The sequence below is a fragment of the Motacilla alba genome, chromosome 4A (genome assembly GCF_015832195.1).
Source record: "Motacilla alba alba isolate MOTALB_02 chromosome 4A, Motacilla_alba_V1.0_pri, whole genome shotgun sequence".
Taxonomy (NCBI): domain Eukaryota; kingdom Metazoa; phylum Chordata; class Aves; order Passeriformes; family Motacillidae; genus Motacilla; species Motacilla alba.
This window is the reverse complement of record NC_052045.1, coordinates 4,541,429-4,685,607: the sequence shown is the minus strand read 5'-3', so window position 1 is coordinate 4,685,607 and position 144,179 is coordinate 4,541,429. Positions and strand designations below refer to the sequence as shown.

Below are 144,179 nucleotides of genomic sequence, written 5' to 3'. Positions count from 1 at the left end.
TGGAGGAATACACGGGAGGGAAGAGGGTTGCACAAAGGTTTGGTTTCTGTTGCAGATTTTCAGGATTATTGATGTCCCCACTCTGTGTGCCGAGGCAGAGCATCGCCAACAGCTGCATTTGATGGGCAAGGGTAGTAATGAATTCCTTATCACAGAGATGTGAGTTCTCAGATCTAATCTTCACTGATACTGGCACAGAATTTTCACAGCCTCTTCATCTACCCATATTGAAGTCATAGTTTTAAAATAATACAGAAAGATTTATTTTTATTAGAGGCTGTGAGAGCCCGGTTGTCAGCTCCAGTTTGCCCAGCAATGGGCATCCAGAAAAGGAGGAGTTCAGAGCCAAACCTCAGCACTGATATCCAATGCAGGTGATGTCAAATTCCTCCTATGAGGCACAAGAAAGCACCAGGCTGGAAATCTTGTTCTAAATAAACATGTCACTTCAACAGCAGCAAGCATGAAACACGAGCCTGGCACTGCACACTCCTGATACGTGTCAAGGTGTGTTAAAGGGCTCAGTGCAAGAATTTACTAAGGGCTGATATCAATCACCAGGAAAAAACCATCTCTTCCCTTTATTTGTTAAGACAGCCAGGACTGAAACATCCTGAGCAGATTTGAGGGGTTAAATTGTTATTTCTGCTCAAATGTGTTGCAAAAGACATTTGAAGAGGCTGTTTCATGAAAGGAATGGAGGTGGTCTCTTTTTTTTTTTTTCTTTAATTGAGAGTTAAAACTAAAAATTCCCATATACTCTCACTTCCCTTTAGAGGTCTGCTGGGCTTGGCTTATTCCTCTGCTTTGATATGCAAATGGGCAGCTTGCTTTCCTGCAGGGGACACTGGCTGGGGGCCAAGGAACACAGAGGAGATGTCCTGTCAGGAGAGCAGCCCGGCCGCCTCGAACGCTCCTTGGGCAGCGCCGGAGCCAAGCCTGGGCTTTGGCTTCAAAATAAAATACCTTTGTTAATAGTTTCTCCTTCCAATATAAATGTTTATGTATTTACCCTTCAAGTCATCTCTGCTGGCCAATGGCAGGAGCACAAGAGTTGAGCTGTTCCTTTTGGGCCAGAGCGGTGCTAAACTCAGATTCCTCTTTGAAGATACTCTTTAAACTGCCCTTCATTTAAATCATAGAATATGGGTTATTTAAGGAGCATTTAAACCATCCAGCTGCAGTGAACAGCCATATTTTTAGAAATGTGATAAACTTATTTCTTCTGGGCAGTTTTTTCATCGCTTTTCCACCTGGCCCACTTTGGGGACATGGTACAAGGGAAAGCCCATTTTAGTTTCCATGTCCTGGTCCCTTTAAGTTCCCCTCTCTCACTTTCTTGTTTTTCTGCCTTTTCTTTTAACTGACATAATGGAGTACCTATAAAAAAAGATTAAATGGGACCATAAAGTTTTATTAATGCCTTACATCACTGATATCGTCTCTGTATTGATAGTTCCACTTCCATTATTGCTACTTAGGCATTTAATTAGTGATTCATACAGTATGTTGTAAACTACAGTATTAGCGTTAACCATCTATATAAAAGCCCTCATTATGTAAAAACTCTTCCTGATATCATAATTGGAGTATAGTTATCCACTTTAACTGACTTGAATTAGATTATTATAGATTAATTTATAAAAAGTTACTTGTAAAGGACATTGAAGATCATGGAATATTAAGAGTGGAACTTCATTACAATAAAATGGACTTCAAGAACAATGGCACTGTCTGAGTTTTATATAAATCCATTAAAACCTTCTGGTAATATGAACAATAACTGTGTTATCTGGCAACTCAGTGATACTTAAGGATGGAAAGACAGAAGGTAAAAAAAGAAGTGTGCAGAATTAAAGGGAGAACATGCACTTAAATCCTGGATAAAGCAGCAGAGAGATTAATTGCTCTCTGCAGAGGAAATTAGGGTAAGAGCATAAGATATAACAGGCATCTCACATGGAAGAAGTGCATGGAAAACCATATTTTCCAGAGCATGGAGGTTAAATATCAGAATCAGTTAAGATTAATATGAACTCTTGAGAAAGCTTTGATCAAAATGCAGTTGTTATTAAATCACAGTAAAAAAGAACAGAATTTGGGCTACCTCCCCAAAAAGCTGTTCATATTCTCTTCTCTCTGCTGTCACCATCCACATTATTCCACTCAGCTCCTGAAATTACACGGTCTGGAGCCCAATTTGCTGACCTGGCAAAGGGAATACTGAGCTCAGGCCTCACTTTGGTCCTGGTGCAAGGGAAGATGTTGGAGTTCCTGTAATTTGGGTCTTCCCACACATCTCCTCCACTTGCCAATGGATCCCTCCTGGTGAGCAGGGGATGCAGAACCTGTTTTTCTGCCCCAGCTCTGTACTTTGTCCTTTATGTCCAAAGCGTCCACTTTTGCCAAAGCCAAAAGATGAGCAGATACCACTGTGCTCTTTGCTGCTGGGGGATTTCCCCTTACTGTGGGATTTCTCAGAAAATCATCTCTACTGGCTTTGTAGAGGCTTGGCACCATCAAACCCAGTGGGAGGATTTCAGTGAGCTCTCAGAATTTGTGGCAGCATTTCTCTGCAATCAGCCGAGGCTTTGGGGTGGGCAGAGTCACTTTTCCTCTGCACTTTTGCCCTTTTCAGAAAGATTTCACTTTTCCTGACAGATAACACGTGCAATAACATTCTCTCAAATTTCCCAAGTCCATTTCTATGTGGTTGAGCATTTGCCTGCCTTCCAAAGAAGGGGTCCTCCCCATATTTCAGATTTAATAGGCCCAACATAATGTGGGACAACAATACCACATTTGTCACCTGGATATTTGCAGGGTCCCTAGTGGCCAGGCTGCATCTCCTCTGGGATGCAGGAATTTCAGGAATAATTTCACTGAGTTAATCAACCAGCTCCAGCCTCTCTGCCACCTGTCAGGTGAAGCTGATGGTCAGTGGGAAATTTATTTCGGCACACACCCACCCCAAATGGGCCAAGAGAGCCTATCAAGGCAGTCAATCCTCTGCACTGATTTCCCATATAATACAGAGTCAGGTCAGAGGTTCAGACTACAGCTTTTATCTGCTTTTGGACCATTGTGCACTGAAAAAAAAAGAGATTAATATATAAATGATGCCAAATGACCTTCCCTGGCACAGTGAGATTTTTTAAGTTGTGCCCCTGTGGGACACAGCTTCCTTGGAAGCTGCTTCAGGAGGAAAGGTCATGGGGGAAAGCTCCAAAAGAAAAAATGAAAGACAGAAATCCTCACTTTATGGTCACAGAACCAGACACGGTTCTTCAACATCAACCTTCACACCCACACACCACACACACACTTGGGGACCTCCCAAGTCAGACCTCGGGGTGTCTGTATGGCTCCTGCTGCAGGAGGAACAAATCCTCCAGGATTTGGGGTGGTGGCTCCAGAGGTTAATGCACAGCTGGAGCAGGACCAAACAGTGCTAACAAGGAAAGTGAGGAGAAGGGACAGGGCTGGAAGAGCACTTGTCATCTCAGGCCACTCCAGAGCTCTAATTAACACCAGACGCTTTTCCAAAACTCATTTCCCTGCCCAACAGCCCCTCTCTCCTTCTGCTTTTGGCCAAGTTGAGTAAAGGCACTTCCATTACATCTCACCTTTATTAAAGCTGTCTTAAGCCACACTTTTTTCTGTCTCTGACGTACCTCAATCCCCAAAGTTTTTTTTTAATTAAACTAATCTGACATCCTTCCCCAGCTCCCTCTTTCCCTTTTCTTCCACTATTCCAAACCCCTGTATTTTTTTAAAACCAGAATGCAGCAGAAAGATTAGAATCCATCTCTCCCTGCCCATACTGTTTCTCGCAGTCTCTCTCTGGCCATAAATTTTGTAGGAGAGCAATAGAATGCAAAACACATTAGCAGCAACGCGCTGAAATCCCTGTGCTACAGGGTAAATAGGAAATGGAACAGCACATTTACAATTTTGGCCAGCAAAGTACCAGCACTATTCATTGATCTCATTAAAGACCAATCTACATTCAGGGAAGAATAAGATTGATGAGCTGTTAGACTCTTTAAACACAAAAAAAAAGTTCCCAGCTACATGCATGTGTAAACAGCCCAAAGAGAGGCACGAGGAGCTCTCTGCTCCTTCAGCCTAATGGCAATAATCACTGGGTAATGGAAGTGGAGCCTCCTGCCATTCCAAGAATTGGATGGGAACCTGCTCTGCCTCTTTGGAATAACCAGTGCATGGAAAAAAAATTGATATATTGAAATTTCATTTATCCTGGAAAAGTATCATTTCATATAATTTTTTTTTTTACTGAAAAAGGGAAAGAGAAAAATACTTTCCTTTAGATATTTCTCATCTTTCATTAAGCATAAACAGGTCTAAACTGCAGCCTCTTCACCCACACTCAACTCAGACATTACAGGTGACTCCTCCTAGGAACCTGAATTGTTATCCCAGTTCTGCCACAGCCTTCATTCCCTTTGGAAAATATCTTTTTTTCCCTCTAATCTCAAGTTTCCCCAACTGAAAAATGGAAATGCTGATACTTGCACAGCTTTGGAGCCCAGAGATGTAAAGCACTCCATTGGTGCAAGGTATTACTGTGTTGATGATGATGAAATAAGCTTTCATACACCTCTAAATTATTCAGGAACATCTACTTTGGTTTCACCCCTGGCACTCCCAGAATGCACCTCCACTGCCATTACTCTGCAGGGAACAGCAGTGGTGAGTAAATGCCTATGAAACTCATATATTAACCTCACTTGGTGGCTGGAATATTCATTTCTTTTTGAGTCATTTCAAGCAAGAAAGGAAAATCTTCACTCTTGGAAATCATCTTTAGCTGACACATTAAGGAGCAGAGCTGAACAAATAATTTCCAATGAATAATGTGATGAATTTATTTTCCTTTTCTCTGTCCCCAAGCAGACTGGGATTTCCTCAAATGTATTTGTTATTCAAATGTATTCCACAACTATCCTTTGCAGTGTTTTTCTTCTGTGTTTATCGTGCCTGAATGTGCTTAATATCCTTCTTTCCTTCTGCTTTCAGCTCTGGGGTTTTTCTGGGGTTTCTGGGGAGCAGAGTGTGGGGGATTGCTTCCATTGATCATCTAGGTGTATTTTAGGGATGCAAAAACATCTGATTTGCAACGTTCTGCTATAATAACAACATACAGTGGCTGTGCATGCCTGTCCAAACCCCCTGCCCAGACCTCCCTGGAGAATTCACCAGGTTTTTGGGGGGATTCTGCAGTGCCCTGTGTGTCTGGCACATGAAGGAGCAGGTGAGACACGACGTGTGTCCAACGTGCTGCCCAGGAGCTGCTCCTCTCCCGGCACCTGACGTGCAGCAGAGCCCTGCAACTCCAACCACCCGAGCACAGACTCTGTGACAGAAGGAGAGGAACTGCTGAGGATTTTTTTCTCAGTTTGGACAGCCTCTTAATGTGTTAAGAGAGACATCTTGTCAAGGATATTTTCAGTTTTGTCGTTTGCTTTATCCCAAGCTCTGGAGTTGGCACATTTCGGAGCCATCCTAATGTATTAGCGAAAGTATGGCCTTGGCTGTTATCCTTAACTCTGCTGTAAACCTGGCACAGGACTCTTCCCTTTTCCCACTCTAAGTTTTGCTCCATAAAAGGTGGATTCTATCACTTTTTGAGAGCTCTTCCAAGACCCCCTGACCCAGGTATTACAGTCATTTATAGGTACAGAGCTGGCTCAAGGAGACACTTCCCAGCAACGAGTGCCCAGAGATGTATTTCCCGAGTACAGTGAGTAAATCAAAGCTGGAGCTTGCACATTCCTGCTTAAGAAAAGCCTGAGCACATACTGCATATTTCACCTGATTTTAGTACTCTCTGATATGTCCCATGGTGGCTCCTCTCAGTACCCAGAGATATTTGAAGTAAAGGCTTACTTGCTTTCTTTCTGTGACTTTGCTACTGAAGAGCCTGGCCATACAAAGGGAAATAAAGCAGCTAATCAATACTCTGGGATTGTGATATATTAACAGGCATCCCCAACCATTAGCAGAGAATTACCCATTAAAAGATTAATAATCAAAGAACAGCTGGAAAAAATACGTTGTTATTGCTCGTGAGGCAGTGGTTTTTTTCCCCCTACAGCTTAATTCAAAATAAGCAGCCAAATTTCAACAAACTTAGAGGTCCCTTCTTCCAGAAGACTTCTTCTGCCTTTAATTGCATCAGTGGATCCTCAAGAGCCATCCCTACCAGAACCAATCCTTGGCAAAAATTGCCCCTTTGGTGACTGAAATTGAAATAATTCCATTATTTAACTGAAAGAAGGGTATTTCAGGCAGCTGCTGGCCCATGCTCAAGGCAGTCTCCCTTCTCCACGTGCTGCCAGAGAGGCCACGTCTGGTTCTGTGAAAACTGGCACTTTGCACAGGCTATGCCATTCTTATTTCTTATTCTGACCCTCCTTTTCATTTCTTTAAAATCATACACCATCACACACCATCAAGTATAACCATGCAGTTCAGAATTTCATCAAGTAATTTCTAACCAAGAAGTCACCCAGAAATATTTGGGGGGTTCCAAACCTGTCCTATTCCATGTGCCCCACCTTTAACAGGCACCCAATACTCGTGAGCGACTGCTTGAGACATCATTTTATAACAATTTTCCAAAGATGTTTTTCTTATTGAAATAAACAGAGACTTCAGTGACTCCTTTCTGCCTTTCTTCCCAGCCTCCACACCTCCCAAAGCCCGGGGAGTGGGAAGGAAACGTTTCTTTCAGCGAGATGCTTGTTTCCCCTCGCCTTTGAATTCTTAAAAGAAGAATATTGTTTCATACTCTTCCAAATCTGCTCTGCCTTCCCCTACTCTCACCTTACCTTCTCTTCCTCCCTCTTCTTGATGACTATTTTCTTTCTTCCTCACTGTTTTTCTTTCCTCTCGTCCTCTCCTTCCTCTGCTGCTCTGGTTTCACCATCTGGTTCTGTTCTCCTTATCGCTCTCCTTCCCTCTGCCCCAACCCGCGTTTTCCCCCTCTCGCACCTTCCCCACCCTTGTTTCTCCTCTCCTTTCCACTCACTCCTTTCCTGTCTTATTTCCCCCAAGGTTTTCAAAGGGAAGCCCAGCCAGGGCCAGCTTTCCCTTCCTGCCTGCTGCTAATTGAGCAGTTCATGAATTCCCACTTCTGGTGGCGGCTTTGCAACTTTCCAGTTCTCCGTTCGACGAGATGGGGACAGCACCAGACAAATCCCAACCAGAAAATTATCCTGGAGGCTGAAAGTCACAGCTCCCACTTGGGTTTTATTTTATTTTATTTTACCACTTACTTTTTAAAATTTCTTTACCATTTTCTCTGCTTCTTAAACAGGCGAGCTGGACTTTAATATACAGCTAAAAAATTCTTATCAAGAACCTTTATACATTTTCAATGCTGAAGCAACAAGTAACTAAATTGGGAGCCTTTTTGTTTCCTTATCGAGCAAATCTATTCCTGAATGCTAACAAGCAGGTCTTTATATACTTTGTCCACTTGATAATAGACTAATAATCTTATCATGATGTTTTCTTGAACTTGAACTAGGTGTACAAAGTTAAGGCTGGAAATGTGGGAAATTACTAAATTATATAATGTGGCAGAGATATTACAAGGAATTTCTTATATTGCGCAGCGAAATATTGCCAATTATTGTAGCTGTCAATTTAACAATAGGCTTATTCACTATGGTGTTTGATTAATGTGAAATTATTCAGTTGGCTACCTTGTAGTTGGCCTATTTTTGTGTCCAATTAGTATGCTAATAATGGTAATTATGTTCTATACTGCATGTCTCATCACCTAGAGGGTTTTTAAAATGATAAAATAATGAGAATAAACAAGCTGATGCTGACATTCACTGGGCCATTCTAATTACTTACTGAGAGCACACTGGGGAATCAACACTCAACCAAAGAAAATGATTCTTGCTTACTTTGTTAAAACTACTCTTTTCAAAGAGCATTAATAGTTTGCTGCTGTTTTCTTTATTACAAGGGACTGCACTATTTTCCCTTTTATTTGCCCTGTTAATGTACAGTACCAGGAAAAAGGAAAAAAAAAAAGATAATTTGATTATGTTTGACTGAAGCGATAACTGTTTGCAGGGGGTGTCAGAAAAAACAAATAACTGTAATTGCTGAATTATACACCTTTGTAATGGCTCCCATTTATTTCTTGGCTGAGTGATAAACATACCATCACCTTTCTCACCACGGGAATGGGGCATTTTTCCAGTGCTGGGCTTGCTGTGGGATGGAGAGCTGCCAGGGATGGACCCGAGGTGGGACTCTCGCTGCCTCCGCTCCCCCTCCATCCTCTTCCCCACACTCACACACCCCTCAGGGTTTGGAGCTTTTTGGCTATTTTTAAAGATCATTCCCTACAATTTTTTTTCTGATAAAAGCTTTCACATTGCATAAGAGACGTTATCAATAAATAATAAATAATAACACATATTCTGATTTACAGGCTGGGCTTTAAAATAATGCCTGGCACCTTGTGAACAAACACCCAGGGTTTGAAAACCCCTGTCATTTCTTAGTCCTCCCTTATCCTGCAGTAACAACATCCCTACTCACTGGCTGCTCCAGAAACGCCAGCCGAGGATGGGACTCAGACATCTGTTGCACTGACACCGGAATAAAGAGTCAGGATTTTCCAGCTTCAGCACAAAAGGAAAGAGAGCCAGGCACAGAGGGTAAGGCTGAGCAGAGCGTGTGGGAATTCTGAATCCTTTCTAGAGCAATTTGGGATCCATGCACGGCTCTATTTATTTTTTAAATGGCATTCAAGTGATAAATTATATAAAAGAAACAAACAGGATAACAGGAAAAATATTGTTTGAGAAGTCACTGTGCCAGGTACAAGGGAAGCTGCACAAAAACTTAGCATAACGGGAAAAATACAAGGAAGCTGCAGACCTTAGGCAGACAGCTGGTCAGGTATGCCTTAACTCTCAGATTAATTGATTGTGCAGAAGAGGGATGCTGCAATACCTCCAAGCTTTGCAATCCAGGCTGCCCTGGGAAGCCTATTTAAAACAATGAGCTGTGATTAAAAAGACTGTTAGAATGGAAATCCCTACAAAGACAATATAAAGGGAAAAAACTCCTCCATTATGACAACCCTGTGTGTTTATATGGATGCTGATATTTTACTCCACATCCAACCAAGCTCCAGGACAATCCATCATAAAGCTGAGCTGGGGGATGGCTGGAAATGCTGTTTGCCAACACGGAGCAGGGGCTGGTTTTAATAAAGGATGTAATACGTGACATGTTAACAGGGAGTCATTTGTGCACCGTGTATTGGTTACTCCTGTCCTGTCATTTTGAATTATGTCTCAATATATCTCACTTGCTTAAGAAACCAACTACCAGCAAACAAAAAGTTACTGTAATCCGGGAAAAACAAAAAATTGTTGAGATAAGGAATTCCAAAAGACTTTTTCTTTCCACCGTAGCATATATTCAACTTAGAAAAAAGAGTTGCAGTGCTAAAGAAAAAATCCCTGGATGTGCCTGTTCCCCTTTCCCACCTCCTGCCACCCCAGCAGCAAAATCTCACCCTTGCCTCATGGACTATGAGTTTAAATTTCTGTTTGGTGAATAATCCCTGTGTTTATTTCCCACCCCACTGTAGCAAACAGGGAGGGTTTGAAGAGGCTCAGGAACATTTGGAATTGCAGTTTGAATTCTGCAGCGTCCCTGCTGGTATGGGAAATCTCCCTGACACTTCCTAATTGTTTTGGACATGATTTTTTTTTTTTTATTTCACAACGGCAAGCCACTGAGGAAAGGGAAAACTCCAGGAATTTATCTGAAAGCAGCGGTTATTTGTGCCTTTTGTCTGTCAGGGAGATCATCAGTATTTATGCCACAAACTCCTAAAAAATAATTAAACTCCCTGTAATAATTCTGGAGACAAATTCTGAGCAGCAGCTTCACTCCGAGGAGTGCTGAGAGAGTTCAGCACAGAGTTTGAGTCACCAGTGCCCAAGATAAATTCAGCAGCCTCGTGGCAAATATAATCTTAAACTGTTTTTAAAAGGAAGACTGAAGGAGTGAGGAGGTAATTTAGAAGTGAAAGCTGGTAGTGCAGGAGCTAATAATTAACTGCTGTACAAAGGTGATCTGGATCAACTCATCTGTAAATCCTGGAACTTTTAGTAAGAGTTGTTATAAATGACAAATTATGCCAAACTGCAGATACCTTCTCCTTGATAACCTCAAGAATTACCATCTCACCGTAAATTCTAGGCTGATATCTTTGATTTAGCATGGAATTTAGCACTATAGACATCATTCGTTTTGTAAGTTTCTCCCAAATTAATTAGCCATCAGTGAGAACAAATAAGTACAGCCAACTAATAATAAACATAAGTATGTGCATTAGTATATAATGCTTATATAGACATTATTTATATAAAAATTCTTGCAGTATGTTCATCTTTAAGGAACAGGGGGAAGATCATAAGTAAGGAAAATCTTGCTCCAAAATCTTCAGGTTTCACTGCAAAGGTGAACCATTAACGATTTGTAGGCACCCTGGATTATACTGTTCAATAGGAACAGTGTCAGAAAGCTGGGGACTTTTACAGATGGGCTGGAATCTGATAAAGAGAAATACAGAAAATGTGAACTTGGTAGTTCTGATACTTCAGATCGCAGCAGCTACAGGAGATTGATCTGCAAAATCCAGGCTGCTATCTTGGCATCAGCTGCTGCTATAAATTAGAGATTTTCAAATACTAGCTAGCAAGAGTAGCTGATATTTCTCACAACTGCTTTACTGATCACTATTTGCTAAAACTTCATAGATGGAAGAGAAAAACTTCCTGGTTTGTTTTTTTTCTTCTACCCTGAAAGAATTGGGGGTAGGGTGGGGGGGGGTAGTATTTTTCTCTTTGTTTTTGCTGAGCACTGCCTGATGAATTATCTCAGAGCCATATTTTCTTTTTGTTACCCGAGGGTGAGGTTTGGAGGGTTTTTATTACTTACTTAAATTTGCATTGCTCTTATCAGTTGAACTTCTGAGTATTTTACAACTAAGATAAGCCCCTTCATATCTTCCCCGTGTCTGCTCCCTGTTAACAATTTCCCTAAAGTAAAAATATGGGGGATTTCAAAGAGGAAGGGGGGAGAAGGGAAAAAAAATAGTTTGGAAAACTACAGAAGTATCTGACAGTGCACACGGCTAATCTCAAGAGGAGAATTTACCTACGGACCATCACTGCCTGCCATGACTGCATTAAACCACGACATGATTTAACTAATTCTTCTCAAAACAAGGCATCCACACACCTTCTAAATCCCTCATTTTCTTAAAGAGGGATGTTTTGGGTTGAATTAACCTTTCTTGTCAGTAGTGAACATCTCTGTTGGGGATAAAGGGAAAACACCTGAATTTAACACCCTCTCAGCTTTTCCAAATTGAATAAAGGTGTTAGAGCAGAGAAAGTAGGAGACAGTGGGTTGGCACTTCTCTGCTCCCCTTCTGCACTAAAAATGAAAGGAGAGATAAACCAGATTTTTTTATTTTGATCAGAATTTGGATAGAGCAGGACAATGAAGCAGAAAAGAAAGGATGTGACCCTCATCCCAAACAACCATCACCAGGAACTGCAGCCAGTCACAGAGACATTTATATTTTATGCCATTTTAAGCCTGGCCTCTCATGTATTTTTGCACTTTAACATCTGATTTCCCAGCACATGACATCAGCAAGAAGTGGAATAGATAAGTATCTTCCACCAAAACATAGTTCAGTGACCTAAATTACATATTCAGCAATGGGAACGCTGCGAGTCCTAAATCTCACAACCATCTCTCTGGGATGAAAGGCTGTTTCTGCTACAGCAGCACTTTTGGGATGAGGAGTGATCCCTTCCTGAACTCAAGTCTCCCCTCTCTGCTTCCCAAGATCAGCCATAGCAGCATAATGGGAGAGGCAGTTCAGATACAAATAAATTACACAGAATCCATTAATTAACAGGCAAACTTTGGATGTTCTCTTGCACAAGAGTAATGCAAACATCAGGGCATTATGTTCCTTCTCTGGGTTGGTTCCTTTAGAACTGTAATTAAATCAGGAAACACACTTTTGAATAAGTATTAATGTATAAATTCACTCCTGATTCATCTGAACCTATACTGCTCACTTCAAAATGTGCAGCATATTATTACAGTTAATCACTTAATTATTAGCTAGCATGGGCTTTTCTCCTTTCAAGTCTGAAGATGTAATGTACTAAAAATAACATTTTCAGTGGACGTGAAAGACAAGCTCCTGGCCTCCACCAACACCTCTGATATTAAGATACTGAATTTATCCACCAGGATTTTGGAAACATTTAGCGCTGTCCCAGCCAAGTCAGTTGGTTTCTCATCTCTGCAGCATGTCACAGGTACAGGAGGGGGTTTGGGGTCGTGTTGTTTGATTCCCCCTGCCCTGGTGCTGGGCTTGGGGGATGCCCCAGGACAAAAGGCTCCGGGCTGACCAAAGGGGGCTTTTCCAGCTCAGCTCTGCAGCTTTTGGGCCACCAGGTCAGTAAAACAGACCAAGGATTGTTGGTGACTCCCAGCCTTAAGTCACAGACTGATACCAGCCCATGCTCTATCTGCAAGCCTTGCAAGGAAACTGGATAGAGCAAATTTGGCTTTATTTTAATTTTTTGTTATTTTACATATATATATATATATATATATATATATATATATATATATAATCTTTTTTCTTGCTGTCATATTTGTTTTTAACATCTTTCTGTCTCTTGGTCTCATTGGTTTCATCTTACAGGAAATATTTGGGAAGTCTCTGATATTTTCACTCAGCCCTGAAGCCCAAATTCTCTCCCCTCTCCCCATCCAAATCTGTGGTAATTAATTACACAGTTAAAACCTCAACAGCTCTTCCTTTGCTGGAGCCAGGCAGTGATTCCCACTACCCAGAGCTGCTCCCAGACACCACTTCAGTGCCAGCAGCTCCAACCTATTCTTGGCTGGGAATTGCTTTGCCAGGGGAAGCTCTGCAGCATCCCATCCTCCCTGCCAAAGTAATTGGGGCCAGGCAGGGAGTACCCAGCACTCAGAAACCTGGGACTGCACATGCCACTGCAAAGAGAAAATAAAGTGCTGCAGCCATTAGTGAGTTGTCATTAATTGTTCTCCTGGCGAAGGAATGAATAAGGAATCTTGGAGGAATGAATTCCCATCTTCTCCCAGTAATAATTATATTTCTGCCAGCCTGACAAGATATCTCAAACCAGGAAATCCACACAGAAGGGAACAAATCCCTGTTTTATTTTGAGTGCTGTTTAGGCTTGGATGGCACTTCAAGCATGTGCCGTGGGTTCAGTGGGAACTGCCAGGAGTTTTATCCCCTGGCAATTACTTCTCATGCACAGCCCTTCTGACACAGGATAAACAACTGAATAAAGATGCTTCTGCATTATAAAAAGCCCAATTCTCAGCTAGGACAGCCCTCAGATCCCTACAAACTCCCTGTCCAGTTCAAAACAACCTCAAGCTGAACAAGATGCAACAAAATAAACAGAAATTCCTTACACAGCAGTTTAACTTTTATATTATAACCAACCACAGTTTTCCCCCTTCAGTTTAACAGAGAAGGATTTGTAACCCTCGCTTTAGGGACAAGATAAAGAGCTTTCTTTTGGGTTGGGAGAACCCTTCTCCCAAAGATTTGCAGTTATTGTGGTTTATTGGATGGGATTGGTCCAACTTTTGATAATTTTCTTGCAAGATGCTAATTAACAGATCAATGCTGTGGCTCCAGCTGACCTTCAGATGAGATTTCCAAGGGCTCTCTCCATCAGCAAAGCACAAAGATCTACATGTGATAAACCTTTGTCTGGTTTTTGCCCCAACAAACAGGAAACACCAGCTGCTAATAAATGCCAGCAGTGGAAAAACACAGCAAAATACTGGGGAAAGACCTGTCCTCACCTGAACAATTCACATTTAAAAAAAAAAATCAAATAGAGAGTGGAACCAATGGGTCAAAAGTGTAAAAATCTCCCCTCTGAGCATCTGCTTGAGCAAACCCTGGGCCAGGCAGGCAGAGAGATGCTGTTTTATTGTTTGTGGCCTGCTGTAAGAGGTGTTCCAGGGAGCTGCAGGCCCAAGGAAGGGCATCCAGCATCCGTGTGAAGGACGTGTGCTTACAGCTATATTGAATATTGATCTATGCATACTCCACTGGCAATAAACTTCTTAATATGTACTTGAAAATCCCAACTCATACATCCTCCCCGTGAAGGCTCAAGGGCAGGGGGAGGTCTGATTGCTCGGTAGAAGTGAAATTTTTTCGTGTGTCTGTTGAAGGAGTTAAACAGGGCGTGATACATGATCTGCCCTGAGGAGGGGAGACCCAAGAGCAATTCTGCAGGTTGGTAAAACCTACAATAGGAACTATTGTGCATTGCTGAAATTTAAAATGGATGCACAATTTTTTTTTTCAATTCAGCACTTATTCTGCAAATGTTTTAACAACTACTGTGAGAAAAATAATTAAAAAAAAAAAAAGAAGTATCAAGTGTTTTAGTGTTTTGACTTGCAAGTGCATGAAGAGCCCACCACAGCTTTATATTGATGTACAGGAAGCCTAAAGCAAATCCAAGATCTTTAATACCAGCTCTGCCACTCCAGTTCAGAAGTTACTGTATAACCAACTCCTCCTGCCATTACTTGGCCCTGGGAATCAGCACTAATAAATGTCAAGAGCAGGACTGACCAGCTTCCATCTCTTATCAAAGGGCAATGGATGTGGTGCCTCAGGTGTCACTTTGGTGTCATTTTTCATCAAAAATAGTAAATTATGTAAAATCCTGTGCACGTGCCTTTTACTGCAGGGGGTTTTATACTTGGAAAGGTTGAAGATATCGAAGTCTTGCAAGTAAATTCAGACATTTGTTTCCATGCTGACAAACTCCAATCACATTTTTCACTCTTATCCAGTTAAAAAAGGGGAGGGAGAAAGCTCATTTTCTTTCCAGTCCCTCCTGCAGCATCCCTTAATAGCAATTGCATGTCCACAAAAGCAAAGTATCACTCCATGCATGAGACTAACTAGGAAAAAACCCTTAATTTATTGAATTGCTTCTTCCATGTGGATCTCCCAGGAAACAACATAGAACACATCAAAATTGCACACAGACAGAGATTCTTGCTGACTTGCATTTCAAATCTGACAATACCCTCTTAACCATCACTTTTATCACTAAATTGTCACAAAATGCATTCCCAATAATTTCCCAAAACTACTGTGGAAGCTGGGTTTGGGTGGAGATGAGTCTCCAGCTGCACGACCTCCCCAAGCCAGATTTAGCATGAGAGGTGCAACCTCCAAGCCACTTTCCAAACTTCTGGTTACTTTGGAACAAGAAATGGAAATAGGGAGATGCCAGCATGAATTCTGACAGATCCAGAGTGAATCCTACAGGCTGATCAAGCATTTTGATTTAACATTTCCTACACCACCTCTCCTAAACTCTGCACCTAAACATTATTAGGAGTTTGCTTCGTCTTTCTTAATCACTTCCTAAAACATTTCCCCTTGACAAGAGTTGAATCCAAGCTCCAAGAAGCAGGAGCTTCTGGATTTGGATTGGATCCAAGGATCTGGATGACTTGGTCCATCATTTGTGGTCAGCATCCTACAAATCATGGAAATAGCACAGGACGAGGAGCTGGGACATCCCCTGGACTAACTATGTTTTGATATCCATGGACATCCACTTGGACAAAGTTAACATTCCCAGTCTTTCCCAATTCTTATGCTTTCACAGTTTTTCCTGCCTTTGACACAATTAATTCCCAAGTAGACTTGTTGGTGTTTTGGCTCGTGGGCAGTCGCACCTGACACAGCTCGGCACAGCCACAGCAAAAATCGAAGTTTTTGAAGCACAACGTCAAAAATGTGACTTTAGAGGGAACAGAATTCATTCCTGGGAGTCACACCCTCCTGCCTTTTCTGAGAAACTACGACAACAGGAGAAAACAAATGCTGGGAAAAGCATGGAGAAAAACAGGATGTCTAATTCCTGCCTTAAAGCCCCGTGTTTAGGTTGAGGTCAGCTCCAATGGCAGAACACGATGATGGAACAAGTTGACCTTCTCTGGCATAGACATGATTTCTCAAGCAAATTAACCTTTTTCTCACCTACAGACAGAACAACAAAAACAAAACAAACAACCCATAAATCAACCAGTAAACCTGTTATTTTAGAAAAGACAGAGTAGTGAAGTAAATTCTTCCAAAATGCCCTTACATCATTCATAGAGACAGAAAAACAATTACAAAGCAAATCAGATCCTTTCTTTAATTGATTGCACTCAAGTTCTTTCCTCGAGTAGAAATGTTGCCAAAAAAAAGAAAGTAAAAATCAACGAGTATTTCAATTCCAGGCATCAGTGAAAACATAACTGCCTCAGGATTGCTGGATTGCTTTCCAGCAGTTTATACACGACAGGAAAGATTAAAACAGTCCCTGTTAATCCCTTCCAAAAATGAAGCTTCAAAATGTTGCCTTGGATTATTACACAAACATAAAAGATCATTAAAAATGCAACATGGCGTTCTGAAGAGGGAGTTTGGTCGTTGCTATTTGGGAGTTTAAAACTTCTCTTTTAGAAATAAAAGGAATAGAAGAATTAGAGGAAAGCAGCAGATTAAAAAAAAAAACAACCAAAACCCTCTTGTCACATCTGTCATCAACCCTGGCCATGCCCTACTGACAGAGCTTCAGCAGGAGCTGGAATGATCCTATTCCACAGTGGTGACAGCTCTGGAACCCAGGCAGACCCGGGATAAAAAAAAGCAAAACCAAATTAAAGCCCTGAGAAGCCTGTTTTGTTCACATTTATCACTAAAAGCAAGGTCAATCTGTGCTGATGAGGAGTGCTGCACCTGTTCAGTTATTAATGATGCATTAATTCAAAGTTTTTTGCCCAAAAGCTTTAGTTTGGTGACTCTGGGTCCAGCTTTCAGCTGTCACTGTCCCAGCACATCAGTCCAAGCACCATTGAAAATATCCTCACACACTCCCTGGAGAAAAGGTCATACTTGGACCTATACAGTACTCCTCTATTCCTGCGGCAGATTTTCCTGGGAAAAGCCTTCACTCCTGAGTGCAAACTCCACCTGTGAGCACCTGCCCTGTGCTGGAGAGGCACCAAGATGAAGTGCCCTGGTTTTGGAGCTCGTAGCATTGCAGTGCCACCACTGTCACCTTCCAGGAGTGCCAGAGCTCAGCAATGGGGAAGAAAGAAAATGGATTGGAGTCAAGATTCTTCATCATTTCAGATTCTGGGAGTTCAAAATGTTACAGCAACTTGCATGCCTAATTAAAGGTGCTTCTTTGGCAGGGCTGACATTCCCATCCCTCTGGCTGGGGGATATAGCTCTGGTGTCCAGAAAAGCAACTCCTGCCAAAAACCAGCTCTTCCCCTCATGGCCCTTCACTGCAAGTCAAAATTCATGTGATCTGTCCAGTCTCTTCCCATAACTTGCTCAAGAGCTTGGTTTCATTTACTGCTCCCTGTTTTTTCCAGGTAGAGCTCCTGGCCCCTCGTCTCACATGAAACCTTTCCAACTCTCTTGGCCTCTGCTTTGAATTTCTTGCTCTCATCTTCCAAATAACACAAGGCAGGGATCTGGATTGAAAACCTATTGAATCACCTGACACAAAGTGGTCTAATGCAAAGTGCAGCCAAACCCAGAAACCCTTTTACTGTGTCAAGGCCCCAAGTGCAGCTCTCAGGGCACTTTGGCCAAGCTGGGTGTTGAACTAATGACTGAACAAATTCCCAAGCAAAAGCCACCAGAAAGTGCTAATCCTTCTCCTGGAGAAAGTTTATCATGCTGGGGTTAGGTTACAGCCATGGCAGAGAGACCAGATAAATCCTTTTAAATTATATTCCACTGAATGATTATCCATTAAGTGGAAGAGGTATCTTCTGTGCTAAAAGCTTTGCTACTCAATAGAACTAATGACAAATTAAAGCTGACCGTGTAAATAAGCAAGATGGGAGCTGATCTGATTTTGCACTTTACTGAAAAAAGTGACAGATTAATCAATTCAAATTCACTACAGAAATATTTATTGTGAGACCCAACAGTTACAATTAGAGCTTTCTCCACCTCCAAACAAACACTTATTTGTGAAAAATACTTTTCCAGTTTGCACGGAAAGCACAGATTCTGATTGCAACTTTCCACTTGAGATTAAATACCAAATAAATAAAAGAGATTTAAGTTGTTTTCATTTAGCACAAGAAATATTCCTTCTTATTTTTGTCAGCTGCCTTTCTGGAAAAAAAGGCAGTAGGTGGAAGACAGAAAAAGCAATGAAGGTAAAGACGTGTTTTCATGTTGCACTTTATAAAAATTTAACTACACCCAGGTATCTCTTTTACTGCGCTTGAAAGAATTTCTGAAAAGTACTTGGCATTTCAATTTTATTTTCCAAAATACATGCACTCAATTTATGATAAACAAATGTATGTGATCATTATAGAGATGGAAAAAAAAAAGAACATTACATGATAAAAAGCTTAATAAGCCATGACATTGATGAGGTCAATTAAAGTCAGTATTAAATGTGTTAATTACGTATAATATAATAACTAGATAAAGATATGGAAGAACTAGACAAACACACTCAAAGTTTCCACCCTGATAGAATTTTATATGCATTGGGAATTTATGTGGGTATAAAGTGTTTTTAATGGGAATAACCTTCGGGGGTTTCCTGAAAATAGATTTACAGGTCTAGAAAAGTCCAGGGCTCATCCAGAGTGCTTCAAGACTTCTGCTGATTAACATGAAGGCTTCTTGCTTAGCAATCCAAGTTGTTTTGGTTTTTTTTTTTTAAAGGAAATTTATGGAAGGACCAGAACTGCAGCACTTGAGACCCACGTCGCAGATGCTCAAAATCAGGTATGGCAGATGCTGAAATGTTCTGCTGGGACCATGTCAAGGGGAAAGTCAGATCTGAAGAGGGGGAGAGGGTGTGAGCAACACCTGGAGATCTGGGGAAAAATCCTTTCTTTACTATGCAGGGGATCCCACCACATATTTTTTCCCTCATCTGGAGTATGTTTAGGAAGAAGGTGGCTTTTTGTAAGGAATAATTTCTGAGCAAGGCTCCTGCACCAGCAGCTAGGAGTGGATGCAAGTGTGGGGGAGACTCTGGGCTCAGGCCTTAAGGATTTCACCAGGATTAATGTTCAACCAGAAGTTAGAAAACAAGTAGATTAGATTTTAGCAGAGCAAAGTTTGGAGAGTAAGTGCAGGGTGAAATTCAACATGATAAAGCTGGGGAGAGAAAGGACACAGAGGAAATAGAAAGTGTTCAAAGATAAATTAATGTATGCCCGGGGGTTGTGTGTGCCACCTCCCAGTAATTGCACAGGGAATGTTCAAGTTGTTTTTTCTATTTTTTTTTTCCTGTAAAGCCAATGTGAAGGAACATCAAAATGTAAAAGTAATCAACAGTGGAAGAAAAGGCAGACACGAGTTATAAAACATCAAATACAGAGCAGGGTTGGAACAATTGCATAATGAAGTTGAGAGCATAAAAAGCGATAAGAAAAGCAAAGGCAGCGAATGAAAAGAAACTTTACAGGGAGGTAAAATAAAAGTAGAACAGTTTTCAGGTCCAGGGAGGAAACAAGAGGCTGGAAAAGCAGCCCAGGTATCTGCCGGACTCAGGACAAGGTGTTACCCAAAGAAATGACAGTGCTAAAAACCTAAAGCATTGCTCTGTGATTTGGAAAGTAACTAAAATTTAGACCATCTCACAAAAGACAGCATGGAAGAAATAAATCCCAGAGAGTTTTCTGTCCTTAGGAACCCACCAGGCAGCTCCTGGGCAAACACCAGAATAAGCTGAGCTGGTCCTGAGGACTGGGGGACAGGAAAACACAACCCTTGGACAAGGTCTCCCCACCTGGGTGAGCCCAGGCAGCCACCACCATCCCTCAGAGCCCTGCCAGAATTCCTGTGCCCCATTCTCTCCCCAGAGAGTCCTAACATGGAACAAGTCCCAGAGAAACAGGTCTCAGAAAGGACACAGGAATCATTAACTTTGGAGGAAAGGAGCTGGAATTTGGCTGCCTTGACAATTACGAACCCCAGCTGGAAGGAGCAGAGTTTGCACTTCACTCTGAAGTCACCAAGTTCCTCCCTCATGGAAGACTTTCCAGTTCCTGGACTAACTAATTTGACCTCCCAGGTCAGGTAGACCTTTCCTGTGTCCCAAGGATGCAATAATGTCGCTGCAGATTCCGGCCACATTTTCCTCCTCAGGCCTTCCCAAGGCAGTGCTCTCCACCCCTAGAGGCAGGTGGAGCTTCCCAAGGACACGGGGGAGTTTACACAAGTTCCACCCCCAAACCAGCCAAGGACACCTCTTCTGCAGCCCCACATCAAAGGGGGCCTGAGCTGCACCCCAATCACATGGGGGATGAGGGTGTCTTGTGTTTTCTGTTGATAAGAGGACATCCTCTGACTCAACACTATTTTCAGCACCAGAGCCTGAAGGACACATTCTCCCTGGATCTAAGATGCTGTTTCCACCTTTCCTTCATGTAATCTATTAAAGTGAGAGTGTACACTGAAATCCTCACCAGAAGCAGGGACTGAGTCATGGGGACTAAAACACCCGCGACAGATGCAGAAGCCAACCAGGGACAAATGTTTCACCTCCCTCCACAGATCAACCTTTCTGCTCATTTAAAACAAATACTAGTGGGTTTATGCTCTTCTTGGGTAGCTAATATAGGTTTTAGAGAATCCCAGGATGGTTTGGGTGGGAACAGACCTTAAAGCTCATCCAGTGCCACACCCTGCCATGGCAGGGACACCTTCCACTGTCCCAGGTTGCTCCTAGCTCCATCCAGCCTGGCCTTGGACACTTCCAGGGATCCAGGGGCAACCACAGCTTCTCTGTGCTCATTATTTGACTTTTAGGTGGTGTTCATCTTCTCCTGTTTATAGATACAATTTTTTTCCCTACAGGTGCACAAGGGAAGTTTGGTCCTTGAGAACATGTGGGTTTGCATTTTATGTGTCAAATAAACACAGTAGCCCCAGATATGATCCAAACATTCCCCACTGCAGTTTTCTGAATATCCCCATCCCTCCCCTCTCTGCAGGCTGTCCAGTGCCAGGCATTGCAGGGAGGGAAGCTGAATTAATTCCAACACTTATTCCCAAGTACAGTGGGAATACTGCTCCATGATTCTGCCACCAGGAATTAGCAAGACACCAAACTAACCAGAATTTGTATTTCTGAAGTTGTCTCTGTTGTACTTTGAGCCTTAAAATCTTAAAAGCTAGAGAAACACCATCCAGTGTATTGGTTTTAAGGTATTTCAATGAATAAAGAGAACCAGGAGGCAGCTGCAGATATTTTGTACCATATTAATATTTCTTTGAAGCTGTAAATAAACAGCAGCTCTTTTACCTCATATGATTTCCCAAAGGAGAAAAAGGAAAAAGAAACTACCTGGTCCAAGAGTTCTGCATCTCCCTTTCTGCTGCCACTAGAGGGAGAAGCCTATTCCTGGGATCCCATGGCTTCTAGGCTGTTTTTTGGAATAGAATGGGAATTATTTGCGTTACAGGGAAGGACGTTTGTCCCTCTGTGATAAGCAGGGATAAGGCAAAGGGAGAGCCTCTAAAATGAAGTGGGATAAACATTTCCTCCCCCCACTCTTAAATAAACTCCAGTTACAATCCTCCAACCTTGTGAATTTAAACACTGCTGCAATTGTTCTTCTTTGTTGGAACACAAATCCTCGCACTGTGTTTACTCCCGTTGCATCCAGGGCAGAGGAGGCCAAACAGGAAGAAAGGAGAATACTGCGTTCCTATCAATATCTGAACAAAGGCTGTTTTCTAGTGGCTTGAACTAATTCTGATTGAAAAACCATAAAATTTTCAATCAGCTGTAAGGAACAGTGGAAATTCATTGTGGGCAGGAAAAGATCCTGAAGTAGCAGTTAAATAAAAAATCCTACAATTCTGGATTTGCCCTTCTTTGTCTTGTTCTAATTCAACTTAAAGTATCATACTGATGAATATTTCTTGTGTCACCACAATTTAAATATTTGAACTAATAATGATTGCTTTGGATAAATGTTTAGAGCAGTGGCACGGTCATTTCACTGCTATGGAAGGTATTGCAAAACAGCCTCAAATGTGGGTGCAGAAAACATTGGCACCTTCCCTAAATATGAAATGTCTCAGACATGCAGAGTAACCCCCAAAATGTGCTTTCAAACACAGGCTGCTGGTGGCCAACAACATGCAACCAGACCTGGCTTTGTGACACTGATGAGCATAACAGAGGGTAAAAAAGTCATTTTTCCAGACAATGAGGCACTTTGCAGGCTCAAGGCTTGGCCACATGTCTTCTGGGATACTCATTGTCCTTGTTCTTGCCAAAAAAAGGGCAGCAACACTGGTCCTTAAAGTCATCAAGGATGAACTTTGCCAATCTTAGCCTTAAACTGCAGGTGCATATGTCCCATATTTCTAGGATAATCCCAAAGGATTTCTTCCTGTCCTTTAAAGGGTCTGAAAAGTGGCTAAACCCACCTAAATATGAAAACCTTCCCATGGTTCAGCTGTCCCAAACTCCTGCTGCAGTGGCCAAGGTTTGCAAGTTATCCCTGCTACAACCCCTGTGTTTTATCCCAAATATATAAAAGCATCCTGCCTATGGTTCTAACAGGAAGAATACCAGTCCCACCTGCTCTTTTGTCACTGTCCCACAGCCTGGACACAATTATCTTGGATATTGTTCCTCACCAACACACTCAGCCTAAATTCTGCCTCTTCTCATCATGCACTAAGCAGGAAAACTACTTATTCCAAATGTAATTTCAATTCTCTGACAATTAATAATAAAAATTTTTAAAAGCAAGATGAGCAATGCAACAGAAGGCTCCCAGGCTTAGTGCAGGGGCTGCCACTGAGGCTTGGAGAGAAGCACATCCTCTCTCATCAGCTGAAAACCTGGGGAGCCAAAGCATCAACTACAACAAGCTTTTCTTTTCCTGGTGCTTTACTTGATGTTTTTTCAGACCAGCTGCAGTGCTTTCCTCACTGAATGGGAGGTCACTTCAGCTCTGTTTCTGTAAAAGAGGCTGGAATCTCAAACTGGTGTTAAAAGTTCAAACTCATGACCCATCACATCTACAGTATTTTGTTGTCACTGTTGTGAGAGTGACAGGGTTTGGGATTTGAAAACTGCAGCTATATTTGTATGATCCAAGTGATTTTCTTCTCCTGTGATGATTTCATAGCAGAAAGCTTAAGACAACATTCCAGATTTTCCACCCTTTGGTGTGCATGTGTCTATGTACATGCACACATATACAGAAAATAGAAAACATTCCCCAGTAAGTTTTCCTTCTGAAAGGATTTTCACCAGCCTTGCAGAGTAACAGCATATGCAATATGTGTGTCACTCAAACATTTCCCTCAACTGCAAAGTTTGTGTCAAAATCTGTTCTGAAACAACTCCACAACGTGCACTTCACATAACCCTGAGCTGCAGGTTAGGCTCCACTTTAAGTATGAAATATTAAGTGAGCTCATAATAGCTAAATCACCCCATTGTCATCCCAGCACTAACCCAGGTTGGCAGAGCTCACGCTCCATGATGTCACCATTTATACCTTGCTGCAGTTGCCAGCAGAGCCCAGTTTGCATAAATTAGCTTTGATCGATGAAAAGTGTTAACATCTTTTATTTTTACCTTGGAGCACACTTGGAATGATCCTTTTTAGTGTTTTAAAAATGCATATGGGGGGCTTAAGTGCCAGGTTAGAATATACTGCAGTGCCAGCCACACGAGAATGGTCAGTGCACTGGTAGTTGGAGGGACTGGGGACAACAAACACCCCGGGCCATCAGCAACACCTTGATAACATCCAAAAAGCCACCTTCCAATGTGCAGGTTGGAAAGCCTTTTGAAGCCAGCCCTGAAATATCAAGGACAGCTGTAGGATGGATTTCACCATCCCTCTGCACATTAAACCCCATCCCACTTTGCATCAACTCCCACTGAAATAAATAACTCAAGAATCACGCAACATAAATAACAGCGGAATGGTTTGGGGGGGAAAAAATCATCTCTCCATCTTCTAAAAATAGCTTCCTTTTGGCTGCGCTGCTCCTTTATGTCTTTCCTTGAGAAAGCAGGGATGAACAGAATACTGATTGGGATTCACTGGCAGAGGCAGCCTCAGGAGCTGCATTAGAGGCACGTTTCTCCCCCAGCCTGCTGGTTTTCAGAAGGAGAGGGTATTTTCCATCTCCTTTTTCCCAAGGTTGGCTCTGTGGCTGCCCATTCCCTTCATCCATGTGGCTCTCGAGGCTGTTGCTGCCAAAGAGCTACCTTGGGGTGGCTGAGATTATGAGCTCCCACACCAAATCCAGCACAGCCCCAAAGCTCCTTCTGGGCTTGCATGGAACTCTCAGAGGGACCTACAGACACATGTGGAAGTGCAGGTTTATCCACCAGCCTTCCACAGCCCTTCCCTGGTCAGCTCTTACCATCAATTCCTACATTCACAAACGTAGTGGTCAAACCCTGACCAAGACTCTCATCCTTGTTCTCTTCCATTCCCAAATCCTGACGGATCAGCTGAAACCTCCTTCACATCAGCAAGTTCAAGCTTGGTCACACTGAGCTCACACAAATCATGGAATCAGAGAATGGTTTGGGTTGGAAGGAATCTTAAATACCAGCTAATCCACCCCTGCCATGAGCAGGGACACCTGCCACTAGCCCAGGGTGCTCTAAACCCTGTCCAGCCTGGCCTGGGACACTTCCAGGGATGGGGCAGCAACAGCTTCTCTGGACACCCTGTGCCAGGGCCTCACACCCCTAAAATAAGCTCTGCTCCACTGCTCAAAGTGCTTTGTCCCAAAGCAGAAGACATTATAAAGAAATTTTTCATTTTTCTATTTTTTACTATGCACCCAATTCCAAAGGTGTTTGGAAGCAGAAATCCTCTCCTCCTTGGGTTGAAGCCATGAAGACCTGGGATGCTGCTGGGACTTCACCCAGAGGCTGTGAGCAGATTTGCTTTCCATCCAACCCCTCCAGGGGAAGAGCTCAGGCACCCACAATTCCTTATTTTCCCACACTGCCATGTTTTTGAAAACCCCTGAAACACATTGAAACAAAGGGAAAATACCTGTGCTGGTGGTGTCTGAGCTTCACAGGCTGAGGAGAGCGACGGGAGTCGAACACACACAGCCAGATAAATGGAGAAGAGGTCAAATCAAAGGCTATCCCCATCCAGGGTTTATTTCAGGACCCCTTCTCCAGCACTACGAGGGGAGCCCCAGCCCTCTCAGAACCAAGCTGTTCCTGCTATTGCTGGCTTGGGACAAAAAGCACACTGCTGCTAACCTCTTACATAAAGTGAGCAGGCAAACAGCTGAATTGCTGACCCCACGTGGCCTTTTCCCCAGGATTTGTGGGTTTGCACAAAGAAGCCAACATTTTACATGCAGCCCTTGATGGAGTTTGGAATTGTGCAGAAACCCTGTTTGGAGTGCACACTCTTAACCCAATTGTTTGTGTACAATGTTCCTCCACTCTGATGCCAAACACTGGAGGTCTCTGGGTTATTTTTTCTATTTTTATTTTATTTTTTTTAAAGCTGCTTGGTCATACACAACTTTGAGTGCCTGGATATATCTCCACTGCCATTAGTATTGCAATATAATACAAGTCTGCTGTCAGGCACGATTTTTTTCATAGAATCTGTCCTTTCTTTCAGCTGAGCACTCAGAGCTCACTAGATACGAGTTCCAAAATTATTAAACACTTCTTGGCTCCGAGTTTTCTGTGCAGGCAGAGATATATATCAGGTTTATTTTGTGAGTGGGAGATACTTAGCAAGAGCAGTTGACTCAGTCTGCATTTTGAGTAAACAATTCTCTTCATCTTTACATGCAAATTGATTGATTTAAGATTTTTGGAGGCTTTTGTCAATTGCTAACAGATATAAAACATTCAGAAGGAAGTGCCACTTCCCTTTGAGTGGGGAAAAAACCTCAGGCACGAGGTGCCAGCAGCTCTTTTTATTAAGCCAGGGGCTGCACTGACTTTGCCTGCCCAGCAAATCCCAGTGCCTCCAGCACTGCCCCCATTAGATCCATGAAAACCACTTGAGAGCCTCTGCTGCAGCAGGGAGTTCAAGGACCACACACTCCCCCTTCCCTGAGCCCTGGATGTTTAAATCATCCCCAAGCAATCAAGTCTCACACCTCGGAGGATGAGAAAGTGCAAGTGATCCGAGAGCCCAAGTGGTGGATTACACAAGGGGAGGATGAAAGCACGGAGCACCACAATGCCCGGATTCAACAACAACAAAACAGCATTGAGGCATCCCAGCACAAAAATCCCCATTGTACATTTGATTTCCAGCCATCCCAGCTCCAAGCTGCTAAAAACTACAGGATAAACCATTCCCTCCTCCCCAGCTATCCCAAATCCAACCTTGGCGTTTTTGTTTTAATTCAAAGACACATTAATTGTTGTGAAGGCGCAAAGTATTACCTGGAATAACACTTCAAATGCAAATTAAGGGCTGTGTAAAATTATTGTAGTGCAAGAGTACCATGGTTTATTAGCAGCAGATTTGCAAGGTTAATTTTCAATTATGTATTTCTTATTAGTTTTCTAGCTGTCTTGCTATTATTAAATTTAAAGAGGAAGATACTTTCAATGTGTCCAGCTTCTGTGGCGTTATTACTGATAATTATTCCTATTTTCCAATTTGTGTTACTCTCATGTCTTGCAAAATTTGTAATTAATGAGCAAATAATTATAGCAGCACTTACTAGAGCTGCTTTAGTTAAAGCTGTGTCAGCTTTTGTATTAGGATCCCCATTTTTCAAGGGTTTATAACTCAAGCATAAAAATTCACTCTGGGCAGAGCCTTGTCATAAGAGCTGTCTGCTGAGCATGATTTTTTGTTTTTAAATATCTCTAAGCAGCATTATTTTGTTCTTTTTTCTTAAAGTTATGGACATTTTAATATAGCTGAAAACTTCAGAGGGCATTAAGTGTACAGCACTCTGTTTTCCTATGCTCCAACGTCTTGGAAGTAAAGATATTTTATTTTAAGGTGAAGGCATTCACTTGTACAAATAGGAAACAAGATGCCTCAGCATCTCCAAAGCCCAGAACTGGGTTTTTAATGCCTGGTGGTCATTAGCTTTAGAAAACAGACACAGAAGAGAGCTTGACATTCAGGGATGTTTGCGCTGATCCCACCCAGTTAAAGCATTCAGGCACTGCCTCAATTAAGGCACACGAGTGGTCCTTAGGAGTCAACAGGGCTGGCCAGGCTCTCCGGGATGCCCAAAGCATTCACTGCCCAATTCAGCAGAACAAAGCTCTGCTTTTGAGGGAGTTTTGGGCTGTCCCCATTCACTGCCACCGCTGTCCACGCGCCTGGGAGCGCCGAGCACCACAGGGGTCTCTCCTTCAGGATGCCGAGGGCTCACGGGGCTCAAACAGCTCAGCACCTCCTCAACGAGGTGCTCAGAATCCCACAGGCTGGTGCCAGTTTACAATTTAGCACAAAACCAGAGCTTCTTTTTTTTGTGTGGAAGAGGAAACCCCAAGGGAAAAGCAGCAGATCCCAACACACCCAGGTTTGCTGTACACACTTGGCCACGAAATTAAATTGGAAAGTAGCAGCTCTAGAACAAGCATTCTGCAAAATTTAGGCTCTACAGGAGAGCCTGTCACAGCTGCTTCCTTCAAGAATTCCCTGTGGTCATTCATCCAGAAACACTGGACACGCTCCTTCATCACTCCTGCTCTTCTGCACCCCTTCTCCTGCAAAGGGCCTTGGAGCAGCCACCCAGCTCCTGGAGAGCCACTCTGAGAAATCTGGAATCATTAGGGTTGGAAAAGACCTCCAAAATCATCAAGTGACTCTTGGAGTGTTTGACTTTAATACTGACCCTGTTTGACCTTAATACTGAGCTTAATTAAAGCAAGACCAGCATAACTCAGCAAACAAGTCAGCAGTACTGTGAAAATCAGCTTTTAGTGCATTTTTACACAAGCTTTAAAGAGGCAGGTGGATTTACACATTTCCAGCAGCAAACAAACAGCCTAAAATCTCAGTTTTACTGGGAGACATAGCCAGAGATGAGATAAAACCAGAGAATGATGAGACCTACCTGCATCAGCCACAGCAAGTCACAGAATGCAAGGTTTGTCCTCTTGAAAATCCAGGTAACTTTTTCCTTGAGCCTCTTCATCAGGAAAGGAGGCTGGGTCTTCTCTGCACCTTTTATTTACCCTTCTAGGACTCCCATCCCATAGGTTTTTCACACCCTCATTTGGAATAATTATCTCCTCATGTTTGAGTTGATTGCTGATGAGGGGGACCCAGTTTTTATTCTGTTGGTTAATCCAGATCTGCAGCATTTGGAGCCTTTTACAAACTAAGGATCCCAATATCTCTCCTCCCTGGTGCCATCACCATGGCCAAACCATATTTTATAAGCCTGTACTTCATTGGCAAACTTGATCACTTGAAAACCCCCCTGTGCTACAAGAATTCTGGTATCTTTATTTTGTGTATATTCAGAGCCTGGTCCAAACATGGCTGATAAATACATTGTATGCATAACATAATAAATATAATAAATGCCTGCCATCTAAACCACCTGTTCCTCTTCATTTTAGGGGCCTGTTTGACTTGCAGGTAAATATTTTCCCTTACCAACCCGTGTCATGAGTTTCCCTCAGTTCAGATTAGTCTGCAAAACCAAAGGAATCTCTGTGTGCTGATATTCCTTGGATTCTGATGGCCTCCCACTTTGGCTGTAACCATGGTGCTGCTTGATTTATCATGGCTGCATGGCACAACGTGTATCTCATTATTCTCTCCTGGAAGCTTTGTATGGCTTTTATTTAGCTGTAAAAACAATTTACATTTTTTGAGCATCTGAATTAAAGATAGAACTATGACATCGAGAGCTGGAGATTTTATGCAAATTTATTTATAAATATAAATCACATTTAGAATGCAAAATTGTACGAATGTCTTCTACAGATCACCCATCTCTTAAAGAAATTATTTCTTTACTTTTTTAAGGATAATGCCTAAATATGTTATCCATTTATTTGCAACGGGAATGAAAACTTGGTAGAAAATTTCCCAAGGGAAATTTGGGAACCTGATGGGATCAGTTATGTGACAAGGAATCTTTCCAGTTCTACATCAGTGACTTGACATCACTCCATGTCACCAGCCCATGTCACACTGGGATAGAATTCCAGCTCTGCTGAAGCCACTGGCAGATTCCTGGCTGGATTTACCTGGACCACGACGCTCCTGTGTGCCAGGAGACATCCAGGGAGAGCAGTGACACCACGAGCCCACCTCACAGTGGTCCTGTACCCACACCACCCCCCAGCACCTCTGCCAGAACTTGTGTTACTCAAAAATTCCAGAATAACTTTTCTGGGAAAACCCAGCTGCTTGCATCTAACTCAAATACACCCAATCAGAAATCCAGGTGTTTTCCCAGTCTTTTGGGATTTCAGAATGGAATAGACTGTACTTTTGAAAGTGGGATACAAGAGATGAGGATTTTCTGACTCTAGAGCCCCTCTGAGCAGATTTTATGACAGTAGTTCCTTGGATTTCAAAACAAAAATGGATTTTGGATACAATTAGGGCTTCATCAAATTTCTTTTGATGTCTTTTCTCTGCTCTAATCTCAGGTTTTCCCTTTTTCCCTCTTTTGGGGTCTGGTTGTTTTCTCATTTTCTCCTCTAACACCAAATTTCTGCCCTGGGGAAAAAAATCAGTGGTTGTTTTCTTGACTTTCCAACAAAATAATCCATGAGGTCTCAGTTTTGATGAACAGATTTAGCGTAGCATTCCTTCTACTTGATGGAAGTGACATCCAAACCATCTCAGAAATCTCCATGCTGCCCATCCTTCTGCCACAAGGAATTCTCCACAGAGCTGTCCTATTCCCGTTGCACTTTATCCCCTCAGAAAGGGGAGATTTTTTTTCCTAAGGAAAAGAAAAAAAGGTATAAAACATTAACTGTCAATGCCCTGCTCTTCCCTTAGCTCTGCTTCTACACTGAGGTTAAATACAACTCTGGTATCAAAACTAACATAGAAAAGCACTTTTCCCTAAGTCAGAGCAGCTCCATGGGTTGTTTGCTACCCTGAGCCTCTGTAACTCACACAACAGAATCACAAAATCACTAAGTTTGGAAAAGACCTCCAAGATCGTCCATTCCAAGCTTTGACCCGATTCCACCACATCCACTGAACCAAATTACCCACATTTCTGAGCCTCTTCTCACTATTTTACCTATAAAAGCATCCAGCTGCATCTTCATGTCCTTTGGGTTTGTTTAATTCCACCTTTTGAAAAACTGCAAAGGGAAGAAACTCCAGGATGGCAATTGAAAAACTCATAAAATGATCCCCTGAAATTTACCACGTTAGAAACTTCCTGTCAGTGTTTTTAACCATGCCACAAAAATCCTTAAAAGACAGGTAATTTTAGGTTCAGTATACTGAAAAACTTTTAACACTTAATAAAGTGGATATTCTGATGGATGAACACTGAGGATTTCCATTTTATACATTTCCAATTTTATACATTTAGGGTGACAGAAGGAAAACACCTTTTCAGGCCAATTATTGCTCCATCAGCATACTCAGAATTTGCCAATGTGTTGTGGACAGAATGAAGTCTCATTCCTCAAATTTTTCATTATTAATGAAATCTGGATATTTGGATGACAGCAACACCTACTGTGAAGAGCAGGAGAGTGATGGCTGTGGATGCTCAGCTTTGCATCCTGGCAGGTACTGGACCAAACACATCCAGCAGGGCATCAGAACATTGGAGCAGGGATGAAGAAATTAAAAAGGAAAAAAAGAAGGTGTAAGAATGAGAAAAGTTGTAACTAAGAAGAGCTGAGTTAACTGGAGACTGGTTTAACAGATGTAGAAGAGTTTTACACTTCAGGAGGGAATTCTGCTGGTACAACCTCCAGTCCCACCTCAGTCAATTGGATTTAAGCAGGAGTTTAAGGACAAAGCTGAGCTGGGATAGTTCGTGAGATCACTATAAAAGCACAACCTTCCATTCTCCCAAACCATATGGGTTTGACTTCCCATATGGAGGGACAAAATAAAAATGTAGTTTAAAAACAGCTCTCAAAAGTGCACTGGCTGAAGGCTGCTGCCCATGCCACAATTTGATTAGCCTTGTTATTTATTTCTTCAGCAATGATTTCCATTTATCTCTGATTTGGAGCATGAAAAGCTGCTTTTGTAGTTGTAAGAAGAGGAGAAAAAGGCATCCTGGAAACAAATACAGAGAGAGCTCTTCTGGCTTTCCAGGAGCTGCAGGAGCAAGGAAAATGATTCCAGAGCAGCACAAAACAAAGTGATGCTGGGAGAGGATCTCTCCTTGCAATCTGAGCTCAAGTTCCCTGTCAGCCCGGTGCGGGGCATTACATATTCCGTGCAGCTCTGGAGGAACCTAAAGGAGCCAAAAATTGTCAGAGCAGAAATGCCGGGCGTGCGGAGGGAGCGGTGCCAGCGCGGCTCGCAGCCCGCCCTGGCAGCTCCTCTGGCCACAGCACGGCACCAAACGGCAGCATTCCCACTCTGGGTCTGCTGGAAGGTGCCCTCGCAAAAATCAAAGATTTATTTATTTGTTGTTTTGTTTTTGTTTTTTTTATTCGGGGGGAAAAAAATTCCCGCCCCTCCTCGGATGTTGCAGTAGGTGCTGGGCCGCTGGCTGCAGGAGAGAACTTGAGGGGCTGGAGTGAGTCCAGAGATGGGAATGGAGCTGGGAAGGGACAGGAGCTCCAGGAGAGGCTGAGGGAGCTGAGGGGGCTCAGCCTGGAGCAAAGGAGGCTCAGGGGGGACCTTGTGGCTCTGCACAGCTCCTGCCCGGAGGGGACAGCCGGGGTGTCAGGCTGTGCTCTCCGGGAACAGGGACAGAAGGAGGGAAATGGCCTCAGGCTGGGCCAGGGGAGGCTCAGGGTGGATTTTAGAGAATCTTTCTTCATGGAAAGGGTGCAAAGCATTGGAATGGGCTACCCAAAGCAATGATGGATTCACCAGCCCTGGAAGTGCTCAAAAAACCTGTGGACGTGGCACTTGGGAACTTGGTGTGGTGGTGAACATGGGGGTGCTGCTGGGTTGACAACTGGGCTCAATGACCTTAAAGTTTTTTCCCAACCTGAATGATTCCATGATTCTAAATTTTAAATTCCTCCCTGCTTCAGCTGGGTCAGGGAATAGACCATCATCAAGCACCTGGAGATCTGCTGGTGGCATCCAAGGCCTGAATTGCCTGGTTTGAAGGAGGAGGAGGGAAGATCAGTCTTTGTGAGAGCCCCCTAACCTCAAGGAAGACATGAGTCACTACTTGAACACAAGAAGGAAATATCCTAGCTGGGCTTCTCAGAGATTACCTCTGCCATGCTAGAGAACCCAAAAAGAGCATAAATCCACGAGTAGATGTTATTTTAGATGAGCAGAAAGGCTGATTTGTGGAGGGAGCCTGGGTGAAACATTTGGCTTCTGAATCTGTCATTGATATTTCTCATTATTTGGATCTTTTGCCAAAATAAGTAACGAAATAAATAGCAGATAACTAAAAGAATTCACATACAGCTTTCCAGGATGATGGAGAAAATAATGTCTTGCTATTCCAGCATTTCAGTTTTCCCACATCCCTGGGTTGGCCTGGATTTTTTGCAGATTTATGGGTTTCCTGCAGGCTCTGTGCACACTCTGGGACGGTTTCTGTCCTGTTTCTGCATTAATATTTGTTACTGTGGACACAAAAGTGAAATAAAACTGAGAAAAAATTGTGTTTGCAAGAAATAGATGCCCCTCTCCTCAGCACAGGAGGGAGACAGCAATGTCAAGGTGGGGTTGGGGAGGGAGGAGCAAATCCCGGGTCTGGTTCAGCTCAGGAGGAATGAAAGGTCCAACCCCTTCACTCTTCAGGAACCTGGAGTGATAAAAATTCAGACTGAAGTCCAGGAGCCTGCACTGGACACTGGGCAGGCTCTGGACACACATCCCACCACAGCCCAACTTCTGCCACAGTGCACAATAAAGTTTTTCTATTTGATATTTTTTTCTCTCTCTCTCTCCAGTTTCTTAAAGCTCTAGGAATAATTTTCCCAATCTGAGCAAAAGCTCTGCACTCCCCCTTAAAAGAGATTTTTATAATATCTAAGAAACATTAAAATCTAAAGAGGGGAAAGAAAACAAGAGTGGGAAAAGGCTGTAGAAGCATTGGCAGAGAAAGGATTAGAAACCAGCTTTTCTCTAAAGAATTTATAGAGAGAAAAGAAAATTCCAGCACTTCGGAAACAATTATTTACAAAGTTCAAAGAGTTTGGTTCCCTTTGCTTGGGTAAGATAAGGGGCAGCAAATAGCACCCACAGTCACGAGGAGTTTAACCCAATTACTCCTGTCAGCAAAACTAATTTTACAAAGCACATTTCAGCCAGGAAGAATACTTTCCTTGCTTGCAATTCCTTTTTACATTGCTAATAAGTCTCTTAGCAGTCGATTAGAAGTGCCTCTTCAGCCAGGAGCAGGATCGCCCTGAGCGCAGCCAGCGGTCCCTGCTCCGGAAAAAACCTGATTGCAGCCGGGGGGAATTTCGCCTGAGGAGCTTCCCTGCAGGTGTTTGGTGCCGTGGCTGTGTCATTACAAGGGCTGCTGATGGTTATTACACACTGACAGCTTTCAGGAACAGCATCTGGGGCTGCCCTGACCCTTTTCCCTCACTGACATCCAGAAATCAGAGGGTGTTTTTAGGGCTACGTGTCCAGAGAGGGGAAGAGGACTCACCTGCCTGACAACTGGATGAGGCTCACAAACCTTTGAGATTTATCCCAAACGATGCAAAATCTGTCTGAAACATCCCAAATGCTGTCACCTGCTGAGTCAGGTAAACCCTTTAAGGCAACGTAAGTTCAGAGGAATCTAATTTCAGTAAAAAAATTATGGATGAGGGACAAGGATGATCAAGGACAGATCTCCCCGGGTGGGCGCCACTTCCCCAGCTCCACAGATGGGGAACATTTCCCGAGGAGATGCTGAGAAGCCCCTGGCTGTGCTCTCTGGAAGTGAACAGCAGCAGGAGCTGCACCAAGGCAGGAAGATGAGCAGAGGATATGGGAGACAGAGAATTTAAACTTTTTGACTCATCCCCAGAACAATCTGAAAAAAAAAACAAAAAACAAACGGTCTCTTTGTGGATAAATACAATTTTATCAACTCTGCTGAAGGCACTGAGAAGCCCCAGGCAGCCCTTGACACCTCACCTACACCTGGAAAATTAATGCAGTGTCTTAATTCATCCAGAGAAATGCTCGCTTATGCAAAGAAAATATTTAGATGATGGAGAAGAGGATCAGCTTCCAGCTTTGGGTATTCTGGGCAACTCTGTGATCCATGTGTAGGCACCTCACTGAAGATTAGGGACTGGAGGTGCCCATGTCCATCCCAAACATTATAAGAAATCATCTGACATCTAAATCCAGCGCACAGAAAATAGACTACATTCATTAAGTCAAGTTATTCCATTTTAATTCTCACTTTTTGGTTTTTGTTCCAAAGGCTTTGTGGCAATTCATGTCAAAGAGCCAAGTAAATATTTTTTTGTGCTGTGTGGAAGATGATGTCAGGCAGTGAAGGGAGTGAAATACTGACTTTGTAAAACTGTTTGTACCTCTGATAGGGTTGACTCATTTTGTGAGATTATAGAAAATGCATTCCATGATTATATACACCCCTAGAGGCCCCGTGGAGGTGAGATTCTGCATCTCACAATGTTATTTAACCAGGAAAAAACGGACTAAGTAAATAAAAAATCTGCAGGATGTGACTTCATCGTGCACTGCTGACACCTGCTTCTGTGATTTAAAGGATGTTACTAAGAATATCTGGGTTGCTAATGTAAATGATGAAGAAATCAGAGGTCAATCATATAATAATAAATATTAGCATAGGTTTCCCAAGGCCAGAAGTGCCTGCAATGGTAATTGGAATTATGATTTTACTCTTGAATTATGTGATACTGAAAACACTTTGTTCTCTGCTGCTTTCCTGGAACTGCTCCATTAAAGCCAAGGAGACAAACTCTCCAATTTTGTTTAATCCCAGAATTAATGTCCCCTTTTCATGAGGATTCTTTTTTTCTTCCTCACCCTGTACATGAAGTTGTGTTAGAGGGTGTCCCTTGTGTTCCTGCTGCTGATCTGAGCACCCCAACTCTGCCATCCCTGTTGGATATTCAGGATAAGGTGGAAAAAGAGGAAAACTCCCCCAAACAGCACTGCAGGCACAAAGGAAACATCAAATCCTTCCTCAACCACAAGCCACTTCCCTATGGAACACCAGGATGAAATGCTCTCAAAGTGCATTAATGCAACAGCCAATATATTAAATTTAATGAAAGACTGGTCCCAACAATATGGTTTAAATTGACAGAATAACTGAAGCTCATGGCGCTATTTACAGCATCTCTGAATTACTCTGGACACACAGACAGCACCAAAAAAATGTGGCTGCAGCTTTAGAAGAATTCATTTCAGAGTTTTCCAGCAACACCTTGTGCAGCAAAAAATCAGCCCAGCAGCTGGGCTGGTGCTGGGAGGACATTCCAGAGGGTGAGGGGCTGGCAGTGGCTTTAAAGCACTGAGTGTCCTCCTTCCCCAGAGACAGACATCCCTCCCTGCACTGCAGGCTGCTGTCCCAGAGCAGTCTGAAAGTCAGAAGCACCTGCATGAAATATTTCCAGCAGTAAGAGTTGCTGGGTGCTGCCCGTCTCACCTGGGGATTCCTGCCAGCACCGCAGATGGCTTTGGAAATGCTGCTAAATCACATTTTTTGCAGGGCAAAACTAATCTTCTAATGCTGCCTGAATCTTGTTGGGCTGTTTTGCTTTCATGCCTGTGCCTCCTTGCTGACAGGCATCTCACAGAAGTCGTGTTGGAGCTGGTGGCTGATGCTGGAACACTCCGTGTGGAGAAATCAGGATACACCACGAGTGTTTCAACGCGGTTACACAAAAGTCTAAAATTAGGTCATAAATTATATAATCCTGCAAGGAAACAACAAATTTAATGACTCTGCCAAACCAGAGATAAAAGCTGAGGAAGGAAATAGCATCTTGCTCATTAAATATTAAGGATCAGATCCTTCAAACATTTTCCAGTGATGAACTCTGTGGGAGCTTGGCATCTGTATTTGTGTGTGTTCTATAGAATGTGCTTATACATCACATACAAGTGCTGGGTGTGATTTATGGAGCACACACACATAGTAAGTATATTTATAATGCATAAATACATTCCATCAAGAGCAGAGAAGGTGATTAGTGAGAGTTTCCTAAGAGGTTTAATCAGATATTTTGATGGCTTATTTCCAGTGTTGCTCCAAAAGCATTTTTCATCACAGGGCACTGGGAGAGAGCAGGTAGAGGCATCTCCTTTCCCCACTTACAGTAGCTTTCACATCTCATCCTCGATGGGACTGAAGAGCCCTGTAAAGGAAGAAAGATTACCAAAATGTAACAATGGATTTGAAAATTCCCTGCAACCTTTGAATCCCTCTCCTAGTGCTGCTGTGCCCCAGCCTTTCTTCTCACCTTACACGAGGCAAATGTGGTTTGATCTGTCTGAAACAACGCAGGGCCGAGGTCTTGTGCACATTCCCTTAAAAGTTGGAAGCGATTCCCTCGGGCCGATGGCTGTGCTGATGTCCTGGGTATGTTAATGAGAGGGAATGGGAATCTCTGATGGAAAAAGGCAGATAGCACTCCCGTCCTTGCTGTCGTCAAAGCCTCTCTGATAACCATGTCCTTTTCTTCAAAGATTTGAGTCATTTGTGGATTGACTACATAATCCTTGTGCTGGAGCCTGGGAAAACTGCTGTTGATGCCCTTGGCAAATTCTTAGCCTAAAAAAGCATGAAAAAGAGGACCAAGTAATTTCAATTCCATAAAATACATTAAATGCAGCACACAGGTATGTAAATGGGAAACTCCATAACTGTAATTTGCCCATTTAGAGCCTGATCTAAAGGCTATAAAAGTTAATTTGAAATCTTTTCATTGATTTTAATGGCCTTTAGATCAGGCCCATATTATGCACTGCATATCATGTTTGTTTCAGTGCAATAGTGTATTTATGTAAAATGTGAGTTATGTGGATTATAACACATGCAGATCCACTGCTTATTGTGCAAGGACAAAGCTTGTGAAATTTACAGGCTTCAGCAACACACATAAAATAAAAAAAAACCCAAAATAAAGTCCCAAATAATGATAAGTCTTTTTAAAAGTGAGATTAAAAAAACAACGAGGAGGCCTTATTTCATTATATACTAATACAACCTAAATGTATTTTAAGGATCATGAAATCCAAATGGAAATTTGCACAATTCCTCATTTCTGACTGCAGCAGTTCAACAAAAAAAAAATAAATTACATGTAAATGATTCAAAACCTCTCAAAGAAACAGCACTTTTTTTTTCCTAATTTGGGGAGAAGAAAAAAAAGGGTTTCAACCCAAGCTCAGCAAGGGATAACAGCATTACAGGCGCTGCATGGAGAATTTAGCCACTCATAATTCCAAATCCTTCTCAAATGCTTTATTGCTATAAGGTGGCTCATAGCAGCCTCTACACAACAGGACTCCCATAGCATTAACCATGAGAGATAGGCTTCCAGAAAGAAACTATAGCAAAGTAATTGTAAATCTCTAATGATGCATAAAACCGAGCTGAATTGGTCCTGAATTCTCAGCATAAAAGAAATGAACCATCAGAAGAACCAATTCTGGTGGCAGTATAACACACCCCAGTGTGGAAACTGTTTATGGTGTTTGCTGCAGTGGAAATATTCCCACTAATATGCAAGGATAGGAATTCATTAAAAAGGCCTGAACGCTGCAGCTTCTTGGGATGCCACATGTGACTGAAACCGAAAACAAATCGTTAGCCAAAAAGAAAACCTCCTCTGCACCAAAGCAGGTCATTGGCTCAGGCAGGGCCAGTTTGCTGCACCATAAATTCAGCAGTGAGACCTGCAGGGCTTTTTTTTTACTGAAATTAGATCAATAAATGCAGTGGGATCTGCAGGGTTTTAAACCCACCTTGTGAGACATCCAGGGTGGTTTTATGCATCTTGGGGGGCTTGGCAGCACCAGGCTGGGCTTTGTTGGAGCTGTGCCGCCAAGATGTCCCCTGGACTGCTTGGTCAGACCAGACTGAAGCCTCGTCACCCTCCAAAAAATCCTGTGCCCAACAGGACACCTGACCTGGGAGCTCCAGTGATGGCCTTCAAGGGACACGGCCACGGGCAGCTCAGAGAGCTGTCTGTGTTAACACCCAAAATCTCCATTTTCCTCAGAAAGCTTAGCCCATTCCCACCAGATAAGCACCCAATAAAATATTTAAAACCATAATTAACGATACATTTAATTAATTAACAATGAAATCCACAAACTCTACTGACGTACCCGGCTCATTCCGGAAACCTGGACCCTCACCAGGTAATCCATGACTGTCCAGAGGCCCCTTGCTCCAGGAGCAGATCAGATGGATTATCTGGGAGACCAGGAATGCAAGAACAAGAGGCTGCACACCTTTTCCCACACAGCCTCACCCAGGAGCTCCAGTGTGGCCATAAATCCCATTTTTTGAGGTGAGGAACCGTCGTGCTTTTGCCTCCAGTAGATCTCTGGCTTTTTTTTTTTTTTTTGGCACTGCCAAGAGGTGTGGGATCATGGGATGAAGCTTTTCTGGCACCAGGGCATCTGTCCACTGAGAAGGAGATTGACAGGGCTGGAATGGCTGGGTTTGTTTGTTTTCTCATTTCACAACTCGGAAGAGCCAGACATCTGAGAGCTCGGATGCTTCATTGCACGGTGTCAAAACCGGCAGAGGCACAGATTTGAAATCTGCATACGTGGACAAAAAGAGGGCGTATTTGAAATTAATTACAATTTCCAGGCACTACCCAGAGAACAATATTTACCCATAATAAGCATGCACCAAGGAACGGCACATTTACTGCACGGTTTTTAGTGAAGCTGCAGTTTTCCACACTGGCGTGTAAGACTCTAAGGCTTAACCAGGACTTTTCATTTTATAAAAGCATTTTAAAGAATTATCTTATAAAAAAAATTAAATATCACTCATTTTAAAGTCAAGCCAAAATGAAATGAAATGCGAGTGACCCACTGGGACTTCCTATGCTTGCAGTTGCATTTATCTGCATCACACACAACACATCAGTTATAAAACATCCCATAACTCTGTATAGGTGTCACAGCCCTGCCTATAATCCTCCTGGAAATTCTGGGAAGAAAAGGTAAACAATTTTAAAAGGGGAAAAAAATAAATAAATGCATTGGTCTCACTCTGTTTCAACTCTAGATAAAGAAATAGGTGAAGGAATGAAATTTTCCTAATAAATAACCTCCTTGTGCATAAATATAACAATAAAGGAATGGGAAAAATGAGAAAAGAGGGGTGACCCACAGCAGGTGTAAATGAAAAATGAATTAATTCACACTGCTACAAACTTCCTTCCCATTGGTGAGGTGCTGGCACTGTAACCATCTTTTTATTTACCTCTGATTTAGGGGTCTTACCCTCTGAGCAGTTTATGGGTGCTCATTTTGGAAATAAAAATTCAAACTAGCCAACCCATTTCCCTGAGGATCCCACAGCAGGAAATGCTGTCCAAGGTGCTCCAGCTGACTCCTCTCTATTCCAAGGTACCTCCATTTTCCCCAGTCAAATCAGAACAACTCTAATTAAAGGTAAACAAGAAGCTAAAGTGAGATGAATGGTTTATAGGTGCTTCATGCTTCCCTACATTGATTAATAGGTAAAGAATTCATCCTTCCACCAAATTAGTTGACAAACCCTGCTGTAATTACTCCCTGTACACAATGATCTGTAGGCACAGGGAGCTCCAGCAGGGACTGAGCTCCAACTCCCTCCAAAGATATTTTGTGCTGGTTGGCTGCACCCACCAGGTATTTACATCCCACAGATCTTGTCTTTGTATTCCAAGTTGCTCAATATGGTTTTAATTTTAAATTAAAGCAGGGGTGGTCACTCTTTCATGGAATGGCATCACTTGTGGATCAGGTTTGCAGCATGGGCAGCTGCCCTGGACTCGGCTATTTCTTGGCTTTGTGAGCTTAATTTTTCCTTTTGTTGTTCTGCAAGTTACTCTGCTCTGTGAGCAGCAAACACAATTTTCTTTCACCCATGGAAGAAATTTTGTGAAAGCAGCACATTTGCCCCCTCAAAATCAACCCCAAAGTTGATCCAGAAGACACCTGACCACTCCTAAAGCAGAGCAGTACAAAAGGAAAGCACTTCAGGGCCTGCACCAAATATTGCCTGGCCACCATGGACCAGGCTGGAGGCATCCAGAGATGGGCTCCAACTTCTGGAGAATGCATTGATTGAGTTATTTTTAAGGAGTTTGCCATTAGAATAATTAATGGCTGTTAGGGTAGGAACCAGCAGCTGGGAAGGGGGGGATACAGGGCTTAGTCTCGTTCATTGATTACTTTGCAGTTCAAGTTTTGCAAGGGGGATCCAGCCCTTGAGACGGAGATTCCCGTGCTGGAAAAAGGGGAATCAATAAATCTATTGGGAAAAAACCATAATTTCATTTTCCTTCTTAACCAGAAATTGAGATACACACATTTCTCCCTCCCCGCTTTTCCCTGACTTAAATATATCCTGTGTTATGTAAGTAATTGTTTTGAACCCACTCTAGGACACAGCCAGAGACATGACTCCAATAACACATTATCAGTAAAACAAAGCAAAACAGTTTCATGTCCCTGCTGGGTTTGTATATCCACTCTTAAATGAGCAGATTGTCTCATTATTCACCCTGATCTGGTCATTGTATGCTTAGTCACAGCTGTCACAACAGGTGCCCGAGCCTCCCCCTCCGTGGCACTGCCTTTGCTCTCTGGAGTTTGTTGTCACATTCCTCTGGTGGCTTTGCTGTTCCCTCTCTGGCTCTTTCCAGGCTCACCTTCATCATTCCTTCTGAAACCATCCAGGTTTGGCTAACATGGGATATAACAAACCTTCATCATTCCTTCTGAGACCATCCAGGTATGGCTAACTCAGGATATAACCAACCTTCATCATTCCTTCTGAGACCATCCAGGTATGGCTAACTCAGGATATAACCAACCTTCATCATTCCTTCTGAGACCATCCAGGTTTGGCTAACTCAGGATATAACCAACCTTCATCATTCCTTCTGAGACCATCCAGGTATGGCTAACTCAGGATATAACCAACCTTCATCATTCCTTCTGAGACCATCCAGGTTTGGCTAACATGGGATATAACCAACCTTCATCATTCCTTCTGAGACCATCCAGGTTTGGCTAACTCAGGATATACCAAACCTTCATTGTAGCCATCAGTTCTTCACAAGCTGATCTTCCTCATCCCATCACACAAAACAAATTTATCCATCAACTTTGGCCATGGTTGTCTTGCCTGGACTTTTCCCATCTCTCTCAGTATCCCCAGGGACCACTTCTCCTCATGGAATTAGATATTCCAGGACAAGGCAGGGCTAGAGGCTGATGCCTCCACTAGACCAGATCATGCCAAGCAACAGCAGGAGTCTCCAATGAATTGAGAATTTCCGTGGGCTCTTGTCCAACATTGTATTTAACAAGAAAATTCTTTGGAAACAGCTTTTATGCCCCAAGATATCATCTCTTCCCTTTTATTTCTCTTTAACATCCTTTGGTGGTGGTATGGGGTTCCCAGGGTTGAGTGCAGAGCTGCTCCCCTCCTGTTCCTCTGCTCTCACTGCAGATTTATACATCACATTTTCCCACTGAGCTTAGCACTCACTGGGGATCTTTTACTGCCGAAAATCCTGCGAGTTCTTCAATTATCAGCACTGTGCCACTGTGAACTAACAAACTTTATCTAATACAGCAGCATATCAAACATTTTTAGTTCTGTAACAAATGTTTTCTTAGCTGGAAGCAAATCTCCTCTGATATTAAAGTACCTCCAAATAAAGAGACAACTTTATATGATTTTTTTTTCTATTGTCTGCAAGGAATATATTGCAGGTTGAAGGGAAAATGTACACAATTCCAGCAAGCTCTTTTATGTTGTGTAGACATCAGAATTTAGGGCCCAATTCCTGAAATGATGTAATCCATCAGTCCCACTGAATTCCAAAGACTGGTGAGGGAGAAACTAGACTGGAAGCCAGGAATGTAACCTGTATCAATCCCCTGAAGCACTGAAAAGATTTCTATAATTTTCCTTCAAAAAAAACTAAAAAGGAGCAAGGAAAATATCCAGCTCTTGATTTACAGAATAAATAAATTCAGTGCACTACTACTACTACTACCACCACCGTTTGTTTTCTCTCTAAAAAATCCAGAGTTAGGGGCTAAACCAGCCATTTCTATCTCAAGTTTCATCCATTTGGGATTAAAATCTTCTTTTCTCCCTAATTTACCCTTCCTGCCCTGCCTTCCCTGTCCTGCAGCACAGGAAATCTCCACAGAAACACAAATCCCTACAGCTGAGAACAAAGTTTTACCAAAATCTTCAATACATTGCCACCATTTTAATGCAATTTATTGCCTGAAAACCAAAAGCAGAGCCAGTATTGTGTTCATCCAGATTTCTCTTGGTCACCTCCACTTTAAATAATTCATCCTCTCTGTTGTTACATTTTACAGCTCTTTGGGAGTGTTAATTAGCACGAGGAACTAAATTGACTTAAATTCTTGCTGCCTTAAAAACTGAGTAGGGAATTAATTCCTCTCTTATTCTCCCTCTTTTCCCATGTTACTTAAAGAGCAAAATAATTATTTCTGGTGTTTGTGGCTTGACCTTTTCCAGGGTGGGGAGTGCCCCAGGCTGGCATTGGGTCACCTCCTAAACTGAATGGGAGCAGCAGTACCTGAATGCAGGTATGGACTGATGGTCAAAAAAACATCAATCTGCAAAAAATGTAAACAAATTTGGAGGGAGGAACAAATCTGAGGGGTGATTTGGTGGGGAAAAAAAACAGAAGAGAAAGCTAGTATCCTACAAAACCTTCAGTGCAAAGGATCTGAAGGAAAGGAGCTTGGCCACTGCTTTTTTTTCATTTTTTGTGTCCATATTGGGGTTTTTTTTTTGGTGCTGGTGGTGGTTTGGGGGGGATTTTTCTTTACCTTGTTCTGATTGCTTTATTTCATGGCTTGGCTTAACACACCTTCTCCAAAAATCACTGACCAGGATAAAAGAAATCTGGATTGCTCCAGACATCCCTTCACCAAAAGGAGCAGGACACAGCTCCTCCCAGGAGGTTTGAACCCACTCTCATTTTTGGCATTTCTATCCTTATAAAACCTTCATCTTCCATATTATTAAGCTCTTCCTATTCAAAGATCCCAAAAAAGTGGCTGTGCCAACTACCCAGCCTGGAGTTCAAGGCCTTTATGGGTGAGGAAACGTTTTAGAGCATAATAACAACACAAAATCTTTATCAAAGATTGTCAGAGTTGGAATTACCAGTGGCTATCAGTCAATAATTGTTGGAGTAAGTGATGGATAAAGGATAACCCTTCCCAAGCAATTCTGCTGTGGGAATGAGAAAAGCAGCTGGAAGGAATTCATAACTAGAACCTCGCAGAGCTCAGAGAAATGTGATGTATAAACAGATTATTATTTCCTGTGGATATTGATGATAAATGAACTGGATTTGGCATGTCTGGGAAATATCACCACCCTCCAAGCCACCTCAGCTCCCTGTGGCTGGAGGCAAAAACCTCTCCTGTAACTTATAGGAACTTGGAAAAAAAAAGAAAGCACTGAGTATCTGGGTAGTTAGAAATACAAAAGTTGCACATTCCTCTTGCACATTTTTCATTTAATTAGTATTTCCTGCGGGCTTTCAGTGTAATGAGTCATTGATTATTGCAAGGAGTGCTTTGTAGGGTAAATTAATTCATTTAAGAGAAACAGTAAGAAGTGTTAAGTAGCTGGATAAATAAATAAAAGGCAAAGTGTTTTGGTCATTTGGTTGCAAGTCAGGCCCAGGGGACCCCCATTTCTCTAAATCAGCTACTCAGTGAGCACACCAATACCTGCCCTCCTCTTTCCTAATCTTTACCTGTACCTCCAGCTTTTATAAAATACGGAAAATCCCTATAGATAAAGCAAAAATAAAGAAAAATCTGTTCCTCTGCTGAAAATCAGATTCCCTTTACCAACCTGATAGCTAATTACATGAGAAAATATATGCAAAAAATTGAATTTCCACTTAATTTAGAGAAAACTTCTATTTGCTGCCTGTTCATTTCAAGGAATAAACAGAATTTCTGAAAAGAAAATAAGGCAGAAAGAGCACATTAAGATTTAAGGTCAAAAAGAGAAAAAAGGCAATGTTTGGAAGACATTTGTGACATTAATCTTAAAACATGGACATGGGACAGGACTAAGGATATGTGAGGATATATTACCTGGCTTTTCACAGGACTTGCAAAAAGATATTCTTAGGAAAAAGTCACTGAAAGAAGAAACCTCTTCAATGCAAACAAAGATGGAAAAGGAGTAATTTTTCCTCCTTGGGATATCTCTGGTTCTTCTTAGCTGAAGATATATTAGTATTTATATTTATATTTATGCAGGATGAGATTTATCAACCCAGTCAGCAACTGGCTTTTGAGAATTCCACACAGAGGAAATAAAGACACAATATAATTCCTCATGACCTTACCTTGAGCCCATTCCCATCACAAACAAGCTTGGATCACAAAAGATTTGGCACCAGTAAAATATGGTTATAGCTTGTGAAGATCCCAAACTCCCTGCAGTGTTAAACTCCATAAATCCAGGGGAAATGTTGCCTTGTATTTGGACTGAACACAGAGCTGCAAAATCACACACATTGTGGTTCCTTCGGTGGTTTTTATTGTTAAGAAGGGTTCCCAATGTGCTGGGAGGAAATTTCTTTCCATTGGTCTCATTTTGTCTTTACATAACTTGCCTTTTGCTGCCTCCAGCCTTGAAAACTGAATTTTAGGTGTTGGTCAGAAACTCCATGAACACCCAAGCACAGAAAGGTAACAATCACCTCAGTTTCCAAATATTTCTTCAATTCACACTGCAAAGAAAGAGAGAGAAAAAAAAATACCTTTATACAGGAAATTATTCCTAGAAATCACAATCTAAGCAGGGGAAATGCTAAATTTGAGAAGTGAATTAGTCATTTATAATATGCACTCAGATCTAGCCTGAGATGTGCTATTAACTCATTTTAAGCTGCAAAGCTCCAGGGACAAGAGCCACATTTTCCATGTTGGGACTTGCAGAGTCAAATTTAAACCCATTAATGGTACTCACCAAGCACCAGCGCTCTGAGGTGGCCTCACTGAGCAAATTCCAATTATCTAAGGTTCTTTTTCCAGTAAGGAATGTTATCAGGCTACATAAAAGCTGAATGAAAAACCTCAACCTAAAACAGGGTGGGTAAAAAGTAGCAGGGAGTCCTTCCCTCCCTGGAGATCCCTGCATTCCCAACAGGCAGGCGGATTGTAAGGAGCCATTGTGCATTATTTTCTGCTGGTAAATGACTTCGTTCCCATGTCTGCAACACTGCAGGGGACACTCCAGCTTGGGGACAGATCTCCAGCTGGGCTAACCCTGTCCAGGCATGGAGCCTCTCCCAGGAACACAGGGAGCTCAGGGACTTTCATTCCTTGGCATGGAGAAGAGGAGAAAGAAAGATGCCTGTCCATCACCAGCAGACAGGTGAGTAGGACTGCATTTACAGACATGGATTTTGGGGTGACTTCAATGACAGAATTTATTTACCGGGAACTCACGAGGCTGGGGGTGTCTCTGGGAAGAATGCAGAGGTGGGGATGCCCTGGCACAGGTGGCCCAGAGAAATTGTGGCTGGCCCATCCCTGGAAGTGCTCAGACCCCATCTGGCTGGGGTTTGGAACAACCTGATCTGGTGGACGGTCCCTGTCCACAGCAGGAGGGTTGGAGTGAGGTGATCTTTGAGGTCCCTTTTAACCCAAACCCTTTTGTGACTCTATGACTTAGATTTTTAGACCTGGAACTGATGATGCTGATGCTGAAATGGCTGATAACATCAGGCTTTTTTTTCCCAGATCTGTTTGATTACTAAAAACAGCATAAAATCATGTAATAAGGTTTGGGTTGGAGGGCATCTTAAGGATCACCTAATACCAGTATGCAGTGAGAATGTTCACAAAAAGAGCTGAGTTCTGCCCTATTATTATCTTTGTAAAATATTTTTTATTTTCTAGAAATTGCATATGTTGATCCTTGCAATGCTTTACAAATAATGCATTTATCCATCATTTAAACCGTACATTATAATTTATAGGTTAGTTATTTTATTTTGGTGTCAATCAAAGTGGGAAGCTGTATGAAAGAGCTTAGATTAGGAGAAAGAGATTTTTCATGGTAAGCTTTAGTAAACTAAAGATGACATTATAAGAGCTATCAAATAAAAACCTGCCATCTAATAATAAGCTTGTTCCTGTTTATTTAAATGTTCCATTTTGTGCTTGTTTGTAAAAAGTTAATCATTACAGCAAAGTTCAACCTGTAGAAACAGGTGAGTCTGCTTTGGCTAAAATCTGCAGCACTGAGCAGTGAAAAGGGGGTTGGAGACTTCAGCCCTTTTTATTGCAGAATAAAACCTCCTTCTGGAGATGAACAGGAGGTTTTGCCCAAATAATTCCTGTGTTAGGCGGGGTGAGGATTATCCCTGTCCTAGCACAGCCCTGTGCAAACTGGCCTTGAATGTTTCCAGGGATGGGGCATCCACCACCTCCCCTGGCAGCCTCTGCCAGTGTTTTGTAAAGGAATTTCCTCCTAAATCTGTCTTGCCCTTACTCCACCAGGCTGGAAGCTGCAGTGGCTCCCAGAGATGGTCCTGCTGGGCAGCCACCTGCTCCCTGGCATTCCACAGACTAAAGCACATTAAAAATTTATTCATCAAAGTTATTCTTGAGGAACCAGCTCTCCCAACATCCTGAACCCCAAAGCACGCCCACATTCTCTGGTCCCACAGGAGCACGTTCACCCTGACTGCTCCTCTCCAGTGCCTCCCAGCAGGGAGAAAGCAGGATGCCCTGACTTCTGGGGGCTGCTCAAACACTCTGTGCCTGCTGCCTGTGCCACAGAGGTTAAACCCTGACACTCCTGAGTACATGGCAGAGCTCTGCCAGCTGCTGATAAATGAGTTTTCAGGATGGGCCATGTTCAGTCATGGATTTTGGACTTGTTACACCCTCTCCGCTGTGATCCAACCAACCACAGCCATATGGAGGGGTGGGAGCACCACTGGCTACACCTGCTGTGGCCTCGGGTCAGCTTTGGCAGCAGCCCTGCCCAGAGCCCCTCCATAAATCACACACTAAACTCATGTCTCTGGCCATCTGGAGGCTCCCAGCTGGACCACAAGCACGGATCCTCCACCTCTTGGACTGTGGGGGTGGGCAGTGGCAGCACGGGATGCTGAATGCTCTCTGTGGGAATGGGATGTTCCCAGCAGGAATGGGATCTTCTTCATTAGAATGGTTTGTTCTCCACAGTAATGGGATGTTCTCCATGGGAATGGGCAATTCTCCACGGGAATGGGATGTTCCCTACGGGAATGGGATGTTCTCCATGGGAAAGGGATGCCCTCAGAGCAATGCAGGGCACCAGCCCAAATCACCCCAAGACCTAAACAAACTCTGCTCTTCCCCCCACCCTGCAGAGGAATGAGTCCACCTCACCTGCATTTCAATCCATTTCAGCATACAGGTGCCTGGAAAGCAACATTTCTTCTTTTGAAGGAGAAAAATCCCTCTTAGCCCCACCTCTTCCACCTTTTTTCTCATCTAGAGCAAACTGTTGTTGCTGGTGGTGCTGTTTTCCTGCAGAAAGGAGCACGTTAACCTGTGTCATTTGGAAATACCATTTGCCTTTTTCCCTCCAGATGGAAACTCTTTGGTTTCTGCTATCACCAAACACACAACTAAATCAAGATATGATCTGCTAACACATTCAAAGTAATGTTTGGCCTGAATATTTTTTTTTAGCTTCAAACATCAATTTCATTTCATAATGAATACATGCTTCATCTCATAACATTTCATTTTTCATACATTTAGCAAAATTGCTTAACTGATACTTTTTTCCCCCCCAAACAGCTTTATTCCTACACTAAAGACATGCAAATCACAGCCTTGCACTCTTATATAATGTGCAGAATTCCCTACTGTTGCTTCAATTCCTAAATTCTAAAATATTCATAATAACTATATTTTTTTACAACATTAACTTGCTATCCTGATTCTTTTTTTTTTTTTTAGGAAAAGCACATTAAGATGCACAAGCAGAATTTTACAGGTATTTTTTGGTTTTATTCACTCCCTTCTCCAGAGGGGAGCCTCCCCAGCACCCACCACGTGCTCTACATCCCGGGAGCGTTATCAGGAACGCCGGCAAGGCACATCCAGCCTCCCTTCCTAAGCCTAATGCCCTCTGCAATTCTTGTCTGAGCAGTTGTTAGCTGAAGACAAGACGACTTATTTCCATTCATTCCCCGCATAATCCACCTTATGAATTTCCACTTCACCTACCCGCACAGCCAAGGAGCCAGAAATACAAAATATTTCCTACTGTGTTTTAAACCCACATCCTCCTGGATACACGATAAGGGCTTAATAGCTTTGACACTGCACTGTTTTCATATTCATGCCTAAGTTATGGATACAGCAACAGATCAGCACTTCTTTGTGCTTGGCATTGGCTCTGCTTCGCTGCCTTAAACTGTCTGAGTCAAGGCCACGTTTTAATGCCATAGAGCTCTATTCAAATACCAGTATGACCACATTTTAAAAGCCACCCTGTACCACTTCATTGCCGCAGATGTCCTTTACATCTGGCAAGGGCCGTTTCTCTGCGTGTCAACAGTAATTCAGTTTAACAGCTGTCTCTTTTGACAAGCTTAGTGTCAGACTCTAAAATGACAGGGTGACAGTTTTCCTTTTCTTTAACAGAACATAGTGAAAATTAACTGTTTGAATGCAGGAGCACCGAACGCCTCCCGAATGCAGTCTGGAGTCAAGGGAATGGGGTTGGGAATTGTTGGTATTAACAACCCAAACTGGAAACCTGGAGGGTCTGGCAAATCCTGGCACTGCCCCTGGAACTGAGATTTTTACCTGAGATTTACTGAGATTTTTAACTGAGAAATCAAAGTGATCAGCAGCCAGAAAACCTTCAATTGGGTTCAAGCAGATGTTGGAGGGAAACCCTGGGAATTTGCACCCTGGTATGATGAGTGATTTTCCTGAATTGCATAAAGACACAGGACAATATTTCATGTACTTAGTTAAAGTGCTTCTTAACACATTAATTAAAGGTACCCCAGGTACCTTTACAGGTACTCAGTACATGTGAAAGTACTCAGCTTTCCAAAATCCCTCCACACACACAGGATTTCCACAAATTTCAGGCCTCCAAAAACACCTCAGCATAATTTCTGTAGGACTACAACTGTGCTTGGAATAATACTGTGCATCTTCATGACTGAAACCTTTAACAGCAAAACCAGCTTGTGGACAGTCACAAAGTGCCACCATGATTTATGAACCACCAATAAATGCTACCAAGACAGCGCTTTAATCTGGTACAAGAGTGAGCTTTACGAGGCTGCTTGTATTTGGCTCACATAAAAGCGAATTTAAAAAATATAAACCTTGCACTATGTGTGTTTGAGCCATGTACTGGTGGCAGCTGTACACTGGGTCACCTCCTTGTGTCTCTGTTCCCCCAGGCTGAGCAGTGAGGGTGGAAGATACCTCCCCAGTTCAGTTCTTGTCCAACCTCAGAGTGGCTGCAGTGACACTTGATCCATCTCACACAATTTGCTTTAAAGAATTACAAAAGATTATCTGTTGTTTGTTCCTGGGTAAGCAGGTACAGCTAAAGCACAACAGAATAACTAACAAAAACCCAGCAGGCTGAAAGGATGGAAAAACAAGTATAACTTTGAAGCTCCTTAAGTAATTGCTTTTGTTTGCTTAATGTTGTCATAAGGAAGAATTTTCTTACCAAGGTGGCAGAACACTGGCACGGGATGCTCAGAGGGGTGGAAGGTGCCCTGTCCCTGAAAACATTCAAGGTTGTCTTGGGCTCTAAGCAACCTGGTCTAGCTGAAGATGTCCCTGCTCATGACAGGGGGTTGGACTGGATGGCATTGAGGGGTCCCTTCCGCTCCAAACCATTCTCTGATTCAATGATAAATATTTGTATGCAATACCCATGATTACAACATGTGGCCACCTCATGATATTCAGAACAATTCACACTCAAATGCCTACAAATACCTCTAAAAGCCATGCTCAGTTTCATCAGCTGGGATGGAGATTCCCCATTTCTCAGTCTCATAACACAGCCCGGCTCTTCCTCTTTTATTCCACCTTTTTAAACACAAGTGCTCCCAACCTGCAGAAGTCCCTGATTGTCCACCACTCTCTATCCACGTCTCTCCTACAGCAAAACCTTGTCCCTGTGCTGCAGGGGTGGGAAAGAGATGCTGACAGTGCCACCTCCATCCCCACTCCTTCCTCACCCCCACACCCTGTGCTCTCATTTCCATATCCCGGGAATTCATACTTTCATAGCCAGAGGTGAGTCTCTGCAAAGGGAACACGTTGCTGGGGTTTTATTAATATATCATGAAGCTCACTTAGCTGCAAACACATATTTTTAGCACAACATCAGCCCCATGGGATGTGCAGGTCGCTGCCTTTGGAAGGGTGGGTTGTTATTAGTATTGCACTCAGAGCTCAGCTACACAAAACATAGAGCATCACTTTAAATACTTCATCTCTCTAAAACCTCTCACATGCCTGGAACACTAATAATTCTATAACTTAAGCTGAACAGAGTACTATTCAGCTGTAAATTTTATGGCTACCCTCTCCACCTCTTATGAAGTGTGAAAAGAGGCTTCATATCTGTCAGTCTTTGCTCAGAAATGACTTTCGCTGATTACTTAAACTTTCGTTAAATAAGCTTTCCACAAGCTGTAAAAACAGAACACAGTAGGGAAAAAATTGGCTCTCCTTTAAAAGTGCTGCAAAGTCTCTTTTTGAATGAGTAATTAGAAATGTGTAAACTCATTTATGGATATGTGAGAAGCACACACGAAAAATTTGACATTCCATGCAAGTATTTCTGTGTGCTATCAAATTTCATTGTATTTCACAGAGACCCAAACTATACAGACCCAAAATACACATACATTAGTGGACATGGGTTATTTGCCAAGGAGGAATTTACATACAGTACAAGTAAAACACCCTCATTTAGATCTATGACAATGGATACTCACATTCTTAAAGAGAAATCACAGCTGTTTGTCTTTCCTCTCATATTTATACAGATTGCAAAGCTGTTGACAGAGCACGATTTGAGCTGGGCCTTTCCAACTGCTTACTGTTATTTTTACTGCCATTGTCAGCTATCTTTTCCATATCAAGATTAATCTTAGATGAAGAGGTTCTGATATCCCAAACCCATACAGGAACACCCAGGTGGTCAGGCAGGGAGTGGCAGTGACAGACCCCAGGTCCCACTGCTGGTCCTCGTCCCCTTGAAACTCCCAAACCAGTTAAACCAAGTTTCCATCTTCATTTCCCACACACACACAAGCTGCCCATCCCCAAACCAGCCTCTGCAGATCCTCTAAAGCCCCCATAATTATACCTTCATTTTTTGGGGCCCTTTCCCTCCCTTAAGACTTGCATTATTTGTGCTGAAAACTTGCTTTTCCTCCGAGCCTCACGCTCGGCTCCACGGCAGGGGGTGAGCATCTCATCTCAGCAGAAGAAAGGCAGAGCTGAGGGGAGCTGGGTGGTGCCCCTGTGTGATTTCCCACCTCCCTGGGAGAGGGGACAGGGCATCTCGGGGCCAGGGAGCTGGAAAGCATCCCACCTCCAAACTGGTAGGATGTTTGCTCAGGGATGTCCCGCTGGGCACACGTACTGTGCACTATAAATAGTAATGTCTTCCATGCTCCTCTCAATGGAGAAATCTGCAGGAGGGGAAATAGTCTCAAATCTGTGTCATTTTCAAGGCAAACAGAGCCAGCCTCATTCCCTCCTCGGCAGGGAAGCTGGAGGTAGGGGGTGCTCACCCCCAACCCGGTGGAGTTGGGAAAAGCAGAGCCCAGCTGATGACTCTGCAGGTGAAGAGCTGCCCCACCACCCACTCCCAACCTTTCCATCCCAGTTTGTCCCACAGGTATTTTCCTTCCCCTCCATGAGCAAGCTCAGCCCCTCTCCCAGAAAGATGCTGGTCACCTTGAAAGGTTTAGGGGGTAACGTGAGGAGGTGGCATTAACTACATCCCAAAGCACCTCTGCTGGAAGGGACTGCCAGATGCTGCTCCCTCTCTGAATCCCATGGATTTCCAGCATGGAAAAGGTGCTGAGGAGAGCAAAGAGCACTGCAGTGCTCCCTGCCCAGAAGATATTAGTAAAATGCCTCTCCCAGTAAAGATATTAGGTTTGTTATTATTATTTTAATCCCCCAGAGAATGCTCTGCACCCCACCTGCAAAGTCCAATAATCCTGTTGGTAGCAGAGCAATGCCCCTGCTCCTGCTCCCCACCACTGCTCCGAGCCAGCTCCCTGGCAAAGCATCCCCAGGCCCAATTTGGTGCCAAGTCTGTTATAAAACCAACCACGGTGCAAATGTTTTCAAGGAGAAGAACAAAAGTATGAGAAAGGAAAAAGCTTCACACATCTTTAGCGTGGAGAATGTATTTAGTGCTCCCAGAACCTATTAGATGGGGTGATCCAGGCAATTTATTGTTTTGTCAATACCTTTTATTTTGATTTAATAACTTACAAACCCCACGGTCTATCTGTAGCGCAGCCTCAACTTTCTTTACACAGCTCCACTTAACTTCCAAACACTTTAACTTTCAGGTCAAATCTCTGTCATATTGATAAATGGGTCTATTTAAATTTTTATCACTGAAGAATTCTCCCTGGTGTGTTTTTCACTATCAGATTTCACGCCCAAAATAACAGGATACTTATTATTTTTTGTTATCCACCACACACACAAGAAGAGTCACTGCAGAAAGCCCAGATGTGGTGGGGAAACAGCTGGAATTTGTCTGCAATAATCTCATTCCTACAGACATGTCATAGGGAGGGTGGTACAATGTTTGCAATAATACTTGTAAAAAAAGGGGGGGAAAGACCAATATGGGATATATACACTAAATTCAGTCTGCCCTGTGCTAACAAATAAACAGTTCAGAGTATTTTACCCTTCCAAGGCATTTCTGTGCACGATATAGAGGCCCTGGACAAAGTTTAATCTGATTTGGCCATTGCTTCATTAAGCAAACAGAGAAAAACTGCTAGAAAGTCAACAAGTTTTTAGATATTATTAGAAATAATCACCTGGTTTTCTTGCCAATAATCAGGACCAAAACTACAATCCTTATAGCCCTAAGTAGGCTACGGATGTGTTTAACCTCTCCTTTAAATGGTATTAAAAGCTTAATTCTGTGGCTACTGTAAAGATAATAAAAACAGATACTGCAGGAATAGAGAAGTGTTTAATGACAAGTCACAAAGAGTTCTACTGAAAGGAAAGCAAGAGCAAGAAAGGTTAAATAAACAGAAACCGCAGTGCCTCCCATCTTTCTTACATTACCTTTCAATAACTCTAAAGGAAAATTTCCACTAGCCATGATTTGATTTCCCAGATCTGTGCATTAAATATTTACTTCTAACTATAAACTTATAGGAGATGCAAACAAAAACTAATTTGCATTATTAATGATGCAAGAAATGTGATGCTTAGTCCCTTAAGATTCATAATAAAGCAGGAAATGTTAGAGATTTACTTTCTTTTTCATTTTAAAAGGCAAGTTAAAATGATAAAACTTATTTAATTAACAGAGAGTCTATTTATGAATTAGTTGTTTCTGCCAGCAAGAATGTTTTTAAAAAAAAAAACTGTCTGAAATGAGGCTGAGACTACAAAGAGTCCATTTTCAGCTTGGGAGTCTCAAGGGGAAAATCAAAGGGTTTCTTTCTTTCAACAGTTTGGGTGAGATGATATTTTGAGATGTTGACAGCTGCCAAACTGCAGAACCTATGAAGAACTACCAAATTGAAGTCATTTTTATCTTTTTGAATTTTCCTCAATATTCAGCTCGACTTCCTTTAACAGCTCACGACTGAAATTTCTGCTTGGTTAAAGGGTTTTTCTCTTCCTTCAGCGCTCATGTCGACTGCTCCGGGATAAACATGAACTCTCCCTCTTTAAAATCCACCATAAATAATAGACAACCATTATTATTACTTCTAGTAGTGTTTCTCTTTTAGTAATGCATTAATTGGCATCCTTTTCTCCCTTATGTGCCCAGTGTGGAACCAAATTTCAGCGGTTCATCATCTTTATCATCTCTATCAAACTGAATTTTCTCTCTCTGTTTACTTACAAGATATTAGCAAAACAGAACTAACAGCCCTTAATAAACTGGGTAGAATTAAAAGTCAACATTTAAAACTTGTTTTCTCCTTTTCTGACAGAAGCTGTTTGTAAGATTCAAGTCAGCCTTTAGTTAATACAATAATAGTAATAATGATAATAACAATAATTAATAATAACAATAAACAATGTTTTCCATATGGCTTGGGGTGGTTTTATTTTCCATTTTCTTGCTAATTCCTGTTTCCACTGCTAAAGCCACTCCTCCTTTTCCAACCCTTTCATTCGAGCCAGTCCCATGACCAGCCTTGTGGTGGTTTCTCCTCTGCCTCAGACATCTGCCCCACATTTCCTCTTCAAACCTCTTCCCCCAGATAATCAACCTGTGCTCATCTTCACCACACATCCATTGACCAAACCAAAGTGGAACAAACCCCTCCCTCTCATTGTTCAGGGTTTCAGCCTCAGCTGCAACCTCTGCTTCAGCTTCCTCACCTGCCTCTGCCTTCTTCCCTCTCGCTGTCACCTCCATGCCCTGAAGAAAAAAGCGCTTTCATCTTCCCCCAAGCCACTGTTTCTTTCTAAACTTGTCCTTTAAGGTCTGTCCCAGGTGTCCCTCTGTCCCCTGTCACCTCCTGGGCACCTTTCCTTGGTGGCACTGGGGTGGCCTCACCTCATTTTGGTTTGTTCCCAGCAAAACCAGCTCAGGCAGCCCCAGACTGAGCAAGGAGCCAGTCCAGAGCCGTGTTCCAGCAGGGGAAGGGCAGAGCCTCTGGCACTGCTTTAGCACACCCAGCTTCGGATGTATTTTGTCTTTTCAGCACCGAGCATGAATGAGCAGCATTTGTGCCTGATCCCCACTCAGAGACAGAGGAATTTCTGGAATCCTGCAGCCAACCAAGCCCTGCTCTGCCTCCTGAGATCTCAGGCACATATGAATCGGAAATATCAAGAGTGACTTCTGCTGGCACCAACGCCTCTGAATTTGGATTAACTGCACTTTGGATTAACTCTCTTATAAGAACCTCCCCCCTCCCCCCCTTTATATTTAATTTAAAAATGTTTCAAGAATAGAGGTTCAAGTATTGATCACTGCAGGCATCAGATAGCATTAAAAAGGGGGTTTTATGAATTATCATAAGAGCTTAATGTCCAGCAAAGGTAGTGGTGTGAGAATTATATCCCCAGCGTACCACAGACTTGTTCCCATCAATGACCTAAGAACTAATTTACAATTACATGAGGAATTAGAACGGATTTCTATAATTTTTTTTTTACATTTTTTAGTGCAAAAAGCAGCACATAACTTTTTTTTTTTGGGAGAGCTCCTATCAACACAAAAGAAAAACACTCTCCCCTTTCCAGGAGCCCTTCCCACACCATTCTGCTCCTAAACTGGTGAGATGCAATACACACAGTCTTCTCTAACTCTGAAAATAAGAAAGGTATAAATACAAAGATTATTAATTCAATGCTTTTAGGATTAATAAACCACATGAAGACTCTCCAAATGATGCCTCTAACTCAGCAAACACAGATCCAACTGTGCAGCCCACACAAGCCAGGTGGGTGCCCAGGGGTGAAGCCAGACCTGCCCTCTGCACTCATTAATTAATTTTGTGAATATGCTCAGAGGATGACCCTTCTTTAGCACAGACTCAAAGCAGAGCAGTGCCTGCATCTCCCCAGGGCCAGCAGCAGGACAGACCACCACTGGATCCCAACATTCCACATCCACAGGAGCCAAAGTTTTGGTCACTGCCCCTTCATCCCCCGCCCTGCTCTGGACATTTCCATTTGAAATCAGGATCTGTCACTCCTCCAAACCAGGTATTTTTCTTTTCTGTCTGAACCTGAATGAAAAAATCCTGAATCCCCGGGTGTCTGACATCAAAGTGGCAGAGAAGGGAGCTACTGGGATGGTGTTGTGGCATTAATGCTGCACTAGAAAGGAAGAGCAGATGGGCAGCGAGGAAGCAAATCCTGTTGAAATATGATTAAGTGACACTGAAGATAAGGAAAACCATGAAAACTAAAGGGCAGGTAAGGAGATTTTAAGTGCAATATAAAAGGGGATTTGTGGCACATGTAATTCTTCCTTTAAATGTTTATTAAACACAGATTTTTTTTTTTTTTTTTTGCCTCTCAGTTATAGCTACAGAACATTTTGTTTCTCTCTGTGCTGTCTACAGGGATTAGCCAAAGCTGAAGGTCCTCAGTGCTTTTGTATCTACTGGATGTTTGTTTTATTCTCCCTCACAAAATACATTTCCAATTACAGATAAAAATAGGAGGCAGAAAAGGAAGAATGTGCCACAAAGTATCTCTGGCATTCCCAGAAAAAAAAACATGATTTCTTGGAAGATGATGGCTTCACTTCAATCATGCTCCAAATCAAGATTTATCCATCTCCATCTTTGACTAGGCAAATCTGATTTCTGATCATTCTGTTTCTTACCTGTTGTTTGCCAAATTAGAAAGTCTTCTGTAAGTATTATGGGATGCAGAACACTGATTTTTTATTTAAAAAAAACCTATTTTTAAATTATTTGTGCTGATGCAATCAGTCACACCTTTTAATAAATTACTAATTGTGGGCGAATCCTCGTTCTCAGCACCAACAGAAATAGGTTTTGTTCTCACATTCCTTTACATGCCCACGACCACCAAACCCAGCCCTTGCTGTGCCAGTTTTCCTGGGAGCTCTTTTACAGCCCTAAGTGACCCAGAGCCGCCAGCCCTCCTGCTTCCCAGTGGGACATTCTGCTCCAGAGGTGGCCTTTCACCACGTGGTGCTGCTTCATCTCAGCATCTCTAAGTTTTCTTCTGCCTCCCAGAGAAGATTTAATTGAGCCTTTAATTCAACAGGATCCCTGGTGGAGGGGGAAGACAGGGAAGGAGCAAGCTCTGGATGGATGGATGGATGGATGGATGGATGGATGGATGGATGGATGGATGGATGGACGGATAAAAACTTCATGCCTTTTTTTGGCCAATTCTATGTATTTTCCTGTACTTCTCCACATCCATAAATCCAATGGGCTCTTTCAATCCCCCCTCTGAACTCTGCTCTAGCACAAACTCGGGATGAAGAGGGACAGGGAAAGGCAGGTGAGTGCAGACCCAGCACTTGGGAAGAGGAGACCTCCCCACCAGCCCTGCCAAACCAACACTGCACTGAGATAAATATGCACCATTCCGTGCATATAAAGTCTGCATTTCTTTTTTATTTGCATTGGAAATCCTGGCTCAGGCCTGTGGCTGGGATTGGGGTGGCGTGTGCTCATCTCGTATTGCTTGCGGCCAGTTAGAAAAATCACATAATCCACCGCAGGTTTAAAACATAATTTAAACCTGCCAAGTCTCATAACTTCCAAGAAGGCAAATTTACCATTAAAAAAATGGTTTCCACTTACTTGATTTTATATTCAGATCCCTGGCACACGGGCCTGCCACCAAAGAAGCCTTTTATGCAAGCACATAATCAACGGAAGCCTTCATTTTCACTGTGGTTGGATTTAATGTGATAATGAATATTCCAGTGTCAGCTCTGGGTAAACGGATGGGGTTTCACCTCAGATTCCCTCCTTTCAATATCTCACGCAGGCACAGGCTTGCTGAGTGGTAAATAATTTAGCAGCACCAGCAGAAGGACACCTGAGATGTGTTCCCGAGGCGGGCGGATCCGCCGCGCTCGTGTCCTGCCCCATGTTCCTGCTCTTGTAAACAGCAGCCGCGGAAAAGCTTGATTACCTATTTATAGCTGGCCCTTGCAGAGGAGAACTCTTGGAAAAATGCATGGCTTCAGCCAGCTGCCTGTGGAAGAATCCCCCTTGGGTGGCCCATGGGCGCTGGGGAAGGTCCGTGCGCACGGTGCCGGGCAGGGAAGCTTGGGGGTGCATCCCAGAACAGTGCCACAGCCATGAGCAGTGCACATTCCCTAATTAACAACATTGATTTTTATTGTCATTTGCAGAGCTACAGCTGATATTTCACATTCATTTGAGAGTCTCTCTGCAGTTTGCAAACATTTACTCACCCCGTACGAGGCAAATCCTTTCATGCTCATTTTCCAGACACGGAATGTGGTGAAATTAATGTTACTGTGAAACCCTTCCTTTCCAGATTCCCCTGTTTGTCCCCAGATCTAACCCTTATTACCCAACCAGGCCTGCCTGGGGCAGCAGCTTCCCAACATAATCATTAGGGATCTGCTCCTTCTTTGGGCTTCTCACCTATTTCCCAGTCATTGGCTGATGTTTTTCCTCTCCCTTTTGCCAGTTTCAAGTTTCCACTCCGACACCACATGCTTCCCTCCTTTCCTACTGCTGTTAACACGAGGCAGATCAAACAAACACAAAAGTGTTTTCTCAAAAAATAATCATTAAGCGTATCGTGGAGTTTGGTTCCAGTGACAGCTGAATATTTGTTTCATTAATAAGTCATTTGCAATTAATTCCCGGAGTCATTTCTAAAAGAACATTGTGATGTTTCCATGGTTTTAAAGTGGCAAAACACCAGTCATTCTTTGACAAAATTTCAGTGCTAAGTGCTCAAAGGCATCCACTGGAAAAATCCAGCCTCTGATGAGGAGTGTCCTGTGATGTGGGAATGTGGCTCCCATTAGTGGTGAGGCACCTCTCACCATGCAAACACCTGCAGCATTCAAGGTTTGAATTTCAGGTGCATGGGTGCTCATGCTGCTCCACTCAAATGATTAGAAATGAAATTACTATTAATTTCTGTTATATAGTAGCTATATAACTATTATAGTTACAATTATAACTATTATGATAGTTAAGGGCTTTTCTTCCATTTAACACGCATAAACAATTTCCCTATGCTGGAAACATAACAAAATCTCCAATACAAATGGTTCAATGTCTCTCTTTTCAATCTAAAGGTTGGATGAACAAATAATTTTCATCCTGCCTTCTGAAGCTGAAGATGCTCCAGCTCACAAAAATTCCTGAGGCTCTAAAATCACACCAGGATGAGCATCTCTCCTTGGAGATCCAAGGAGCTCCATCCTCAACCTTCCAATGTCACCTTCTGCTGGGGATGGAATAGGCACCATTTGCATTGATGTTTCATTAAGAATCAAATAACAATTTATCATCTTTCACAGTGCTCTTTCTAACCTCATGAACTGGCACGATTTGGGAATAAATAGCACCAGAAAGTGTCTCTAATCCTGGGCATCAGCTCCACTTTCACTCTAAATCCCGAGCCCTGACACGTGGCCAGCAAAGATGAAGGACATTTCTAAGCCATAGAAACAATTACAATTGTTGTCATCTCACCTTGTTAATAACCTTCCCCCAAAATTACAGGTTAGAGAGGTGTCTGTAATCATTAACAGCCTGGAGGAGAAGCACATTACCAAAGCAACAAACCTCTAATCAACAGAGTGGGAGCAGTGCAGAAGAGAAAAATAACTCTTTAACGAGCCAGTTGCAATAATTTTTTTAAAAAAATAAAGATTTTACTTGGTACATATAGTTACCACCCCACAGAGGCAAAATTGACACATTGGAAAAAGTGAACATCATAAATTTCTGCCTACTTGGGAATGTAATTTGCTGGAATTACAGTTTTAGAGGGAAGTGTTTGCAGGTTTTCATATTCAGCAGCAAGAGGACTAAATCTGTCCATGAACTGACACAGCTCTGAAGTGGCACAAGAGAATTGGAATAAAAAAAGTGTCAAATACTTGGTTTGCAACCAAAAATTAAGACAAAATATTTTTAAAACTTAAAAATGCCCATTCTCAAACATCCTAATGGAGATGAACAGATAAACTTGGAGTCTGGAAAGCAAAGTTCTAGATCCACTCACAAAAATCTTCAAATGGAAAGGTTTGTAATTTGTCAAGAAAAGCAAGTTAAAATGAATCTTTTAAATGTTATTGCAATGCTATAACTTATGGGCTAAAAAATTAATAAAGTTGGATAAGAGAATCTATAAAAAAAACCCGTAAGAAAAAATGGAAACAATCAATTTTGCACTTTTCATCAATACCCCAGGAGTTGCTACACAACTATTTCTGTGATAAGATGTGACTTTGCCTTGAATGCAATTTGCAATCTATTAACTTGATCCAGTTTTCTCTGAAGGAAATGAAAAGATTACCATTGACTCCAGTGAAAGCTGGATTAGACTCTGTTCACATTCACAGTGGGAAGGGAAAAAAAAAACCCTTAATGATTATTTATGCCAGAAATTCCAGTGTAAAAAGCAAAACTGGTGCAAATGTGTTGAAGAATTTGAAGAGAAAAATGAGCACAGTTGATACAAAATATAATTCCACTAAAAAGTAGAAGATTACTAATTACTCTGAATGCACTTCTAGAGAAGCTATAGATGTAATTAAATAGCACAAATATACTTTGAAATCCAATTACAGCAATGGAGCAATGATTGCACAGTTGCATGAAGAGTTAAAATAAAATATGATAGCAGATAAATGGGTATATTAGAAAGGCATTATTAGATTTCCTTGCATTTATCCACCACTGAGTGCCACCAACCCTTCAAGCCAGGGACAAATAGGAGAAAACAGATAGAGGAGAGAGATTGAGTTCTCCTGCTAAATATAGACAGCAGAGATATTTCTACTAAAAAAGATAAAAGGAGAGATACCAGCTACCAATACATGACATACAACAAATCAAAATCCAGAGTCTTATTCATAGTCCTGCTGTTCCACCAGAATTATCAACTTTTGTAAACACCAAACTATAAAAGGAGCAAGATTCGAAAAGGATTTACTGCAGGAAATCGAAAAATCTCCAAGAAAACACAACATACCAATAAAGAGCCAATTATTGCACCATCAATATTCAGCAGTGGACTATCAGGGCAAAGCTATGCAGATTCCATTAGGAAAAAATACAGCCATGCCTATCCTTTGGCAGGAGAACATTACTTAGAGATGGGAAAAGGGACCTGCACTTTATTTGTGGGTTTAAATAATAATTTGATACTTTACCCATTATGTTGAGGAATTAACATTTAGAGGAAACAAATGCGTGTCCCTTTCTGATTTAAAACTAAGTCAGTCCTTGCTCTGCTTTCTCTTGTCCTTGGAATTCACATTGCCTTAAAATATATGGATATTTATGGCATGTAAAAGGTATTTATAGAATATTCAAGGTTTGCCAACTTTTGAAATCCAAGGGAAATATTCACCAATTGCCAGTAACTTGCTCATCTCTCTTACACCCTTACCTGATTTTAAAATTGAAATATAAACCAGGCACAACTTGCAAGAGGTTTTGGTGAGAATTCCTCTCTGGTGAATTGGTAAATGATTCTTTGGGAGTTTCCCCATTAATAAACACCTGCAATCAGCCCTATTTCCCATTTTACCCCCATTTTGCAGTCACAGGGAGAGGGCTCATACGGGCTTTTATTTTGTGAGGTCACACAGACTGTGTCTGCCCCTCCCCAGGTACAAGCTGGACTGTTAACTTCATCAAAGAGGGGGGAAAAAAAGAATGAAAATAACCCCTAAAAATAGTCTCTTATTCTGCTTTTGCTGCAACACTACAAACAGAAGCATCCACATGCTGAGCTCTGCCTTGGCTAAGCAAATCTCATAAATGTCTGAATTTCCCATTATGGCCATGATTTCTAGAGGGAGATGAAATCTTTACCTCTCTCTAAATTGATGGGAGTCTCCCTCCTCCCTTCAGATGCCAGAATATGGAAGTAGAAGACTCTCCCTCTGAAGGCTGTATTTTATAATACTCTGATGAGATGCCTTTTGATTTAGGGTTGGCATGAAGGAAGAAAAAAATCCCGTGTAGTCTGCCAGCTCATCTAACCCAACTTTAATCACTTACTCTGTAGACAGCTATATCTGAGCCACTCATCTAAAATCCCTTTAAAGTCAATGGTGAGAAATAGATGTTTTTAGGATGCAATTAATTGATTGGAAGGAAGAGGGATCTATCACGTATGGAAAAGAATTATGGCCCGAAGGGTTCTGCTTTTCCTCATTTGCTTTACAGGAGTTCACACATCTGCATTTGAACAGTCACCCAGGACAGGTGAGAAGAATACCTCTAACCACTATTAACAAATCTCTCTTGGTGTTTTTTAATCTGTTTTCCTGTTCCCTTCCCTTCTGTTCCCACACCCAGTCTCTCCTGAGATATCAGTTCAATTTTTTTGTATTACAAGCCCATTAACCCCTCAAAGAAATGGGTCCATCCATCTGATGCTAATGAAAATTTTTGGATCACACACTAGGGCCAGAAGAACTGATCCATCAGGTTTAAAAATGGTTATTATTACTAATGGTTATTTTCATGTCAATTGTCACAGAAATATTCAGAATAAGACAAATAAAAGTCTTCCTCCAGCTGTGCCACTCCCCCAAAGGCCCTTCAGCTCCCAGGACTGTGGGTGGTCACCACCAAAATGTACCAAAAAAATATGGTGGATACAGAGAATTTAAGGAGCTGGGGTGAGGATTTTCATGGAGACAAAGAAAAATATTCCCCCTCAAGAAGACGTGGCACATCTGTCACCTTGAACACTCAGCAAACTTCTGGAGGAAGAAAAATTAATAAGAATAAATTTCCCTTCATCAAGTGAGACCCAACAAAGCCAACTTGAAACAAGTTCTGCCGGGCTTGAATATTGTGGAGCCCCCCAAACCTTCCTTTTGCTGCTCTACCACCCAAAGCACAACCCAGCTCTGCAATTCTGCTCTGCTCTGATAAGCTGGTGAACCACAGCCCATTTCCTCTCACCCACCAAAGAGCACCATTGTGCTGCAGGTCTTTGAGGAATCTGCTGCTCACTCTGACATAAGGGAGTTAAGTTTTGTTTCATGTTTCCCTCATTCTGGGCATTCATCTTCAAAGTGCCAGGCACGCACCCGGGGAGCCTCAGAAGCCTATCAGGGGCAATTCAAAGAGCTTTGCACGGAGCAGGAGGGGGCTCCTGTTCAAAGCTGCAGCTTTGCATCCGCCAGAGAGGAGCAGATTCAAACCCAAAGAGGTCACTTCACCTACCTGTAGTGGGATCTCATATTCAGAAGACTCTGAGTAAAAATAAGGGATATTTAGGCAGTGTGATAAGTGAAACCCTCGAGGCGATGCTCTTTCTCTCTCCCTCACACACAGAGCAATGTCTCCTTTAGAGAAAACCTCCAAACTCTGGGAGACATAATGGTCTCCAGAAAACTTACTCACGGATTAGCTCCAGCTGTAGCATCCTCCTGGTTCCTGCACAAAAAGTTTCCAATGAGCTGGACCACCACAGGCCCCTGTTCAAACTGCCTGAAATGAGGAAACTACAATAACCACTTGGTCAGTGCAGCATGGAGCAGCAAAGACTCTGATTCCTTTCAATCACCCACTTTAATGCAACAAAGAGGGAATATTTTGCTTGTTTCAGAAATTACCATGATCAGAGCTGGAAGCCCCTGGATAACATAAAGGCTCTGCTTGGATGGGCACTGTTTAAACACAGAACAATTCAGAGCTGCTTGCCCCAGAATTCAGCATTTTCCCAGGAAACACAGAAAAGTACAGAAGAAAATGTTGTTCTCTGAAATTTATACATGGAGAACTGAGACAAGGGGCTCAGGTAGAGATGCTTATAACATTGATGAGAGGAAAATCAGAAAAGGATTAGGAGAAAGAGAAGCACAACGGTTTTATGGATTATCTGCAGAGTCTTTGTATCAGGCACCTGGTATTTTTAAAAACAATTTTGATTAAATCACTGTTACACCTGATTTTATGAGATGCAGCAGCTCTGCATCTACAAGGGAATCTCCTATTTGCCTCTGGGAGAGAGCAGTGCCATCTCTGAGATTTAACCCCACTGTCTTGAGTTAGCAGGGTCTCTCTCCCTGCTCCCTCTGCCATCACACACCTGATGTGGCCACACACCTCCTCTTCCAACATCCGCAGCACAGCCACAAATGCCACCTCTGCACAGTTCCTCCCACCTGTAACAGTTCTTCAGTTTTTGTTGTCTCCAAGGACATTTTTTCCACTTTTTTTAAATACTCTGCACATCATCCTGCTCTGCTTTCTCAGCCTCCTCTTATTCACACTGTATTTTATTAAAAGCTGCAAAGCCTTTGGGACAGCCTGTGCCTGAATGGCATTTCACAGATACACTTGCCTTACTCCCCACATCAAGTTTTTCTTTTTTATTAGTAGTCCCTGGTTGGTTTGTTTGTTTTTTTTTCTTTTAACCTCAATTTAAACATCCCCTCCATTGCCATGCTTGGTTTTGCTGCAGTGCTGACTGTGGTGTTTCAGGTTCACTGTGCTCCCTCCACGTTTGGGTTATAACAGCAGGCCAAGATGGATCATAAACTTTATGGCTGATTCTGCTTCTCACATAACATTTGTGGGGTTTTTCACATTTTCCTACTTAGCAAATACATTATTCCTTTAAAGCACCTGATCAAGTATTCTGGGATCTGTGAGACAAGGCTAAAATTTAATTTCATTGCCAAATTATTCATGTGCTGTGCATACCCAGGTACAGCTCAGTTTGGACAAAGCATCTCTCCAGAAGAGCTGAGCATTTTGAGGCCCTTTCCCACTGTGAGGAACACACTGTGTGCTCAAGCCTGCTCTCAGAGGGTCTCCTACCCTGCTTTGGCACCGTGTTCCCTTCTGTCCATGTTTTATCCTCACTCCCATTGCTCTTGCACTGACCCCACCTGGAGTGAGGAGGCTGCAAGACCTCTGTGTCCTTTTGCTGAAAGAGCAATTGATTTATGCCCTGAATGTTTCCCAGGTTGTAAAACAGCAAAAAAAGCACAAATGAAGAGCCTCACACTATTTTTCTTCCTGCTGTGTGCAATTGAGCCAGAAAGCCTCCCTTACTCCCAAAGAACCTGCAAATTATCTCAGCATACCTGAGCCACCAGCAGCAACATGGCACTGGGAATATTTTCCCCCACTTGTTCTCCTCCTGCTGAGCTCCTCCACAGGTCTGGGATGCTGCCTGCTTCCACAATACCTGGTTGGAAACAAAAATCCCGCGTGTGAATGAAGCACTAAACCTTTGCCACCAAAATATGTGCATAATTTTTAAAGAACTTCACATCCCTTCAGACATTGTGGAGTTGACCCCGTCTATCTGTGGAGCCTGAAAGGGAAATAGATTTAACACAGCCAAGAAATAATCACAGGAAAGCATTTTGGATTCAGCCAAGGATGAAGTAAGGCAGTCTATTTTCTTCAAAGCAAGCTGAGGCCACCGCTCACTACATTCAAATACATCAATTACAGAGAGCTTTAATGGAAAAGGATTAAAAAGTACAAAGGTAAAACAAACAGCATCACTGCAGTGTCCAGGAGGATGAAACAGCTTCCTTCTGTGGTGGGTATGATTACAGAATTGCTAAAAAAAGAAAGGGAGGAGAAATGGAAAAAAGGTTTCGTGTACCTTGACCAGAATGGCTGTGACAGTGACAAGCCCAGGACACTGCAGCACGTGCAGTGTGGAATTGAGTCCCCATGCCCCCAGTCTCACTGCCAGTGCTCAGATCTGAACTCCAGTTCTGTATTTCCTCTTTCTAGCCATGGAAGTACATTATTTTATCAATGCAAAGCCTTAGAAAAGGTTATTTGTCCTTAAGTCTCTTCAAATTGTGTCTGTACTGTCCCAGGTCACTGCAAACTGTTTCCTCCAGTCTACTTCCATTCTCATTTCCAAGATCTGTGCCATTCAGCTCCATCTTCCTTAAAAGTTTGGTATTGAGTTTTTCATATGCCTAATTTGGGCTTAATTCGAGCCTGGGGTAAATCATTACAACCCAGATGGAGTCAATAGGAGCACAGTGACTTACATCAGCTTTGTGTCAGTAAATACTGACAAGATTGATCTCCAACTTTTTCAGAACAAAAGATTTCTGAAGATGGATTAAACAACATAAATGCTGAGCTGTTTTGCCAGACTGCAAATGGCATAACACAAGCTTTGTGTGACATCTCTGAATTATCCCTTCGTGGTAATGTTGACATTACATGGTATTGACTCACGGAAGAAGCTTAAATACCCTTTTAAGTTTTCAAGACTCTTTGACAAAGCACTATTTCATTAACAAAATGTTAATGGAATCCAAGAAGCCTCCAGAAGAGCCTGCTGGCTGGGCAGGGGATGTGGCAGCACAGAGCAAAGCAACCCTGATTTTTGGACAACAGGAAAGGAAGCATTTCATGCAGGGCACTCACTGGTTGAGGGAGGAGGACCTGAGGGCACTTCCACAGCCCTTCACTGAAGGACTACCACACCTTCTGCTGGAGAAGGCCAAAATAGCACAAATGAGGAGATGCATCACACAAAGTGAGCTGGCAGGGACAGCAGGGTTGGCATCAGCTTGAAGAAAAAGCTTCTTGCTGGGAAAAGGAGGAAGGTCTGGAGAACATTGCCACGGGGATCACCTGCTCTGGGGTCACCTCTGGGAACAGGGCATTTCTGTGCCTACAGCTGAAACTGTTGGCTCTAAGAGTCCTGCTAATCACAGAACCAATTGGGTTAGAAATGGCCTAAAAGACCATCAAGTCCATCTGCTAATGACACAATGGCTCTCAAATAACTCCAGGGGTTATATTTTATGGATTTATGCTGCTCAGGACAGAGCCATGTTCCCAGCACCTTCCCAACACTGCAAAGAAACCCTTTGTAAGTCAAAGGAAAGGTGACAAACCCTCTCAAGAGCAAAGTTTTCTCCCACCCTGAGTACTCAGATTTCCCAACTTAAACTTTCCTGTCCTTTTTTAGGTCTGGACTCATTTTATGTAATAAGGCATGTCATTATTAACCAAAAAGATATGAAGGGATCCAAATCTCTGTCCCCTTGACAGCATTTTGTACATCTACAACACATTTCCTCCTAATATTATTAATTTCTTCTGCTCCATGGACTCACATAAAGCAACAAGTGCAAGAGAATAATGTAAAAAAAATAATTAAAAGTTCAGCACATAAATGCAACACTTGACTGAGGCACTCAAGGGCCACCTTGCTGCCTGAAACCACTTCTTTTTAATTGTTTGTATTTCAAGTTGATAAAATTCACAGTAGTAAAGATAACATGGCCTGACTTCCAGTAGGAGCCATGATGAGGAGCTGATGGGAAGGGGGGGAGGCCCCTGAGATGATTGTGTGCATTTGTGCAACACATTAAAAATAAAGAAATAAATGAAGAAAGAATCCCACAGAAGTAACAGGCTCCAAGTGTGTGAAGTGATGCTGGTGGTCCCTCCTGTCCCCAGGTTAATGCTGCCCTCCACAGCACCTCACCCTCGTGGGTTTGTTGGTTTGTATTCAAGGCAAATTCCCTGTGCCTTGAGAGCTGAACAACCACAACATCAGCAGTCTGATGTCCCAACAAGAGGACAAAAAGTCCTGCAGCAACGGAGGAAAGATTTTGTGCCAGGAGATGATTCATTTTCCCAAGTGCCTTGCTGCTCTCCAAAGGAGAGGAGGAAAGCTGCACTGCCTGAAGGCTGCTTGGCTGCCCTGCACCCATGCCAAGGAGTCTGCAAATCCTCTGCTGTGGGGATTTGCTCCAGCACAAGGCAATCCCACCTCTCGATTCACCACCAAAACACAAGAGAAAAGTGCCTAGAGCACACCCCTGGCAGGCAAACCAGCTCCCAGAATCCTCCAGCTAAGAGACTTTCCTCAAATACTTGATGTAACTAAATTGGAAATCAAAGATTGAGGCTCTTTCAAGGATAACCAAATAAAGTCCTGGAGGGCTGTTTTGGTGATAATGGCCACGCAGAGCTCAGACTCTGCCCAGGATGAGCACAGCCCATGAGCAGAGGAGCCAGGAGAGCTCTCAGGGCTCCATACTCCCACCAGTGTGAAAATTCAGTAACTTAGTAAAAGAAAAAGGGAGAACACACAGAGCATTCCTCAAAGTTATCTTGGATAATACTGTAGGTTTCAGTATAAAATAATTTAAAGGACTTTTAGAAAAATTAAAATTCAAGGGAATTTGAGAGAGAAAGACATTTTGATTTTGAGTGCAAAGTGTGGCACTTGCTCAAGGACACTGAACTTTGTGATCTCTCTGGGGTCACGAATTTTCCACATGAATTAACAGACGTCCTTTGAGCCACAGAGTCCGAGCAGGATTTTTATCCCAGCTGAAGATCTGCCCCACGATGTTCACATCCCATTGCCAGGAAAGCATCTCCCACCCTCCAGATAGCCTTGGTCAGAGCCTTCTGTGAATAAGCACTTTATAATGTGAGACACTTGCAGTGCAGTGGGTCACTGGCAGCAGGGTTGAGAAAGGGACATTCACATCTGAAGTCACAAATCTCCACAGTCAATGCTGAAAAAATTAGCTCTGTCTCAAAGGCTCTTACAGACCTAAGAGAATCAACATGCTCACAGAAGACATTGCTGCAGTGTGTTAGCAAAGGTTAGGGAAAGCTGGAGACCCTCAGGTTTTGGAAATCAATCTGCGCATGGCACAAAAGTTTCTCTCTTTCTAAACCTGAGACAAACGCAGGATGGGTTTGTTGTGCTCTCAGAAAAACCTGTCATCAAAAGCTCTCGCTCATGTGAACAGGACAACAACACTCAGAGGCACAAAGACAACTGGAAGGCAGCAGTTCTGCAGAAGGGGCATTTTACTTCCGAAACTCCACTGCAAGCCCCTGGTGCTTACACACGTTTCTGTCCATTCTCTACACTCTGCATTATTTTTCTTCAGCTGCCACATTTAACCACAAGTGCTGTGACCATAAATTTAAAATAAAAAAAAAGCAAAACCAAACACTCAAAAGACCCCCCAAACAGCAAACTCAACAACGCTTACAGTTGCAATAATATAAAATTCACTCGACACAACTGGCACCACACAGGAGGATTTTTCTTTCCCAGTCCTAGGAAGGAGTTTAGTTGAGCAGAGCTTGATTTAACTGAGCTGAGCTGTCGCCCATCCTCCTTCCTGCTACTCAGGTGCCTCTCCCCAGTTGTTCTCCAAGGAAAACATTCATTCCTCCAGAAGGAAAACACCTGTGTAATACCAGGCACTGAGCTGAGAGGGTATTTACTATCCATGCAGGACAATTCCAGGAATCAGCCCTTTTTTAAAAAAAAATCTCTGGATGGGTCTTTAAATTGAAGATTAAAGAAGTGAGAAAAGGTTTACAAAAACTGATATTCCCAGCCCAGACATCTTCCAATCATAAATACTTGTCATTCTTAGCATAATATGCAACCTTCAATATACTGTTGTTTCAGGCACATTTGGGTACCCTATAGAAAAGACTTTATGCTGCTATTATCCCTAAAAAACTTCAGATGGCTTTGGATCCATCATCATCCATCATGTCAGCCCCTCTACGGGTAGTTACACACACTTTGTCTGCTCGGGTTTATCTAATAGCCAGCCTTGGGTTTTATTAATTTCCAGCGGTTTGCAGAAACTACAGAGCTCCTACACTCTTTTATAAATTATCTCTGAACTTGTAATCATTTTCTGTGGAAACCCAGCAGTGCTTTAAAGGCACTTCAGCTCTTCCAGGGCTGCTACTTCCTTAAGGAGGGCGTCCCAAATGCCTGATGTGCTTTGGGTTTCTCTACTCTTTGTTTGCTGGGATTTAACTGAAGGAAAAGCAGGTTTTGGGTGCTGCTGAAAAAATGGATTCCCAAGGGCAAAAAACGGATTTGTGTGGTGTGAACATTCATCTTGAATGTTCAGCAGCCTGAGTTGAGCTAGAACATTTTACTCACCAATTTTGCATCTGTGGGATTAGGGAGCATCCCTATGGAAGCAGAGAAAATCTGGATTTCCCCTGGCATGATCACCTGGCACAGAGAAGATATGGCTGCCCCTGGACCCCTGGAGGTGCCCAAGGCCAGGCTGGATGGGGCTTGGAGCAACCTGGGGTAGTGAGAGGTGTCCCTGACCATGGATGATCTTTGAGGTCCCTTTCAACCCAAACCATTCATATTGTGGTACTATGACTGAGAAAATCAACTCCCTTGTGTACTATTGAGATATATATATATATATATATATATATATATATATATATATATATATATATATACACATATATAGATATATAGATATAGATATAGATATATATAGATATATAGATATATAAAATATAGATATATAGATATGTAGATATCTATAAAATATATACGAAGATATACAAAATGCCTGCTTATCTGTCAGGAATAAATCACATTTTAGATGCCCAGGTGTAAGCACAGACAAGTGTTACATCTCTAGAATTTTAGTTTCTGTAATTTCAGTTGAAATCCTCTCAGTTCACTGCCAAATCCATAATTGTGAATTTAACTGTTCTGCTGCAGAGAAAGAAAAGGAAAACAGAACAAATATTTAGTGTGTGTCTATATATATATACATATATATATATATATATATATATATATATATATTCAGAATATTGTATACCTTTCCTCTAGAATGTTATTTTATTCTGGTTTATAGAGGATTTCTCTGCTCCTCAGTGAGTTTTTGCTCTGTAAAAGCTGTGTAAGAGGCAGGTGTAGATCAGGGTGCAGGGAAGGAAGGCTGCCATGGCACCCAGAGTCCTGGCCAAGGGCACAGCCACCATCCCAAGGCCACACAGGTCCCGTGTGGCTTCCACAGCATCAGTCCCACGAGCCACGGCTCCAAAGAAACAGCTCCTGCTCAGGATGGGGACCCCACTGGAGAGGCCTGGGTCTGTGGGCCCCACAAGCCTCCCTTGACACATGTCCAGCCCTTGGGCACCTTGGGAGTCTCTGCTGGAGCTCCTCCCTGCCCTGGCAGCTCCACAGGCACGGAGAATCCCAGAGGTGCTTCCCATCTTCAAACACTTCCCTTTGGAGCACTCCAGCCACCTGTTCAGCACAGCAAAACATCCAACCCATTTAATGAGGCTTCTGGTAAAATCATCCCTTTGAAGTCCCTCAGACCATGACAGCAATTAACTCCAGACCCATCCTCATTTCTGTTGTTTTACCTCAGATCATTCAAGATCAACAACATCACCGAGGGTGCAAATTATTTCCCTGCAGAAGCAGTGAGGGAATGCCTCACATCCAGCGGTTCCAAAGTGACCTGACTGCAATCACAGCCACAACGTGGGGGTCCTCCAGTGCACCTGGGCTCATCCAGGATTTTTAATAGTCCCTTTTGCAGACTGAATCCTGTGAGGGAATTCATTCTGTCAAGACTGGAGGCATTTAGTGAGGAATCTGCTGTAGGTACAGAGAAGGCAGGTAAGGATGGCATCACAGGACAACAAAATACACAGATGGGATCATGAACTGTCACACCTCTTAATAAAACTGTCCCCAAACACAAACCACTTCAGCATGACGTGTGCATATGGATATTCAAAAGCGTTTCCCCAAATGTGCACAATGTGGATTATTTCCACGTTGCAAATTGCTTAAAACAATGCACATTAAAAGCAAGTATGACATCAAGTGGATTATAAATAATATAATTTTGAAAAGGAAAAGGGATCTAACTGAAATATGAGTTTATCCACATTAGAAATGGGAGAAATAATAAATGAGGAAGATCATGAGCAATAGATACACAGCCAGAGGTCATTAGTCTAAAATTACCCTTGGAGGAAACCTCTTCAAGGTTTTCTGTTTGCTTTATTTCTGTTTCTCGTTTTTTATTTGCTTTGGGTTCTGTTTTTAAAGCGAGCAAGAATAAGGATAAAAGGAAACTAATTCCCCACCAAAGGGCCTCCTACGGCCGGAGCGGGGAGACCTGCTGGCTGCAGGAACCTCTGCCAGGGGAGGGGACACACAGCCCCCAAAGGGGCTCCAGGCAATGATCCTCACCAGTGGCAACACGGATAGCACAGGGAGAACAGCAGAGCATCCAAATCCTTCCCCTGCTCCGTGCCTGAGGACACCCCCCAAGCGCTGATCCATCGGCCAAGGCGCTTCCCAAACCAGAACACGCCACCCCCAGTGAAAAAGGCAGGAGAAATGGCCACAACCTGGAATTCTGGGAGAAACCCCAGTATTTCCCCCAGTGTGGAAGATTAAATATTTCTTACAAGATCTCTGAAAAGGTTCCTAAAATGATTCCGGAGAAGTTGAATTTGGGGAAGCATTTTATGGAAATGTTCCGTTTTAATGAGGTGCAGCGGGAGGCTGAAAGTGTTCCAGTTGCCCAATTGGAACAAAATATAAGGCAGAGCATTAGAAAACAGGAAAATGACACTATAAATAAATAAATAAACAAACAAAAAATTACAAGAAACCTGAACAAGCTAAAATATTACAGCATCATCAAAACAAAACACCTCAACATTACACCAGCAGAGAGGAAAGTCAAATGGTGCATTGGAACACATTTCCTCTCAAAAATCATTATAATCAATAGGATTCCAATAGGAAATTTCTTTTTTTTTCAGACTGGGGTATAGATTCTGAGCTCTTGGAGCAGGTTGACTCTTTTTCTCCCTAAGAAAATTGCTGCCATCCCAACCTCCTCTGCAAAGGTGATGCAGGAGAATAGAACTGGTACTCATTCTTACTGGAGGAAACCTATGTTTTCTATAAAATTGGTGCTCTTGGCTGATTTCTCAGCAAAAATGCTTTGAGGAGAGGCAAAGCAAAGCTATTGTTACCCAGACTTTCTTCCTGTAAGGACCCATCCTACAGAGCATTTACTGGTACGCTCTGAAATACCATAAATCATTCTGACAACGTGATACTTGTCAAAATAAAGGCATAAAATACATCTTGGAATAAAATCTCCTCAATCATATTTATTTGTTTGCTCGCTGGTGCCATTTGGCTTTTCTCAGTGGGTTTCCCAGTCGTTAGGGGGAATTAGTGAGATTCTGCTGGAAAAACAGCCCCATGTGCATATTCACACACTGAATTTCTGCATCCAGCACTGTGCACTCATTCAACAGAACTAAAAATAAAGCTTTCAAAGGACACTTCAGCTTTCTTGCTGTATTTTTCCCCCTTTTCCAGCTTTTTTCCCCATCCCCCTCACCAAATATTCCACTAAAGCTCAATGGTGGTGTGGTTTAAGGGAGTCCTGCATGGAAAGCTCCTTCAGCTGCTTAGCCCAACAGCATAAATTTGATCTCGTAATTAGTATTCAGCTCAGCATCTTGGATAGAAACCAATGTTACAGCCAAGAGGTGGTTTAAATCACATAAATCATAGATCAATGACAGAACTCTAAGCACTGGATAGATTACAAAAGTAAGCTTTAGTTAAAAATAGATTAACCATTTCCCTGCAGGAATTCCTTCAAAAAAGCCCTGAATATAAAACAAATAAAATTAAATCTGATAATTTTTTTCCTAATGTATGCATATACTAGATGAATTGTTCTTTCCCCTGACAGTTACACACTGATTAAAGAAATGTGTTAACATGCTATTTCAATGGAAAATATTGTAAATTGTGGGGACTTTAATTTTTTTAATGAGCCTTTAATAGCCAAAAAGCACATCCCAGCAATATTGTGTACAACCAGGCTTGTAGCACATATCTCGGCAGCTAACAGATACTTCTTCAGCTGCTGGTTTTATGAAAAGGGCAAAAAATCCTTCCCAAGCCAATAAAAATGTTTTTAAGGAGTGTTTTTAAAGTATTTTGTGTTTTAAATTTAACCAAGGAAGCACCCAGTCACAGGAAGCATCACAAACCATCAGCTGTCCTGGTTAAATGCCCATGGGGGTACTCAGCACCTTGGAGGATTGTGCCCAAGATCACCAAATTGTCAAAAGTTCAAGGGAAGAGGAGAAATGAGGCTGAGTCTCTTCTCCTTGGCTAAGGAATGCAGGAGGGTTTGGCCCCTGCAAGGTGATTCTGTCAGTGTAAACCCCAGACTGAGGTGCTCCAAAACAGAGAGTGTCACCCAGGAATCTGCCCTGCAACCCGGGAACTGCAGGTATGAATTAAAAGTGTGCTCCTGCTCCTGTACAGTGCGCTGTGTTTGCCTCCCATCGGGTCACACATTATTCAAAAGAAGAAGAAAATAAAGAAAGAAAAAGAATTGAAAACAGAAAGACTTAGCAGCATTTGAAGGACAATTTGCATGCCTGTTTTCTTAGCTGCAGAACTAAAAGCCAGGGATGCCTCTGAAGCACCTCAGCCATTCCTCAGGCCGAGGAGTTGCACCATTCCAGCCACCAGGACTGGAAGAAAACCCTCAGGTTCCTCCTGGTGACCAGCACAGTGAAAGAGCCTGGAAAACTCCCATGGTCCCAGCCACATCAGAGAGGAAAAGCAGCCTGAGCACCCTCACCACACCTGCCACCTTCTGTGCCCTTTTCCAGGCTGGAAATGCAGCTCCAAATCAGTAAATAAACAAAGGGAGAGAAACCCAGCATTTCCTACCCCTGGACTAACAAATGATGATCGAATGGAGAACAGAAAATACAGAAACTCACCTCAATAAAAAGTTGCACAATTCTTCAACCAGTAAATAACTTTTATAGCCGTGATATAGTGAAGCCAAACTTCCTGATCACTGATACCTGGTTGTATATTTAACTTCCTACAGATGACAAAAATGTGAATGTAATTGGTGTTGCCACAGCTTGAATTTTTAAAAAATAAGTAATACTGAATTTATAGACATTAACATTTGTTTTCAAATACTCCAGCTCCTTCAAAAAGAACATTTTTAAACTTTGAGTGCTTTATGGAAATGACTACTTTCAATTTCCAAGGATGTTTTTTCAGCGTAAGAAGAAATAATAAAGCTGGCTGCTCGATGGTTATTTGAGGAACAACATTCAGATTTCAAAACTGGCTCCCTGTGTGATAGAAGACTGCAATATATGCAATCAAGAGAGAGATTCAAACAATAATAACTAGCAGAGGCTCCAGGGCATTGCAGAACGTGTCATTTACTTCAGCCCCATTCCTTTAAACATCAGTCCTACAAGTAGTTCAGTGGAAAATAGATGGGCTGCTCTTGTAAGTATAGACTATTCATACAGGGGAGTTTTCAAAGGCTCTGCATTTTCCAAAGTGCTGAAAAATGCATATCAAGTTTAGTAAAACTAAAGAAGGGAAAAGAAAAAAAAAAAGAAAAAAAAAAAAGAAGGAAAAAAAGGATCTCTTGTAATATGCCAAATTGTCGGAGAGATGTCAGGGTTAATTTTTAAAGGCACATTTCCCTCCAGCAACAATTCTCTTTAATTATTTCAATGTGAAACACATTATCAGACATGTTCCTTGCCTGTTCTCAGCTTGCTGACACAAGATAGGTACAAGATGTTCCCTCTCCTCTGCTGATGCTCACACACGGTGCTGGGCACTCTGGTGCTGCCTGGAGGGAGGGTGGGCAGCTCCTGCTGCACCTCCAGCCTCCAGCCCCTTCTACCAAACCCCTGGGACCACCTCCCCACAGCCACAGCATCAAAAGAAGGAAGGGGAAGGTTGAGGAGAAGCCACAGGATTTCACAGCATGGCCCTGGACATGTGCACCAGCACCAAGAGCAGCACAAAGCTGCAGCCACGGCAGTTTCAGACTGATCAGGAAACTATAACACACAGGCCAGCCTTCCAGTAGGTTTGCATGGATTTAGCCAGATTTGGGGGTTTTTTTCCCCTTACTTTGGTGTTTAATAGTCATGTAGCCTAGACAACAGGTCAGGCAGATCCCAGTGAGGGAGCTACTGGCCCAGTGCAGCACAACGAGATGCTGCAGGACAAAGTCCTGTTGGATTCTCCTTCAGGAATTTATGAGAGGCTCTCTATGTTCCTCCTGAGTGGGAAAGGACACTGCTCAGAGACCCAAAATAAAATATCAGCTCAAAATCACGAGGGACAGTGGTTTCAAATTTAGACATGAAGAAGCAACCTTGATCTAACGCATCGGCTCGGTGCCGCACGGCAGAGTGGTTGGACAAGTATTCCAGCTGGGAAAGGGGACTTCTGCTTTCCCACATCATTTCAGACTTGAGAGATATGTATTTAAGGTTCTTAAATATGCCAGAATCACATCAATCTATTCAAGCCTTGTTCTGGTGCAAGGGAAGTCTAATCCTTTTCTTGGGAGGGAAGAGGCTTCAGACCAGCTCTACCAGATCACTGCAATCTAAGGGCCTTTTTTATCCCAGCTCCAGTAAAACTCACTATACAGCCAGTCGTGAGATTAAAAGCTTTTTTAAGTTGCTATCTTGGGAAATTTCTTTCAAGGAAATTACTACAAAGCCTTGTTTTAGTGTGTTCCCCTACTGTGAGTCCTACTGTGTTTTTTTAATAAGGAAAGCCATCCATCCATAGAGGTGTATCCTGTTCTCCATGCTTGAGTGTCTAACAGCAGGCACATACAGTAGACACTCTGATGTTTTGCCTCTTTAATTTTCACTCCATAATGTTGGTGCCTGGTTCTCCTGACTGCACCTTTCAGAGCAGTTTAATTACGGGCATGCACAGAATTTCGAGAGGGGATCTTCAGTGATAATATTCAGATGTTAGGGACAAGTTTATTACAGAGAGATATCCAGATGATTTTTTTTTTAACCATAAAATAAAATCCTTCTATGCAGTTATCATGGGATGGAAAGTGAGATAATATTGCCAAGGGAAAAAAAATAAAAATACTTCAAGGCTAAACCAGAAAAGAGTATGGAGATGCTTCATTTAGTCTTGAAAAGATGCTTCATATGGAGATGCTTCATACAGATATAGAGATGCTTCATATAGATATAGAGATGCTTCATTTCAGTCTTTAAGAAGACAACCTTATGCTAAATATGAAAGTATGGCAGATCCATCACCGAGCTTTCAAGCAAATAGGACACAGCCATAGGTTTCCACACTCAAATTCCCAACCAAATGGAAATAGCTCATGCCACTGAATTTATTAGCCCAAGGATTCTACCCTGATTTTGATGATTTTTTTTAAATTGAGCCAAGCAGCTCCCTGATAAAAGGTTACTGTACCACTCAGATATCAGGCTTGGAATGTTTTTTTATAATAACAGGCCAGGTACAGGGTTATAAATGAGCCCTGCTCCATTGACTCCAGACAGGGTATGAAAATTGATTCAATGGAGCACCATCAGTCCTCACCAGCTGAGTATCTGTCCCTCTAATCACAACTAAAAAGATTTCCCGAGTCAATTAAAGGCTGGAAGCCTTTACTCGCTCACACCAAATCCCTGCTAACAATGCCTTCATTTAAACCCTGATAAACTTCATTTAAACCCTGACAAACCGAGCACACGCTCTGCCTGGTGCCATGGGTGCTGCTGGAGATTGAAATCCCCGCTCATCCCAAGGCTCCGGGCTCTCCCCTCGTGGCTCACGTGGGCCAGGATCACACCTGGCTGCCCCCAGTGCTGACACCTTCCCCCGGTGTCTGACACAAAAATTAGCACATTCATTATCTTTGCCAAGGGGAGGGAGCGCCAGCCGCACGAGGCAAACATGTACCTTTGCTGCCAGAGTGGGAGTACTTTAATTTCCAAATTACACCCATAAATAAATCAAGCCGCAGAAGCTGATAAATGAAAGATTATGAAAATAGTAATATCCCGCAAAATCTTGAAAGGCATCATAATTCCTCAAACAATTATCTTCTGTCATATTTGCGAGTAGCCCATGTAGTTCAAGAACAGAAAATACAAATGTGCTCCTTTAAAATTCATGAAACCACTCATTCTGTCATAAAAGCAGGCATCTTTCATGGCTACTTATTTCACACAGTCTCATAACTAATACTGACAGATACTTGGAATGCAAAAAAAAAAAAAAAAAAGAGCACTGGACAAAGAGCTCGAGCTGCTCAATTCTTACATTTTTATGCTTGAAATGGAAAATAAAATCATATATTATAGGAGGCTGCAGAATTTCTAGTATAATTAAATCAAAATTTGTAGATAAAAATGAGATTGTACAAAGACTGGTGGTGTAGTGCTCCCAGGATTGGGCTGTGCTGCATCCATGACAACAGGATGGAAGGTTGCTTTTAATACTATTATCTTACATACCCACAGCTGAATGCTAATGCAGCTATACTGAGGAAATCAAGTTTCAGATCTGTATCCACTGAACTTATATCCACCAGGCAGGGACTTTAAAAGCCAGGCGAGCACACAAAGACCAATATTATAGCTCTGTCAACTCCCCAAAGGTCACAGATTTCAAAAGGTATACACAAATATTAATTGTCAGGTAGTTCTGTGCCGAGGAGCAGAACTGAGGCAGAAATCAGGTTTTGTGGCCATAATTCCCTGCCAATTTCAGTTTATAAAATGGAGGTGCAGAAGGAAGCAGGGAAGATTAACTGGGATCAGTTCATGTTCCCTGCGCTGACACTCGGTGACGTGTCCCCTGTGAACATTGTGTCAGGAAGGCTTTTCCCTCTTTTCCTCACTGAAGGAGATAGAAAATGTGTGAGAGCAGCTGGACAGCCTTGTTTTCCAACATTTCCATTGACCCAGTCTTTGGGCTGTGGGCTCCTCATCCCTGGAAGTGTCCAAGGCCAGGTTGGACAGGGCTTGGAGCAACCTGGGACAGTGGAAGGTGTCCCTCCATGGCAGGGTTGGGACTGGATGAATTTTAAGGTCCTTCAAACCCAAACCATTCCATCCTGGCTGGCGGACAGACAGAGCTCCTGGTCCCTGCCTGCCCTGCGCCTGCACAAGGAGCCTTCTGTTCTCCCATGGGAATCTCCATATCTGCCCAAGCTCTTTCTACAATCACCTCCAACTTCTCAATTCATCCTGTCCTGATTTAGTAATATTCTGCTGTAAAATCACTATCTACATTAAGGATATCTATTTCTGGTTATAAAATCATAAAACCTAAAAAATACTGATTTACTTGGGGAGCAACTGGGGTAGTATTCCTAAAATTACAGAGTTCTGACCTGTCCTGTGAAATCAGGGCATCCTTTTTCCTTAGTGCCAACAAAATCAAAAGGGTCCTGTGAGTTCCCAGGTGAAGAAATCCTCTCAAGCCTTGTTCTGACAGAAGTGACCCCACAGCACTGATCCATCAGTGCTCCAAAGGGGAGCCCAGCCCCACCAGCGCTGGAGCCTCCCCTCAGCACTCAGCTCATTTTCACACACCTCACACTATTTTTCCTTCCCCAACTCCTTACACTTCCAGGTGGAGAACTCCAAACTAAATGAGCCACTGAGCACTCTCCTAAGACAGTTTGTAACCTGCAGTTATCCAAACCCTTCTCCTTGAGAAGCCATTGGCTCACACCCTGAGCAATTCATTTTTAGACGCGCTATGAAATCCTGATGCACTGCAGGAAATTCTGGATCTCTGGTGCTCTGGCTTTGTCTCACACAGTCAAGCATGTGGACAAGTAAAAATACCCTTTTTTTTGTCTGAAAGTATTCTTAGAGTTACTGTACAGGAAATAGAGATGGTAAAATAAAGAATATATAAAGAAATCTAAAAAAATAAAGATAATAAACTGAGGCAACTGAGCTAAAATATTGAGAAGAGGCCAGTGGGAAGGATTTGTAAGTTCATCAGGAGTTGCAGATCAAGCTCATGGAGTGCAAACCCCTGCAGAAGTTCAGTTCCCAAAGGGTTTTTTTCCCTGTTTTTTTCCTTTTTTTTCCACAAAACCATGGCTTTAGTGGGGCAGCAAAACGATGCTTCATGTAGGAAAAGCAAAAGGTGGTAACAACAGTCACAGTGATGAAAGCTTTGGCCTCCAAGTGGCAGAATGTCAAAAAAAGTTGTAGCATTTTATGATACTGTAATTGAAAAAAGTATTAAGTTGTTAGTGGAAGTGTATTTAAGGGAAGCCCCACACGTGGGTATAATAGAAAATTAATCCTCAGAGCTTAGAAAGTCCCTGAGGATGTAGAATCCATCATGAAGTTACCTCCTGTCCCAGATTTTCTTGTTGCTTGCCTCTGCTGACAACAGTTGTCTTTTCATTAGAGAATTTGATATCAATTTACTCAGACACCAGGGGCAAGAAAGGATTTCACTTTCTTCATCTGAAAGACACTGATGCACAGAATTAGGACTTTGAACGGCTGCCAGAGTGAAATAGTGACACATTCTCTAAACCCATAACCACAGGTGGCCTCAGCAAATGGTCCAAAGCCTCTCAGGGCTGCCCAGGCAGCCACAACCCCCCCAGATTTCTGATGATTTCAGAAGGGAGAACCTCCCAGATTGCACAGATCTCCTTCCAGGCAGCTCCTGTTTCCAGACCAAGCCCACAGAGAAATGTCCTGGTTGTTAATGCCCTCCTCCTGACCACCACAGAGGAATGGGTAAGGTTGGAGGCACCACTGGTGCCAGCTCCCTGCTCAGGTAAGGTCCTCCTGGAGCACCTGGCACAGGGTGGGTCCAGGTGGTTCTGGATTCCCATCCTCCTGCAGCAGAGTGCAGGGACTGACTGCTCCCAGGGCATTTTCAGGTTTAAATCCCTCAGAACGGGCTTGTCTCTATTTTAAGCATTAAATTAACTTCAGGAGATACAACAAATAACCTCAGCAAGGGGGTCTACCTCTCCTAATCTGAGAATAGAGCTGGCTGCCTTCTGCTGCTCGCTGAGGACAGAGCACCAGGAGAAGTGGTGACCCAGCAGGTCATCATGGAGATTATTCCCACCCTTCTGGGCATCTGGTGAAAACTGAGCTTTCCCCCAAGCTCATTGTGAAACTTTCCCACTTAGAAATGTTTTCAAAGGCTTTGATTCCTTTCTTTTTCAAGCCTTGCTTACACTGAGGATTTATCACAGAAAGCTCCACAATAAAATGAGCTGCCTCAACAACAAAATTGCCGTGCAATGAATGGTTCTGCCCCCACAGGAGATCTGATTTGGGTGCTCACAGAGAGCCCAGTGGCCTGGTGACAGCTCGGGAGGGTGACAGCCCTGTCTGAGATGTGGAGCTGCTCCCTCTGCGCTTTCTGCTCAAATGGAAAACTGACTCTGCAACTGAAGAGACTTGCAGCAAGCAGAGCTTGTGCTTTGTCACAGCCAGGAGCAACCTAAATTGGACGTGTAAAATTAGACAGCGTGAATTTTCTCCTGAACATCCCAGCATCTTGATGGTGGAAGGGTGGAAAATGAAGGTGGAAAGCTGAGAGCACCAGAGACAAACCCTCTGCTTGCCAGCAGCCTGCAGAGCTCTGTACTCAGCACATCCTTGACCTTCCCTGATCCCTCACACCCAGCACAGCCCTGCCAGGGTTTGGACTCAACCATGCTTCTAATAAGGCACAAAACCACATTATTTTTATCAAAAGGCTCAGGCATCAAACTGAGACAAGCAATTTATTCCAACAGAAACCAAGGCATCACCTGAGAATACTCGCATGGAAGGTTTCTCTCCAGAAACAGGGAGCGAAAGGAAATGCAAAGCCATCAGTTGTTGCCGTCCTCCATCATATTTTATCATATTCCTTTGATGCTCCAGTGAGGTTCCTCACCCTGAGCCTCCCTCTCAGGCTGTTAATTCAGTGCAAGATGTTAAAACCAGCCTGAAAAACTGTGAAACACTGGGCAGAGCTTCCCCTCAGCTCAGCTGCTTCACTGCCCTCACCTCAGCTTCAGCAGAGACTGAACTTCAGACACCCTTTCTGCCCACAAACCCCATGTTCCACCCGTAGGGAAACTCTAAATACTCTTATTTTATCCCACAACGTGGCAAACACCCAAACCCATTAATCCAGCTACATTCAGACCATAATTTCTTGTCCTCACAAGCAGCCCTGATCCTGGATCAGGGATCCCTTATCCCCTGATCCAGGATGGGCTCCATGGGCAGGAGAGGGAGTGATGATCCCAGCAGCTGCAAAAAAAATGCTCAAACCAACCTGATCTTTGCCATACTTGAATAATCTGGGCATGCAGGGGTATAATACACTGAATATTTTTATTGGATGTTTTAAAAATAGAGATATGATCTGGCCATGGCTCTTTAGTATTGATTTCAGCAAAATTCTGAGGTCATGTTGTTTGTTAAAGAAAAAAAAAATCATAGAACAGTTTGGTTTGGAAGGGACATTAAAGCTCATCCAGTTTCAACTGCATCTTCCATGGGCAGGGGCATCTTCCACTTGACCAGGTGGAAAAATCACATTCCCTCAGTCCAAGAGTGTTCCAGCTCTCAGCAGTTAATGCTGCCTTCAACTCAGGTACTCAGTTCTCATTTTAAAAGATCTCTCTCACATTTTGCTCTTTTTCTTAAACAGATATTCCTGTTTTGCCAAAGACACACCAAAAACCGTTTGGATTCCTGTTAGTAGGACAGAGGTTTTGCCAGACAGGGAGTTACAGGGGCAGCACTGGCTGCTCGGGCTGAGGCTGCACTGAAAAATGCCCTCTATAAACCTGGCTCTGGCATTGTTACAGCAGCAGAAAACCCCAGTCAGACCCTGGGGGCACAGAATCCCCGGGTTCCTCATCTCTCTGTGCCTGCAGAACCAGGCACTTGTGGCTGGGAGCTCCAGAGCCCCCAGCACCAGAGCCCAGCCTCCCCACCCTGCTCCTCTCCCCTTCCCCAGGAGTGAGCTCAGCCCAACCCAGCCTGTGCTCAACCACTTCTGGTACACATTTCCCATTTCCCCCAATTTTTACACCAATTCCCTGACAGGCTTTTCCTCAGCAGCCTTTGCAGGGTGGGCAGGGCTTTCCCTCCTCCTCCTCTTCCTCCTCCTCCTCCTCCTCCTCCTCCCTGGCAAAGAGCCCATCTGGCATCCATGTGGCAGCCCTTGCTAAGTGGGATCTGGAGGAAAAGTGCCACATTCCCAGTGGCAATCCCAGCCACACCAGCACAGGGACACTCAGGGAAATCACTTCCAGACTATTTCATTTTTTCCCCCAAAGTGTGGAGCATCTCATATGCATAAAATCTCATTTTCCTGCAACTCTTTGCATGGTGCTGCAGGGATGTGGTTTTAAACCTCTCCAAAGGCTTAAGGTCTTGCCTAAACTTGGCTCAAGGTCCTGCCTAAGCTCAGCTCCAGCTGCATCATTCAAAGAGCTCAGTGCACAACACCAATGAAAAGAGCAGGGAAAACACATTTGCTACACCAAGTTACCTCAGTTAAAAGCTGTTTGGGTTTAATCCATCCCGTTTAGGACCCTTTGTGTTACAGGGGGAAGGGAGTCTATACAAACAGAGTTGGGAAAAAAAAAATGCATTGCTCACATTTTTTAAAAGTCGCCTTGGGCAGTTATAAGTTACATAAAGTTGCTCCTGTTCCTGTTGTAGTTACGCCAAAGTTATCTGAGGTGACGGGCATAAAGGGACAGCTCCAAACTTGGGAAAGAAAAGTTCCCAAACAGAGCCTTTTCACATACACAAAATCGGAGTAAAACCAACAGCCTGCAAATTCAGACATGACTTCACAATTTCATAGCAATCGTGGAGATTATTCTAATATTTTTTCCAAAAAAATATAAAAATAACTTAGATTTAAAAGCAGAATAATAACTTGTAGATAGCAGAGTATGAAAGAAACTATTCTTGTTTCCAGTAGTTGCAATCATGAACTTCACTTAGCTTGACACTTGTGTAATAATGTGAATATTTAGCTTTCCTGAGTATTTATTCCCTAAACTCATGACTTCTAGAAATCCTTCAAAATCTATCACTCGAGAAAGAGAAGTTAAAATGAGAGATATTCTGGGGAAAATTACTCCCTTTTCTTAACATTCTTCTTCCCCCCACACACACATTCCCAATTTCCCACACACATCTTTGAGGCACTGCAATGCAAGTTTTCAGGAGCTAAATCTACGAGAGAAATCAAAAAGAAAGGCTATTTTAAAACAATCAAGGCAAAAATAGAAGCCATCCTTAACTAAACACAATGGCAAAAAAGTTGGACATCTTTTGTGTCTTTTATGAGCGACAGAGAGAGGAATGATTAAAAATGTACCAAGAGCCCTGAATGCCATTTCACCGTCATTTCCTTTGATTAACCTTCACCTGACCTCAATCCCTAAGGCAATTTCAGTTTCTTTTTGTTCTTCCATTTAAATTCTCCACTCCAGCAGGTGAGTACAGCCCCGTCACTGCAGATTGGGTTGGGGGAGGATTGCACAGAAAATATTGGGGTTCTTTTCCTGGAGGATCATTCGGAAAAACCTCAACAGGGACAAAAACGGGTCACATTTACTCCAAAAGGGGGACTATTTTACAATTCCTGTGGAATTATAGAATGATTTTTTTAGGTATTAATTAAAGCAGAGCTGGACCAGTCACACCAGTTGCCACCAGTGCAGGAACTTGATGTTACTCGTCCACCAACTATGCCATGCTGGAAATTCTCACCAACATCCTCACTGTCCATCTGCAATATCTGCTTCCACCTGATTTATCAATCTACCATTCCCACTGGAATGGGGGAAAAACAAAAGCCAGCATGAATAAAAGCTTTTAAAATAGATTATAAACTCCTGGCAGGAGGAATGGATCCAGAGTTTGCACAGGAATCTTATACTGCAATTTTTTCTTGCTTTAAAACTACTTTCCAACAGGTTTCATGATCTCAGGGGTTGAGTAGAAATCATGGAATGCTGCACACTTAGACTCTGTTCTTTTAGTGTTAATGGGATAATTTTAAAAAAAAAGGAAAAAGTGGGATTCAGGAAAAAAAAAAAAAGGGACTTGATGGTCTTAAAGGTCTTTTCCAACTAAACATTTCCAGGGTTCTCTACCTACAAAAACCCTGTAGGATCTGTAAATTATGCCTGGTTATGAAATGGCGTGAAATTTTCTGACCTATTTACTACACCACAGACTGATTTAAGGGATAAACCATCCTCATCCACAGGAATTGATGTGATGCTGAGGCTTCTGATGGCACATTTTTAATCTCTCAGCAAAAATTATGAGATTTAACAGTCAAATTAAGCCTAGAACCAAAGTGCTTAGTTTCAGCTTGTGCCACTGTACCAGCTTACCTTGGGATGAAGAGATTCTTCACCACACATGGCCTTTGTTATCGTCCCAAAATATATTTTATTCCATAAGCAGAAGTTATAGGTTCAGTGTAGGCTTTGCTTTCTCTGCTGTCAGCCCAAAGCATGATCTGACTAGATTCATAATATCTCAGTCCGTATTGTTCTCTCTAGAGGAATTTCAGGACAAAAAAAGTAAAATAAAACTGTCCCAAGCCGACACAAACATCAGCATTTCTTGCAAACCACCAGGTTAAAAAAGCTCGCTTTGGAGTAACTGAAATTTTTGTAGGGATTAATCATTTTGAAATGTTTCATTTCTTCCGGGCTTCCTAATTTTCATTTTCTTGCTACCTGTAGATAAAAATTGAGATTTAACACTGATCTGTTGGGCTTCAAAACGATGAAATAGATGACCCTGGCAATTTCCAAACTCTGTTGTTGTCGGGAGGTGACTCATTAACTCTGATCCTCTCCTGGTCCTGATTTTATTCTCCACAAACTGAGGAGAATACTTCCTGAGAACATGAAGGAGCTATAACAGAAAAGTCCTGTAGATCTCAGTCATGAACCTTTTATGATCTTAAATATTTCACAATATTCATAAAACACTTTACAGACACTCTTAAAATTCAGATTTCTTCACCTGCTCTTATCCGAGCCGCGCTTTCTTTGCACATCCGGACACACCCAGCTCTGGACTGCGTAATCTGGGGCAAATTCTGCCCAGTTTTCCATCCCAACATCTCCTCTGGGTTCTCCAGGAGCGTGTCCAGCTCCTGAGTGACAGAGGCACTCACCTGAGAGAGCACCAGGCTGGAGTGGAGGAGCAAGGGGACGGGAAAGCGCCTGGGGGAGGGAGGTCAGGCGAAGGTTAATCGAAGGAAATGACAGTTTGATGGTATGCACGGCCCTGGAGATCACATGTGGGGATTTGCTTGGGAAATATTTAACTGTTTTATCTCTATTTAGGAAGAAGGCAAAGCGAAGTGCAGGAAAATGCAGGAGAAGACACGGATGGCTCTCAGCCTGGCACGGGTGGGATGCAAAGATTCCAGCTGGGAGGGAGAGAGAGCCAAAAGGTGCCAATTCTTCAGGGGGCTTCACTCACAGCAAACACTCCACTCCCATAAAACCCAGCACAGTGGCTGGGGAGGCAGGGAAATTCAATAAACCTCTCATTTACCTTGCTCCCATATTTATCCCAATATTTATTGCTCTTCTCCCAAAACAGGTGCTGGAGCTAAGAGGGGAAACTTTGTGGAAGCCTCAAACTTTTTTGTGTCTTGTAATAAACTTGCCTTGGCCACATTCCTGCCTTATTTACATTTCCTTTCCAACAATTTTCATGCACTCAGATTTTTACCTTCAGGAATTCTTTCCAAACCTGATTTCAAGCATATGTGAAGGTGGAAAGGGTTTTTTTAAAAACTGTCTCCTCAAATATTTAATCATGAAATTTATTATAGTATTTGTCCTCAATTAATTGGGGAATTAAACCAATACCACCTGACTGATCAATCACAAATATATAACACAGCCTGAATTCTGATTTCTACTTTTGATGAATAAAAAACCCCAATGAGTCACTAGAAAAATTTTGACAACTATTTTTTTCTTCATTCTTCCTACAGAAGAAGAGGCAAAATTCACTGAGTGAATTATTAATTCTTAGTTATTCATCCAGCCTTACTAAAATCTAATCTGTTTCCTTTTTTTTAAGCATCAAAAAGGTCTTTCAAATGGAGGTTGCAATAATGAAATATGGCAGCAGATCTTGAAACGTGCCCTTAGCCAGGCTGCAGATATGGAAAAGGTTACAGAACCAGAGTTATTAATCCCCATCACTCTGACAATTGATTTTGAACACAGTCTGTTGGAGTCTTTATAATGCAAGATCATAAATGTTCAGAACTAATTTATTGCTCTTTGTTCCACCTGGCAAAAACACACTGTCAGATTGAGTTGTGTTGATGCAAGGACGCAGATGAGGATTGAAGTTGTATTTTTATCCACATTTGTAAATTTGTTTGCCATGCCTGTGTGTGGTTAGAAGAAAAGGATTTAGAAACATTCATGAAGGAGTTAAAAATGTCTGCAAAGGAGCAAAAACAGAGGTTACGCTCTCTTTCCTAAATGGGAAATGTTTGCACAAATAGTGGTATATTTGAAATTTAATAGTGAAAAGTCCTTATTTGAGTTTGTCAGTATTGATATTTTTGGTTTGCGCCCTGTTCCCTGGTATCTCTCAGATTTCCATAAGTAAACGTGTAAAAACATTTGCTTTATTCACATATTGACTTCCACAGCAGGCAAGGATTCCCTGCACCCCAGCGAGGGAGACGCAAAACCTTCCATCCTACCTGGCTTTTTCCTTCTTTTAATCAGTCATTCCAAAGCCTGAACCTATTCCATTCATCCCAAAAATTCCTCCGCTTGTCCTTTCTGCTTGCCCTGCCACCACTCCTGCCCCTGCCAGGGAAGTGCCAATCCCAAAGAGGGACAAGTCAGGGAAGGAGGGGAGAAGGATCCCCTTCACAGCGACATAAACCACTCATTTGTAGAGATTAAGGGTTTTTAAGGATCAAAAAGAATACATTACAAGAAAGCTTATTTTAAAAATAAAATCCTGTCCCATAGATCAAGAATTCCAGAAAGGATGAGTTACAAGGCTTCCAAAGGCCTACAGAAGCAGGGAACTGAAATATGAAAAGTAAAGAAAAGGAAGGAAAACAGAGGAATGTTTCCACATCAAAAATGCTCCTATCCCAACATCTCCAAAGTATTTTTCCTCAGTAGAAAGACAAACTTGTAAAATTACCATTCTTTTCAAAATAACCACACAATACTTCTTGAATAACACTTTTCCCTCTTATGGATTTTACAGTCCAAGAATATAAACTTTGTCCTTCCATTATCTGGGGGTAGAATCATTTAATTGTCCTGGCAACTTTATTCCTTTTGCAATTCTTATTTTTACCACGATTATGAACTAGGAGAGCTGTGGCTGCATGCTAAAACTGCTGCATTCAAGACTTGTAGGCCTCTGTGTGATATTGAAATTAATTTCCAGTATAAAACAGTTAACAGAATAACCCTAGATAAAGGCAAATATAATATTAATTCCATTCTTTTTGTTGGCAATGTTGTAAAGTCCGTTGCTCAAGTAAAGAGCACTTTGCTGAGCCAGATACAAATTAATTTTAACATTCTTCTTCAAATAGGAATTTTAAAAGTCAAGTAAAGGCTGCAGTAGCTTTGAAACATTTCAGTGATTATTTTAATTACCTATCATAGAGCTGTGAGACTGCAGAGGGAGGGGAGAACAACACCTGGCGTATTCACAATGTTTTTTTCTGACATAAAGAAGAAAAAATACTTTCCAAGCCCTCAGACCAACAAAAAGCTCAACAAAGTCAACACAGATTGGGGTTTTGTCATTGAATTAATGTTGTGATTTTAGCCTGGACTACGTGTTCTTATTCTGTCAATAACAACTTTCACTTTTAAATAAACCCACCAAATCTCCAAACATTAAACCTATGAATTCTGACAGCTTTAAAGCTTGTTTTTCTACCCAAAGCTGATGCACACGTGGGGTTTCTTTCCAGGGTCTGGCTCTATAGCAAATAAAAGGTCGCTTCACTTTTACCACAACTGCACAAGAAAAACTCTATTTTTTGTCATTCCGACCCTAAATAGAATTGGGAACTGAAGGTTATTGGGACTCCTGCTGGCCTTTGACACCCAACACCTCGGGAATCAGCAGTGCTAGGGGGGAAAAAAGCCCCCTCAGATGCAGAGTTGTCATCCCCACCCTCCATCTGTGGCCGTGCTGGGAGGAAGTGCTGACCCCATCATTCCACCGTAAACACTGCCGGAATCAACAACAACAAATCCAGAAATGAAAAAGGAAACGGCCTGTCAGGAGTCAGGTCAGCCCATTTTATTTGCACATGTGTCAGTAAAGATAGAAGGAATCACTGAATTAAATTAAATCAAAGCAAACCTGCTAATTAAAACAGCTAAAATTATGTTTGTGAAGATGTGTGACTGGTTTCCTGCTTATCTGCAAATAAGCCTCCCCATAATATAAACATGTTTCCATCTCCACTTCATTTATAATAAGTCTTTAGGCAGATTGTAATTAGTATTTTGAGTTTCTAATAGAAGATCTATTGTGCTGCGGGAGCAATATTTTTCCTGACCATCAAAATACTGATTATTTCTGCATCAGTCTCAAGGGTTCTCACCTGTTCTTCTCATGCTGGTCAAAGTCTTGCATCCAATTTATCAGAATCAAATTGGGTATTTGTCTGAACACCATCATCTTCAGAACATATTGCTTGTAGTTAACCACTGTATTCAACTCCACCTACGAGCCAAACCAGAAATTATTATCACTTCTGCTTGAATTTATCCTGTAGCTGGATTTTCAAGATTTAAGGAATTATCATGATAGGGAACAGAAAAATGGAGTCAAGCAGAAGTTTTGAATGTAAAAAAATGGTACTATTTACAAAAATCAACTTTTTGTTTCTGTTTTACTTATTCCCAAGTTTGCAGTGCATAATTTTATACAAACCCAATTACATAGCTCAGTGATTTACTGGCAAAGCTGGCCAGGAGAAAATTATCTGGCTTTAGCTAATGTGTGTGCCTATTTACAATCAAAACAAACCCAGAGAAAATTGCAAAATGGCCACAGAGAAAAAAAAAAAACAACAGTCACGTCAGAAATGCGCCAGAGGTGACACAGTTTCCAAGATGAAAAAAGTTCACTTCATATTTATTATTTCACTGGATGAGCAACAAACTGTGGTTATGGGTACAGATTCAGCCTCTCAGATCATGCACTATTTATTTATTTCAGTATTTATCTTAAAGCCTGGCTGGGGTCTCAGTGGTTTGGAAAGTGCGGTGTTTTCTTTTTGCCCTTTCCGTCGTTTTTTTAGGGATTACTTTGCACAGTTGCGTGGGCTCTGTTCACCAGGATTGCTCAGCTGTTTACAGTTCCCCTGGCTCTAAAAAGGTTTGGGGATGCAGGGTTTGGGATGCAGGTTTGGGGATGCAGGTTTGGGATGCAGGTTTGGGATGAAGGGTTTGGGATGCAGGGTTTGGGATGCAGGGTTTGGGATGAAGGGTTTGGGATGCAGGTTTGGGATGCAGGTTTGGGATGCAGGGTTTGGGATGCAGGGTTTGGGATGAAGGGTTTGGGGATGCAGGGTTTGGGATGCAGAGTTTGGGATGCAGAGTTTGGGATGAAGGTTTGGGATGCAGATTGTGGGAATCAGGGTTTGGGGATGCAAATTTTGGGAATCAGGGTTTGGGATGTAGATTTTGGGATGCAGGGCTCCAGGGCCACAGAGCTGTGTGCACATCCCAGTAATGGGGGCTGAGTAGATTTTGGGATCTTGGAGATGGAAATCATAACCAGCAACACTGCAGTAACATCTGGGTGTTATTTATGCTGACAAATCCTATGGGTTTTGTTGTTGAAACATTTCTGACCCAACACAGAATGCCTTGAGGGAAGCACAAGATCTTTTTTTCATTCGTAGCAAGTGACATTTCTAAGACAAAAATATAAACCAAACCTTTACAGTTTTTTTAATCACACCACAAATAATTTCAGATTATTTATGATTTTCCCTGGCATTTGTCACAACTCTTCAGTCTGAGATTTTGCTGGATGTGGCCCAAAGTTCATTTACTCACTCACCTCCAAGCAAGAGCTTCCTAAAAATACAGTAAATTGCAAATATGCTAAACCCCAAATTTTGCTGTAATTGCATGTGCCAGCACTAAGTCCTGCATCAATAAGAAACCCCACTGATATCAGCAGGACTTGTGACAACACAAGATTTCCCTCCCTTCAGTACAGCTCTGAAACTGGATCCTGGGGGAGCACATTCGAGTTATGTGGATTATATGTGATTAAACAGATTTGGATTAAATCACAGCACTGGTGGTCTCCTCCAGAGCACCCTGTTGGGACCACGCTGACGTGCAGCAATCCAGGTGACCTTACAGACTTTCACAACCCAACTTTTGAGTTCCCCAAACTCTGAACAGCTTCAGTGAACGGGGAAATTTTTTTTAGCTCTGCAAAGATCAGGTTGTAAAATGTAAAGAGTTAAAATCCTGCTGTCCTCAAGAAGGTTTTTCATGCTTTAAAATTATAATTTGGGTGACAGAGAAATTTTTCTTGCCGGGGAAGACAATCTCAGCCCAACTCCTTGAGCTCTGTTCCCTTCATCAGGATGGAAAACACGGCTGCCTGTGCCTTGTCCTAACATGCAGGAAAATTCAAATAAAGGAGAACAATGTCTGAATACAGAAATCCACCAAGATGCCACCAAATCCTAGCTCACCCTCCACTGCACCACTGCACTAGCTCACTTAATTTTTAAAAAATATCTCTGTGAAACCTTACATTTTACTACTACAGTCAGTCTTCATTTAACCCAAAAATAAAATCTATAATTTCTCATATAAACGTGCAGTAGGATTAACCATAAACAATAGAAACAGATTTCTTCTTCTCTAGAGGACACAGCGGAGAACAGAACTTGGTGAAATGACTCTCTACAGTAACTTCCAGCTCACCAGAGCTCAAGTTGAACTCCGAGTGCTCCACACAATTCCAGTATTCTGGAATTCTTCAATACTTCAGCAGCTTGGGAGCATCTGCCCCGAGGATGCTGATACACAGCCTCATATCTAATACGGAGAACTTTTGGCAAGTGCAGCCACAGAGGTCATGAGGGAGGGAGGAAAAAAGGCCTAACGGATATAAAAAGACCCAGGTTGCCAAATTCTGAGGGTTTGGCAGAGTAACAGAGATAAAGGAATCAGCAGCCCAGCTTTGCTGCACCGAGGCTTTCCGAGTTCCATGCAGAACCCTGTGCCTGCCTCCTTTGGATTAGGCAGCCTGGGAGTTCCTGGATCCACAGATAACATTGAAGAGAAAAAACAAGGAGAACAAGGGAAAAGTAATGGGAATACTTTTCTGAAGTTTGCTTCAAGTTATCCAGCAGCTACAAAAAAGGTTTTTAGCCTAAGATACTTTATAAAATTTTCCAAAGGCTTGGAAAGGCTTGGGGGTGGGAAGCTGTTATATAATCCCTTAACACCTCCAAGAGTTTGTGCTGCTTTCTCTCCCACGTGGACACTGTAGTAAACATTGTGCTCTGAACCTCTGGATTCACATTTGAGCTGAAGGACGTGGCTGAAGCAGCCAAGCTGTGGTGAAGCCACAGGTCTGGAAACTTCCTCCCCTTTAACATCCATCCTCTCCCACCCCGTCCTCTCCTCCACCAAGGACATTTTTAGTAAGATTGCTCTGCAGCTAATTACATTGCCATGGCATCCAAGTACCACACAGTCACGAGACCTTCTTCTTTTAACAGCCCTTGGCTTTGCAGAGAGGAGTTCATGGGGAAACATCCCTATATTTGGAGAGCTGAGGCACCGGGTCAGAGCCTTTGCCCAGCACTCTGCAAGGGAGGGACTGCCCAGTGCCAGGGTGGCCAGGGTGCCAAAGCAGCTCCATGGCCACCAACTCGCCCACCCTGTGCCCTCAGAGCTGCTCCAGGAGGCAGCTCTGGGATTCCAAGAGGAAACCTTGAGTAAATAGAGCCAAACACCAGCTCACCACGTACACTCTGCAGCCTCCAGCAGCCCTCAGAGCAGTGCCAGGCTCAGCGGTGGCCCCAGAGTCCTTTGGAGGAGCCCTGGTGCCCTGCTGTGCCCAGGCAGGGAGGTGTGGGGCAGCCTGGCCCCGGGCACAGCTCACCCTGCACATGGACAGGGGGATGCCCATGCTAAGCATCACAGCCTGTGGCTCTGTTTTCTCTGCACCAAACACATTCCTGTGGCAAACCTCAGGGAACCTGGACTTTACACAGGGCCATCCTCACCAGTCCTCTTGTCTGGGGCTGGGGTTGCAGAGTGTGTTACCCACATGGTGCTCCCTGACTCTGAGTTTCCTACAGGCAATGGTCTGAACTGAGACAGCTTGCCAGGATTTCCCTCGAGTCCTCCCTGCTGTGACCTTGCTGGGAACTTGACTTGCCCAAGACAGCTCCTCTGATCCCTTTCAGCTCTTCAAGAGCAGAGCACTGACTTGAAAATCTATTTTCCCCATGCTATTCCTCTACACAGAACCGAATTACTCTTTATTTCTAATTTCTCTCAGCAGTTTCTCTCATCTGTTTCCATTTGCTTCCTCTAACAGATTCTTTAGTCACGTCTGTGCCACTGCAAGAGTTTGGTCATGACTTACTGCAGCCTGGTGTTTATTTGCCTGTTCCTGCTATTAGATCAGATGAAGCCTGTGTGTTATCTTTGGTGTCACCACCTCTCACCACTCTGATGTTCAAATATTTCTTGCGCAGCATTTTCACCGATAATTATTTGAAAAAAAAAAAAAATATATAAATTAATATATAAAAGAACCACAACAAAACCTAGAGTGAGGGGATTAAGCCCCACTCATGGAAAGTACAGTCCCACCTCCAGGCACTCCACCAGCACAAGTTGTATGAGGGAAACAGGCTCAACCACAGCAGTTTGACAGGCTCCTAATTTATTCAATTAACAATAAACTCACAGTACTGCATCCTGAACCTGTCAGCCAGCTGAACTGAGACAACCAGCTGAATACTAAAATCTGCTCTGCCACTCAACTACCTTGGAGCTGAGGGCTGCTAAAATGGAGAGTGGACCCAAAGTAGCCACGAGAGGAGGACTTTGGCCAAAGGTTTAACTCACTAGAGGTGACAAAACTTGTTCCAACCTGTGCCAAAAACTGTGGACGTCACGTTGTCAGTCTGCTTTACAACACTCAACATGCAATACTTGCTGCGGCAGGCAGATTAATTAATAGAGATAACAGAAACAGTAGTATATAATCATAAAAGAGAGAGCAGAAACCACAAAGGACTACAGCTTCCCTATGGCACAGCAGTGATTTTTTTTTTAAGTGTCCAGTCCCTTTTCAGCAGCATTTTTAGAGGAATAGCAGTCAGCCAGATACAGCCACGGATAATCAGTGGTGGATAAAGAAAACCCTTCTCCTGACAATCAGCATCTGCACTTTAAGCTGCAGAAGAAACAGCTGCCTCGCTGTTCATTAGAGAAGGGATTTGCCAAACACCCTCCCTGGTGCTCTGTTATGCAAGGTAGTACGGTGTGTGTTCTCTCCTTCCTCAGAGATGGAGCCTAAAAGCAGCCGTATTTAGTCCTCCCATCCCCCTAAATCTTCTCCACAAAGGACACTGTCACCACCAAAGCTCTGCAACAAGGATCGTTTATATATCTGACAACCTTTAAACCCCCAAAGAAAGGCAGAGGGAAGCGGCAAAGCTCTCTGAAGAGCTCTTTGGTGGAACAAGCAGAATTATGAGCAGCAGGAGAAATATGAGTAATTAAGACAACAGTATATCTATATCTTACAGCTGACAGAGTGAAGCTGCAAGTTAGCTCTGGGCAAGATGTTAGCAGAGGAAAGAACTGAGCAGCCTGTTTCTAATGTTAGTGTTGAAAAGCCAGCCCAGGAAAAAGGCTAAAGGGACAATTTCATTAAAAAAAGGAAGTAGGTTGGATTAAGAGAGCAGTTAGATGCAGACTTGTAACATTAAAGGAGCAGGTCAACAGCTCTCTGTCACAAGACAAGCAATCATTTGGGGAATCAGCCGATGTGCCACTCTTGCTGTGCTTAAAAGAAAACGCTCTCAAATTATCTATGGGTGGCTTACAGAGAAAATTAATGCTGGGGAATTGCACCACGGCACAAAACAAAGCCCTGAGGTGCACGGAGGCTGCAGGAGAGCAAGGCACAGCAAGCCAGGATGTTTGCCACCAAACAGCCCACACCAGGGGCTGGTTTTGGGCAGCGGGCACTGACCAGAGCCAGCGTGGTGGCCAGGACACAGCTCTGGCTCCTGCCTGTCCTGCACTGACCGGGCTGAGCCAGGGCTGGAACCACCCCAGGAAGGGCTGGAGCTGCTCCCACACCACGGCCCCTCTGACAAGTGCATCCACTGGGTCCGAGTCCTGCCCCGGCCCCGGCGCTCCGCACGCTCCAGCGATTCCCAGCTGGCAGGACGGCCCTTCGTGGCTCCAGCAGCATGGTTTATGGCAGCCCCGGGGCTGTGTTTTCCATCTAGGATATATAAGTGAATTAGTGGAAAATTCGAGCTTACACAAATCACGGAGCCAATGCTCAGTTTGTCATGGCCAGGCAGCATTTTCTCCAGGCTGAATCCACGAGGTGTGGGAAGAAGCGGGGATGCATCCACGGCTGAGTTTGGAGCTGGGAAGTGCTGTCAGACGAGGGGGACACAAAAGACCAAGGGCAGCTCCTCCATCCTCACAGGTTAATTGTGTGGCACAGTCACCTGAGGCTCGCAGAGCAGGATGTGGGGAGGTTGGGAAGGAGCCTCCCTCACCTCCCAGGCTCCATCTGCACGAAGCAGGAGATGGGAATTACCCCGAGTGCAATATTTGTGCTGGAGAAACAGCAGAGGGGCTGCTCCAGGTTCCCATTATTGTAAACAAGAGCAGCATTTACCCACAGGATAAGAGCTGGAGCAAAGGCAGAGCCAAAGGGCACCAAACGAGGGTCACCAGCTGCAAGGGCTGCTGCCACCCAAGGAGAGCAGCTCCAGCCTGCAGCAGGATGGGGACAGGGGAGCCTGGCAGGTGCCAAACCTCTCGCTGTGGGTATCAAGGGATTGTCCTGATGTGTCTCTCCCAATATTTAGGATGTTCCTGCTGTGCCTTTCTTTATTTGCACCTACAAGCCCCAACATTTCTCAGGCACTTCCTTATCAACACCACCAAAACTGATTTAGATAAAAATACACCTGGAATAGAGGGCTATTCCTGACCATCCCATCACTTACTTGGTGTAAAGAGCCTGAGGTGAAGGGTTTTCTTCCTCCACACAATTCTCTGCCATTTTTTCTCCTATAAAGAAGTGAGTGGGGCTGTACAGGGAGCCCAGGCACCCATTCCTACACAAACCTGCACATTTCAAACCACAAACTCTAATGACTCCTTAAAATACACATTTATATTCAGCCCATAAATCAAAACAGAAAGTCAAATCCTGCCTGGAGAACAAAATCCTCCCGTGTAGCTCTGTTCCATATCCAAGGTGTCAGAGTGCCTGTGGATTTCTGCCTCCTGCTTCAGCCACGTCCTCACACTCATTGAGAGCACCAGAGGATGGAGCCCATAGAAACCTCACAAATTTCTCACTTTCCCAAGCATTACAATGCAGCCAAAATCAGGGAAAATGGCCTTCTGTAATTTGTTGACTTGCCAATGAGTTTATTCACCCACTCAGCCCACAGAGCAATTGGAAATGCAGGAATGGTTAATAACCCACCACAAGGCCAGGAACAGGTACCAAACTTTCTCCCTGTGCCAGGAAAAGACAACTGTGAGGCTGAAACTGCTCATCAGCTGCTCTTCCCATAAAGGTGAGCATCCTGACAATTCTTTGGGGCATATTGTTAGAAAGAGAGCTCAGAATTTCATGTTATTATCATATTATAGACAGCATTCCTTTGATAAAGGGTCAGAGATCAGGAAGACAAGAAAAATAAGGAAATAAAGCCCAGCAACAGACAGATCTTTAGCTGGCATAATTGGACACCCAAGTCCAAGGGAACTGTGTCCATTAGCAGGAGTGGGTGATCTGACCCACATGCTTTGCCACTTTTAAGTGTAAAGATTAAAACAAGGCACCTAGCAGCAGAAATGGGTTACATTCCATTTCAGAGAGGCTCGGGTTGCCTAAAATTCCGGAGAAATTTCCAGCCTGCCATCATAAAGACTTCAAGGCTGTTTACCCAAACTTCTCAATAGCTCCTTCTAAAAAAGGATGATGAGCAACCATGTTGGGTAAGACAGATTTTTAATGTAATCTGTTTATAGTTTTAGAACAATTTCCAGAATAGAACATTTTTTAAATGTCCTGAGCCTTTTGCATTCTCACTTTGATCATCTCCCATCACGTTATCGTTCAGAGCAGAACGTGATGGAGCCAGGCTAACGAAGCTGCCAGAAATGACATCAGAAAGCCAAGTGACCTGAAAAAAAAGTGCTCCATTTGAGCACCACGCTCTTCTCAAACATTTTCTTTTTTTTCTTTTTTAATACATTTTAATTAATGTTTTACTTTCACTGGATTTATGTTACTTGCGTGAAAGCTTGGAGTTGGGTGTCAGAAAAAAAAGTCCTATTGAAAACAAAAAAAGCTTTATTTGACCAAGGGAAGGCTGTAGGAGGTCCCCAGATAACAATAACTAACAATTCTTTTTGGGGTTGAACAGTTTCAGCAAGGACCACTTTCTGAGGAGGTTAACTCTAAATAATAATTGTGGATTTTCCAGCCTGTGGAAGGCAGAGATTGCTCTCTGACAGAGTTTATATTACTAACCTGATGCCAGCAGACAGCTGCAAAAATGAAGTGATATCAGTGATAAAAATATTCTTTCTCCATGCAGGCAGGAGGAATTGCATGGAAGCAAAGGGCAAATCCCAGTGGCCTCCGTGCACACCAGATCCAACACATGAAGACAGGGCCTGGCTGACGTGGCACGGCTGATCCCTGCACGTCCTGACTCACCGAGGGCTTACTTTAAATATTTTTTAACTCCTCACATCAAATTTCACAGAGATATCTTGCATTCCTTCAAAAAACTTTATCTGCACGAGATCATTTACTGCCCTTTAATTCAAGCTGTGTAAGAACTGGCAAATAACTTGGTTAAAAAATAAAATATCATAACGATGCCCCCACCCCCCGCCTTCCATCTGACGTAGAAACAGATAATTTCTAGTACTAAAAGTGATTAAATTTGGTGCATTTCCAACTTGTATTTTAACAATGCATTACCTCCTGAATTGCTGCATAAATATTAATAGACATCCTGCTATGGAACTTTTGCCCGTGGTGCCCTTGGAGAACCATAATCACGGCGAGGGGAGCAAAGGAGATGAGAGAGAGCCCTGAAGATGGAGGTTCTATCCCCAGCTTCACAGAGCCACCCCGGGTCAGGCACTTTCCGTGCAGTCTCACAGATCAGCACTATCTCAAAGCCTCGACTTTGTCTGGTAGGAGATGAAAATCCTGCAGACATTAATCTGCCCCGTGCTCGTCTGAAATGCAACCCCAAAAACCCCGCTGATGCCAACAAGAGCCGCACCGATTTTCCCCCAAATTAGCCAGATTTTATTTTTGACATAGTGAGTGCTTTTGAATCTCGTCTGCAGATGTTTGCTCCTCTAATCACCTCCAAAATGGGCGCATGGCATTTATCTACCTGCATTTCCTCCCTCTGATATAATCTCATTAAAAGTCACGGTGGCTCTGGCTGCCATTTGAAAGAGGCCAAGTGCCCACAGATCCCCTGAAGTCATGCTCAGCCTTCATGAAAATTGGCCAATTATTTAGTTCCCTAAATATGGACTTTGGGGGCTGAAATTCAGAATACCCTCTTGGAAAACCTTCCTGGTCTGCCATAAACCAGCTCTCTGAGCAGACAACACCATTGATTTTTGTCACCCCAATACAAGAACACCACTCAAAACCTTAAAATACTGGCAGTAAAAGGCACGAGGAGGAAATATTTCTGCCTGCAAACATCTACTGCCCAGCTGTGTTTTGGACACAGGTGGACTGTGCTAAGGGTTAAGTTAATTTAACTTTCACCAAGTTAGAAAGCTCTGAAAGTTTAATCACAAATGAACTCCAGTGGGCAGTTTGGTAGCTCCCAGACAAATGTTCTCATTTTTATTCTTTATAGGCACTGCTCAAATCCTCGTAAACCATATTTAAGGAGGGAGAAATTTCATGAGGGGAGGGAGCTGTTTTATATGACAGAATAAGAGAAAAAGGCAACTTACTGTTTTAAAATTTAAATCCGGCCAAATTACTAGAAATGCTGCTGGAAACAGAACGCTGAGAATTCATTATTTTGTTTCAAAGTTAGTTTATCATAAATCTGCCCTCTGACACGTAATAACTAGTAACATTTCGAAGGTTATTTGATAGTAAGTTCAACAGTGTAGGTGACTGAACATGTGAGCTGCATGATAATGAGTCCCAGGGGAAATCAGGCTTTAGGATGCAGGGTGAAGCATCCCTAGGCTTGTATTCAAATGGAAAAAACATATTCAAAAGTTTATTGTTTATCTCCTAAGAACATCAAATAATACACAGGCCTTTGAATCAAATGCATAAAGCACACTGGAGGACTATTTGCTGGGGGAAAAATGCCTGATTTGATCCAAATTCAAAAAAACTAATAGCTCGTACACTGGAATGCACAGAGTGGTTTTGATATAAAAAGTGGAGGGGAGTTTTTGGGTTTGTTCTTTTGCAGAACTGAGAGGCACAGCCAGTCAATTTGCTGCTGCAGCAGGCTCTAGGAAGGGGAGCTCGACAGCTTTAAACCCAGTTGTTCTCAAATCCTCTGCCTTTCGTACAATAGAGTCCCTTAAGTGTGACAAATACAAATTGCCCTGCTCGGCCCGAATTTCATCTCCAAAATAGGGTGGCAGTAATTGATTAATTTGTAGTGTACAAACTAATTTGGAGGCAATACTGAAAGTGAAAGGGTTTATTTCTCAGCAGGGAGGTGGGGTGCAAACACCCCGCTCTGCCAGCATGACGCAGTCCCAGCTCTCAGCTCGTTAAGCTCTTACCTAACGAATCCTGGGCTGCCTTTATCAAAGTCAGGGGTAGTTTGGGCATTGGCTGTGCTGGAAAAGCACGTGAGGCAGAACTTTTTTATTTATAAACCCTCTGCGTGGCAAACGGCAAGGGCAGGGACATTCCAAGCCCGTAACCACGCAGCCACTGGCACTCTGCCACCCCTCTGGGAGCAGGGATGGAGGGATGGGCACGGAGCACCCACCTGCTCCTGCCCTCTGGGCACCACCCAACCGCTGCAACCCACCACTGCTCACCTCAGCAGTGCTTCCATGGGGGGGAATGCTTGTGGAGCAGGCATGGTGTTTAAGGATCACTGAGTGTGGATATCTCAAGTGCTGGGTTTTCATCTCCTCAGAGGAACATCTGCCCCATTAAGAGGGATCAAACAGGACCCCTGCTGTTCAGGTGCACAGCCATACCTATCTGCCTTGGGGAATCTCAGAGGGGCTGAGGTTGGGAAGGACCTTTAGGATCATCCTTTTATAGGTACACAGTCCCCTCTGCCTCATAGGCTGCTGTTTCATAGTTTGGACATGGAGAACAAAATTAGCCTTTAATTTCAAGATACCTTTCAATAATAAAATCTATTTTTATAAACATCATTTTAGCTGGTCCTCCTTTTTTAAACTCATTGCTGAAATCGTTACATACCATGTGCTTGAACAGTGAAAAGTTACACAACATCTCTCTTACTCAACATCACCCTATCAGTCCTAACTCTTAATATTATGATTACTTTTTTCAGAGATGCAACTAGCGGAGCTTTCCTGACACGCCACAAATCCTAATTATCATCAAAATTCTAAATTCTATGTTAATGAATATCAGGGGTTGAAATGCTCTTATCTTGACAAGTTCTAAAATATCCACTGAATGTTTGTTTATTCACTTCCTATATCAGCATATATTTCTAGACCTTAACTTTGGGAAAACAACAGCATTTAAAGAAGCAAAGGCAAAGATAAATAAAACCAAGCAAACGGGCAATAACTCTGTCTAAAATGCTTTTTGCTATCTTTAAGAAGGAATTACCACGGAGGAGATGATTGGACCCTAAGCTACCACATCTCAAAGAAAACAGATTTAGATGGAGAACTTTTTTTGGTTCGTTCCTTGAAACACAATCTTACCCGCTGCCCAACTTTTCCTAATGTTTTCACATGGAAGATGCACTGAGGAAATTTGGGCTGTGTTAAAATAAGACACAAAACCAGCCCTAGAGCTGTTAAAATAAAAATTAAATAGGAACGGGCTGAACCGGATCAGCCTCAAACTTCGGCTTTGATTCCAGAAAAGAGTTAAAAATGCTCTTTGGAGCCGGAGCAAGCCCTGCCCAGTGCTGGGATATTAAAGTGTGCATAAATCAGGGGCTCATTTTCCTATCAGGCGTTAAAGCTCCCGGCTCCGTTATCGGAGGCATCCGCGGATCCACGGCGAGCGCCTCGGCTCGGGCTCCGGCCTCTGTGTGGTCTTTCAGAACTGTCGTTATCAGCTTTCTGTTTATTATTGTGCTCAGTTTAAAGGGAATTTGCCAAGTGATCCCTGGACTCCAATCTTTAGGCCTGTTGTCAGGACAAATTAATTTCTGTGGAAACCCACTGTGCCTCAGATACCATCTAGGAAATGTAGGATTAATGGAGTCCCTGTACAACACGCTTTGTAGTGTGCTGCTGGGGGAGGGGAGCGGGGCTGCCGAGGCAGAAATCACACAAATAAAGCCCCTGCACTTTGGGGGACTTTGGGGGGACTTCATCTTTTTTTACTCCATCAGCTCACGTCGGTAATATTTGAAATAAAAGCCCAGTCGTCGAAAGGAACGGGGCAACTTTTAACAAAAAGAGCAGTGAATGGAAACTCTCAGCTGCCAAAGATGAGGGACCTGAGGTCTAATTATCAATATTTTATATTTTGCCCACTCAAGCCAATCTCGTCAGTAGGAAAAACAGGATATTAAAAGAAACAGTCTCCTGTGAATCTTACTAGAAAATAATGAAACTCCACACACGATCCTTTGGAAAAGAGGTATTAAAGCTGGATTTCCTACAGGGCTGGGGCACGGCTGTGCTAGCTGACATTTGGGGCTGTTTTTAACAAGTGTGTATTATTTCATTGTTGAGAATGTTTGTCTGTTCTTGCAATGAGTAACCTTATAAAATTATTTTTCTGGGGGGCAAAAAAAGGAGTGGTTCTGTTTCTTAGTGAGAGAAGAGAAAAGAGAAGAGAAGAGAAGAGAAGAGAAGAGAAGAGAAGAGAAGAGAAGAGAAGAGAAGAGAAGAGAAGAGAAGAGAATTCCAACATGTTTTATCAATCTTTTCTCATTTTAAGGAGGATGACTCTGCCCATGGTGAGATATCCAGGTTTAATATCAAACACATTGGGAATTTTTGCCCTTATTCTTTTCTCTCCGAAGACAAACCAGTTGATAACATACAGGACAAAGACAGCAGACCCACAGGTTCACATTCTCTGTGGTTTTATATCTCGTGACTCCTCTGTGCAATCAGAGAGTTAAGTTAGCCCAAAGTGGCACAAAACCACCAATGAGATCACAAAATAAGAATAAAAATAATTTTAAAAAAAGAGCTACCTCTCCTTTCCAAACGCTGAAGCAAAATCTGACTTTCTAACACGTGGTTTCAATATTACCCTGTCAATAGCAGGGCTAATTTGGCAGCAGAGCATTTTTAGAGCACTCCTATACCTCCCAAGACTGGCAGATGCAGAGGCTGCAGCTCCTCCACCGTGGCTCTCCAGCTCACAAACACCTCCACACACACAGCTTTTCCTTCTTAGAGCACTGCAAAAACCCCTGGCTCCTGTGTGACCCCCAGTTTGGAGCAGCATTCATGGACAAGGTTTGTTTGGGGAGGTTATTTCATCAGTCATAAGCTCACTTGCATATGAGAACTGCTTTCGTTTTATTCAATATTCCAAAAGAGTGTGTTCTTCCCTAACTAAAACATTTAATCTTGAGAGACTTTTATGTGCATGTTTTTAACTATTGCAGAAATTCAATTATCTCCATAATTATGAACACAATTACCATGGAGTGTTACATGTGATTTGGTGGTAGCAGTTACATGGCACACACATACACCCGGGTTTGTGATTTCAAAACTTACAGCAATGATACTAAAAGCCAAAAATTCCCAAATATCATCCCTATTACTTGGATTGCACATATAAATGGTTTTTTAAAGGCTATTCATATTTTTTTTTCCCCTGCCCATGGCAGGGGGGTTGGAATGAGACAATCTTTAAGGTCTTTTCCAACCCAAACCATTCCAATATTCTATGATTTTGGTGATGAAAGGTTTTATTTTAGAAAGCACATTATTTGCAACCAAATAGGCTGGACTGCCAGCTGACTGAAGTCACCCAAACTGTGACAATTCACCTTCAACCTAGCCCCATTCACTTATTCCACTGCAAACTCCCAGCAAGGGCAGTAAATGGAGCCCCGGCGATTTTTGCATGGAGAGGGAAAGAGAAACTGAAATAAATTAGAAAAAAAGAAAGGAAAATACATAAGTGGGAGGATGGGGAACTCTAAAAAGTCTTCAAAACTTTGCACAGGGGCACTGCCAAGGAGCCCAGTGCCCAGCCCAGCGTGGGGGCTCCAGGTGGAGGTGGTGGCTCAGGGGCTGGATGTGCCCGGCTGTGCCAGGGGCTGCCTGGCAGGAGCCACCCACAAACCCTCCACAGGTGGCTCCGAGCTGGGGCCGTGGCCACGAGCAGGGGCTGTGGGCTGGCTCCTGCCAGGCTCAGCCTGAGCCCTCCCCTGCCTTGGAAGAGCTGAAACACGCCGGGGTTGCTGCACGCAATGAGGTGCCAGGCAGGGGCAGCCAGGGCTCTGAGGATGTTACATTTTGGGGGCTTTAGGGCTGATGTGGCTGAAAGGAAAGTTTAGGAGGACAGGCATGGTCAGGTTGTAGTCAGGGAAACAGCAAGTTCAGGATGGGCTCAGGCTGAGTACAGAAATACCTGGCTGGTGGTCACCATGCCAAAGCGCCCACCCGCCCGCTGCTGTGCCACAGCTGAGGATCTGTGGCACCTCTGGGCACAGGAATCTGCTGGCTCTTCATGGATCCTCCCTGCTCCCACCCTCATCACATCAGTTTTGTACGTGCTGCACAGCCAGGGCGTGTTCATTGCCAGGCACAGCCACCGAGGAGGACAAGGATCTTCCAGAGGCTTTGATTACTTCAGACATCACCCAAAACCATTCTGATGTCACTCGTGCAGCCTTTGGTGACACTGCACGCATCCTCTGCTCCTGTACCCCAGCCTGGCTCCCCACATTTCAGCACCACCCTGTGCAGTGATGTCAGCTCAAGGTCCAGCCCCACATGCTCCTCTAATCTGACCTAACCCCATTTCTGCTGACACAGCAACATCTGCAGAGCTCTCCACCTCACCCACCCCTTCTACCAGAGCTTTGTTCCCACCTCCAAGTGCACGGGTGGCAAAGCCTCCCTCAAACTGCATCCAGGGTTTCATCAAGAGATGCCCACGGACCCCAAACACGCAAGGAATCAACAGTCTTTTGCCATAATCACTCTTCAAGTAATTGAAAATCAGAATTACCCAAGTGGCTTCTCTACATAAAAAGTGATCTGCAACCCTCCAAATCTGAATTCCAAACATGTTTGTGTGAAACATTTGAAATACAAAATGCAGCTCCAGCTCAGTCCTTGGTGGATGTCAGGCACGGCTGGAAAACTATTGCAGGTGTTATTTTAAATGAAAAAAAAGTGAAGGGTGTAATAAGAATGGAGGTCAAAGCATTTCCAGACTTGCCAAGGGTTAGATCTCACCAACAGAGTAAAATATTTAAGCTTTAACAGAAAGCTATAAATGCAAATATATATAAAATGAAGCATAAAATAGGCTTCTTACAGAAATTCATCTCTCCTAACATGAACAGTACAAATATTTCACAACATGTCAAACCCACTGTATCTGTACATTCATGCTTTCCTCACTCCTGGCTCTACAACCACACAGAAATGTAATTTAACAGCACTGGTAACAGTTTTCCAATCTTGGGGCATGGAACCTTTATCCCAAGGACCTGGTTAATAAATGGCAATAAATGTAAACAAAAGGCAGGAGGAGGAGACAGCAGCAGAGGGCTCAAACCCAGCCCAGCTGCCCTCGCCCTCAGCCACCCCCCAAAACCACCCCAGATCCATCCCTGCAGATCGAGCTACCATGTGGCTGTTTTCTAAAACAACATCTCACTCTGCTGTGGAAGAAATTTAGTCCCAATTCCTCTTTAATATTCATATGGAACAGAGCTACATTAACACTAAGTTTTAATTTCAGAAACATTCTGACATTTACCGAGAACAGATTCCAGCCCTGGTTTCACACCAGGGTTTTTTTTTCCATTATCACTGTTATTACTGGTATTAGTATCACTGCAGAAGTGATTAAAAGGTCCTGGATGTCTCATTAAAATAGTCTGGATCTACCTCCCTCTTCAGCACCAAGATACAATCTGTTGTTTTATAAATGGGAACCATCTTCCTGGAAATTGAATTTGAAGTATTGCCTGTTCCTCTTTTCCTTGTGAAATACAGGCACTTTTTGCTGTTTGAATTGAATGTAAGAAATATTCCAAATATTTGAAGCAGAGGAAAAAATAGTTATTACTGAATGCTGAACGCTCCCCAGATCTACTCGTAAAACATGTAAATAATAAAAGAGCAGCAACAAACCAACTCCTCAAAACTCTCAGGGAGGTTGAGGAGAGAGATCCCTCATGGAAGTCAACGGTTTTGGCCCCTACATCTATTTTCAGGTGCTCATTTCAGCACAAGCTTGTGATTTTCCAAAAGGGTTGGTTTAGCTGCAATTTTGGAAAAACGCATTTTTGTTTCCCGAGATAGCCCGGCAGTTTAAGTACAAATGTTTGTGTCTCAGAGCTCTTTTCCATATCCTCCACTAAACAGGAATTCAAAGAGTCTTAGGCACAGATTAAACGTTTTCAAAAATCAATTCTAGGCTGGCACAGAAGTCAACCAGTCTGACCTCATGATTACAGACTAAACACTTCCTTGGGAAGCAAAGTGCAGAAATATTTCATGTTTCAGTGATTATTTCAGATAGCACCACCACAAATAAAAACGAGAAACCACGGCGACATTTTAAAAAGTTTATCTAGGGATAATTGCATGAGGAATTAAAAGAGGCCTCATCAGAGGTGTGGGATATTGTAGCATTAAAATCCATTGACAAAAGGGAGTGTTCAATAAACAGCTCATCCAAACTCCAAGCAAGTACTTTGGATTTCATGGAGTTTTGAGAAAAAAGAGAATCATATAACTCAGTTTCTACCTGATTTCTCTGATATTTTTACTTCTGGAACCTTAATCTCAAGATACAAAATGGCAAAGAAAGCAGCAGTGAGACATGTACTTATTCTAAAGGCTAAGGAGCTCTTCCAAACTACCTTGGGACTGATACAAAAGCTCCATATTCCTGAGGACAGAGCTCAGATTTAATGCCCAAGCACTCCTGTGCCTTGCAATTTTTATTTTCCTTCTTACCAGTGTCAATAGCAGGGTAACCCCAGAGCTTTCACATAAACGTTTGCCTTGGTTTGATGCTCTAAATGTGCTACCCAGTAATTAAATCCAGTTTGTATTTTTAAAGCGCGCACGGAGAACTGCTCCACGCTGAGCCAAACCGCCTTGCATTCGTCTCCACCATCTCTCAGTTCTGGGAAATCCATAAATTCATTTGTCAAAGGTAAAAATGCTCCAGCAAAACTCCTTCTAAATCTTTTGAAATGGTTTGTTCAAACTCTTGACATAGCGTTTTGCTCTAAACAAATTTCTAGACAACCCTGTGATTTTCCATCTCAAAATATACTGTTTCCCTGCCACGAAACTGGAACAGAGGGTCTGAGAGAAAGGAAATTATTAAGCATTCTAGTGGGTTTTTTTCCAACAAAAACTAAGATAGAGGTCAATGAATAAGTATGTGCAGGCTGGAACTTAAATCCTCTGGGGTGACTGTAGGCTAATTAATAATTAATGCCAGAGACATGGTGTTTGAAATGCAGATGTGATAACTGGAGGCCTGGCAAAGCTGTTCAGAGGAAGCAGATTTGGATGCTATGGGGAATAGGCACTCCCTTGCCGGCTGGCTCTGAAAGCAGACCTGGGTGCAAAGCAGGGCCTATGGTTTAGATTATATTCCCCTCAGCTGTTAATTACCTGAACCTACTTTGAAGTTTTTCTCTTTTTATCCTCTGCATGAAAAGAGATTGGTTCAGCCAAGGGACTTGAAAAAATGATCAAATACATGGAGTAGAGGAGGGGAATAGAACTTCAGATATAAAAAAGATAAGGAAGAAAAACACTCAGGGAAACACACAGGAACATATTAGGAAGTGCCCGAGTGTGGCTCAATGTTTCAAGCGGGTTGTGCTGCTCTAAGTTATTTCAGCCATTAAGCAGAACCCCCCCGTGTTTTAGGAATAGATTTGTTAAAAGGGATCTCTCGCTGTATGTATAGAGTTTACAGTAATTATTTGATGAAAGTACCATAGGTGATTTCCTATGCTATTTTTAATTCAATAAAGTCATTTAAACCTCCTTGTGTTTGGGGCTATTTAATGAGGTGTGCAACATTAGCAGAATCACCAATGAGCTGTTACTACAAGTATTCAGATTTTCCTAAAAAAACGCTCATTTTTTTTGCCAAGGAAGAGACGGGCACGGGGGGGGCTCCTCGCTGCCACTGCAAGGAGCGGGGGCAGGTGCCCTCAGCACCGCGGCTCCTTGGGCCTCCGGGGGGCACCTGAGGGCAGCTGAACCATTTCCACAGCCCGTGGGGAGCGGGGTGGCCCAGCAGGGCCTGGCACAGGCAGGGGTGGGGATGCAGAGGAGTGGGGATGAAGACTGGGGAAGCAGGGGTGATGGGGATGAAGACAGAGGGACACGGGGGTGATGGGGATGAAGACAGAGGGACACGGGGGTGATGGGGATGAAGGCAGCTGTAGGAATGCTGGTGGGAAGGTGCAGGTGATGGGGTGAAGCTGGGGGGAGACACAGGTGATGGGATGAAGGCAGAGGTGCTGGCACAGGTGACGGGATGAAGGCAGAGGTGCTGGCACAGGTGATGGGATGAAGGCAGGGTGTTGGCACAGGTGATGGGATGAAGGCAGGGGTGTTGGCACAGGTGACGGGATGAAGGCAGGGTGTTGGCACAGGTGACGGGATGAAGGCAGGGGTGCTGGAGATGAAGAAGAGGTGAGGATGCTGCCGCATCCTGCGGACGGACGGAAAGTGTTTGGGGTAACACAGAGGACCCCCCTGAGCGCAGAAAAACACCCCGTGACCAAAGGGGCTGTGGGGTACCTCCTGCGACACCGCTGTCCCCGCGCGGGAGCCCGCGGGCTGCCGGGGCCGGTCCCTGCGCTGCCCCGGTGCCCGGTCCCGCTGCTCGGTCCCGGTGCGGGCTCCCCGGGCGCTGCCGGGTCCCTGCCCTCGCCTCTCGCCCCGGCTCGCTTTGCACAGACAGACCGCTCCCTTTTCAAAGCGACTCCTGAGTGGCTTTTTTTGACGCTCTTCCCCGCTCGTTAGAGCCCGCCCGTTCAAAGGCGAAACTTCCCAGCAACTTCGCTAAAACCCTTTGAACCAAGGGGAAGACAGTGGTATAATAAATTTTTTTCTGGCTCTACCATTTTTTTTTCTTTATCCGTGCAGTAGGGTGAAGCAATCTCTGATGAACTCAGAGCTGGCTGTGTTCAAAAATTAATTCGAAAATGCCCGTCTACAAGGCGCAGGCGCCTCGCATTTACACCTATCACCTTGGCATCGCGGCGCAGCTTCTCCTCCTGCTGATGCGGAGAGCCCACCTCGGCCCAAAAGAAGGATTTTTATCCATTTTCCCCTTTGCCAGCACCGTCTGTCGCCGTGACGTAAGGAACACGCGGCTGTACTACAGCCTTACGCAGAGGTTACACCTGGGGGATGCTCTGGCTCCTCGGAGGGGGAATTCCCGGCGCCGCCGGGTTCTCCAGCCCTGGGACAGTTACCTGCGGATAAAGCTGCCAGGTGAAGGGATGAGTCCGTGCCCGGGCGGAAAATGCCTCGGTTTCCACCAAAACGGGCGTGGGGAGCGCCTCCGTGTCCGCCTCACGGGCGTGGGGTGGGCCGGGGAGCCACGCCTGGGGGGAGAGGGGCTTTAATGGAATCACAACAGCCACACGGCTCCCTATTAAATCCTGCTAATTTTCTAGGTGAAGGCTGTGAAGTGAATGTGAGGAAGCATTAAAAGGGAATTGAATTTGCATTCCTTATGCTACAGGCACATGTTTACATGACCTTTAAAACAGAATTAAAGCTGTATCATCAGCAGCTGTAGGCAATTCACATTACTAAGGCAATCAAATCAGAAGGCTAAACTAACTATAAAACATAAATTAAACTGATAGAGAATCATCCTAATTCACTAGGTTTACTTGCAATTTACTTATCCGCTACTAGTAATTTCTAAACAGTTTGGAGAAGAGGCGAATGGGAAATGCTGGGATGTGGCACTTGGAGAACGTGCTGTCCGAGGGGGAGAGCGGACTCTCCCGGGGTTCTCCATCAGGGGAGTGCGGGGATAACACGGGCCCCTAGAGCTCCACGAAGGGACTGCAAACTGATACCTGCATGGCTCAACCCCAGCTCTCTGGGTTGGCTCAAGCCCGCCCCGGAGTCCTTTCCTCCCTGGAGGACCCTCAGAGACGCCGTTGATTTTCTAAAATATGAAATAACTCAATATCCAATACAGCTCGCGTTGCACCGCTGCCTCCTGCCCCCTCCCCCATCCCCAGGGGGACACTTTCCAATGTCTGAAGCACGGTAAAAAAAAACCACAAGAATCGATACCACCGGTGATTTCATTAAAAGTTTGCAGAGCGCCTTTGCCCGTCTCCGCTCCGGCGCTCCCGGGCGGAGCGGGGCGGGCCCCGGGCACCCCCTGGCCCGGGCAGCCCCTACTTTGATTTATTCCCATTTATTTCTCGCAGCCCAGGGCTGTCTCCCCCGCTTTGATGGCGACTCTCCCGTGTGCGCTCCCGGTGATTTATCGCCCGCCCGCCTCCCCCTGAACTTCTCCCCCCGGGACCCCGCGCCACGGGCAGGGCACGGCGGGGAAGGGATGCTGCAGCCCCCAGAGCCTTTCACCGCCGCTCTGCTGGGCGGGGGGCAGAGAAAAAATCTGCCAGGAGGTGCCAGGGAACCGCACACGCTGGGATGGAGCGCATGGAGCTTCGGCAGGGGCTGCTGGGGATTTTTTGGGGGGGGCCACGTGAGCGAACGACACCCAGCCTGCCCCACCATCACCATCCCGCACTGCCCGAGCTCGAGTCACGAAGGGAACACCTTTTAGCAACGCAGCCTGGCCTGAAAGTTCATTTTTCTAACAGCTTTGGTTGGCGCGATCTGAAGGGAGCGGGGAGGAAACTTTGCACCGAGCCGTAAACTCACGAAAGTCTGTGAGAAAACCAAGAATTAGCAGCAGCATCTACGTATTTATAAACGTAAATCTAGGCATGACGAGGCGCTTCAAAATGCAGGAGGCGTTTCAATCCCTCTGCGAGATCAGGAGCATCGCTGGATGCTTTGCACGCCGACTGCTACAGCTGGAAAAGCGTCTAGTTAAATAAATAAATAATAAATAAATGAAAGGGGAAACACAACACACGAACCCGAACCCCACATGGAAACTGCTCGGTAAGCTAGCAAACAGCAGCGCAGGTATTTGTCATCCAAGGAACAGAGCGATTTGTCTTCAATGTCTCATTAGTCAGCAGAGGTTAACTAGCCAGCCAGTTAGTGCTCAAATCCAACCCATCCTCCTTAAAACATGTCTGAGCAGAATTCTGTCCGTTCGGGAATTGTATTTGGATTATTTCTAAAGCACAGGCGGGACGGCCTCTGGGGTGGCAGGAGCTGGGGGTGCCCGTCTCTGACCGCATCCCCCCGTTCGCTGGGAGAAGCTTCACCGGAAAATAATAATAATAATAATAATAATAAAATAACAACAACAAAACACAACCAACGACCAAAAAACCACGGGATTTCGGTCCGGGATGAAACCAGCGCGTTCTTGTCATCACGGCGGTCTGAATGGCACGGTGAGGACAGTGCCTGCGTAAAAGGGAAGGGACCGGCGTTGCTGGGGGTCCGTTAACTCCCGCCGTGACCCCCGGAGCCGCCGCGCTCCGCCCGAGCGGGGCACGGGAGCGGGGCCGCAGCCCTGCCCCGCTGCCTCGCCCCGTCCGCCCTTCCCCACCGAGCACAACGAGCCCCGGCTCGTGGATTTCATAGACGGCGAGACCGCTCCCGCAGCAAAAAAAAAATGTGAGCTTTGGAGAGACTTCCCGGAATATTTACGGTTTTTTTGTTTTTGCTCCGTCAACCAAATGTTGGAGACAAGACCTCCTAAACCCGACCCAGCTGAAAACCAGCAGTGACCTGAACATGACGGGGTAGTGCACGAATGAACGACATTTGTGGGTTTTTTACCCCGCAGCAAGTACATTTTTCAAACATCAACAACGTGGAAAAAAAGATATTAATGATAATAATAATAATAACAACAATAACAGGCGATTCGAGCAGAGGAGCAAGGAGTCGCCCAAACCGCTTCGGAAATCGCAGCAGTTAGAATACAAATACTATTTACCTTGTGATTTTTCCTGCCCGGGATTGGCTTTATTGTCCCTCCCTGGACCAGCCCAGCCGCAGCCACGCTCCCTCCGTGCCGGGCTCTTTGCTGCCGGGCTGGTGCTGGGAGAGATTTGGGGGGGGGCCGCATTCATTCGTACATTAGGGCTAGTTTAATTTGCAATCTGTCAGTCCATCTCCTGGCTGTGGCTCGGAGATGGCTGTGTGGCTCTCTCCCTCCTCTCTCCCTGCACAGCATTTACTCACGTTCAAGAGCAGCCAACAGAGACCAAAAAAAAAAAAAAAAAAAAAAAAAAAAAAAAAAAGAACTAATTGAGCTTGTGTCGGTATTGGCTAATTTCTGCTAATACTCTGTAAATTCCTTTTTGCTTCCTAAGCTTCCCCCACGCTGGTTAGGTGTTCCCAAAGCCTCTCCGGAGCTCCAGGAGCCGCTTTCTCAGCGCTGATGGGCGGCTGGGCTTCAGCAGGAGCCCCAGCGCCTGGATGTACACAATGCAAACCTTAACTCCTGGCTCCAGAAACGGTTAAATTGCCCTTTCCCAGCCCCCACCCCCCTTATGATTGACTCTGTTTTTAAATTTGCACTTGTTCCCACCAAGCGCAATCTAACTCGTCCTGTCTCTAAAGTGAACTTGTGTTGAAGGTGAAGTTTTCAATATAGAGGTCACGACACCGAGGCACAGCTTACCGCTCCGAGCTTCATGCTGTATTAAACACAATCAAAACGAACCCCTTTTAGACCCTTTTTTTTTTTTTCCCTTCCCTCTCTCTCCTTCTCCTCCCGCGGATGAACAATGAGAGGAGTGGGGAGGAAAAAAAAAATAAAAATCTGTTAACTAGAATAAAATCAGCTCTGTCGCGATAAAAACCGCGTTGGTGGGTTCAGGTCCCAACCTCGAGCCGGTGGGCAACGAGCGCATCCCGAGAGGAGTCCCGAAAGGAGCTGGAGAGGGGACAGCCAGCCCTGCCCCACGCGGGGGTGACACCGCCGCCGCCACCGAGGGGACGGCCACGGCCGAGGCAGCAGCCGGTGACCCCGGAGAGCCCCGGTGCCGCCTGTGCCAGGGGCACCCGACACAATCGCGGCTCCCGCACTTCAAAGCGGGGCGCTCTCTATAGCGACTTCTCGCTGCCCCAGGACGGTGGCTGCCTCCAGCTATTGTGCGAGCTTTTTCACGCCAAAGATTTAGCAGAAAAAATAGATATTAAAGCGAGTTATTTGCTGAGGAAACGCGGGTCCCTCCGGGGCGGGGGCACCCAGAGCCAAAGGGCTTCAGCGCACAGTCCGAACCCAAAAACTTTTTTTAATATTTTTTTTTAATTAAAAAAAAAAAAAAAAACTTTATTGGGTTTCGGTCTATGAAAAATAAGTTACAAATTCTTGCAACAGTAGCTTTGCATGTACTTATTTTTCTCCCATGTCCAGACGGGGTCGGCTATTGAATAAGGCTCTTTTATTCTGCATGGGGCAGGGGATTTGTGGCCATGGTCCCCCTTTTATTCCTCTCTCTATGGAAACCCAGATCATGGGGAGAAAAATGCGAGGCTGAATAAAGAAAAGCAGCAGAAAGGACCGCTTGAGAGCGGCATCTGTTACACTTGGGAAGTTAGACTGACAGGAAAGAGCTAAAGAAACCCTCTCCAGCAGATTAGTTAGAACAGCAAGAAGATTTAACTATATGCAGATAAAAACACTATAAAATCCACCATACTCTGCTATAGGCGAGGTGAGAGCCGCCTCGGCAGGAGCAGAGCCGGGCTCTGCCTTAGCTACATTTGCAGCAAAGATTAAAATGGGACGTTCGGGGTTTTATTTCCCTGCCAGAGACTCTGCCTTAATTAAACGGCGGATCTGAACATCTATTTTCACGGGCAATGGGATTTGAAAAATTGTTTCGGAAGTTAAAGTGCAAATTAATTTTAAATAATTTAGTTACGTTTTTATACAGTGCGGATTTGATGTTGTTGGGGGGGGGGGTGTTGGTGGTTTATTTTTTTCTTTTCTTTTTTTTCCTCCGCGGGCTGCGGTGATGTTTATTTCGAGGAGTTTGTGAAGGCGGAGAGTGGGAAAAAAAAAAAAAAAAGGAAAGAAGAGGGGGGAAGAAAAAAAAAAAAAAAAAAAGGAAAGGGGAAAAAATAAAAAGGAAACGCTAAAAACACCAACGAGGAAGAGGCTGCTGCTGTATCTCCCCTGCCCGCCCCCGCGGCTCGGCCGCGGAGCTGCGCGCCCCGCACCGCCCGCACCGCCCCGCGCCGGGACCGCGGCTCCAGCGGGGACATTCCCGGCTCCCGGGCCTCCCGCTGACCCCCCCGCACGCCTCCCCCCGCCGCCACCCGCAAACTTCACTCTTCCATGTACTTTTCCTTATTTCTGATTTATTTTCCGAGCCGCCCCCCCCCCGCCCCGGCCGCACCCCCGCGGGCGCGCAGCGCTGCGCTCGCCCGGCGGGGACCCGCAGAGTCGCCGATATATCGCGATTTGCCCCAGCCCGCTGCGCTCCTCACCGCCCAGCCCTGCCTCTACCCCTCTCACACACGCTGCCCCGGCGAGAAATTATTGTGATTATTATTATTATAATGAGGAAAGCGATGGGACCCGGCTCGGAAGGAACCAGAGGAGCGCTCACCTTATTTAGATCTATTTTCTCATTTTCTTGAATTTTCTTCAGATCTGTCTTCTCAGAGAAACTAATGCCTTAATGACTTTCTGGTAGCTGCAAGCCTTCTTTTATTTCTGCTAAATATATGAAAATGTATGCAAATTTAAATCAAGCTTAACCTAGGAGCTCTTGCAATATATTTAATGGAATTTCAAACCAATAAGGGGACTCTGATGCAGTCTTCTGGAAGTGCAAATATAATTACGCAGCTCGGTTACCTCCAAAACGATGCAGGAAAGGTCATTTTGGAACTCGGCAGCGGCCCGGGGGTCCCGGGGCTGCGCCTCCGCCCGCCCCGCCGGGGCTCCGCGGCTGCGGAGCTCTGCCCGCCGGGCCCGGGCGAGCCGGGGGGCTCCGAGCTCCCCCCGCTCCTCCCGCGGGGGGGTCCCGGGGACCGCACGCGATTTCCCCCCATTCTTTTCCCTTTTCTCACTTTTTTCCCCCCGTTTTCCTGCCTTTTTCCCGGTTTCGCCGCGCAGCCCGCCTGCCAGGCGCGCAGCGCACCGCGCTGCCAACTTTGAGGAGCATCCACCGGGATTTACCGGCGGCGAGGCCGGGAAGCTCCTTTTTTGGGGGCTGTTTTTTATTATTTGGGGCTTTTCTCCATTTTTTTGGTTTTTTGTTTTTTTCCTGCCGACCGAGCGCGGCAGCGCCGCACGGCCCGGGGCAGGCGGGGACGCGCGGCTCGGGGCAGCCGCACCGGGGGGGAGGAGCGGAGCGGAGCGGGCGCCGCGCACCCGGAGCGCGCCCGGACCGGCGGGCGGCGGCAGCGCCGGGGTGGTCCCGCGGGGCTGCCGCCGGGGCGCCGCCGTTTAACCTCTGCCCGCCGCTAATCGCTCCCCATTTAAGCCGTGCCCCCCGCGCCCCCCCCCGTGCCCAGGCGCTCCCCGTTCGAGCCGAGCCCCCCCGCGGGCCGCGCCGCTCGCCGCCCGGCGCGGAAGGAGTTAAGCGGCGGGGCCGCCTCGCGCCCGGCCCCCGGTGCCGGCGGAGTGATTCACTTCCTGCCTCGCGCCCGCGCGGCCCCGCGGCCCCCGCCCCGCAGCGGCCCGCCCCGCCCCCGCGCCGCGCCCATTGGTCGGCTCGGCCGGCGGCGCGGCCCCATTGGCCGGCGCGGGTGCCAGTCGCGGCGCGGCCGCCGCCGGGCCGCCGTGCCGGTGGATGTCAAAGGCTGGCGCGGCGGCGGCGGCACAGTATAACTCGTGGGGCTGCCGCGGCCATGGCCACAGCCGCCTCCAACCCCTACGGCCTGCTGGGCGCCGGCGCGCTCGCCCACGCCGAGGGCGCGGGCATGCAGCAGGGCAGCCCGTTCCGCAGCCCGCAGAAGCTGCTGCAGAGCGAGTACCTGCAGGGCGTCCCCGGCAATGGGCACCCGCTGGGGCATCACTGGGTGACCAGCCTGAGCGACGGCGCGCCCTGGCCCGCGGCGCTGGCGGGCGGCCCGCTGGAGCAGCCCGACGTGAAGCCGGGCCGCGAGGACCTGCAGCTGGGCGCCATCATCCACCACCGCTCGCCCCACGTCTCCCACCACTCGCCCCACGCCAACCACCCCAGCGCCTGGGGCGCCAGCCCGGCGCACAGCGCCTCGCTGGCCGCCCCCCCCCGCCGCCGCCGCCGCCGCCGCCGGGCAGCCCCTGAGCGTGTACTCGCAGGGCGGGTTCGCGGTGGGCGGCATGCTGGAGCACGGCGGGCTCACCCCGCCGCCCGCCGCCGCCGCCGGCCAGGGCTTGCACCCGGGGCTGCGCGGAGAGGCCGGCGGCGAGCACGGCGAGCTGGGCGGCCACCACTGCCAGGACCACTCGGACGAGGAGACGCCGACCTCGGACGAGCTGGAGCAGTTCGCCAAGCAGTTCAAGCAGCGCCGCATCAAGCTGGGCTTTACCCAGGCCGACGTGGGGCTGGCGCTGGGCACCCTGTACGGCAACGTCTTCTCGCAGACCACCATCTGCCGCTTCGAGGCCCTGCAGCTCAGCTTCAAGAACATGTGCAAGCTGAAGCCGCTGCTGAACAAGTGGCTGGAGGAGGCCGACTCCTCCACCGGCAGCCCCACGAGCATCGACAAGATCGCGGCGCAGGGGAGGAAGAGGAAGAAGCGGACCTCCATCGAGGTGAGTGTCAAGGGCGTGCTGGAGACGCACTTCCTCAAGTGCCCCAAGCCGGCCGCCCAGGAGATCTCCTCGCTGGCGGACAGCCTGCAGCTGGAGAAGGAGGTGGTGCGGGTCTGGTTCTGCAACCGGCGGCAGAAGGAGAAGCGCATGACCCCTCCGGGCGAGCAGCCGCAGCACGACGTGTACTCGCACGGCGTGAAAACGGACACGGCCTGCCACGACCTCTGACCGCGGGCTGCATCCCGGGACTGCCCGCTATGGGCTTTAACTTATGCTTTCGGGAGACGCGGCGAGGGGGTCCCCGCCCGCCGCCGCCTCGGCAATATTTTTTTTTTTCCTCTCTCCGACCTTTCCGCTGGTCACACACGGTGTTTACTCGCAGACGAGGTTTGTTTTCGGTCTCCGCTAGGACGAAGGGAAAAAAAAAAAAAAAAACAAACAAAAAAAAGACACACACACACAAAAAAAAAAAAAAAAAATCCACCAACCCCACCGCAAAACAGAACCCAAACAAAAAGGAAGAAAAAAAAACGGAAAAAAATGGAAAACCCACGGAAAAATAGAAAATAAAAAAAAAAGAACGAAAAAACGACAGAAAAGGAAAGACAGATGTGTGCCTATGAATAACCTTCCAGCGCCTTGGTTATATCAGCTGTATTTCAGGTGAATCTGTTTTACAATAGACTAGTTTTGCATTTTTAAAGACTTATATAGCGTTTTTAAATGTCTGAGGTGTTTTACTACAAACTGTACACAATATTTGTGACCTAATTTGTATCGAATTGAGCAGTCCAAACGTTCCTCCCTTCCCCAAGCACCGGCAATGTCACGCAGCGGGGCCGGGGCAGGGCGGCCGCGGCCCTTCCTCACCCCCCCGAGGAGATGGGGCTCCCTCCGCGCCCGCGGAGCCCCGCGGAGCCCCGCACCGATGTCAAGAACGGGCTTATTTGTTGCAGCTTTTTTCTTCCTTTTCAAGAACTTCCCAACACCGTAAAACGGTCGGGTCACAAGCCTGACCTCTTCCCCCCTCCCTTCTTCTCACAAGGAAAAAAAATTATATATATATATATATATATGAAATAATTATTTCTAGGAGATTTACCCGAAATTAAGCATCACAACCAAACCCGTGGCATTTGCCAGTCTTTTTTCTTTCCGAAGATGAGTTGGGCTTTTTAATCAGCGCCAGACTGAGAGGTCTGTAGTAAAACACCTTTATCCTTCTGCGCTTTCGCTTCGGAAATCGGTTTCTCTGTATTTTGTTTCGATAGTGAAGAGGAATGAGGTGTCGGGGGGAGGGAGGAAGGGAGGGAGGGAAGAGGACAGAAAACGCCCGCATTTGGTTCACGCTGAGCTTCTTTCCGCGTCGCAGGGAGATGCTGGATTTGTGGAAAAGCTTTTCTAGGGGAGAGGGCGGGGGGGAGGGAAAGAAAAAAAATATAATCATAATAATCACCGACAAAACAAAACAGGGAGGAAAAAAAACCAAACAAACCAGGCAACAAAAAAACAAACCCTCGACCACCAAAACAAAGTCCCTAAAATGCAAACGCCGTTTTTCGGGCGCAGGGAAGTGCTGAGCTGCAGCCGCCCCCTCTCCCCCTGTCCCTCCCAGCCCGGGGCTGCGCTGTCCCCAAGGGCGGGGGGTGCGGTGGCCGCGCACCCACCCGCGAGGGGTCCGTGTGCGTGTGCGCACCCCCGGGGCCGCCGGGCAGGGCCGGGCTCCCCCCCCCGCTCCCGGGGCTGCACCCGCGGCCCCCCGAGGGCCGGGCCGGTCCCCGCTCCGCAGCTCCCGCACAGCATCCCCCTCCTCCTCCTTCCCTCTCCTCTGCTCTCCTTCCCCCCCTTTCCCCTCCTCCAGATTTTTTCCTTTCGACATTTATATTTTTCAAGTATTTTTCAGTAAGCGCTTAAAAAAAAAAAAAAAAGAAAATAGGGGAAAAAAAAGAAATTAAGAGAAAAAGAAAAAAAAAAATAACTCGACACTGAGGACCTGCCTATTTCTGCCAACTTTATAACTGTACAGTTTTGTATATTAAACGTTTTTTGGAAGTTATTAATTTAAAGAAAGATCATTTAGTTTATTCATTTAGTAACTGATGTATAATAAACGCTATTTTCATTAAAGGTTGCTTTTTTCAACTATTTTATCCAAAATTGCCTATTGCAGTTGCCAACAATTATTTATTTTCAATAAATTCCGCATTATGTTTAAAAAAAAAGAGAGAGAAAAAAAACGTTTCAGAAAGAAACAACAAAAAAAAAAAAACGAAGCCTAAATGGGTGTCGGATAAAAATAATAACGAAACACACGAGTGGCTGTAACGTTTGGTTGTCGACCAGTTTTAGTCAAGGGGTTTATATTGACGCAATATTTTATTGTTGTAAAAGGAAAAAAAAATAATTAAAAAAACCCAAAAGGTTTAAATAAACATTTTTACGAAAGAAAAACAAAATAGCTGGAAACCTGCGGGTGCGTGGTTTGTGCGCTGGCCGAGCCGGGCCGCGGGGGCTCCTCCGGCCCCCCAGCCCCGGGCACGGCCGGGGGGGCTGCAGGGGCCGATCCCGGCACCTGCCGCGCCTTTGGGGCGGACAGAAATGGCTTTTGGGGCGGCAGAAGGGTCCGTGCGGCTTCGGCGGGGCAGGGCGGCGTGTGCCCGTGCTGGCCGCGCTCTGTGTGTACCGGCAGCGCTGCGCGTCCCGGGCACGCCGGGTGCCGGCCCCGGGCGGCGGCGAGCGGGGCACCGGGCGAGTTCCTTTTGTTCCGCCCGTCCCTCCGCCCACCGGGCCCGGGCCGCCGCCGGCAGCGGCGGAGGGGCCGCGGCCGAGCCCCGTCCCCGCCCCGGGCCGCTCCCCCGGCGGGGAGGGCAGCGTGCGGAGGAACAATACCGCTTCATCACAGCCCACGGCAACGGGGAACTCCGGTGGGTGCAGGGGGAGGCAGGGAAGCAGCAAAAACTTCAAGGGATCGCCAGCGAAACGGGCTTTTATTTTTTTATTTTTTTTTCTTGTCCCCCTTTCTGAAGCCGAACCTCGGAGAAAACAATACCCAACCCTTCTGCCAGCAGTGTAGGGGGGAAAAAAATTACCTTTAGGAATCCTGAGAAGCGGCCCGAGCAGGGAGAGAGCTCTCGTCTTCAATAAGCAGCAGCAGCACGCGAGTGGACAGGCGCCTTCCCACTGCACTGCCAGCACTGCACCCCTCCTGCACCTGGGAGCGAGAGGGATTTGGGATGTGAACAGTGGGCCCTGCATTGTTTCTGAACCATAAAACTGATTTATTCCATTGGTAAATCTCTGTGAGCTGCAGCACCGCGGCCTTGGGGGCAACGGGCCTGCGCTGCCCCTGCGCTGGGCAGCACAGCCCGGGTGGCTCCGCAGAGGGACCACGACCTCCAGCTCTCTCTCCAGGAGGATTACAGCAGCGGCAGAAGGAAATATAACCCCCAAAAGCCCGATTTTTCAGTCAGCTCCGGGAACAGGATGAATGTGGCGTGGGGACCAAAGCAGGAGTAAAGAGCCGTGGTTTGTAAACAGCCCCAGCTGAGGAGAAGCTCCAGGTTAAAGCTTCAGGTTAAAGCTCCAGGTTAAAGCTCCAGGTTAAAGCCAGCCCTGCATGCTCACGGTGGGCCCAGGGAGGCAAAGCTCCTCAAGGCAGCCTTGGTTTGGAAGGTTTGGAAGAGGGACAGAAGGCGTTTCACTGAAATTAGCCCGTTTTAGAGCCCTTTGGCTGCTCTGTAAATACAACCACAGCGAGGGCTGGGTTATGTCTTATTTTAAAACAAATTAGGTTGAGACAAAAGAGATGCAATGAAAGACGAAATCAAGTAAGTTTATAAACAGAAGCACTTCAAAGGCTGCTGGAAAGCTGGAGAAAATAGGAGAATTTCGTCTAAAGAAAAGAAAATCTCTGCTGGTTATTGCCCATCGATTTCAATGTTCCTGCGAGCAAAAGGAAACTCTTTTGTGCCACCTAATGTTAAGTACAGATCACTGTTGTCTTCTTCGCTGCCCATCATCCGTGGTGAGCGTGGGGAGCCCTCGGGGTGCTGAGCCCATCAGGGAGGAGCTCAGCATCCCAAAGTCCCACCAAACCAAGGGCATGGAAAGAGAAACTTCAGCTTCACAGTTACCTTCTGAATTTAGGGATTTTAAAAAAAAAATAACTCAGGAGGGGGTGGAGAGAAGCACGGGGTAGAATCATAAGAATGAGAGACTCCAAATTTGGGCTTTGTTATAAAAAAGTAGCTGCAGAACGAGCACATCCAGGGTTTATGTAAGCTACCCACCCCCAAGCTCCATCTCAGCAGCCTCTGGGCTTGGGGGAGCTTCTCCCTCTGCTCTCCTCAAGAACCCAAGTGGCCTGGCCTTTGCACACCCGTTTCTCCCAGCTGGAAGAATTTTGGTGTGTGCTTAGCAGCCATTCATATTAATTTAGTATGTAAATATCTCACACAATCCTTTAAAAAAAGGGCTGAAAGAAAATGTTTCTCTGATGACAATAAATTGCACCATTTTTGTGATTTTAATGGTGAGTGTTAAACATCTTTAGCAATTTTTGGGGCTGAATCTTCCATGCTTTTCATGTTATACTGGAAAAAAAAAAAAAAAAACAACCAGAGGCTTCCTTTGAGTTAAGTTTTCAATATTTGTAAGCTGTGCTTTTTAAAGATGGCCAGGACATGAGGGTTCTCTTGAAAGCAAAAAAATTGCTAGAAGCAAGAAGAGATGCCATTTCACTTTAGGTTGGTCACTACAGATCATTCAAAATATGAACCAGTCAATCCCTACCTAGGCTGCTTTTGACCAAGATGTTTTAAAAATCTCTCAGAATCAAATATTTCAAGATTTTTTTGTCTGTATTTTTAGGTATTGATTCACTAGGTTCAGGCAGAACAGATGAAAGCAACCTGGTCCTCTTGGGCTGCATCCATGTACCAAAACCACCACTGATTTTAGGGCAGATCCACATGTGGATGGAGGCACATTTAAAACCTCAGTCCTTCCCCCAGGAGCACAAGGGGCTGGGGGTGGATGCCCTGATCCCAAAACCCAGAAAAAATTAATTGTTTACTCACCAGAGCAATCAGTGAGCTCACCATGCAAATGGAGTTATTAATTAATCTTTGCACAATTGAATTCCAGGGTTCCATCCTAGGAAAAAATAGGAATACAGTGTTTCAGGCAGGTGACCAATCCGCTCAATATCCCCCCAAAATACCCACAGACATCAGGGCCTGCATTTGTACTCAGTTTCCCCTTTTTCCAGCATCCTGTAACCAATAGACTGGAAAGGCTCCACAGCAATTACATATTTAGGATATGTGATAGCTGCAGTTAAGATCTTTATGACTGATTGCAGGATAAAATTTACTTCAAATGTGCAAGAGCCCATTTTTAAACCTCAGTATTTCAGCTGCTTTGCATTAGAGATATTCCAAAGAATCAAAAGCAATTAGAGCATACAAAGTCTAAATGGTAAATAATTTCCAAATCAAAACCTTTATTAAAGCAATAAGCATCTATTTTTGTTAACACTGTAAGAGATGGGAAGGACCAAAGTAAAGAAGTTTTTGGTTTATGTCATGGAAAGAAAGCCAGGCTTCTATGCTGAAGAGCAGTATAGGAAATCTCACCCCAAGTGGCTTTTGGGTTAAGTTTGAAAGACTTGGGAAAGCAGGACAAGCAAAAGGATTTAAAAGTCCCATTTTGGTGGTGGGGATGGGAGTGGGGATGGCTTGCACACGCCTGAGATGGGATCTGTGGGTGGATCCGCGGCTCCCGGTTCCCAGCGAGCGCCTCGGCAGCTTGCAAATATTTGTAGAATCGCGTCCTTAATTAGAGTGGTAAAACAGTATTAAATCTTGGAATGGGAGAGAAAGAGGAGAGCGAGGAAGAGCTGTCGCTGGCGAGAGCCTGTCAACAAGAAGTTAAAAAGCCAGTGGTAAATCTCATTTCTGGGAGCTCTGGGTTTGCGGAGCCATCGACCGGCAGCTCTGGGCTCGGCGGCTCCTGATCGATGCTCTGCTGGCACAGAGCACCACGCCGAGGAGCTGGGGGCTGCTGAAGGACCTTTGAAAACGGGGATATTTCAAACAGGGACTGGGAAAAGCTGGGCAGCAGCTCTCCCCACCCCTGGTGTTGTTTAGACAAAATGCTGCTCCATTATTCCGTCACTGGATTTTATTTTATTTTTTTTTTAATGATGCCGGTCCTTGACTTCTGTGCCTCGAGTACAAATAATATTTACCCAGCATAGAAGCACCATTTCTGAACCCAAGTTGTTTTCCTATTTGGCCAAAGCATGAAGTTTTGTTTTGCATATTCATCTTCAGACTTCGAGAAGGAAAAATCAAATCATATCAAATCAAATCAAATCAAATCAATTCAAATCAGCCCACAGACCTTACTCACCAAAAAGTGGCTGGGGGAGATGAGAGTGTCTGAGCTCCCCTGCCATCACTGAAGGGCAACTGGAGGTAACATGAGCTGCTCCCCATCCAGGGCTTGTACTTCTGTCCAGATTATGGGATTAGTCTCTGTTACATCTATCTACAGTTGGGAACTTGTGATCCAGTTAAAGCAGCTTGAAAGGCGCCCAGCAGGTGCTGGGGGTCCGACTCCGTGGCACAAATTCTGTGAGTTACAGGGGCAAAGCAGGGCTGGCCTTGTGCCGGGCTTCCCAAGGCTCCACACGGCTGGGGGAGACAGGGAAAAATCAAAATCCTGCCAGAAAACACTCCCAGACAGGGAAAATCAGCCACAGCCTTCTTTTTTCCACCTTAAATCTTGAAATGGAGTTGCTAAAGCTTAAATACAAACACTGTCAGACGTGAGTTTATGATTCTTTGCTGCTCCACACACATCACATGGACACAGGGGATCTCCTACACCTCAGAAATGCTAATTCAGCTCTGGAATTCTGAGTTTGCGGAAACTGTCCTGTAAATGTCACGGGGGATTACCAAATCTACAAAGATTATAGCTCTGCATACGTTCAGACTATTGATTTAAAACTTTATTATCTTTGATATAAATTCTTCACGAAGGAAACAGTTCAGCAGGGGGAATTCTGTCCATGTCAAGCTTTTGCAAGCTTGGAATTCTTCTGTACAATCCTGCTTTGCACTAGAGCGGGCAGATCTCTGTAGGTGATGCTACACAAACCCAGCACAGCACCTTATCAACACAAAATCCTGCCCTGCTCAGCCCAAACTCTCCCAGCTGCAGCAGGGAGAGGATGCAACACACTCCCAGTTATTCAGCCAGGAGGAGTTTCTACTGGAAAATGGAATGGTGTGGGGTTTGCTCTCGTATGTTCTTCATAGTGTAGTAAAGCTGTAGTAGAGCCTCAGAAAATCTGCCTTTGTAACAAGATCTCTGCAGAAATGAATGCATGGTGATGTGGCTGGCAGTGGTTTGCTCAGAAAAACATGCAGTTGCATAGTAAGATATTTATAACAGGATTAGATTTCAAGTACAAAGCCCAGTTCAAAGATTTCTCGGATGGTGCACGAGAAAATGACAAACTCTGAGTTTTTCTCAGTTCCCAGTTCTCTGTGGTGGAGAACCTTTGTGGTAAAGCATCACTTGGAGCTGTCTCAGCTGGACCTGGGAAAATCGTGGCCCCTTCCCAGCCATCCCAGGATGGGATGCAGATGAGCACAACAGATGCTGGGAAAGCTCCTGGGCTGCCCTCCCTGTGATCTGCTCTCCTGCCTCTGACTCCCTGGGGCTGGGTGTTCAGGGCACAGCAACCTGCACATCCCACATCCATGCAGGATTTTCCTTCCCTGTGGAATCTCTCTGGATGCCATTCCTTGGACAGAAACAGTGCTGGAGCAATTCCAACCCAGCCCAGTGAGAGAGAGCACCCCTTACAGGCCTCCATCCTAAATCCAGGTTAAAAACTAAACTCTGCCTTGTTGCAGGACCTCCATCCTAAATCCAGGTTAAAAACCAACCTCTGCCCAGCTTTATGCCCATTTCCTGTGCTGCACACCAGTTTAGATGAACTCCAAGTGTCAAACTCGCTGCGAACATTTCCTGCTCTGTAACATCCTTCATCCTTGATGATAAAATCCTTTTTTGCTGCTTTGTCCAATATAAAGGACATCGAACAAAGAATACCAAACAATTCTTTTAGCAGAAAATACTTGAGAGTTTTTTCCTTATTTCCTACAGAAAACACATCCACCTCTCTGAGCTGTTGCTAATTCTTGTGGGCACAGGAGTGGTAAAAGGGATGAGTTCAGTTGTGCCTGATTCAATCCCCATCACCACAACTCTCTTCCCAAGGGATTTATTCTATGCCATTTCTTCCTCTTGCCCCAACCTAAGGCAGGAAAACATGCAGTGGGAATTGTAACACCTCATATATTCCAAGGGAGAGGATGACAACCCAGGCTGCTCTGACCTTTTTGAGACTGGTGCTGTTTGATCCCTCATGTCCACAGTGCTGACCTGGGGGATGCCAGGCAGCGGGGCCAGTCCAGCTGTGGCACAGTAAAAAAGTGAAAGTCAGTGTTTATGTGTCTGTTAAATGTTTATGGTCTTTCACAGGCCATAGCAAGAATTAAAATGATGATACCTGGTTCCCATAACAAACACAGGGATGAGAAGGGAAGATGAGGCTGGTTTGAGGTGCTGCTCTGAGGGCAGTGAGGGAGTGTGTTGCATCCTCTCCCTGCTGCAGCTGGGAGAGTTTGGGCTGAGCAGGGCAGGATTTTGTGTTGATAAGGTGCTGTGCTGGGTTTGTGGAGCATCACCTACAGAGATCTGCCCGCTCTAGAGCAAAGAGGGATTGTACAGAAGGATTGAACCCTGGAAAAGCTTGACATGGACAGAATTCCCCCTGCTGAACTGTTTCCTTTGTAAAGAATTTATCTCAGGGTTGTTGCAATGAGGGCACACAACCAGCACAATATTCACTCTCTGCTGTGAAACAGCCAAAAACAAAGAGGTGACATCACACCTGAGCCATGGCCTGAGTGACATCTCAGCAATCAGCCAGAGGCACCCACACCTCCCATCCCCAGCACTGACCAGCTGCAGAAATTGGGAAGCCCAGACAGAGATTAGATGTGCTTATTACCAGAGGTTTTAAGCTGAAACACAAAAAATGAACCATTTTGGAGGCTGCCAGCACAGAGCTGTGCTGCTGGGACCCTGCTCCTGTTCCAGCCCCCTGTGAGCTCCTTGCTTGGCTCTCACATCTCACCATGGGCTGTGCAGCCCAGTCAAACCCTGGAGATATTTTTACTTTTTACCTGTTCTAAATATATCACCTCCTGATCTCACTGTGTGTCTGAGATGCCCGTGGTACACCAATGAGTGCCCATGAACAGGGACAATTCACAGACATCCTGACAGCATCAAAGGTCTCATCCCAGCCCTGCAGAGCCTCTGCTTGTCACCACAAACTGCTGGATTTACACTGAATTTTCCTGGCAGGAAAAGAAACTTTCTGTCAACTCTAAGGGATGAAGAAATTCAGTCTGGACACAAAACTTCCCAAACCAGCAGCAGCCCTGGGCTACTGAGAGCTGCTCAAAGACTGAGCTCCAGGTAACTCCTGTTTAAGAAGAGCTGTAAAAGTAAAATATGCAAAATCATTAAGTGCATTATTTCCTACTATTACCCCAAACAAATTACTCTGGAAAATTACACTGTTTTTTCAAAATCACATCTGATCTGATAGTTGCTTCTGAAAATAACAGGTCATTAAAATGGCAGTTATTACAAGTGTATGAAAAGTAAAGCCAAAACATTAAATATAATGATGTCATTGATATTTATTTTATTTTCTGCTATATCACTAGCACCCTTTTTTATTTGTTTTGTAATAGAGTATTAAAAAATAAATATATGTGCATAAAATGTTATCAGTTGCAAAGAATTAAGAATGTAGGGTAGGCACCAAGCCAGGATTAGTATCACATAAATAGAAATACATGATTTAATGTTAACTAATAGGAGGTACCCAGCAGGGACTGAGATCCCTGGACACAGGAGAAGAGGACAGGAAGAACTGGGCTGATAGGTGAGAAAAGGTGCATGGTTAAATCAGTTATCCCAAACTTTACATCCCAAGTGCTTTATGGAAACCAAAACCTTAAAGAAAGAAAGAAAAGAAAATTAAAAAGAAAGTTTTACCAGGTTTCACAGCCTTTTAAACCTGGTCACAGGAATTCAATGCTGTTTCTTGGGCTTTGTCCATCATTTACCTCCTGTGTTGAAATACACTGAAATTCCCAAACAGGGCCAGGTGTCCCCAGGGCAGCTCCTTGGTGACATCCCAGCCCTGCAGTGATGGGTTCCATTGTCCTCCTGGGCAAGGGAAGTCCCTCGTGTTCTGCAAAACAAGGGAGGAGGGAAGGGGAATGAGAGGGGTGGGAACAGGGGAGCCAAAAAGGGTCAGGCAGGACATTGGGGGGGTTTCAGCCTCACAACCCAGGGGAGGTAAAAGTGAGAAAGAACACTAAAAAAGAGAGAAAAAAAAAAAACATTAATTGGGGTGTGGGCTGAAGCATGGGGAGTGCTTTGGTGTGTAAGGGCAGTGCTGGGTTCAGCGAATTTTTGGGCTGTTACTGAGTGCTGCAGTTCCTGAGCATCCGTGGTGCTAACACAGCCTTTGCACTCCAGAACCACCTGTGCAGCAAAATCATCACTGAAGATCCTTTTAGGAGTAACTATTCTTGTACTACAGAAAAGAGCCTTTACAAATTCAATTAAAAGAAAAAAATTAACTAAATTCCTCAAGCAGGATTTTTTTTCCACTCCATTCCACATGCTAAATATTTGGTCTGTGTTCTAGAACAGAAATTAATTTTTTTGGTAAATTTATTTGGGGAAAGTCTCTGAGCTCTTGCACAGAGAAACTCAGGTTGCCCATGCAATTCTTGCTGTGTTTGAACAGGAAAATATTCATGCAGTGTGTCCCCACAGCAAACACTGCTGTGGATGATGGTGATGAAGGGTGCACAGCAGAGCTGTCGAGCTGAGCAGAAAAGCTCCTGATTAGACAAAAATTGTGGTTCTTTCACAGTGCTGAACATCATGGGATGTACCTAAGCAATAAATTGTGGAACTCTCTGGTGTTCCAGCAGCAGCAGGAGGATCCCATGGCTGGGTAATCAGGCACGGGCTCGGCGCTCTCCCAGAGAAGGCTCCGGCTGCCGAGCCTGGATTCCAAAGCTCTGTGATTCCCCCTGTGTCTGCCTGGAGATGCAGGAGATGGAGCAACTGGGAAATCAGCAGAGCAGCAAGCTGAGCACTACAAATTGGTAAAAATTATTTAATACTGGGAAGCCGATCTCGTCACCCCCTGGTAATTCTGTCAATTAAGCAGATGGAATTAATATTAATTATCAACGATGAATTGTTTGCAAGTGTAATAGTGAATGGAGGAAGTAGGAAGAAACACAGAACATTTATGATGCAGAAGTGTTGGCTGTCTCTGAATATTTCCTCTGGAATCCCTTTTGGTTCCATTAAAAAGTACTTTTAGAAATAATTTTTTTTTACTGTTTGAGTTGCAAATCAGCCTAGACAGATTAGGAAGTGCCACAGAGCAAACGTGTACACTGAAATTCTCTCTGCTCCAAGAAGTTACATTCACTTTAAAAAAAAAAAAAAGTAAATCAGAAAACAACCCACAGAGATGCTCAGCAAGAGTAGTCATCCTTGAAAAAGAGGGAAGAGCAGCACTTGGAAATATTTTAAGTGGAGAAGCAATCACTGGAATATCGCTCCCACTCTGTCCTGATGCCATCAACAGATTGCAATAACCTTCTTTTCATATTAGACAAAAAAAAAGAAGTAGAAGGAAATGGTAAACCTAATCTATAAGCAAGAAACCTGAATCCCTGAGACATCATTTATAATTAGTTTTCGCTAATAAGTTTGATTAATCTCTGCCACTTTGCTCTGCACCTTCAAGGTGTCCCCTTGGCACCTGTTGGGAACCTTCTCCTTTGCCATTAGAGCAGGAGAGAGCTTGGTTAGAGCACCACTCACAAGGGCATCAGCTCCTGGACTGTTTGACAGCAAGATCTGCACAAAATTAATCCCCAGAGGAATATTTCCCTCCAGAACAACCTCCCTCCACCCCCAAAAGTTTTCCAATTACTCCCACTGGCAGATGGTGCAAACACAGGCAGGTCCACAAGCACGGGAATTGTTCATCACCACTCGTGCTGGGAGTTTGAAACTTGCCACCAAGACCAGAAATGAAATTTTCCCCACTTGGGATCATTTTCCAGCTCTTTCTTACCTGAATTGGAAGGTGACAGCAGTTTCTAAGTTAGGAAAGGGAATTCTAGGTAACTTTTACGGGCTCTGGGAGATCCAAGACGAGGGAATAGGGGGCACAGGGGTAGGAGCAGCAATGGAAAAAGGGATACAAGCAGTGCTTATCCTTTTTTCAGAGATGTGTATAAAATGATGGATCCATTCTGCTGCTTGAGGGACATAAATATCAGTTATTAAGACAATCAGGATTTGTTCCTTGCAATTACTTTTTAATAGAAACATGAATCTCAGTTAAAGCCAGATTTACGCTCACCCTTGCCTAACCCAGTGCCAGGATCTTTGATCCCCAATTATTTATGAAGTGGGGAAATCTCTCCTGCATGGAGTGTTTCTGCTTGAAATGGGCAATAGGTTCTTCCCAAAGGCCTTTGTACCTTTATTGCATAAAATAATCTGCTGCTGAAATGCATTTATAGGTGCAGCATAGAGTTATTACAAAAGCAGTCAGCAATAAAACTTGAAGGTTTAGGGCAGAAATTGAATAAAAATGTCATTTCCAGTTTGAACAGTGCCACTGAGACAGTGGGATCCCAGCAGGAGGATTTGGGCAAACACTCTTCCAACGGGAAACACCCACTGCCACCTTTCACAGTGAAGGGTGGTGAAAGCCCAGAGGCAGAAAATGATTGCTGGGAGCAGTTCCCACAGCCAGGGGCTGCAGGGAGCATCCTCATCCCATCCATCCCACTGCCCAGCAGATCCAGCTCCCCTTTCCCCATGGATCTACATGTCAGACACCAGGGTTTCTGCAAGAGGCTGGTGGGATTTACTATGGGGTTTTCCCCTTTTTTTCACTTTTAATTTTTGCAGTAATTTCTGCCCCTCCTCCCCATCGTGTCTTGAAGCTTCACAAAAGATCCCACTCGGTTCTGTTCTCACTAGAAATGATCTCTAAGTTAATTCAGCCATGAATTTGGGGGTTTGGAAAGCCAAAGCTCACTGGGATTGGGGTTTCAGGTTGGTCCAGAGTAAAGACCCCATGAGGGGAGTGACCCCAGTCCCCCCACCCTCCCCAGCCTCTTGTGCACTCCAACAGCTCCTGTTTTTAACCAAAAACCCGATTCACTCTTTTAATGAGTCTTTCAGAGTGTCAAAAGGCAAGTGAAGGCAAACTGAAGTTTTTAGGGAGAGGTTTAATTTGGGCAGAGAATTCAGGGATAACAAATTAATGTTTCCCTCCAAATGGAGCAAGTGCAGGTTTGGCTCCAGAAAGCAGAAATCATTTTGCACACTAAAAGCAGCTGCAATCTTTTGAAATTCATATTCAGCAAATAATTCTGAATAGTTCAGGTCCTTTGACATTAACTGAAAATTATTTTTTTTTAAGTAAATTGAGTGTAGTTTTATTTACAAGGCCAAGCTGCCTGCAGCTCCCAGCCCTGCTCAAGTGGGAGGAAAACCAGCTTTCCACTGGTGTCAACTGGAATTTAAAGGAATTGGAACTCTGAATGCTCAGTGTGCTCCAGAGTGCTGCTCAGGATCGCATGAATCCCTTCTCTTTGAGGAGAAAAGCTGTCTGAATGTCACTCACACTGCCCTTTATTTTTATCCATTAGACAAACAAAATGAATGATCACATTTATGTGGAAAAAAAAGCAGACCCCACGGGCTATACGGCGTGAAAAGAACTCTTTCTGCCCAGCAAGATAATGCTTGAAAAGGTGAATGAAAAGATTTTAGCAAAGAGGAAAATGTCCCTGTAGGACCCTTCCTAATTCTGAGCTCTTCAGCAACGTCAGCCTCGCTAATCCATACCTAGCTGTGAGTTCAAATGAAAAATTCATTAACTTTGTGTCCTTTAATTTATTAGGTGTAGCAACACTCCTCATCAGGGGAAGGGCTGAAAGGAGGGGACAATCAGGGCGCTTTTATTCTCTTGGCAAACCCACGGGCTCACAAAGGGAGAGGACCCGTTTGGGAGGAATTACCCTCCCTAATTAGCGTTGGCTCTCGCCGGGGCCGAGCAAAGGGAAAATGGAAAATCTGCCATCAAAGCCCTGGAACGGCCACAGCCACAACCACGGCAGGGCCAGGCTGTGCTGGAGGCTCCTCCATGAGCAGTGCATCCCACAGCAGTGCATAAAGAGGGAACAGGAACAGCAAAGTCTTTTTTACCAGAGGATTTAAACTGAAAGGTAGATTTTCTGCACCACGGCAGGACTGGATGCTGCTTCACATCCCGTGCACTCAGTGCTGATCCATCCTGTCCCTGGGTTAGGGCAAACTGGAGAGGCTTTTCCCTGCAAACTGCCTGAGCTGGGGTGCAGGAATTGAGAAGAGGCAATATAGAGGGTATGGAGTGATCACATCCACGGTGGAACCTGGGATAACAACCACTCCTGCCTTCCTCTCAGGCTGATAGGATTTGGTTTTATTCCCAGTAACGCAATATTTTGTCCTTACATGACCCTCCCCGTTGTCCCTTCCCTCCCTCTTTGGAAAGGAATAAATAATTATCCTTATTTTCTGCCAGGAAGCACAGATAGTGAGCGGGGTGAGATGGACAGCAGCCAGGGCAGTGCCAGCAGCAGAGCCAGGGGCCCAGGCCCCATTAACATTAATGCTTAATTAGTGTTTACATCTTCCAAGCAAAATGTAAACACGTATCTGCACCAGCCAGTGCCAGCTGTGATGGAGGCAGTGATGTTATCCAACAGCAATTTCCTCTCCTTTCAAAGGGGCATCTCCAGTAGGTAGGACCACAAAGCAGCATCTGCATGGTGACACCTTGTATTGTGCCCTACAAAGGACACAGCAGGGTCACATCACCAGTTCTGAGGTAAGACCAGCAAATATTTGGGCTGATGAGAAAGGGGAAGTAGTAGGAAAACAAAAAACCATTCAAAAAAAACCCAGCCCCTCTGAGGATGCTGCAGCAGTCATCTGTGATTTCAATTATGGAATTACAAACTGCCTTGATAGCCATATGGATATAGGCTTTGAAGCCAGGAATTATTGTTCCCCAAATTAATTGTTCTTTGCAACAGCAGAAAACTCTGAACAGCTGTAAAAAATGTTCACAATGAAATCCGAGCGTAGTGGAGGTTAATCCAGGTTGAAATTTCTTTAGAGATATTAAAATTAAGTTCAGCTGAGGCAGAAGTTTATAAAATCGGCTTCTTTTGCTCCCAAAGATGACAGAGATACTCTGGCTGTTGGCCCTCCACCCCTCCAAGGTGATGTCCAGCTTACCCAGACATGGAGCACGTCCCTCTGTCAGCACTTGTACCTTCCTGAGGCTGCTTCCAAACCTCTCCTTCCTCATGGCCCAGGGTCTCCCACAGACAAACAGCTGGAGGAGGAGATCACACAGCTGAGGATTTTCTGCTGCAATGACTGAAAAACAAATCCACAAATACTCTCTGTCACTGATATCTCTAAAACCTCTGTTACAGGGGTGTTGGGACAGCAGATGTTAGTGGTTCCATGGGGGATGGATGTGACAGGGACAGGATATTTCATGTCTAGCTGTCATCCAGGGCTTTTTCCAGTATTGGAAGTTAGGGCAGTGCAGCATCACCTCCCCTGCACCCTGAGAGTCACGTTTGGTCTCCCTCCTCCTTTGGAATACTCCTGGAAGGAAGCCTTAGGGCTGGGGAAGGTGAGAAGTTTCTTGGGCAGTGGAGCTGAAATGAGATGGTTTTCCTGGAGGGAGATGCACAGGCACCCATTTCCCCCTCAGTCACTCTCAGCAGCCACTTGCCATGCTGAAAAAATCAAATGTAAATGTTGATTTTGTGCCTCTGGAAAGGTGAAAACTATCAAGGAGAACAACCACAATCAATGCAAAAACCAATATAATTGTAAACTAGGCATAAATGGCCATTCTGTAAGGACAGGGGGGATATACAGGGTGTTAAGGCAGTTATTTAGAGAAGGGAGATTTTAAAAATGTGTGAAATTATCCCTGTGGTTGAAGACAACTCTCCCACAGTGTTTCCTAAAAGGTGCATAACCTAAAACTGTAAGAAGTGCTCTGGTTACCCAGCAAGAACAAGAGCTCAGGTGAGCAGCACAGAGCTGGCAGGATATCACAGTTCATTCTAAGAACAGTAAATAACACAGCTTTGTAACAGCTGTATTCTCTCTTATTTTGTGGCGGAGTTCAAGTTTTGGTGCTGTGACAAGGAAAGGAGCACCTGAAGATGAACAGCATCCCCGTGGCTTAGTCACTTTTGGTGACTTTTCTGCAAATGCAGTCACAGATATAATGATGTAGAGGAATTCCTCTTGCCATTATGGACATATTGAAGACCCCATGGCCCCCAGACCAGCCCCTAATCCCTGAGTCAGGACACGAGAGAGGCTGAAGGTGTGCAGGACTGTCCCTGCAGTGAGATCAGCATCACCAGACTCATCTGCAGGTCGGTGCCACAGTTCCCACTGAAGCACAAATCACAGGAATTGCTGTACAAATACACCAATATGATTTTTTAGAATGTACTTGCATTTTTTTCAAATTTTTAATTTTTTTTAGGTAGGAATTAAGCTCTGTGCTTTCCTCCATGCAGGGGTGACTTTAGCACAGGTGTCATCTGTCCCTGAGGCACCAGAATGACCAGACTGACCTCAAAGGGCAGATGGAAAATTACAAAACACACAAAAAAAAGGAGATTTAACCTGGAAAAACAAAACAATGGGCAGATATTGCTGTCCAAATGGAACTCATTTTGCATTCCCTCACAGCCCTGCAGGTGATCAGTGCATCCCCCAAAGGAGGGGAAGTTCAGGTGGCACCCACAGGCGCAGCTCCATAGCCTGGATGCTCCCAGTGATTCCCAGTCCTCGGGAAGGAGCAGCCTGGAGTGGCAGCAGGGAGGTACCACAGGAAGCTGCTCTTTGTGTGCCACACCAAGCTGGGCTGGAGCATGTGAGGGCACAAAGGGTGGAAGTTATTTATTATGAAATAAACTTTGCAAAGGCTTAGCCAGACACCTTTGATGTTTCCAAGGAGCCCATCTGAGCTCAGTTTTGGAATAAAGTAGCCGGCTCAATGATATCTTAATTTCTTGAAGACAGTTGTTCAGTCTCTTTTCTATACTGTATGTTCCACATTAAGTCATTATCTATGCTGTTCACTCCATTAATTCTGCTAGTTTTATTAGCAAAGTTCTGCTGCCTGGTCCTGTAGCAGTGACAAGCATTTCTAAAAGCTAATCTGACAGATAATGACTCCATTAAGTGTTGAATACTAATTGGTTTACATCAGGGGCCTGAAATTAATTGATGTAAATAAATTAGCACCTGAGCATGCATCACCCCAGCTTTGGATTTTCCTAAATACCAATGATTTTTAAAGCTTGTATCTTCAGCAAAACGCAGCGGAATATAAACAGACAGGATGAGTAATTAAAATGTGGCAACAAAATAAGACTATCAAGATGAGCTTAACAAAGATTGTTTACCTATTGATGGAAAGGGTAGTGCCTGCCCGTACAGTCTGTTTACACAGCTCTGACTCCTGGAAAAGATACTTTTCTGACAGCTTCCCAAAGATATAATTATCATTTCTATAATAACAGTGACACTGACCCCCACACCATTACTAAGATTTAGTAAAGTTCTGTGATATGCAGGGAATGTGTCCTGTTAATCACAACAAACACCTGCCCCCTCCCCCTTTAAAAGTCAAGGCTTCAATTATTAAATCAAGGAATTAATACAAGTTATTTTGTTTTAAAAGGATAAAACCTCTTTATAGTGGTGATTTGTCATTGGAGTGACACAAATAATGACTGATTCCTAAAGCCTGTGAGAGTGAGAGGGAGCCTGGGCTCCTTGGGCATGTCTAGAGCAGTCCATAGGTTAAAAGACACCAACAAATGTGGTTTATTTTTATATACAGATTTACTGTGCTCACTTGCATCTTTATAAGCAAAATAAAATCTAATATAAAGCAATAAAAATCTGAGAAGAATTCACCTGCCTTAGGAAAGTGGATGTCATTTGGAGCAGTGAAGGGAACTCAGCCCAGGATGATATGGACTCACAGAATTGTTTGGGTTGGACAAGCCTCTGAGAACATCCAGTCAAATCATTAATCCAGCACTGCCAGGGCCACCACTGAGCCATGTCCCCAAGTGCCATATCCACAGGGCTTTTGAGTCCCTCAGGGACGGGGACTGAACCTCTGTCCTGGGGAATTCTGCTTGGCCTGGCCAGCACTTCCCATGAAGAATATCTGGACAATTTGAGGAACCTGTGGGCACAAGCTCCGTCTCCACCAGGGAACTCACCTGAATCTCTGCAGGGCTGCTGGGAAGCTGTGGGGCAAGCCCTGAGGTTGGTCACAACACCCCCATTAACTCCAGTCTGCTTTGGATCAACTTCCTCATTAATCCATCGATTCCAGGTCGAAGGCACTGATGATTTTACATGCACTGAAGAACCTTGGTTTGACAGAACTGTGAAAACACTGAATGAGTTAAAGTCATCCTGCAAAGGAAAAGACCAAACTTCTTCCCAAATAACCCACCCATCCCTGCCCCCTGGCAGTGGGAAGCCGTTCCTTGTATCCTGTCCCTCCATCCCTTGTCCCAAGCCCTGCCCAGCTCTCCTGGAGCCACTTCGGGCACTGGGAGGACTCTGAGGTCTAATTCCAGGTAGAGTTCCATGACTGAACACAGAAGGAGCTGTAGCAGCCTGGGGGGAGCCGGGATGCTCTGGAGCAGTCTCGGGGAGCCGGGATGCTCTGTCCCAGAGGGCCCCGGGCTGGTGCCGGAGCCGGCTCTGTCCCCTGCGGCAGCCGGGATTGTCATTCCCGCTGTGCTCCAGGGTTGTCATTCCCTCTGTGCTCCTTTCAGGATCCGCTTTGATCCAATGCCAAGCACCAGCCCATGGCAAACGGGCAGCCCGGGCTCTCTGACAACAGCTCGAGTGCTCCTCTCCTGTTCCCTGGCTCCTCCAGGGGCAGGGAGCACTACGAATGGCTCATCCCACCTTTCTGGGGATGTGGAGCTCCTGGATGAGCCATTTGTCACCACTCTGGCTCTGAGTTCAAGTTTATCAGCTGCCTTTCAGTCTCTGAACCGTTGCAGAATTCCCACCTGGACGAAACTGCCCTAGCCCCAGGTCCAGGTCCTGTCCTACACCACAGAACCATTGCTGGCATTTACATCACCAGCTGGGGATTTTTGGGGGGCCGGCACCCCCCAGAGCACCTGACAGACAAGATGAGCCCCCCAAACATTCCTCACACACCCCCAAAGCTGAGCTGCAGGGAGCAGGGGAAGGAAGTCCCCAGGAAAGCAGCTGGGATAAAAGCAGTCATTTCTTGGCTCCAGCACCCCAGAGATTCCTTCCAGAGCTATCAGCCAGCTTTAGTAATAAAGGTAAAAGACAAAAAGTATTAACAACTGGGAAGAGATTCAGGAATGAACAAACCCTTTGCCACTTATGGAGTAAAATACAGCTCCAAGCAATTAAATATGTTGAAGTTTTTAAACATTGCCTTAAGCTACGTAAGAAGTCAGAAGGATTCAGTAATTCCACATTCCCTGACGCAGCCTTCCTTTGAAAGCTTTCACCCAAGAGTGTGGAAAACTGTGCAAAGCATCAGCTCTGGGAAAACTTCAGCCAACATCCACCATCATTCAGGTACTGGGCCCAAACCAGCTAACACCATTTAAAATCCCAGGCTGGTTTGGCTTGGAAGGACTTTAAAGCTCATCCAGCTGCACCCCCTGCCATGGCAGGGACACCTTCCCCTGTCCCTGGGTGCTCCAAGCCCTGTTCAGCCTGTCCTTGGACACTTCCAGGGATTCAGATGGATAAAGAGCTTTTCCTCCCCTATAAAAAAGCAGCAGAGCCCCTCAAACCTGAAGCAGCATCCTTGAGGTGGGGAGAACGTGGCCCTGTGTGAGTGTGGAGAGGTTTGGGTGGGGTCCATCCTCTTCTCCATCTTCAAATCACTTTTGGAGCAGCTTCTCTCTGACCTCACCTGTGCAAGGATTTTCATTCAGCCACCAGCAGAAGCTCTGGAAAATCATCAGGAGTTAACCAGGGAAAATTAATTACAGGAATAAAACTTCCTTGAGTCTCCTCATCAGTATTTAAGTATAATGACTATTTATTAGTCAGGGTAATGGACAACAGAGCTGAAAGGGTGCAGGTTTCCAGTAGTCACCATGCATATGCTTAATGAGAATTCAAAAGACATAATGAATTAGGATTCCCCTGTTGGGCACTGAGTATTTCTTCATTAAATTCTAATGAACTGGGAAGAGTATCAGGTTTGCTCATGCAGTGTAATTTCCCCCCTTTTTATGGTTATGTTTACATGCATTTAGTTAATCCTCATCATCCTTATGACAAAGAAGTGCTGAAAAAACAAGTTTGTTGGGAATGGAAGGAAGATAAATATGCAGAGGCAGAGGAGTCAGCAGCACAAATTGTGTGAAATAATAGAATTTGTGCTGTATCCCACAGAGCCCATAGCCCCCAACCAGACATTGCTCTTTTTCTTCAGGAATTGCAGGATGAGATGAAATCTCATTTAGTAATAAGATGATGGCAAATGATGATGTGGCTTCATTGGTTACCACCTTTAGGAAAAGAAAGGACTCATTCCTAAAAACACACCCAGCACATGAGAGGGGTCAGTGCAGATAAATCCAAATTTCCCATCACAGAACTGATGGCAAGAACAGCCCAGGGGAAAAAAATCCATCTCATTGAATGACTGCTTCAAAGTGACCATGCTGTCCCCAGGACAGTGCCTGGCCTGAGGCAGCTGGGCTGTGCACGCCTGCACCAGGCAGCCCAGAGGAACAAACCCCAGGAGGCTGAGGTGTGGTGGGCTCTTCTGAAGGGCATCAAGAGGAGCTCCTGTGGCTCTGGAAGCTGATATCTGCACATCCCCAGGTCCTATCAGTGAGCTCCTGTAAGTCATTTCCTATAAGTACGTGGTTGTTACAGAGCAAGAAGCATAAAACCAATAATCTGTGCTGGCATTAGGTCAAAAAATATTTCCAAAAGGGTAAGAGGGTTTGAAAGAGAGGATGAAAGCAGCTGCAGTAATCCCATGGTGTCTCCGTGCTCTTCCAGAATCGTGGCAAGCTGGAAATCCATTTGCAAGCCACTTGTTGTCCCTGTATCCCTGCTGGGGTCGGAGCCACCCGTCCCCGGAGGCGCCCCAGCCCTGCTCCTCCTGCTGGCAGCTGCTCAGGTGACAGTGGCACCTGGAGGGGACCGGGCAGGTCTCCGTGTGCTGGCACTACCCCTGCAGAGCCCAGCGTGCCCCCTTCAATCACCACCTCCCACGCTGAAATCCAGCGGATTAGAACTCTTCATCTCCTGCCTGCCTGGTGGCAAGAGTAGCAAAGCAATTAGACTGCTATGGCAATTTTATGGTGCTTAGAAAATTAATTAGCCACTTATTAATTAAAATTTGTCATTATTATTATTATTATTATCTTTTCTTTTAATTCTTTCTCTTCTCGAACTTGGGTTTTTTCTGGTTTGGTTTTTTTTTCCCCCTCCTCTTCCTTTGTGTTTCTTGTTTGCTTCCCAGGAAGGACACGTCCCATCCCAGCTCTCCAGCCACAGGGAGGCCCTGGATGGGGAGCTTGGATATTCAGGATGAATATCCTGGAGCTGACAGAGCCCCACGATGTCCAGAGAGTGGGCACAGCCCTGGCAGGGCATGTGCAGGACTTACCAGGGAAAGCCTTGGCATAAATCAGTGTTTAGGTCAAAGGACAAATTCTCTTTTTTTCAGAGACCTGGGATGTCTCCTTTTTTTAAGCAGAGGATGCAGATAAAGCCTGGTGATGTGGAATCTTCCCAAAGAGGCAGTTCCTGGAGGATAATGTCATTCAGAGGTTGGAAACCACAGCACTTGTTCTTTGTGGACACCAGCCAGGGATTTTTTTGTTGTTGTTGCTTTTTGTTTGCTTGTTTGTTTTTTAACTCCACGTTGGGAATAATCTCCGAGAGACAGTTTCATAAAATTTTACATTAATTTAAGACCAAAGTGTATTTTATTTGTACCCCTGCCAGGATTTTGAAGTCTCCCTCCCAGGCTCCTGTCCTCTGTTAAAGCATCTCCAGAGACTCCTTTGATGCTCCTAGCATGAGAGATCCCACCACCCCACAACGCCAGAGATTGTCGGAGTTGGAAACTTTCCCAGAACAAGTTTGTTGGTTAAAGGGCTCTATTTGTGATGAAATATGGCTCAGTCCACAGGGTCTTACCTTCAGTACTCTCACAATGTTGTCTCAGACACGTTAAGCAGCATCACACTTGACACGCTCCTCTCTCCTGCAAAAGACACCAAAGAACTTTATTATTGCCAATAAAATTCCTACTGGGGCTCAGCGTGGCTTGGCCTGTTCTGTCCTCAGCCCTCCTGGAGTTTTACAGCCCATATTTGAGGCCAGGCGGTGCCATGGACACGCCCTGGCTGGACGTGACCTGGTGATGCCCCGTGCTGGCTCTGGGGCAGCGCCACGGTGGCACTGGCAGTGACAATCCTGGGCGTGGAGTGCCAGCCACGGCCTGGGCTCACCCCAGCAGGTCAGGGAAGGGATTCTGCCCTGCCCAGGTGGGATCCTGACCAGGGATCCCAACAGAAAGATGTGGAGCTGCTGGAGTGAGTCCAACAGAGCCCATGGAGCCGCTCCGAGGGTGGAGCCCCTCTGGAGCCAGGCTGGGAGGGCTGGGGGTGCTCACCTGGAGAAGAGGAGACTCCAGAGAGAGCTTAGAGCCCTCCCAGAGCCTAAAGGGGCTCCAGGAGAGCTGGAGAGGGACTGGGGACAAGGGATGGAGAGACAGGACACGGGGAATGGCTCCCACTGCCAGAGAGCAGGGATGGATTCGATGGGCCACAGCCACTCCTGTGGGCCTGGATGAGCCGGGGGGGCAGAGCTCTGTGAGGGGCAGGGGGTGCAGGGGCTGCTTTGGGGCTGAGTTGGGGTGCAGGGGGGAGAAGCTGTTCAGGAGCAGTGCTGAGTGCAGGCTCAGAGCTGAGGGGCTCAGCAGTGCTGGCGCAGGGACAGTGCTGGGGTGCAGAGCAGTTTTGGGGTGTGGGGTCACAACCATGGCTGCAGGACGGGTGCTGCGGGTGCAGGATGGATGCCGTGTGCAGGGCACTTTTGGGCCTCAGGGCGGTTTCAGGGCTCAGGGCAGTTTCTGAGCTCAGGGCAGTTTCTGGGCTCACTCCGTTGCTGTGTCAGGGCAGTTTCGGGGCACAGGGCTCAGAGCAGTTTTGAGGCTTGAGGCAGTTTCAGGGCTCAGGGTTCAGGGCAGTTTCGGCGCTCAGGGCAGTTTCGGGGCTAAAGGTTCAGGGCAGTTTCGGGGCTCAGGGCAGTTTCGGGGCTCGGGGCAGTTTGGGCCTCAGGGCCGTTCCGGGCTCTCTCCGTTGCCGGGTCCGGAGCACGGCCCGGTCCCGGTGCAGCAGCGCCACCTGCAGCCGCTCCCGGGCACTGCACGGCGCTGCCGCCCCGCTGGCCCTGAAATGAACAGCGGCGTTCCCTTCCCTGGGCTGCACCCTCCTTCCCTGGGCTGCACCCTCCTTCCCTGGGCTGCACCTTCCTTCCCTGGGCTCCATCCTCCTTCCCTGGGCTGCACCCTCCTTCCCTGGGCTCCATCCTCCTTCCCTGGGCTGCACCCTCCTTCCCTGGGCTCCATCCTCCTTCCCTGGGCTCCGTCCTCCTTCCCTGTGCTGTTGATGCCTCAGGTTTTAGCTTTCACATTTTTCAGAGTCTGTGCTGCTTTAGTGTGTAAGTCTAGGCTTCATATTAGGGGACAGTAAGCTCTCTTCGCAGAGTGGGGAGACAGAATTCTCTAGCTGAGGACCAAGGACAAATGATCCAAATCTCAGGCCCAAGAACGCAAATAACGTGGAATGAAGAGAGAAAAACAAGCAGGATGGGACTTCATAACCTAAAGCTGTAATTGGGCAATTAACTCCAATCTGCAAATGGACCAGAGCTTATAAAAGTGGGAAACCCCATGACCAGTCCTGCTTTTCGTGACCATTTTGGGGTGTGCTGCCCAAGGTGGGTCTACTGAGGCCTCTTAATAAATCCCTGCTTTATTCTTTAGCTCCATCTAGTCTCTCTTCTAGGTCAGTCTGCACAAGGCATCACTCTATCCTTCTTTCTCCTGTGCTGCATCTTCTTTCCCTGCGCTGCATCTTTCTTTCTCCTGTGCTGCATCCTTCTTTCCTGCGCTGCTCAGGAGCCCTCTGGGATGTTCCCCAGGCTGGCAGAACCTCCAGACTGACTTTCCTGCCAGCTCTGACCCCAGTAACCCGATGGAAAACCTACTCTGGGAGCTTTTTCCTGGGATCTGAGGCTCTCTGTGTTGGAGCCATTGTGTGACTGAGGCTGATGAACACAGAGCAGCCTCACTGTGGCAGGGAAAAGGCCTAAATTCAAACATTTAAACATTCTGCTTGGTAAAGCCACATTAAACCCCTGCTATCTGGTTGCTGTGATATCACAATCCAATATTGCTGTGGGTGACATTTGCTGAACTCCTGTTAGATGTCATTCTAAGGGTGAGCTGAGGGCTGTTAAAGCACTGAAGAATTCAACTTGCTGCTTACCAAAGTCACCCTTCTGGCTGAAGTCACTCTAAAATAGCTCTGTTACCTCAAAAATCATTTGTATCTGCAAGCAATGACCTTTCTTTTCTATTAAAATCTCTTTTAAAGTTTCTGACCCACTCTTCTGCGAGCCCAAAGCCTTGTTGTTCTTAAATAACAGCCAAAACCTGCCCAAAAGTTCCTGCCTTCACCCTTGGCTCTGGGTGGTGACTGCCCAGTTTTACCCATTGCTCACTTGTGTCAGGACTTTTCCACTCTACGCTGTTTAATAAATGAGATTTTTGGGTGCAAGCTGAGCTCTGGGGGTCACAGCAGCTGTCCCTGGCCTGGTGACCACTGGAAATGTCCTGGGGACAACTCCAGTGCCAGCTCACCCTGAAGGAATGTCCCAGCTGCCACCACCTTCCTCCTCCGTGCTGCAATTCTGAATTGCACCAAAGGTAGTAATAAAATAAGCCTTCCCTCCTGCAGCAGAAAAATTAAATTTGCCATTATTGCACCTTGACACAAGCCCTGGTGCAAGAGTGGGCTCCACTTGTGTGAAGCAGTGTTTCATTTTGCACCGGTTAATACCAATGTCTTTGGAGGTCATCAAACTCAACAGTTAAAAAAATTAATCTGAGAATTTACAGCAGTTAAATACAGCTAAATAATTAATGATGAGGAAATTGAACTTCCCATTGAGATTGGATTAGGAGCCAATGTGGGACACCAGTGCTGTAGAGCATCTTTCCCTGGGGAACCTCCCAGCAAAAATCAGCTCCTTTATTGCTTTTCATATCACTAATAAAATATGAAAGGAGAGAATACAATAATATTTTCATATCATATTAATGACCTTCAGAATGCAATCAGACTTGCAGCTCTGGCAGAGCAATTTGCTAACATAATATAAAACTGTTAATATGATATGAAGGTCACTGAGATGGTACAAAAATTAGTGTAAAGACAGCCACTAACCTGGGCCCTTCAGCAGCAGGAACAATTAACTTCCAACTTCATCTCTGCAACCTGCACCTCACATGGCAGGGGCTGCTGGATCCCAGGCTGCTTCTTCACAGGCTTGGAGTTCACTTTTCTCCTTCTGCAGGGCTGGAAAAATAATTTTAAGAGGCCCTGCCATGCTGACCAAGTGCCTTGAGCTCCTTGGAAGGACATCGCTGCAGCCCTGTAAAGCAGATTTCTGAGGGAGGTGGAAATCTCTAAAAGACCCAGTGGGAAAAGCTCAGATTCCAGGGGATTTATGAGCAATAAAAGAACAATGGTATTTTTAATGGAACAGAGATAAAAAAATGAAAATATCACAAAATTATAATATTTTGCTTCTGACTAAAGCTGATATGTTTAGTTTTGGTAGTTTAAACATGAGATAAAAAAGACACCCAATAAAAAAAGTATTAAACAACTTGAAAATCAAGGATTTTTAAATTGTTTTAAAGAAAGCCCTACTCTGAAGCAGGAAAACTTTGCTTTTCACCATTCCTGAAGCACTACAGAGCATGGAGGACAGGGAGCATGTTTAAATCATTCTTTTAGAGTCTCCTAAAGAACTAAGTCTAGATAGAAAAGAGACTAAACTCTGCTCTTGTTCCAGTGTAAACTTTTAGGCCTCTTATTCCAAGTCTGTCCATGGCTTAAAAGCCACCAGTGCAGGAGCACAAACTCCAGATTTCTCTCTGAAAATTCCCAAAATGTTCCCTCATGGGAACACAGAACAGGGGAAAAGAATATTAAAATTACATGAAGCTTCTCCTGTGTTGGACTCCTCTTCCAGACCCTCCAAAACTTCTCTCCTCCCTGGAGCTCCCCTAAATTTCAGCATACACGATATCCTACAACGAGGCACTTACAGCTTAACAACTTGTTCCATGAAATGTCATCTTTTTTTATTAACTTTGGATACTCTGGATTCCTTTGAAGCCCCTATAAAGGACCTTCTCAAAAAATTTTGGGAGAACAAAAATATTCTCTCATCACTGAGAGTTTTGTCTGATTACACCAACATCACCATAACAAAGTGGTGATGGAAAAGTCCCTGTGAAATCTCTTCTGAACAGCAGGAGTGGGTCAGACCATGGCTTTGTTTCCATAAAAACAGCTTTTCTGCAGGGCTTCAGTATCCTGGATGGCAAACACAGCAAGGAAAAGAGTGTGGGAAGCCACTCTGCAGCTGCACAGTGAGCAGGAGGAGGAATCTCCTCCTGGAGGTCCTTTTACTGCCTGAGCCAAAGCCCCTTTGTATGTATTTTATACAGGGATTGATTGGTGTTTAATTAACCTCCACTTTATGCCATAGTCAATCTTTAATTAAATGCATCCTTAAGCGTAGAATTTAGAGCATCACCAGAATGAGTTTAAGTGCAGAAAGGGATTTTATGTTTTCCTCATAAACAAGAGGGAAGGGAGGAAGGAAGGAAATTGCTGCTTGGAAGAAGGAGCATCCTCAGCCAAAGACAAAACTCTTTGCAGGAGCCATTCCTCCAGAAGGAGACATCCCAATTTCCCACTGGGTGGGGATTTATGGGGGGGGACCCAAAGCAGCAGCAAGGCTTGGAAGGAAGGA

The 144,179-nt window shown here is 44.5% G+C and overlaps 1 protein-coding gene and 1 long non-coding RNA gene across 11 annotated transcripts; one reads left to right on the top strand and one right to left on the bottom strand.

Moving 5' to 3' along the window:
• Positions 1-29,064: 29,064 nt before the first annotated feature.
• Positions 29,065-115,483, bottom strand: LOC119695000. 10 transcript variants are annotated; one of them, XR_005255027.1, is made up of 11 exons: positions 114,616-115,483; positions 89,812-89,933; positions 85,562-85,728; positions 75,096-75,202; positions 65,576-65,679; positions 63,881-63,971; positions 47,944-48,084; positions 44,901-45,287; positions 38,626-39,066; positions 36,753-37,063; positions 36,208-36,647 (listed from the first exon to the last, which is right to left on the bottom strand). It is a non-coding gene; the product is annotated as an uncharacterized LOC119695000 (long non-coding RNA). The 10 variants fall into 10 exon arrangements; XR_005255024.1 differs by lacking the exons at positions 75,096-75,202; positions 85,562-85,728 and adding an exon at positions 29,065-30,112 and having other exon boundaries at positions 35,936-36,647; XR_005255032.1 differs by lacking the exons at positions 75,096-75,202; positions 85,562-85,728 and adding an exon at positions 109,345-109,476.
• Positions 115,484-115,770: 287 nt separating this feature from the next.
• Positions 115,771-117,181, top strand: POU3F4 (POU class 3 homeobox 4). The gene is given in 2 exon segments (XM_038123165.1): positions 115,771-116,245; positions 116,247-117,181. Coding segments are annotated over 2 exon segments (1,116 nt in total). The 5' UTR covers positions 115,771-115,864; the 3' UTR covers positions 116,982-117,181.
• Positions 117,182-144,179: the final 26,998 nt, after the last annotated feature.